The sequence below is a fragment of the Trichosurus vulpecula genome, chromosome 6 (genome assembly GCF_011100635.1).
Source record: "Trichosurus vulpecula isolate mTriVul1 chromosome 6, mTriVul1.pri, whole genome shotgun sequence".
NCBI classification, from domain to species: domain Eukaryota; kingdom Metazoa; phylum Chordata; class Mammalia; order Diprotodontia; family Phalangeridae; genus Trichosurus; species Trichosurus vulpecula.
Window position 1 is genome coordinate 96777216 of NC_050578.1, and position 116336 is coordinate 96893551.

The 116336-nt window shown below is 37.3% G+C and overlaps 1 protein-coding gene and 2 pseudogenes across 1 annotated transcript; all 3 read left to right on the forward strand.

Moving 5' to 3' along the window:
* The first annotated feature begins 18323 nt into the window (after positions 1–18323).
* On the forward strand, positions 18324–19634 carry LOC118854693 (annotated as a pseudogene).
* A 23289-nt stretch (positions 19635–42923) lies between these two features.
* On the forward strand, positions 42924–104621 carry CTSO (cathepsin O). Its single transcript, XM_036764698.1, has 8 exons — positions 42924–43141; positions 70078–70186; positions 74734–74873; positions 77093–77260; positions 83984–84105; positions 93936–94099; positions 95150–95242; positions 102253–104621. The coding sequence occupies exons 1-8, from the start codon at positions 42962–42964 to the stop codon at positions 102285–102287; spliced, it is 1011 nt and encodes a 336-aa protein (XP_036620593.1). The 5' UTR covers positions 42924–42961; the 3' UTR covers positions 102288–104621.
* Positions 104622–109253: 4632 nt separating this feature from the next.
* LOC118854694 lies at positions 109254–112937 on the forward strand (annotated as a pseudogene).
* Positions 112938–116336: the final 3399 nt, after the last annotated feature.

Here is a 116336-nt window from a genome sequence, read left to right on the forward strand (position 1 = left end):
ATACCTAGCATTCCTCAAATGAACCCCAAATAAACTTGTGCTAAGGTTTTATTATGAATCAAGGGGCTAATTTGAACTATAATATTAATGTCCAGTAGGGATCCTGGAGCATCTGCCTTATCTCCCAGCATTGGATATGTTCTGTGGCAGAAAAACTGTGCCAATATCCCAGGATAGGACAGTGTTAACAGCACAGCCAACTCATATTCCCTATCCTAGCCTGTAGTTGTAGTAGGAAAATTCAGCTTAATTCAATTCAACAAGTATTTATCAAATGCCTACTGCATACGGTTGTCTTGCCTGCCTGCACCTGTTTGGGAAGGAAGGAACATTCCTAGCTTCCCTGAGCAACCATTCTATCATACTCCAGGCATCTGCTCCCACCCCCCACAATTCTGCAGCAGTTGGCTTGCTTCCACTTTGGCAGCCTCCTCTCCCCAATCCCTATTTTCCAGATACATATAGTTGCCAGAAGCCCTGTGCCAACTCCATCTTGATCCCTTGGTAAATCAGTTCAGCTCTATATTGCTCTCTTCTTGTGAGTTCCTTGCCCTGCTATCTTATAGCCAATCTTACTCTGCCAAAATTCAGTCTTGAATTATATCTATAATCCTCTGCCTTTGCTCCTATTCATGTGCTGCTGAGCAAAGATGGAGAAAATCATGCTGACCGGATAGACAACAATTTTATGTTATGAATCTCAACTGGACCCTCGCAGTCCTTTTGCTCACATCTTCCTAATTATCCACACTCATAACCTAGATGCCATCCTTGTCCCCTTACTCTCCAATTGCAAAGCCCTGTCTTTTCTACCTTTGTAACATCCCTCATATGTGCCTTTCTCGCCTCTGACACTGCCTCATGCATTCAGTTATCACAGCATGCCTTGACTACTGCAAAAGCCTTCAAATTTCTCCTCCCTTCATTCCATCTTCCACATAATTACCAAACTGATATTTCTAAAACAAGGGTCTGACTATGTTGTTCCTCTATTCAATGCACTCCAGGGACTCCCTATAACCTCCACGATCAAACATAAAATCTTTTGGGCATTCAAAGACCTGTTTTCTTATACTTTCCTTCCCTCTAAGTACATTCCAGTGACACTAGCTGCATTGCTATTCCTCACTCACAAAATACTCCATCTCTCAGCTCCTGTATTTTCACTGGCTTTCTCTCCTGACTGGAACTGTTTCCCTCTTTGCTTCTGCCTCCTGACTTCCTGAGGTTTCTTCAAATCTAAGCTTAAATACCACCAACTGAAAGATACCTTTATGGTCTTCCTTAATTATAGTATCTGAAATTACTATAGATAGACAGATAGACAAACAGACATACAGACAGACCGACAGACAGACAGATAGATAGATAGATAGATAGATAGATAGATAGATAGATAGATAGATAGATAGATAGATAGATTTTGCAAAGGAATAAGCCTGTGCCTGGGTATTACGTAGCAGCAAAGCTGGAATTATCTGATGAAACATGGGGGGCAGAGGACCTTAGACTATAGGCTAACAATCTGCTATCAAGTTTTTATGATGTTCAATCAGCGTTATGCTTCAGGAGACTTAAAATGTAGATCTGCATTACAATGAGCATGTTGTAAGGGCTCAATGTGTGTATACATACAAATATGTGTGTGTATATACATATATATATACACATACACATTATAAATGTATATCTTGTGTGTATATATATACATATATATATGTGTGTGTGTGTATGTGTATATATGTACAGTTGATTGCATGCTGTTCCCCTCCTCAATAGAATACATGCCCCTTGAGGACAGGGACTGTTTTTGCCCTTCTTTGTATTTCTGGCACTTAAACACAGTGCCCAGCATATATTGCAAGTGCTTAAACCACTGTTCACTGACTCACTCACTATCACCAGCCTCCTTCTGCACCTAGACCGGACCCAAACCGCCACTCAATTAGAACAAAGCTTCCAAAGGTTCTTAACCAGATAATCTGAATTTGTTTTGCACATGTGTATGTTTAATATTTTGACAACTTGCAATGTGATTGGTTTTGTTTGTGAACATATGTGTTTTATTTTTAGCTTTTAAAATATTATCCTAAAAAAAAGGCTTATTCCAAGAAGGGGCCCATAGGTTTCCACCAGACTGGAGGAAGGTTCATGATACTATAAAAGATTAAGAACCCCTGTTCTGGATGATTAGCAGGATGTTTCATTCTCTTTGCTGGAACAAAAAACTTGCGTTGTTGTGTTCGTGATGATTCCATGTAACAGCCTGGGTTTAGCTGGACATCAGGTCTATCCAAGATACAACTAATTCCTCTAATACCACCTAGCATCCCTGGGTCCCTTTGGATGCTTTTATCAGGCTATGGATAAAGGATAAGATTTTGCAGAAGAATATACCAATCCTGGTACTTTCTTAGCAGTAAAGGTGGAATTCTTTGATGAAACATTTTGGGCACAAGACCTTGGACTACAGGCTAACAGTTTGCTATCAAGCTTTACAACATGCATTGAGTATTATGCTTCAGGACACTTAAAATGTAAGTCTGCATCATGATGAACATGTTGTAAGGGCTCAAACAACCTAGGTTTAATTTTATATAATGTGCTTTCCCTGTCTGTCCCCTGTGCTTGAAGCATATCTAAGTGAGTAAGGATAGGAATTGTGAGCATCCAGCTTTCCTAACGTAGAAGTTGGATAATATCAAGGTCAGGTAGGCACTTAAGGAAGGTCTTTTTTGGTTGACAATTAAGAATCTACATATTACAGTCATGCCTACAAAGGGTTAAAAATCGAAACAGAAACACATATACTCTGTCTCCCCGGGCAGACTCTGCAGTCTTTCTCAGACAAAAAGCAGCTGCAGGGGACTGGCAGTTGCTTTGTTCTCCTGCCTTCTGCGCTATTGTGACTTAGTACTGCTGCTTCCTCCAGAGCAGTCGTGTCCATCATCTCCTTACCATTCGTTGCCCGTGTAGATGTGACTTGTAAAGGTCAGAAGGTCATCGGGGCCTGCAACTACCTGCCGCCTGCAATGGCAGCCTTGTATGTCAGAAGTAGTACCCGACCTGCTGCTTTCTCTAATGTGGGCAGCCAGGACAGAGGAAAAATTGACTGAGTACTGAAGAGTTTCACAGCATAGTAGAAACAACATTGACTCTGGGGTCAGAGAAATTGAGTCCACCACCACCATGCTACTGTGGGAACTTGAATAAATCACTTATCCTCATTTTCCTCATCTATAGAATGAAGGGGGTGGTAGAACTTTGAAAGACTTGAGAACTCTGATCAAGAAAGTGACTAACCAGGATCCCAGAGAACTGATGATGAAACATTCTCTCCACCTCTTTACAGAAAGGTGATGGATTCAATGTGCAGAATAAGACCCACCATTTTTGAACACAGACAATGTGGGAATTTGTTTCGTTTGACCTTGCATATTTGTTACAATGATTTTTTTTTCTTCTTTTCTTTCCAGAGGTGGGGATGGGAATGGGATAGAGAAGGAGGGGAGGAGGGAAGGAAAGAAGGAAGGAAGAAAGGAAGGAAAGAAGGAAAGAGAAGGGAGGAGAAAAGAAAGAGAAAGAAAGAAAGGAAGGAAGAGAGAGAGAAAGGAAGGAAGGAAGGTAGGAAAGAAGGAAGGAAAGAGAGAAGGGAGGAGAAAAGAAAGTCAGGAAGGAAGGAAGGAAGCCATTGAGACATCTTTTTTTAAAATTTGGACAGAACAGAAAAGGCCAACAAGATTCACCAAAAAGCAGAGCATCTTTGAAAGTTGTATATTGAATTTATTATATGTTATATATATATATATATATATATAAAATATGTTTAATATAATGTGTTTATATATATTATATGTTTAAAAAGAAAGCAAGCTGTACATAATAAAGATCTGCAGTTTCACGTGCAATCCTCCTTTTCTGTTCTACTATGCATATAGAAATCCTCATTTTATTCAGTGTTTAAGCTCAGAATAAAAATAATTTAAAGAAAAATATAAAATGAAGGTGTTGGAAGACATAGCTACTGAGGTTCCTTTTGCCCCTGGATCTGTGATCCTAAGATTACATTTTTATACTCTTTTTCCCTGTTCTCTGAATTTTAATTTCTTATGTATGCTGCAAGGGGAAGAGGTCATAGAGGAGAAGAAAATCTAGAAGTGTTTCTGTTCTCCTTCCTCCTCAGTTTAGGCCAAGTTTGTGTCTGGAGTCAGGCTTGTGCCAGGCAAAGCAAGAAGTCAGACTGAAAAAGGTGACTACCAAATGAATCTCTCTTCAAACAAGGTTCTGAGATGCCTGGTCACAAACATTCAGCACCTGGGAAGTGGCTGCAGTATTTGAATTTTCACTGCATATGTCCACTGGGCTGAAACCAATATTTTACATAATTATAATTTTGAATAGTGTGAATTTGAATGCATTGGACCATGCAGGAGATTCATTATTCTCAATAATCAGACTATGTGTTTCTGTCTCTCTCTCTCTCTGTCTCCCTCTCTCTGTCTGTCTCTCTCTCTGGTTCTCTCTACATGTACGTATGTGTATATATATATACACACATATACATATATGCATTTTTACATATACACACACAAACCTATATAGATATGCATATACATGCATTTAAATTCTTGGGAATTTCCATCCTAACCAGCAAGAGTCCATCTGTAGCATCCATTTCTCCTTGTTAACCCCTAAGGAGGCTAAATGAGTATAAACAAAATAAATATATACAGATTAAATACAAAATTTATTAGGGAGAGGAAGTTAAGGAGAAAGAACACTGTGGGTGGTTGTGGGGGAATTAAAAAAGGCTTCATGCAGAAAGTGTTGTTGGAGTTGAATCTTGAAGGAGTGGAAGGATTCTGTCAAGAAGATAATACATTCCAGGCATGGAATATTACAACACTGTACTCTTGTAAATATGCAAGCAATATAAAGATGGGACTCCATGAGGAATATCTCTGTGTATTGATTGTAGTTAGAAGAAGAAAATCAAGCAGACTCAAAATTAAAAAGACAAAAACAATCAAGAAATATGAAGTGAATTCCATCTATGTGGCTGTTAGGTCCTAGGTATTTTTCCATAGTAATTGTATATAGATAACACCAGTCCCTAAACAAAATAAGTTTTGACAAAGACTTTTAAGGTAAGAACTAGTAAAGCATTAGTGAGCATCTGCCATCTAGACAACAAAATATATCTGAATCACTGGGTTCGGATTGTCAAACTGAATTAACATTGAAGAGTGAAAAAGTTAAATGGGCATTCCGATGTTCTCAATGAACTCAAAATGAAATGCATTTAAAATATAATGCTTAGAGATCTGCCAGTAACCATTTACTAGCATGTACATTCCATCTGGATGAAAAGGTTCATAGGACTATTGACTCATTCAATTCACTCATCATTCAATAGGTATATATTCAATGCCTTCTATGAGCCAGGCACTGTGCTAGGTGCTGAGGGTACAAAGACAAAAACAAAACCAAAAAATCCCTACCCTCAAGGATCCTACCTTATAAGTGTGCTAATAACTGAAGGGATCAGAGATGTCGAGGTTGGCCCTTGTGCTGAGCCTCAAAGGGCCATAAAGTTTCAAGAAGTAAAAGTGAGTCCTACATTCCGTATAGGACAACCCATGCAAAGACATGGAGGTCAGAGATGGAATGGTCCACACAAGTTGCTGAAAGATGGCCATTTTGGCCAAAATACAGAATGCATAAAGGAAATCCAACCTGGAAAGATCTATTGGAACCAGATTATGATGGACTTTAAATGCCACCCGTGTGAGTTTTTATTCTATCTTAGAAATAGTATGGGACCTACCGAAGATTCTTAAACAAGTGATGAAAACGATCAGAAGTAACTGAAGTTGATCACTGTCATCACCTTTGAAATGAACTCATCTTTACCAATGTTGCGGGGCTTTGACTGCAAGACCTTTAAGACCTCTTTTAGCTCTAAATCCTATGCTTCTTGAAAAGTAGAAACAATCAGTAGAAATCACAGTGAAGCAAAAACTTCTTCCTGAAGATTGGGTAGGTCCAGAAATGGAACAAGCATGAGAGTAATGATTTTGAAATCAGAGGACATGAGTACAAATCCTGTTTCTACCACATACTAGCTGTGTGACTTTGGAGAGGGCCTTTGGGCCTTGGTTTCTTCATCCATAAAGTAAAGGAATTGGATTCGATGGCTTCTAGGCTTCCCAACAATCTAGAATCTATGCTCCTAAAAAAAAAAAACCAAACAAAAAATAGAAAGGGGGCAGCTAGGTGGTGCAGTGAGTAGAGCACCTGGCCCTGGAGCCAAATCTGGCATCAGGCACTTGACACACTTACAAGCTGTGTTACCTTAGGCAAGTCACTTAACCCCAAATGCCCTGCCTTCTCCCCTCCAAAAAAAATCTGTGCTCTTCAGATCCTGTGGACTACTTTTAGAGGTTCTGGAGTTATACTTGTAAAGTTCTCTCGTTATCTATCACTAGAGCAAGTCATGATCTAGTGAACTCCCTGTCATTGTACATATTTAAGTGGAGATGAGATGACCACTTGTTGGGGATGTTGTTTGAGACGATTTATATTGCATGATTGAATTAAATGGCCCCTACAGTGTCTTCCAGCTTAGAAAATCTATGGCTCTATAGACCTTATACTTACAAACGCCTCATAAATCTTGGCTGAATTACATTATATAAAATCTGAGTCTGTTAGAAACTTTAAAAATTAAAAAAAATTACTTCTATACTGAATACACAAGATAAGCCCCCAAATTCTAATCACTACGATGTTTCCAGTAACATTTTCCACGCCCTACATCTGCTCATGGTAACCTTCATCTACTCCATTGATTAAAATTTTTGAGCACTCACTTTTTGAGACTGCACATTTATGAAATATCCTCTAATTGCCCAAACAACATCAAAGAACTAGAAGAGAGAAAGAAAAAAGAATGCAAGGCTGATGTGTCTGGCTCCTACCTTACTATGATTGTCTCCTAGGTATGTAAATTTATCTATACCCTCCCCCTTTACTAAAGAAAATAGTTTGAGTCCACAGAGTTTTCAAAATTTTTGGCAATGAAAACAGAGATTACTTAGGAGTCTATCTTCTTTCTCTGTTTCCTTGAAAAAAATATGAATGCTCAAAACTCTACATAACAGGGTGCATACCCTAGGCTATAGCATGTCTAGGAAATGTAAGAATGGCGTCAGTTCTACTTCCATATCCTTCTGTCCTCTAGTAGACCAAACCTGACAGTCACAGAATAGAAACTCCATGAATTCAGAGGTCCTTTAACCTTTGTATCTCCTTAGCCCTGGGTCAATATCTTCAGAGCCCAGGTAATAACAGGCTTTTGTTATGAAGAACCTATAGAGCCTGTCCATCAGTATGGCACAGACAGTGCAGACCCATTATGAATTGGGCCCAGAGGTGAATAACAGGAGAGCAGGCTGAATCGTCTTCAGGGAATTGCAAAGCTCCTTTAAGGGCCCCAAGCTGCATGTGAAAGTAAGGGCCCATCTTTTTAATAATAATGGACCACTAGCATTGCTGAATGGCAAGAGATCTTGGATTATAATAGTCTCTAAAGAATTAAAAATGAATATCACACAGAAGGTAATGTAGATGTATGTGGTACATGTGAGCAAATTATGACACACAACCAATGAGGAGTTTCAAAGGCAAACACTAGTAAAAGATGTCATCAAAGAATTGCATAATAGGAAGAAAAGATAAGTTGTTCATGTGACAAGGGCCAAGGATGGCACATGGACTGCCAGAATGTTCCTCTGCTATGCATGTGATATCAAGAGAGAGTGAAAGGACTTTAGAAAGTAGACTGGTCCTTAGGTGGCAAGCTTATGGACAGATAAAAACAAGAATAGCATAGGATGGACGAGCATGGACAGGTGGTGATTTGCATCATTAGAGGACTTACAATTCAGTGATATTAAAGATGCATTGCAGCATCTCCCCCTCATGTAGTACAGTATTCCGTACACCATATGCCAGCCTGGTGAGTGTTTGCTAAATAAGTAGGATTAAATGCTTGTCAGATTGAATGTGAATACCATTGTCTAAGTCAGTCAAATTTCCTGGATGCCAAGCTCATCTGCCTTGCCTGCTGAGACCTGGTCGCCCCTTGGCACTCTTATTTTGAGCTCTTCGTTATATGCCCTTGAACTTCTTGTGGAAATAGACTTGTCGAACTGTCTCTCTTCTCTCTTTATCTCCCAATTCCTTGACCTTGGATCTAGCATAGCCATAGATGCATTGGATGCCCTCCTCCTTACTTTGACTTTTCTACTTTCTGTTAATAGAATCATAGTCCTGACAACCAATCCCTCAGCCTTCTTATTGTCTTTTTTTGTTTGTTTGTTTGTTTTGTTTTTGTGGGGGGAAGGCAGGGCAATTGAGGTTAAGTGACTTGCCCAAGGTCACACAGCTAATAAGTGTGTCAAGTGTCTGCGGCCGCATTTGAACTCAGGTCCACTGAGCTCTACTCACTGTGCCACTTAGCTTCCCCCTTTCTTATTGTCTTGATCTTCTGCCTTTTGTACCCACCTGACAAACACGGGGGCTATTACTGAAATGTTTCCTGGACTGAGACCTTGGCTCACTACTGCAATGGTCCTAGCCTATGACTCCTTACTATTAAGGTAACTGTCTATATCAGTAAGAATATGCTTAGCCCTCAATATATCCCAGGCTCTGTTTGAGGCTGTATATGTTCATGGATAGACCAAATCACATAAGTTTAGGATGAAAACATGTGTTGTAGTGGAAAGGTTCCTGCATTAAGAGTCAGGAGATCTGAGTTCCACAAAAATAGCTGTGGGACCTTGGGCAAATCATTTTATTTCTCTGAAATTCAGCCTTCTCATAATGGAACTTTTGGACCACTAAGGTCCCTTTCAACTTCACATTTTTATGATTTCATAACTGTGCCTCTCTCACAACAGAGGAAAATGTCATCTTTGAATGAGGAAGCAATCCCAATGTCTACAATGCCCCCATAGGGTGTTCACAGTGGCCACTTCATACACATTTTTCTGTGAGCTGATGAAAGGTTATGTTTGGGCAGTGTGCAGCCAGGTGGATAGCATGACCTTCAACTCTGCAGATTTGTCTCTTCAGTTTGGAAGAAATCAACTCCAAGGTAATAAACCATTAAGGTTAAAAACATTGGTGGATTATAAAGATCAAGCAGGAACCCACTGAAGACATATGAGAAGATACTTCTAATCTGCCCCTTTGTGGAGGTGGGAGGACCACAGGCGTGACACATGGCACATGTTTTTGGACTTTCTCAATATATCAATCGGTTGGGCTGATTTTTTTCTCTTTAAAAAATTTAATTGTTAGATGACATGACTCCCTGGGAGGGAAAGAGAGTGGGATGCTAGGGGTAATTCTGATTATGTAAGAAACAGAACACATAAAATATATAATCTTTTTACAAAAATGCATAAGTGGTCTTAAGCTTCGAAAACTGCAGAATTCTGCTTTATGCAAAAATAAAATCACAGAGGAAGGGTTGAAATTGCACAATGACAAATGGGAATGGGCTTCGATTCATTTCTTGTCATAACAATAAAATTAATTACTTTGAGTAAACTTAAACTGCACGTGGAGGTACTCAGAGGAGTTAATCAAATGTGAAGCTTAAAGCCAAATTATGAATTATCATAATGGAATAGTATGATTGTTTTGGATAGCCATGAAGTAAGTGGGTGAATTTTAAAAGCAATCTATATTCTTCATCTTCTATTTCTCAAAATGAGCAGCCGTAATAAACCACACAGACAATACCCAGTTTCAGAGTTGTTCTTACAAAGTCACCTTGTATCTAACATGAGAGAAAGATGCAGTTCCTCTTCTGCATCGAGCATTTTATACTGTCCCCTTGTTAATTTATCTCACCTTGGGACATTGACATTGAAAAGTAACCAAAGAAATTTAACACCAGGAGTAAAAGCAAGAAGGAAGGAAGGTAGTCATTCAAATGGTAACTTGTCAACAAAACAGAGAAAGTTTGAGTTGAATCCAGATGACTACATACCATGAAAAATGATCTGAACGCTTCATTTTCAGCAGAGAAAAAGAATGTACAGTGCTTATACATCTGTCTGTTAACATCTGTCTGTGAAAATCATTCCAACATACCATTATAGTAGAGAATTCTCTTTTGATTAGATATAATCATTGTATTTTACACAGTTGACAGAACCAATTATTAAATCCCTAAAGATTTACTTTCCTACTAGATTAGATTTGAGGGGAAAAACACTTGAAATACTTAATATAGAATATATATCTATGATCAGCTGGCCATTGGAGAAGATTCTCCATCAGTTTGCTTCAAAATAATTCATAATTCTTCATTTGTAACATCAAAGGCATAGAGAAAATTATTTATTTTCCTATTGATCAACATTATGAAAAATATAAGCAACTATTGAAAATTGAATAAATGACTGGAAACAGGGCAGTTAGGTGGCACAGTGAATAGAGTGCCAGGCCTGGAGTCAGGAAGACTCATCTTCCTGAGTTCAAATCCAGTCTCAGACACTTCCTAGCTATGTGACCCTGGGCAAGTCACTTAACCCTGTTTGCTTCAGTTTCCTCATCTGTAAAGTGAGCTGCAGAAGGAAATGGCAAACTACTCTAATATCTCTGCCAAGAAAACCCCCAAATGGGGCCACAAAGAGCTAGGCATAACTGAAGCAACAACTGGGAATCTACATTCTGCTGCATATATAAATAAGTAGTCAACTCAGTTCTCCCCCTTAGTCTTGGGAAGACTCACTCATACATCTTCCTAAGTCATGAAGGAAAAAAGCACTTCCTTTCAGTGATGATACCAAATAAGGTAATATATGTAAAAGTGCTTTGCAAGATCTTAAAGCATTATATTATTTTATCTATTATTATCAGTTTTGTTTCTCACTTTGGAGGTAGGTGCTATTATCGTCCCCATTTTACAAATGGAGAAACTGAAACTGAGCAAGATCAAATTAATTGCCCAAGGTCACACAGCTAGAAAATAAGGCAGACAGAATTTGGACCTAGGCTTCTTTACTCCAAGTCCAGCAACCTCTTCGCTGTGCAATTGATTGCCTTTGACTCTCAGTCTACCCGTTTGATTCTCTGCTTTAGCTTACAGTCCTCTCTTAACTGGCTGCCCCTGTTTCCTTTCCACCTTTTCAGGTAACAGAAGCTTCTTTTTTTTCTGCTTCACACACACACACACACACACACACACACACACACACACACACACACACACATTTTGAAGCTTCTGACCAAAAGAGAAGATAGAAGAGTAGGAGGGAAGCCAGACAAACATTTATTTTCTAATTTCCTCCATGCCAAACTATTTCAGAAGTTTTTCTGTCCTTGAGTGGCTTTTGTAAAATTTATTTATTTTTAGTTTACAATATTCAGTTCCACAAGTTTTCGAGCTCCAAATTTTCTTCCTCTCCCTCTCCCATCCCCTGCCCAAGATGGCATGCAATCCAATATAGGTTCTATATATACATTCACACTAAACATATTTTCACATTAATCATGTGAATTATAACTGATGGAATGAACCACAAGAGAGAAGAAACAAAACAAAAAGAGAGAGAGAGAATAGTTTGCTTCAAACTGCATTCATACTCCATAATTCTTTCCCTGGATGTGGATAGTTTTTTCCATCATGAGTCTCTTGGAGCTGTCTTACAACCTTGAATTACTGAGAAGAGCCGAGTCTGTCAAAAGTCATCGCACAATGTGTATGTGTGGTTTGTTATAGGAGGTTTATCACAGGAGTCTCCTTGATCTCCATCTAATTCCCAGTGTCCCATTTTTCTTTTTCCCCCAAGCCCTAGAGAATGGCCCACCTCATCACTTGGTATTCCTGATTCCCTTCCTTTCTTGCCCTGGAGTTCCCCTTCACTTACAATCCCTTTGGAAAGGGACATTTTCCCCAACTTCTTCCCTAACCTGTTGTATCTAAAATAAGTGCACAGCCTCTCTTAGGTTTTCTCAGTGTTTGTAGTTAGTAATTACAAGGAAACAGACGACATTTAAAATCAAAACAAGAAGAGAATGTTTACAAGCTCATAATTTAACCCATGTGTTGAAAGTTCCCTCCTGATATAGGGGCTCTGTTGTATTTGAGGGAGTTTTCACTTCTCTGGCTCATTGCCCTCACCCAAATAATCTTTGAACTTCAGTATCTGACACCCTACTGCCCACCTCTTTTGTGTAGTAACCAACATTCCACATAAGCACACAAATCCACAAGGCTAAAAGATATATAAAAGTTTATTTATGGATTAAAATAAGTAAATAGAATCCAAATCAGAAATTATAGAAAATAACAAAACCCTCTTCCATGGTCCTATGGAGCTTCAGTCACATTGTGCCAAAGATGGGTAGAGTTCTAACTACAAATGCTTCCTATGAAACCTATCAATGTCTCCCTTATAATCATTATGTACCTACCATGTCAGTCAGCCTTCAGTTCTTCTCTTTCCAGAAGGTGATGCCTACTTTTCTCATCTGCTTGATCCCTGATGAGCACCCCCCTGAAGTTCTGATTGTGACCAGAGACACTTCATTAGTAGTGTAGTTGTGAACACATTTAAGAATGAGAGATACATACAGAGTTAAAATGGAGGGTTGGAATAGAGTTTACTATGCTTCACCTGATGCAAAGGGCATGAGTAGCAATTACGATCTCAGACAAAGTGATGGCTAAAATAGATTTAATTAAAAGACATAAGCAGGGTAGCTACATTTTGATAAAAGGTATCATAGACAATGAAGCAATATCAATACTGAACCTATATGCATTAAATACTATAGAATCTAAATTTTTAAAAGAAAAGTTAAAAGAATTATACCTGGAGATAGATAGTGGTACTGTGATAGTAAAGGACCTTAATCTTCCCCTCTCAGAACTAGATAAAACCAACCAAAACATAAATAAGAAAGAAGTTAAGGAAGTGAATAGAATTTTAGATAAACTTGATATGATAAATGACTTAGCCTGAATCCAATAACTGATCAAAGTCAGATACCATCTTGGCTCACTTACCCATGTTTAGTGGCTCATTCAAATAACTCTTTCTCTCAGAAGAATGACTTCACCAGAGTCCTACCACTACAGATTTACAATAGAAAAATGTTATATACATACATTAACAAGTAGTCATAGTTCTATCAGCACTACAAAAAGGTATGTTCCCACGTACTTTCTTTCTTCTGACCTATTATTGTGTTGCTAAACTGAGACACAAATTCCTGTGAACTTGTTAAGGTTTCCAGTGACCATTATAAAAATACTTGATTTTCTCTGCCATCTGTTTCATTCTCATTTTTCTCTTGTGTATGAATAGCTTAGAAAATTAAGTTCAATAATGGTGAATGAAAGAACAGAGAAAAATCAAGGAAGAAATAATGTTAAATATTCTAATAGTAGAAAATTGGAAAGATAGCAGGAAAAAGGGAAACAATATAGCCCTGCTCACTCTGACTATGCAAACAAAGATCAAGGAAGAGCACCAAACCAATTCATGTAAAAACAGTAATAAAAATTTAACTTTAAATGATCTGATTGGAACACTGTGGTTTGTGTAAGTTTATACACTATTTAATGGAAGAAGATAGTGACTATTTTATATACTTGAATGTCAAAATCCAGAAATTGAGACCTCTGTTCAAAGAAGATTGAATCGCTCATAATTGAACAGAAAATTTAAGTCAGAGAGCTCTTATTAGAGAAGCAATCAAATATAGAAACTCTTTCTTTGCTATTCTTAGGAGCTTCAGTTTAATATGAACAAAAGAATATTAAAATGCTTTAAAATGAAAGTCGTGTTCTCCTTGAAGAGTAGGATGATGAAAAATAGTCACAAATCACTGAAAAGTTGGCAAGGAGATTTTCACTATCTTAAGAAGCAGGGTTGTAGTATGTTTATTATGAGAACCTACCCAGAGACTGAATATAGCCTATAAAAAACATTACCAAAATATGGAAATGCAGAAAGTAAACATCCCTAGGTGATGTATAGAATTTTGCTTCTTTGTGGAAGGGATGCATGACATAATTTGGGCTTTTCAAATGGATGTAGCGTAAGTTGATATCCTGGGAAATAATAATTGCAACCAGCATCTAGGAAATGACACAATCAAACTGAAAGTGCTTTATGCAAAGAATTCTATTGCATAATAATTTTAAAAATACGTCTAGTCTCTCCCAACTTCTCCAATACTACAATACAAACTCAATTGTTTATAACCTTGAAAAGGGGCATGGACTCATTACTTCAAAGTCTCCCTTGAAGTGCTTTTTAAAAAATGTTTTATGTCCAAAAACACCTACCAAAATAGGCTTATGATGATTTAATTGGCTTATTTTTACTGTTGCTAAAAATTACCTAGCCTTGAATTACGTTTGCTACTTTGAAAATAAAAATTGTCAGATTCTGATGTGGGAAATGGCTATATTTGGTGTGGTAAAGGAAAAAATGCCTCTGAGCCTCTGGGTTTTTAGCCTTTTGGGACAATAAAATAATTTGGCCTTTAATCCTGGCTCTGGGTTAATTAGTGTAATAACATGAAGTTTCATTTAATATGTGGTGCACATTTATTAGTTGTTTTAAAGTTATAGTCATTTCTTCCAAGCTCAAAACAAAGATGGAATTCATTTGAAGAAAAAATCTCTGGCCAAGTCTATGGTAGCAAAATGGAGTGAAGAATTGAGGCAATTATCAACATTTACTGACTGCCCACTATAAGTAGAGGATGGCACTGGGCTCTGGGGAAGCTTCAATATAAATGATCAGTAACCTTTGACTTCGTGAAGTTTAAAGTTCATAAAGTTTAAATGGAGGTGACTAGCTATATATGTGTGTGTCTACAAAGGTATACACACATAATATATATAATATTAATACATATTTATATGTGTAGCATGAAACACCAAGTGCACACATGCATTCACACACAGACACACAGACACACAGACACACACAGACACACAGACACACACACATCCTAAGAAAGCTACATCAGGTTCAAGGCACAATGTGAGTCTCAAAACCATATTCATGACTCCTGACTAGTGTGTTTCTTTAACTAGACCAATCAGAAGAAACAATTCAAAGCAACAGACATTTAATTCAATAGAATAGCTAAAGAACTGACAATAAAGAGCCTTCATAATGTTTTTCATGACTGCACATGTATAATCTATATCAAATTTCTTGCCTTCTCAAGGAGGGTGGAGGGGAAGGAAAGCAGGTGACGATACAGAACATAAAATTTTAAAAATAAAACTGTTGCAAATTTTGTTTACATTTCATATATATATTTTATTTAAAAATAAAATAAAATTAAAAGGCCTTCATACACCCAGAGGTACACTGTACCACAGGGTATCACAGCACCAGTGGGTAAGGGCATACACAAGGAACTTATATATTCAGGGACAGGCACACATAGGACAGTTCATGCCACTGACATAGCAGAGCCACCAGTGTCATCTGGCGGTGTTGCTGTTGCTCTCTGCTTCCCTCTGTTTGTTATAAACTTCAGTATGGCACCTTCTGCACTGGGCTGGGGCAGGGGTGGAGGTAGGGGTAAGAATCCTACCAGTTCTTCAGCTCTTCCCTTGACAACTATAGCCAGCCAGCTTAGCTACAGTAGCCCTTAAGTATTTTAAAGCCTGGTTTCGTTTAGGCTTTTTTTTAATTCTTTTTCTCCTGCTACCTGTTAGGGCCTCTCATTCTTATTTGACTTGGATTAAAAAAAATCCCTTTAATTCTTTTCCTCTGCCATGCTGCTAATTGTGTTCTATGTAAATCAGAGACTGACTGGAAAAGACTGAAAAAGGCTGATTATCGGTCTTATTCCACACGTATCTTAGCAACTAAGTCATTGCACTCCCAATACCTACATAAAAATATAAATGATAGGAGCATATAAAAACAAATAATCTCGGTGATAATTACACCAGCCTACAGCAATGTATGGCTATGAGAGTTGGACTATAAGGAAATCTGAGCACCACAGGATCGACATTTCCAAATTATGGTGCCATAGTAGACTTTCCAGAGTCCCTTGCACAGCAAGGAGATCAAACCAGTCAATACTTAAAGAAATTAATGCAGGCTATTCACTGGAAGGTAAAATACTGAAGCTGAAGCTTAAATACTTTGGTTACATAATGAGAAGATGGGACTCATTAGAAAAGACCCTGATGTTGGGAAAGATTGAAGGCAAAAGGAAAAAAGGACAGCAGAGGATGAGATGGTTAGATAGTGTCATGAAAATAATGAATGTGAACTTGGACAGACTTTAAAAGATAACGGGGGATAGAAGGTCCTGGTGTGCTGTGGTCCATAGGGTCATGAAGGATCAGACAGGACTGAAGAGCTGAACATCAACACTGTGTTTAATAGAATCACCAAGTTTAGGGAGGTGAAGGATTTTGCTAATTGCTCACTTCACTTTGCTAGCAGCAAACTTAACTGAACATCAATATACTCAAAATACAATAGGATTCCAAAGGGGGAGAGGGATGGGGAGCAGCTAACAGCGTTTCCCATTATGCTGGGAAAAGGAAGCTAGGAGGTACAGTAGATACAGTGCTGGGCACAGACACAAATTATGTGATCCTGAACAAGTCACTTGGTCTCTGCCTCAGTTTCTTCAACCATAACACGGAGATAATAGCACCTACCTCCCATATTGCTTGTGAGGCTCAAATGAGATAATATTTGTAAAGCACATGGCACAGTGTCTGGCCCATATTAAGTACTTAATTAATACCTGTTCCCTTCCTTCCTTAAAAGAAGTAAACATACCTCAGACATATGGACTGACCAAATGAAACAATTTATAGCAAGTTTTCCTCTAGAATTTTTCTCAAGGCGCTTCATTAGAATCATCTAATTCTAAGATTCCAGTTCAAAGAGACTAATACCTGAAACGAACTTTACCAATCTTCCGACTTGAAACGGTGTAGCCCAAAGCTACACACAGGCATGAGCATTGATAATAATAGAAGCTTATGCTTTACTAACATTTTTCTATGCAGCCTTAGAATTATATTGCTAATTCCTCTTTACTAGGTGTGGCTGTAGGGATGGGGGTAGGGGTGGGTCAGAATTAAGGTACGGGTCAATAAAAAAGAAAATAAGAAACTAAACAAGTAAGAGAAGCCAGTCTTCTTAATCCTCCTCATGCATTGCTGACTATATGCAGCCTCTCTTTTAGAAACACAAGTATTTTTCAAAAATGCTAAAGTTAGAAGTCAATGGAAGCATGCTATAAAAATTGACATTTATCCAATAAGGTTAAAAGAAAAAGAACATTATTAATATTGGACTATATGCTGCATTTATATTTAACACAAATTGTAGACATTGTTGAGTCTTTTAAGTGGATCAAAAAAAAGCTATAGTAGAATAAAACCACTGACAATCGCCTCCTCTGTGTCTGTTTATGACAAAACTACAATTCACATAGCCTGCATCTTTGAGTTAGACCTCTGAGTCATCTCTGGGGATGTCAAATCCCGATTCTTAGTATAAATTTACTAGATAAGGGTTACTCAAAATTCAGCATGGCTCTGAAATCTAATTATTAACTCAGTAGGTATATAGATTTTACTCAAATATATGTCTGTCTCTCACATACACAAAGTCTGTAATTACATTGGTATGTCTATTGGGGAACTAATTTTAATAACTTTAAGTGCTATGTATTCTATGACTTTGAAGGAAATTAATCAAAAAACCCAAAAAATTTCACTTGCTTTCTTTTGTAACTTCTGAATTATATACTTTTTATTTTTCTTTGATATTATGAACTTAGCAAACATGATCATTTCAATATACAAAGAATGTAAAAAGAGGATTGCATAGGAAACCATCAATCCATCACATATAACTGGATAGTAAATGCAGCACAAGGGCATCAACACTGCCCTGTTTCTCCGTGTCCCCTTTGAACTTTCATTTGCTCTTCTGCATATTTGTTAATGTAATGTTTCATTGAAACTTTTGTATTTCCTTTCATCATTTTTTTTGGCATCAAGATCACTATAATCTGTTTTCTCTTCTAACAACTTCCCCCACCACCAAATAAAAGGCCTCGCTGGTGATAAATAGGTATAATCAAGCAAAACAAATTCGCATTACTAGCTATATCTGAAAAAAAAAGTCTTCTGCACTTCTAGCCCATCACCTCTCTAGCACTTAATACAGTGTTTAGCACATAGTAGGTGCTTAATAAACATCAGTTCTATGATTGAAAGAGGCATGCTGGTCTTCCCGCTGGCTACTGCCACAGCCAGAGAAACAGCGACTGCTAAAGTACTGAAGATTAATAAGAAGCTCTATGAGAGTAAAGCAAAAGAAGTCTATGAATTGTTCGATAGTCCTGGAAAAATCCTCTTGCAGTCTAAAGACCAGATTACAACAGGCAATGAAGCTAGAAAAAATCACCTGGATGGAAAAGCTGCAATCTCAAACAGAGTTACCAGTTGCACTTTTGAGTTGTTACAGGAAGCAGGTATCAAAACTGTTTTCACCAAAAAATGTGGTGAGACAGCTTTCATCGCACCTCCCTGTGAAGTGATTCCAATTGAATGGCTATGTAGAAGAATTGCAACTGGTTCTTTTCTCAAAAGAAATCCTGGTGTCAAAGAAGGTTACAAGTTCTACCCACCTGAAGTAGAGTTGTTTTTCAAGGATGATGCCAACGATGATCCACAACGGTCCGGAGAACAGGTTATTGCTGCAAAATAGTGTTTTGCTGGACTTGACTTAGGTCAGACTGAAGTGGATTATCATGAGTCATTCCACACAGGCTATTTTTGAAATACTGGAAAAATCCTGGTTACCTCAGAACTGTACACTGCTTGACATGAAGATCGAATTTGGTGTTGATGTAGCTACAAAAGAAATCGTTCTTGCTGATGTTATTGATAATGATTCCTGGAGTCTCTGGCCATCTGGTGATAGAACCCAACACAAAGACAGTCCTATTGGGACCTTAAGGAAATGACTCCTGGAGGCCTCCAGATGATAAAGAAAAACTTTGAATGGGTTACAGAAAGAGTGGAGTTTCTTCATTAAAGTGGCAAGTCCATGCAGAATTGTGGTATTGATGGGCTTAATTTCTGACCTTGGTCATTGTGAAAATATTAGAAGGCATGTGGAGACTATGGAATTCCCTGTGAACTCTTTGAGTAACATCTGCCCATAAAGGACTAGATGAAACTCCAAAGATTAAAGCAGAGTATGAAGGAGATGGTGTTCCTGCTGTATTTGTGGCAGTAGCTGGCAGAAGCAGTGGTTTGGGACCAGTAATGTCTGGTAGCACTGCATATCCAGTAGTCAACTGTTCTCCCCAACACCTGATTGGGGAGCTTAGGATGTATGGTCCTTGTTTCAAATGCCTAGTGGTCATGGCTATTCAATGACACTTTCATCTGAGGAGCAGCTCAATTTGTGGCCCAGATATTTGATGGAATAACCATTTGGTATGGGCTAAACTTTGAGGAAGCATTAAACACATGGGTTTCCTTGAAGCTGATGGATAAGAAAATCAGAGAATACAGTTTATAAGAAGAATGCAGTGCATTTTTTTAAAAGTGGAAAACAAAAAGATTCTAATTTAGCTTCAAAAAGCATTACCAATCAGGCTAGTGAAAAAATGATTCTAAACCAATCATAGAAAAATATTAATAAAATTTCTTACTTGGTTTTATGTTTTAAAAAAGGAAGAGGCATGCTTTAGCATCAGGTATCTGGAGTTGTGAGTGGTAACTCCATTGATCATTGATCTCATCTTCCAAAACTGTTTTCCTTTACATTATTATAATCATTGCATAAATTGCCCTGGTTCTGCTCACTTTGTATCATTTCATACAAGTCTTCCCATGTTTCTTGGAATCAAGTCCTTTGGTCACTTCTTATGGTTCAATAATATCCTATTACTTTGATATATTATAATTTGTTCAGCTGTTCTCCAATTGTGGGCACTCATGTGCTGCTACAAATGTTTTTTTGTACGTGCAGGTTATCATTACCTTCTGTCTTTGGTATATACCAAGTAATACTTTTAGGGTATATACCCAGTAGTACTTTTCCAAATAAAGGGTATACATAGTTAAATGACCTTTTAGGTATAGTTCCAAATTGCTTTTCCGCATTGCTGATTGGAAATGCTTCATCAATAGCCTATTAGTAGTATGCCTGACCTCCCACAACCCCTCCACCAATTGTCATATTCCATTTTTGTTATCTGTAAGAATCTGATGAATCTGAACTAGAAATTTAGAGTTCTTCAATTTTTTGTTATTTGGAGCACCTTTATATATTTGCTGATAGCTTGTCTATATTGTTTTGAGAGCTACGTATTCATATCATTTGACCATATTTCTACTGGGGAATGGCTCTTATTCTTATATAATAGCATTAATCCCTATTTACTTTGTATATGTAACCTTTGTGGAAATAATTTGCTGCAAAGATATTTTTCCCATTTGACTATTTACCTCCTAACTACTCTGAATTTATTTGTGCAAAAACTTTTGAGTTTTATGTAAACAAAATTGTCCACACTATCATTTATGATCATCTCTATCCTTTATTTAGTCAAAAATTCCTCCCCTATTCATAGTTCTGAAAGGTATGCTTCCATTTTTCTCTGTATAATTGTATTTCAAACTACTATTTCATAGCGTTTTGGAAAAATAGAACTCTGGTTCTATGGAAATTAGGGTCTGATCAACTCATTTCTCTAACATTAACTTTTCTTCTCACCTTAATTTCACTCAATTCAACAAAACATTTATTAACTACTTACTACATACAAACTGGAGCAGTTAGATAGCTCAGTGGATACAGCACTAGTCCCAGAGTCAGGAAGACCTGAGTTCAAATGTGACGTCAGACACTTACTAGCTCACTTAATCTCTATTTACCTTATTACATTAGAGAAGGAAATGGCAAACCACTCCAGTATCTTTGCCAAGAAAAATCCATGGATGGTATAGTCCATGGAGTCATGAAGAGTCAGACACAAGAACATATGCAAATCACTGTAGTAGGCACCAAGGATTTAGAAATAAAAATAGGATAATTCCTGTAATGAACTCTCCTGTAAAGGGATATATAACATTTATACAACAAAGTAAAGACAGTTCTGTTGTTGTGTTGAACTGTGATTTAATTGCTAAGCTTGTAGTGAAGAGTTCCTTCTACTCATACAGACTGGAATCCCATATATAACATAATCTTAAAGAATCACAACTATGTGGAGGATGGATTGCAAAGGGAGAGGTTGGAGGCAGGGAGGCCAATTAATTAGGAGGATTTTGCAATACTGAATAAAAAAATGAAGAGAGACTGGCTTAGAGTAGTGCCTGGGGCAGAGGAAAGCCAAAAAAAAAATTTAGAGGATATATGAGGCAAGGGAGGAGTTTGAAGTAAATGTGTTACACTCTGAAATCTGGCCTGAGAAGCAGATGTTGTTAATGAAAGACAAGGAGAAATACAAGAAATAAGGGAAAAGGCAGTTGTCCCAAGCAATAACTCCAGCTATTGAGTGATTGTAACATGACCATTTTATAATGACTGCAGAGAAGCAAAAAAAAAAAGCATTAAAATATCCAATTACATGATCATTTTGTCTCTCTTCTCTCTCTCTTTCTGTCTCTCTCTGCCTCTCCTCTCCTCTCTCTTTCTCTCTTTGTCTTTCTGTCTTCTCTCTCTCTCCTGTTTCTCTATCTCTCTCTGTCTGTCTCTGTCTCTCTGTCTCTCTCTGTCTCTGTCTGTCTCTCTGTCTGTCTCTCTCTCTCTCTCTCTTTCTGTCTCTCTCTCTTTCTCTCTCTCTCTCTCTCTCTCTCTCTCTCTCTCTCTCTCTCTCTCACACACACACACACACACACACACACACACACTCCATAGCATAGTAGATAAAAGGCCAACCTTAAAGCCAGGAATCCCCGGGTTCAAGTCCTACCACTGACACCTAATGGTTATGTGACCCTGATCAAATCCCTTAATCTCTAAATGCTGTAGACAATTTCCTAAGACTAGAAGTTGCAGAGAAGGTGTTAACCTGCATTGTGAGAGGGAATTTCCTTCTGTGAGCTTTACCTCTACTGGTTCAATCAAAGGCCCAGACTATCAATCCACCTTTTGCCTAGGATATAATCTTCCCAAGTGTGAGTTAATTGGCTATCACTTTTTCTTTCTCTGCATCAAATGGTTTCCTAGCAACCTGGAGGAATTAACTCTGCTAAGCAGTTTTGTGAGCACTGCATGAAAAACCCTGTGGTTAATCTAAGCTAATGATGGAGAGAATATTGAGCAAGTGGAAGTAATAGGTCTGAAACACTAAAGGATCTTCCTCTATTCTCTTCACAAGCACACACACACCTTCTCAGTATCAAGGGATTCAAAGACTCCATGTAGATCTCCACACATCAGACCTCTCAACTCACAGAGGTAGGATCAGTATAAACACATACAATTTAGAATATGTGTGTGTGTGTCTGTGTGTGTGTGTGTGTGTGTCTGTGTGTGTGTGTGTGGTGTGTGTGTGTGAAGGGAATGGAGGAAGACCCTTTGGTGTTTCTGGACTGAGGTTTTATTCAAAGAGAATTGGATTAGAGGTAGAAACCATCTATTAGCAGCAGTAGCAAAAGATATCACTTGGGTGCAAACTTCCTGGCAAACAACTAAACCCTGCCCTGAATTAGAAAAGCAAAATACAAGTGTTAGAGATGTTGAGGAGGAAAAATTGGCAAGACTTGGCAGTGAATGGATACATGAGGTAAGGGAGAATGTTTTGGCAGTTACTTAACCCTGTTTGCCTCAGTTCTTCATCTGTAAGATGAGCTGGAGAAGGAAATGGAGAACTAATCCAGTACCTTTGCCAAGAAAACCCCAAATAGGGTCACAAAGAATCAGATGCCACCGAAAATTGACTAAACAACAAAAATGATTCTTAAATTAGTGGGCAGCTAGATGGCACAGTTGGGAGTCAGGAAGATGGGAATTCAAATCCAGTCTCAGATACTTACTAGGCTGTGTGACCCTGAGCAAGTCACTTAACCCTGTCTGCCTCAGTTTCCTCATCTGTAAATTGAGCTGGAGAAGGAAATGGCAAACCACTCTAGTATCTTTGCTAAGAAAACCCCAAATGGGGTCACGAAGTGTTGGGCATGATGGAAACAATTGAACGCCACAGCATTGAGGCCTTTATATCCCCATGCCTTATTGGTTTACAAAATTGTTCTTAGTCTTCACAAGCTTTGCTAATGGAGGCCAGGCTTTCAGAGGTTTTACCAACCTTAAAAAAAGTGTCAGTCACAGGCCTGACAATAAACCCTTTCTGTTGTCCTTGTGTTGGACTGGCTAAGTGTAGAGAAGCTTCTTAGCAACGAATTGATCACCGGGTGATACATTTTTTGGCTGTGGTGAAAGTACTTTCTCATCTCAATAAATTCTTTATGAAAATGGTCTGTTTGCACAACAAGGTATCCTGGAAAAGGACTTCCCAAGGGAACAGGCAAGATCTACAAATATCATTAGTTGTGTGACCCTAGGCAAATCATTTAACCACTCTCAGCCTCAGTTTCCTCATCTTGATGTCAGTACACCTTGCAAACTTTAAAGCGCTATGTAAAGGCCAGCTGTTGTGGTTATTAATTGTTGTTGTTGAAAGAAATCACATCTTCAGCCACCCCATTGACTATGAAGTTTTGATACGATCTTGCTTTACTATTTGCTCATTTTTTAAAAGCAGTTGAATGGATGCAGACACAGCATGACAGAGTAGAAAGAAAGCCAGTCTTAGAACCACGAAGACCTACATTCAGGTCCCATCTGTGATACCCACTTGCTGTGTGTCAGTGGGCAAGTCACTTAACTTTTTGTCTCTCTAGATAACACCTAGCAGCCCACTAATTTAAGAATCATTTTTGTTGTTCAGTCAATTTTCAGTTGTATCTGATTCTTCGTGACCCTATTTGGGGTTTTCTTGGCAAAGCTACTGGAGTGGTTCTCCATTTCCTTTTCCAGCTCATTTTACAGGTGAGGAAACTGAGGTAAACAGGGCTAAGTGACTTGCAAAAACATTCTCCTTCACCTCGTGTATCCATTCGCTGTCAAGTCTTGGCAATTTCTCCTCCTCAACATCTCTAACATTTATATTTTGCTTTCCTAATTTGGGGCAATTATCTAGAGAATTATCAGAGTCAGCTGGTGACATAGTAGATGGAGCTCTAGGCCTGGGACCAGTAAGACCCAACTTCAAATCCATCCCCTGACATTTACTAGCTATGACCCTAGGCAAGTCACTTAAGCTCCTTTTGCCTCAGCTTTCTAATCTGTAAAATGGCCATACTCCTAATACCTACTTCCCAGGGTTGTAGTGAGGTTCAAACGAGATAATAGTTGTAAAGTACTTAACACGCTGTCCGGCACATAAGAAGTGCTATATAAATATTAGCTATTGTCATTATGATTATTCAAATCCAGCCTCGGATTTGATCCTGTGTGATCCTGGGTAGGTCTCTTAATTTTTCTTTGCCTCAGTTTCCTTAACTGTAAAATAGGTCTAATAATAATATCTACCTCCCAGGGTTGTAGTGAGGCTCAAATGAGATAATAACTGTAAAGTGTTTAACACATTGTCTGGCACATAGTAAGTACTATATAAATATTAGCTATTATGATTACTTAAATCAAGCCTCAGACTGTAGCTAGCTGTGTGACCATGGGTAAGTCTCTTAACTTTTATTTTTTGAAAAATGATTATTAATAACCAATAACTTAGAGATTCAGAGGCCCCCACCCCTTCTTCCAAAGTCCTGACTTGAAGTTCAGTTTTTCTTCAGATGGACATTACTGATAATGAGATTGCATTGACCCTCCTTATCCTGCTCAGCCCCCAACCAAGCTTGCAAGTAATTTAATCTAAAGTAAGGAAGCCCACTGTGTTCTACTGAAGTTTGGGTAGAAACAGATTCTCTTGTCTAGATGGCCCAAGGCTCAGGAGTGGTCTGGTATAGCCAGGGGTGATATTTGCTCTGTCAGGGTGAAATGATGACGGAGTGACATCAGCCCCTGTTGGAAGGGTATGTCAACTGTGCACTCTAACCCCAAAGTGAGCTCAGTGTTGACTTCAGTTCCCATGCATGGACACATGCATGCTGGCTTTGAGAGAAATAAACACGGATACAATTGAATTCTGTTCGTCCTTCTTAGACCAAACGCTCAAGGCTGGCAATTTGCCTCAGTTTCCTCAACTGTAAATAGGTATAATAATAATAATAATACCTCCCTCCCTGGGTTGTTGTGAGGATCAGAAGAGATAATAACTCTAAAGTGCTATGCACAGTGCTAAACCTTTGTAAATCGCTTCTAAACTTTGTAAATGGCCTTGAAGAAAAACAAGCAAAGACCTATTCTGTTTCTGCATTCAGTTCCTGATCTGTTTGCAATATGCTCCTAATTTCATTTCTTCTGAACTGGTAGTTTCTTCAAGCAGGAATGTATCTGTTATTGATAATTACTAGGGATAAGTGTTTGTGTGGAGGAGGTTGGGGGAAAGAAGCGGCAGTAATGTCCTACTCAGTTTTGAGGGAGAGAGAAGTGTAATTATCTGTGAAAAAAGAATGTTTTCCTAAAACTGAGGGCCCTGGGCTTAGGTAGCTACTAGTCACAGACAGATCTGTTGTATAGAAATGGGGATGAGATGTTTGGGGGCAGCTAGGTGGCTCAGTGAGTACAGCACCGGCCCTGGAATCAGCAGGACCTGAGTTCAAATACTGCCTTGGACACCTGACATTGTGTACTGTGACCTTGGGCAAGTCACTTAACCCCAATTGCCCTGCCAAAAAAAACAAAAAAGAAATGGGGATGAGGAGATGGAAATTAAGGTTTGAGGGGATGAGACCTTGTGTTTAACCTCTCCTGGACTGTTTTATCATCTTTAAAATGCAGGATTTGGTCTGGAAGATTTTTCTGATTCCTTCTAGCTCCAGAGCCTTTGATCTTGATAGAATGTAAGTCCTTAAGAGTGCAGACTCTTTCTCCCCTTTATATTCCTAGTACTTAGCATTTTAGACACTTGATAAATAATGCTTGTTGAGTATTCTTTTGGATGCAAGGGACTGCACTTCCACTTGAAAACCCATCTGCAGTTCACCTGATCAAAATAATGGGCTGCTAAATCTACTGTTCTCTCAAGAGGTAAAAAGAAGGGCAGTCAGGCCTCCATGGCAGTCTTGGGAAGTCATCTAGGCTCGCCCTTGAACTAGCCCAGATGCATGAGTTACTATCCTGTTTTAAAAAGGTGGGGGGGGGAGGGTGGTAAAGGAATTACTCCTTTGTTGAAATGCCTTCCAAGGTTATGTAATATTCAGAAATATACGTTTTCTTCCTAAAATTGTAACAAAAACATTCGGGTTTACTGAACCATACTGAATAGTATGACATTTACTATTTCCAAAATTAATTGTTAAATAGATTAGATACTGTCTTTTTACATGTGAAATACCTAGCACCTAGCACTAGGGTCTAGCACATAGTAGGTATTTACTTAATAGCTAAATAGCTAAAGTATCAAGTTGAATATTTCCATAAACTAAAATGGAAGATTGTTGCTTAAAAGGCCTCTGTACAATTTAAAAGGTCCTATGCTGCCCTCATGTGGCCAAAATTGATACCTTTTTTATTCACCCTTTTAAAATGGGGTTTGGGTAAATTAAACGCACTAAATCAAATTAAAATGAATAAATTTCAAATCACCAAAGTCAATTTACATAATTTTAACTGTTTCTGTATTGCGAGGTGGGTTGTTTTGTCAATTACTCCCTGAAACAAAGACCCCTCTTTTCAACAATATTCTTCCAGTGTGGTCATAATGGCTATGTTCCATGGGTTTTTTTTTTTCCTTAGGTTCAGTTTTTTCTTCAATTTATCTGAAGAACTGAAGTTGAAGATTGCCCAAAGGGATATTTAGAGGTTTGTGGTAAGTATAAGCAAACTACAATACTTTAGAAATAAGGAATAACTCAGGAAAAGTATTAAGAAGGCTGCCATGAGGAAGTTGGCCATATAGAAAAGGGCATCCGATGGACAGAATGCCAAAGAAAAACACATCTTGGTTCAAAAATCCAGGATTATACAAGAAGACTGTCAGGACACTGCAAGCAGAGGCAAAGTTAGATGGGAAGGTCCAAACAGCCCAGGGGCACTGCAGGAAGCAAGCCCAGACTAGCACTGAGGCAGCACAGAAAGCCCCTTAGAACCATAACAAGAAAGACAGGACCAGACCAATGCCTAGCCAAGTGGAGCTCATATCAGGACAAAGCAGGTAACAGAGTCAGGGCACTGTGTCCCAGACTGAGAGCCCAGGGAGCCCCAGAAAAACCAGAGCAAGAGATAAGACCAGACCAGCACCCAGGCAGCCCATACTGAAGCCACAGGATGGCAAAGAGGAAAGGAAGCAAAGTATCTGGAGTTTTACAAGAAACCTGCTACCCACACAATCAGCAGCAGTTGGTTGAGTCCTGTCAGCGTTACAGGAAAGCACAAAGCCAACTCCGAGTCTGAGACCATGAAAAGAGGAGACAGGGAATGGATCAAGGCCAAAACCTGAATCAAGCCCACTAGGAGAGGGAGACAAAACCCAGGAATTCCTGCAGAGGGCAGAGACTAATCTTAGCCATTACATCCAGAACCAAGCAGGGACTGCTTTCCATACAAAAGCATGAGAAGGAAAAGGCTGATATAAACACAAAATTCTAATCCAGAAAATGAAACTAGAGATATAAGTAAACAGAAGACATTGATGAACAAAAGGAAGAAACACTATGGATTGAGGGAAGCCCAAGAGGTAAACCCAGAAAAGAATAATGCCACAAGTCCAAAGTAGAACCTTAGAGAAAAGATTCATTTAGCCTCAGGGATTACAGTGGATTAGGCACTGGAAGAAATGAAATAAGAATTACAAACTGCAGTATTAAAGGAAATGAGAACTACTAAGACAAGAATGGGGAGGACGATTAGCAGCTGAAGAGAGGGGTTGGCAAACTATCATTTGTATGTAACTAATGTTATATTTAAATGTAAAAACCATTCTTGGGGCAGCTAGGTGGTGCAGTGAGTAGAGCACCCGGGCCTGGAGTCAGGAGGACCTGAATTCAAATCCAGCCTCAGACAATTGACACACTTACTAGCTGTGTGACCTTGGGCACATCACTTAACCCCAATTGCCCTACCTTCCCCTCTCCAAAAAAAAAAAAGAAAACAACTAAAACTAAAAACCATTCTTACTTAGCTTATGGGCCATGCAAAAACTGGAACAGGAAGGATTTGGCCCCACAGGCCTTAGTTTATTGACTTCTGGCTTAGAACAGAAGATTGCAAACAGAAGGTTGCAAACCTAACTTAAGAAATGGATTCCCTAGAAATTAAAATGGTCCTAACAGATAACAATAATGCCATAAGACAGCAAGAAATATTAAAACAAAATCAAAATATTGCAGAAAATCTTTAAAAATATATAGAAGAAAATAAAAGGATATATGCCATCAAAAACAGATAATCAGGAAAACAGTTAAAGGAAAGGCTATCTAAGAATCATCAGATTACATAAAAATTATTATCAAAAAAAGTAAAGAAAAAACCCACATTCAATAAATCATAAATGAAAACTGCTTAGATATATCAATTAATCAATAACATTTGTTAAACACCTACAATGTGCTGGGAACTGTGCTAAGTGCTAGGGATACAAAAAAGTGTGGGGGAAGACAGTCCCTGTACTCGTGGAGCTTACAATCTAGCGGAACAAATTAGAGCAAAAGTCCAAAATGAAAATAGAAGGGATTACCTCCTGAAAGAAACCCCAAAATGAAAGCCTCCAGGATTAACATAACCAAAATCCAGAGATCCCAAGTCAAAGAAAACATGCTGCAAGTAACTAGAAAGAAAAAGTTAAAATACCAAGGAACCAGTGCTAGGATCACGTAAGACATGACTGCTATCTTAAAGAGAATGATCTTGGAATACAATATTCCAAAAGGTAAAACACAAAATTTTCAGGCAAGAATAGCAATCTGCAAAATTGAGAATGATCCTACAGGGTAAAGCAGCCTTTAATAGAAGACTTTTATGAATTTCTGATGAACAGAGTTAAGTAGAAGTCTTAAAATCCAAATGCAGGAATCAAGAGAAAACTAGACAGATGAATACATGTGGATTTAGAAGGGGCTATACAACGAAGTCCTATTCTCGCATTGTTCTGGCTTCTTTCATTGTACTTTATATTTTAAAGTATCTTCACTATATTTAGTTTGAACAACATGAATATTTAGTATAGTGATATCAAATAAAATAATTCTTCTACTTATATTTATCAAGGTTATATCTGGGATTTTATGGGAAGCTGTTCTGTCTGTAATTATAATCTAGTTCCAATACAAGTTATGTGTTGATTCTTTTTGTAAGGGAGTTTTGTCTTCTCTTGATTAATAAGAGTGTAGGCTTTCTAGGTATCTGATAGATGCTTATAACCTCCAATGATGTGGTGTGCATTTTCCACTTTTCTGTACATCTATCTATTAGTACAACTTCCATTTTGGTAATATCTAGTGGCAACGTCCTGATCCTGAATTCCCATCATAAACCTCTCCATTTTTATAAACAAACTCACATGATAGCCATTTGTTAAGTACTTCCCAGTTCACATTTTGTGGTTGATTGCATGTGGATTTCATTTATGGAATGCCTTCTTATTCTACTCTCAGTTCTTCTTCTGGTCTAGGCTAGTCCAGTGATTAAAATTTAGAAGTAGAATGCAATGAGGCATTTGGGGAATACATACATCTCATACATCACTAATAACAAGTTAAAAAGGCTATAATTCCTAAGGTTAAAAATATACTATTCTGGATGAAACAGCTACTCTCATTTGTCTCTACATTTGCCACTGCAACTGTCCATAGCAAGTCAGAAGGCATTCTCATAGGGTAATGGAAATTATATTTTTTTTAAAAATCTAATGCCAACTTCCTATAAGTTGGGAGCTTTTATGCCATGGATGACAAGGAAGCCAACCCATTGACAATTCCAAGAATCACCTCCCATTCCCCTTAAAAGGTGGCCGTACCATAAAAACAGGTGCTGCTCCTACCACAAATCTTAGTTATTTCTTGGGCTAAAGCACATTTGACAAGTTCAGTAACAATCAGTTATCATCTTTGCTAATTATCTGGTGAAGTGGTCTGCTTGTTTTAAAAGTATTTCTGTAAGTTTTTAACTTAAATTAAATTTTTGTGTCTTCTGAGAATATCCATCCATCAACCTTATTCTTTCCTTTAGGTGAGAAAGTGTTCATCTTCACTTTGGGATGATGACCTTTGCCTTTCATTAACGATGCATGGGTTTTTATTTAGTTTCCTTCTAGATCCATCGTCAGCCATTTTGCCATGCCAAAAGCATATTTTAAGACTGATACTCCATAGGTATAAATTACTCTAAATGTATTCTTCTTGTTAAACTTTGATTTTAGCGCTCCTGTCAGTCTAATAACCTCAGCTTTCCTATTAATAGATATACTAGATGGGTCTTGCCTCGAGAAGACCAAATAGTTTGTAACTATTGGCTTCATCCATTGGTTCAATTTTACCTATGAATTTAAGCTCAAAGCCTTCAGTCTCTATTCTTCTCTGGTATACATTAAGAAGTAATATTAAAACAGTACAAATGTGTATCAAGTCCAAATGACATTTTGATACCATCTGTAAGATGAAATAGCTACTTAATGTGTTTTTCAGTGAAGCCACAGAGCTTGATGGCATACTTTTACATCAAGTGATTAATGAGATGGTTTGGCTCCGGTCCCTCTTTAATTTGGAAGTTGTACTTAATTTTATTTAGGAGAGCTGATTTAGGGATAGGCAGAACCATAATCCTTGAAAAATTCTATGTTTCATACCAATCATTCTTGACATGATTGTGTTGGTGGCATGTTTAAAATAGAGAGAGAACAGATTTTCACATAGGCACCAAATGCTCTACTTTTCTTTCTGCATTGAAGTCTATTTGACAAATTAATAAAACATGAATAATCCATTAATGAAGAACTGAGTCAGAGGCTTTGTGATAATGAATAAAAGCACTATAAACAGCTTTGAGATAGCATGTTTACTAATTACCCAGTTGATTACAAGTTTTTCTTTATATGCCAGGTATTTTTTGATATACTCTTTTTGCGCCTCAAATAACGTACGAGGTTTATTTGTTTGTATGTTTGTAAAATTACTTGGTTATACAAGCTGTAACTGCTTTGGATAAAATACATAGAAGCAATTAGCTTATTTTTGGAGAGGTTACTGGTATTCTTATCTATCGTTGTTAACTTTATCTCATTCTTCTCATCTTTTTCAATGGAATTCAGTTAAGAATAATTACAAAACGATTCACTACTATTATTTTATATTTCATCTCCTCCGTACTATTATACATATGGATTAAATAAATATTTTTGTAGTTGAAGAAAAATCTTAGGTCATAAGCTCATCCTCTGTAAGCTCATCAAAAGGATACTTAATTCAACTGCAATAACAGATAGTACAAGGGTTGTTACCACCATCATCATCATCTTTATCAGCCTAAACCTGTGATTTCTCTAGTATAAGGAACTCATAATATGGAAAACCCTTAATAGGTGCAGATTATCAACTGATCTGTAATTTAGTTTTAGAGAGTTGGCTGGGACAGCCATATTTTCAGCAACTTGTCCAGGATAATAAAGTTAGAACATGTCAGAGCCAGGACATGAACTCAGGTCTTCTTGACTTAAGACCAATTCTCGGTTTACTGCTCCGTGCCACTTCTGTGTCACCATCATTGCCATTATGAAAATTATTAATGCTACACTCAAGAAAAAATGCATTCAACCTTTGTTTTCATAGCTCACAAATCATGATAATGGCAAACCGGTGTTCTCTGGAAAAATTGGATCACAGCAAAATTAGTGACTTGGCTACTGCTAAATTAATGCAGAAATGATAGTGTTAAACTAATCCGTCTAGGGTTTTCTCAGACCCTTCAGACTGTGTATTGTATAAGGCTACGAAGAGAGCGCTAACATAATTTTGTCCAAGTAGTTAATAATGATTCTAAAACACACACATTAGTTGTGCCTTCATGGTAGATGAAACACTGCAGGGCTTAAATGTTAGCTCGTTCACATTTATTCAAATGTCACCAGAAAAGAAATGGATTGAGATTACCATAGAAACCACTCAACATTTCAGGTGTTTCTCCATGCATTTTGTTCTATAAACTGTGCAGATAATGAATCCATATTTTATGGCCTTTCATTAATTCCATTGTCTTGCTCCCTATTAGGAGTTTGTCCGTGAAGTTGCCACATTCTCCTTTGTTTTGCCTTCATTTTCTGGCAGCTATGAGCCCAGCATTTACCTCCAGCTGGGAAACTGGAACAAGCAACTTCTTAAACAAATTTTGAGCACTACGAATGGCTATGTGGGCAACATGTCACCTCCTTCGGCCAAGAAAGTAAATTTACAAGCCTCTTACACGGCAATTTAAATAGCACAATTACTCTTTCTTGGTTTATATCATCAATCATGGAATTCCACTGCCACACAAGGTTAAAGACAAATCCCATGCTGGTTATTTTTTTAAATTCTATTTTATTTGCTATTTCAATCAGCAAAAATTCACTTTATCTTCCTCATCCCCCCCAACTCAGAACAACAACGAAAAACCCCAAACCCCTGTTACCAACCTGTATAGCTAAGCAAAACAAAATTCCCTACTGAGCATGTCAAATATATATAATACATATATAGTGTGTATGTATGTGTGTGCATGTATATTGTATAAATATGTTTATATGTATGTATGTGTTTATATATGTGTATATAAAATTCTACATTGAGTCCTTTATTTCACCAAGAGGTGGGAAGCATGACTAATCAAGTTCTCTGGAAAGGTGACCAGTTACCAGGCTGATCAGAGCTTCTAATTCTTCTAAAGTTATTTGTCTTTACCAGGGAATTTGTTTGCCCAAAGAAAGAGGGAAAGGCCCTCCATATACAAACATATATAAAACTACTCTTTGTAGTAGCAAAGACCTACTCATTGAATGGGTAAATGAATCGTGATACACAAATGTAATGGAAAATCATTGTGCCCACAAGAAACAATAAATATAAAGAATTCAGAGAAATTTGTTAAAAATATTTTTAACTAATGGAATGTGATAAAAAGTAGAAACAGTGACCAAAATAACGTAAAAGAAAACAATGTTGAAAAACTTCAGAGCTCTGCTCAATATAGAGACCAGTCAAGACATCAGAGAATAGTGTAGTGTGTCTCCTTCCTTTGGCAGAAAGGTGGTCACATAAAGGTGTGGACTAAGGCTTACCTTGTCTACTACAAATTCTATCTAATACCAAAAATTTATCTAACCTGCCTTAGAAATTAGAGGAAACAAAAAAAAAAAAAAACAAAAAACATTATTTTTATCCAAAGAGAGATTACAATGAACAAAAGAGCTGTCTTCAAATATTTAAAAAGATATCATATGGAAGATATAGTACACTAAACACTATAACCAATAAAGTGGGGGATTTTTTGTTACAGTTATAAAACTAGTTGAATCTTATATTTTTCATGCTGATACAAACTATTATCCGCTGTTTCAACAGGAATCAATTATATGTATACTTATATGCCTATATATATATATATATATACATATATATACAGTGTACATAGTATATGCATGTGTATATATGTACATGTATATATGGATACATAAAATCATTTCATACTAAAGAAAATTATGTTCTAAAATGTAGCTACAAATGACTTTCTGTTGTATTTCACCTGTGGAGCATCTTTTCTCAATAACCTATAGAACTGAGCCAGTATACTTGGACTCCATTTGCCCTAATACTGTTTTTCCATTGTACAGATTTATTGATGGAAATATTCATCATGTCTATCACTCATGGCACTAGGTTTTCTGGGAAGAAGTCCAAATGTAAATCTAAGAAATGCATCTTGAATGACATGTATGATGTCATTACTTAATCGTCTGTGAGAAAAATCACCACTATTTTCTTGGTAACCGTTTGCTTCTCTCAAAAAGGTTTTGGTCACTTTTTTAAAAAAAAAATTATTTCCATGGAGGTCCTTCAACTATTTCTTCAAAATGTTTATCTCTCATCACTCCCCTTTTTTTGAGAACCCACCCACAAATATCCCCACTTTAATTTTAGCCTCACTGATTTTTGGAAATTTATTTTTCAGATAAAGAGAATCTATATGATTTCAACAACTAATCTTGACAAAATTTTTCATTAAACCAAGTTTAACATTCAATAGTGAAAAGAACTCTTGTGGGGCTACCAAATTGTTGTCTTGCCACATTTTTCTGTTCCAGATTCATTCTTGCCTTTGACACCAATGTTTTTTAATAAGCACTTTTTTTCTTCCTCTGCTGTCTCATTTTCAAATACAGGCATATTTATTTTTTATCCCTAGTAAGAGAACAAACACTTTTACATGCCATTAATACACAGAGGCTGGGTTTTTTGGTATTTACTATTTCTCAAGAGGAGCTGAATGTTTTAGATGTGTTTTGCTTCCTTATGATAAGAATTTCTCTATTTTTAGTCTAGACTAGAAGCCAAAATTTAAGCTTGATTATTGGATAAGTTAAGATCACAAACATGGTCATTGAGTTCTTCTGTGGTTTTTATGGAGGTAGCATGGTGCACTGACATTGCATTTAGAGTCAGAAAACCTAAATTCAAGTCTTCCCTCTCATAGTTATTGTTGTCTAAGTTACTTAGCCTCACTGAGACTCACTTTCCCCATTTGCCAAATGGGGGAGTTGCATTAACTGTCCTCTAAAATCCTTTCAAACAGTGCTGGTGTTATAAGCACTCACACTGAAAACTTAACAACTTGAGGTTCCCTAAACTAGAAACTGACCTAGGAAATAGGAAGTCTGATTCATCTTCCCTCAAACCTTACCCTCTTTCTCATGTGGCCATAATGAACTAAGTAAAGTTGGAGTTTTTTGTTTTGTTTTGTCTTGAAAGTAGAATTTAATTTCTGAGATTTTTAAACTTACGGCTGCCTACAAAAATTCTTTTGATGATTAACACACACGGCATATTAAGAATTTAAATAATGCCAACTAACATCTACACAATACAAAACACTTGAGAAAACAGGATTAGAAATAATAATCATGTTTACAAATGATCCTGATACTCACAATCTGTTGCATATTGAGAGTTTAACTGCATGACTGAACAAAGGTGAATACTTCCAGGGAGAATGATGGTAAATTATAAACAACTGGCTCTCTGGAGGGAAAAAATATGCAGAATAGACTTTTAAATTTAATTTGCATTATTACATTTTCTCTATCATCTTCCTAAGGGCAGAAAATCAACAAAATAGTAAATCAAGCCCTCATTTGTAACATTTGCGGATTTCTAAGGTATAAATGCTCACCCTGAAAATTGAACAATCAACTTTGCTAAGCCGATACAAGCTGGTTCCAGCACACCATTGAATAAGGGGAAGCCAACTAGTGATGTCTCTCTTACCCAGGGGTGGGGAATCTGTCAAGGCCACATGTGGCCCTCTAGGTCCTCAAGTGCAGCCCTTTGATTGAATCCAAACTTCATAGAAGAAACCCCCTTAATAAAAAGACATTCTGTAAAACTTGGGCTAAATCAAAAAGCTACACCCAAGGACCTAGAGGGCCACATGTAGCCTTAAGGCCATAGGTTCCCCACCCTTCCACTTACTCCTTCATCCTCCCCCAAAACTAAATCATACTTTATTGTCTCACACTGCACAATTCATGCCAAAATTCATGGAGGGTTCAATAATTAGGGTAATTGTAGCATACTGACTCCTATATCATTCCTCCTTTTTCAAGGATGTCAACACCTAGCTCTTCACCATCTCCATCTCCTACCCAATACCTGTCTTTGAATGAGGAGATTTTAATATCCACGTAAATATTCTCTCAAACTCCCTAACCTCTCATTTCTTCAACCTTCATAAATCTCATGACTTATTCCTTTACTACACTTCAGCCAGACTTACGGTGGTCACTCACTTGATCATGCCATGAACCACAAGTGTTCCATCTGTCCCTATTATCTGATCATTCCCTATTATTCCCCCTCTTTATGCTTCACCCATCCTATACTTCTCATTAGGCCTCTGATTCCTCTATTCCTCAGTATTTTCTCTATTATCTCTGCTCTACCTTCACTTTCCTTCCTTTCCAAACTCAACCCAATAGTTCGCAATTTCAACTCTATATTTTTGAATCCTTTGTGAAGACTCCACCCTTGTCCTGCACCTTTCTCTTGAAAAACTTCAGTTCTCAGCTGCTCCCACTACCCCCTCTTCTTCTCTTACTCACAAGCTAATGGAAGAAATTTCACATCTGTGCTAAGTGGGTATATTACAAATTTATGTTACCCAATTTAACTGGATCTTCACTGCAGCAAGGCAGAATTTTTTATTCTTTCCTAGCTCACTCACCAAAGACTGTTCCCTATGCAAGGCCCCCATATCTCCTCCTCACATTATCTCTAAAATTATGACCCTGCTTCTCACTTAACTAAAAAAAAATATAAAATAATTAAACCATATGACATGAACTTTCTCTTCTCCCATTTTTTCATCTCAAAACTCCTTAACATCATCTCTTATTCTTTCCTACTTGTCTCTCCCCTCCTCAGTTTATGACAAAGTGGTGGTCCTTCTTCTTGCCAAGGTCAATTCCTCTACACATATGCTAAATCTTAACCCCTCCCATCTTCAGTCATGTCTGAATCAAATATTCAAGTATTCTCCCTCTGTCTCTCTCTCTCTCACTCCCTCTCTCTCTCTCTCTCTCTCCCTCTCTCTCTCTCTCTCATCTTCAACCTCTCCTAATCAACTTGTTCCTTCTCCAGTTTCAAACATGCCCAAGTCTCCCACTTCCTTAAAAAACCAACCCTAGACTCTACCATTTCCTCAAGCTATTATCCTTTATCTCTCCTCCCTTTTTCAACCAAACTCCTTTAAAAAGTTGTCTACATCCATTTCCTCCACTTCTCCTCTTATTCACTCTCTCAACTTTTTGCAATTCATCACTCAATTACAACTTCTCTCTTCAAAATTATCAATTATCTTTTAATTGCCATATCTGTACAACAACAATGTGCCTTGCTTCTACTGTGGCTGTGTAAGACCAACAACACCAACTCACAGAAGAGCTGCCAGAATAAGTTCTTTGATCTGCTTTTCTAAGGAAAGCAACATTAAGGGCTTAACAATCTCACTTTAAAATACATAAACCATTCACTTAGTTTGGGAGGAAAAGTCAGCACCCTGAACTTCAGAGCAAATACAAACAGAAATTACAAACAGAAAATATCAACAGATCAAATCAAATAACTCATCTCCTCCTATTCTAGTTGATCCTACATACTGCTGACAAAGTAATTTTACTTAAGTTATGGATCCAACCAGGTAATTACTTTACCAATTCCACTTTACCATTCCCTTTTGTTATTGTTGTTAAGTCATTTCAATTATATCAGATGGACTATTTGTGACCCTATTTGGGGTCATCTTGGCAAAGATATTGGAGTGATTTGTCATTTCCTTCTCCAGCTCATTTTACAGATAAGGAAACTGAGGCAAATAGAGTTAAGTGACTTGCCCAGGATCATATATCTAGTACATGTCTAAGGCCAGATTTAAACTCATGAAGATGAGTCTTCCTGGTTCCAAGCTCAGTGCTCTCTCCAATGTGCCACTAGCTGCCCTCATTTCCTTTTACCTTGAGGGTAAAATATAAACATTTTAGTTTAGCTTTTAAAGTCCCTGTACAATCTGGTACAAGCCCCTCATTCCTGGCCTTACTATCCCTTCTATACTCTGCAATGTAGCCAAAATGACATTCTCTTAGACATAACACTCCAGCTCCTGTCCCCAGGCCTTTGCACTGGCCATCCCCTATTCCAAAAATGCTCTCCTTTACCTCTGCCTCATAAATTCCCCTTTTCTTTACCATGAAGCTTAAGCACCATCTTTCTGCAAGACGCCTTTCCTGATCCCTGCAACTGTTCATGTCCTCCATCCCCAATTGCCTTATATTTAACTACTTTGTATATATTTGTATTTTTAGTTTTATATTTATGCTTGTAACAACAATGTTACTTGCCACTACTGTGGCTCTGTAAGACCAATAACACCAGCACACAGGAGGGCTGCTAGCATAGGTTATTTGATCTTCTTTTCTAAGGAAAGCAACTTAAAATGGTTTACAATATCACTTTAATTAAACACACATATATCATTCACTTAGTTCAGGGGAAAAAGTTAGCACCCTGAACTTCAGAGAGAATACAAACAGAAACTACAAGAAGAAATTGAGCAAAATAGCATAAATTAGCAGACAGGCTTCTAGCTGTCTGTCCAAAACATTACATATATAGCTACCAGAGAGAGAAGCACCAATATCTGGGTTTTTCAAAGCCTGGAGCTGCTCCGTGGCAGCTACCCAGAGTCTCATCTTGTCAAATCACACAACACTCTTCCAGTGAGTGAGCCCTAAGCAAAATGCTAACCTCAGGGTATATATACACTTCTTCAGGGTCAGAGGACATCACAACCATGTGACTCAAACTCATGTGACTTAGGCTTTCTTGTGACTCAAGCAAAGACTCTTGATTCAATCAAAGACTCTTGATTGAAACAAAGGCCCTTAATTGCCTTAGTGCTGAAAAGCACTCCAAAATAAAAGACAACAAGAAGTCCCACTTTACTTGCCATTACAATGCTCTATATCTATTTTTCTCTTCCATTAGAATGTAAGCACTTGGTGAGTAGGGATTGTTACATTCTTTACTGTATTCATATGGATAGCACTTTAATAGGAATTTAATGGGGGAAATGAATATTTCTCTCCTGTATTTAACAACTAATCATTGTATTAGGAACAAGTTTTTCCCCTTTTCTATTTCCTCATCCAGAAATCAACCAGTACAGGAAATTTCCCTCTGAGATTTGACCAGGCCAAAAGCTAATCAGACAGTAAAAGAAATTCTAATTTTAGGCTGATGAGTGTCTTCCTACCCATTGTGTTTGCTCTGACAGGTCCTGGGAAATGTTGATTCTCCCTATTATCAAGAGAGATGATACGGAAGTTGACATCTTTTTGACCAAGACTTGAGTGACCTAAGTCATGTACCCCAAGATAACCCACTCCCCATTTGATTAACCAATCAGAGGTGATTAGGCATCCCTCAGGAATACCTCCTCTTCAAAGGGCACATAGACTGTGACCCCACCATCACTAGAGGTCTAAGACAGCCAAATGACCATACTTTTATTAATAACCTGCTGGCCTTATTAACAAAATGAACCCAGAAACTATATCTCTCAAAACTTTTTAATTGCCACATTAATAAATAGTTAAACGATGATTGATCAGTAAGTTCTGAAATCTCAGCTTTGAGAAATGTCTCTGTAAACACCAAGAAATACCCATGTGACAAAAATGAAGGTTGAACAGTTATAGACTTCTATGTAGAACTAGGAGAAAAAGATAGATGTTTCAGTGAGACATATTTCAGTTCAATATTTCTAGCAAGTAGACTTGACCAGAAATAGAATAGGCTGTTTTGTGGGGAAGTAAGTTCCTCATCACAGGAAGTATTCAAGGAGAGAGTAGAGTACTTTTGAATTGAAAAGGCTCATCCTGCATCAGTCGGTAGATGAGTTTTAATATTCTATGAAAACAAAACAAAAACAATTTCAGAAAAATGAGAATTAAGAGGGATGCCTAATGCCAAGGAAATATGGATGATGAATATCTTTAAAGCACCCATAAGGCACTCACTGTGGACTCTCTCTTCCCAACTCCCATTCCCACTGGCTTACAGAAATTGAGTATGTGGAGTGTTTTGTATTATTATTTTTAACTCAGTTTTATTTTTTTTTTTAGTCCTGAAGTTTCTTCCCTTTACCTCCCACCTCCCCATCCCCCGTCCATTGAGAAAGCAAGAAAAACAAAACCTGTTACAAAAGTCAAGCAAAACAAAGGCTCCAATTAGCCATGTCCCCAAAACTGCAAAACCAAACCAAAAATAAACCATGTTTGCATCTGTACTCTAAATCAATCACCTCTCTGTCTGGAAGTGGATGACACCTTTCAGCATGAGTCCTCTGACTCCATGATTGGTTCCATTATGTTGATCAGACTTCCTATGTCTTTCAGAGTTGTTTGTCCTTACAGTAATTGTTGTTATTCTACAAATTGTTCTCCTACCTCGGCTCACTTCACTTTGCATCAGTTCACAGGAATCTTCCCAGGTTTTTCTCAAAATCATGCCCCTTCATCATTACTTACAGTATAATAATATTCCATCATATGAAGGGTGAGCATTTTTTTAAACACCCACAATGAGACTCTATCCTAGACTCACTCTTCCCAGTTCCCATTCTTATTGGTTTACAGAGATCATGCATATGAAGTGTTTTGTAAACCTGGACTTGGTATATAAATATCCTGTACTATTATTTTTCATTTTTTATTTCCATTTTTAAATTTTTATTTTCAGTTCCAGATTCTCTCCCTTCCTCCAGCCCCTCCCCCACCCATTAAGAAGATAAACAATACAATACCTATTTTATTTATATATATGTGTGTGTGTGTGTGTGTATGCGTATATATACACATATAATTCTTTTTTAAGAAATAAAAGGAAGAAGGGAAAGGAAACATGGAAGGGATCATTCCCGAAAAAAAACTACAACTGGAAAGAAATGACAAACAAGGAAAAGACGATAGTCATTTATTAGCTTAACATTCCACTATAAGAAATTACCGAAGAGAAGTAAAGAATCAACTCATATGCACCTGTAAAATTTCCCTTTTATTTTATTGAATTAGGGCTTCATGACCAGAGCTTTCTCACAAAGAGGTCGTAGATGATTAAGCGTGCTACTAACCTCCTGACAGAGAGGTGATGGTGTCAGGGTGTAAAATGGGACATATGTTTTTTTGGATGAGGCCAATGTGGGAATTTATTTTGCTTGACAATGCATATTTTTCAAAAGGGTGCTCTTTCTCTTTTTTTACTCATGGAAAAGAAATTTTGTTGATTGAAAAATACAAATTTTACGTGTAATTAATAACAATTTTATAATATATGCATATTTTATATAAATACATTTAAATAAATATACTATGCAACCATAATTTCTAAATTATAAATAATACATAAATACGTTGATTTGTATGTTATTTGTGTTATATAATATAGTCATATTATGTAAATGTTATATAATATAAATATTATGTGTAGATATGTAATAAAAGGCCACATAATATATAACATTATAATACATAACCTAGTTGTACATCTATAATTTTATTTTAATATTTCATATTTTATTTAAATATATTTATTATTTGTATGTTTGTAATCACATATCATATAAATCCTAGATAATAAAATATGAATATACAATGATTATATAAATATTATATATAAAATATACATTATAAGTAAGTCAATATTTACATAACAGATTTGCATATTATGTTATATAAAATGGCATATGTTGCATTTATAAATTTATATTGTAATACTTATATAATATTTATATATAATGTGTAACTATATTGTATATGAACATTATATATTGTATATAAATATTTTATTGTATATATATTTATTTACATGTTAGTTATATTCTATATATAATGTCTGTGTTATTAATATTATAAATATTTATAAAAACAAATTAATGTGTTATGGAATAAATAAAATCTATGGATACATAAAATATTTGTTTTACATAATCACATAATCTATATTATATAATAGCCAATATTTATAATAAATAAATATTATACAAACATAAAATAGTATATAAATAATATTTTTGGTTATTCAATAGTTTCCAATCATTGTGACCACCACCCCCTCTTCCATGGCAGGCCCTTCCAAACTGAGGGACTCATCTCCCAATGTCATGTCTTTTAGTATTTTTAATACTATCCATGTGGTTTTCTTGGCAAAAATAAGGAGGAGTTTGCTATTTTCTTCTCCAGTTTAACTCAGGCAGGGGTGTAGTGATTTGCCCAGGGTCACACAGTTAGTGGAGGTCAAATTTGAACTCTGTTCTTTTAGACTCGTGGGCACAGCCCCACCTAGCTGTCTCCATAAATAAAATATTTAAATATTATTTGCACATTATGCTTACTTTATTCAAGTAAATATATTTATATAATATACACTTATACTGTGTACGTATATTAATAATTATTGATAATCAATAATTAAATAAAATAATTAAATTCCTCTTTGCATATATAAAATTATATTTACTAGCAAAATCTATTTTAAATACACTGTTATCAAATTATTCACTATTAAATATTTATTTAATATTATTTGTTCTGTATAAATATTAAATAATTAAATAAAGTGTTTTCCATTTGAATATATAACTGCATCTTATATAAACATATTAGTTTAACTTGTATAAATTAAATTAGATTTCATCTATGTGAAAGAGGTCGGGATGCGGAAGGCCAAACCCCGAGAATCTACAGCTGGGTGTCTAGCCAGTGGTCTGAAGCCACAGGAAGCGCTCGGAGGGGAGCCCCAAGAGCACAGGGCGTCCAGGCCAGGAGTCGAGGGCCAGGCTAGGGAGCGCCATCCAGGGCCGCCCCGGAGCGCCGCCCCAGCAGCCCATCCCCGGGCCACAGCTGGAGCGGGGAGGAGCCTACAAATCGAAAGAGAAAGCAGGCCCAGCGGAGCCAGGAGAGAGCCCTCTTCTGAAGCCCCATGAAGCCGCCGGGGCTGCAGTGGCTCTGGCTTCTCTGGGGCTGCAGCTGCTCCCTGGGCTCGGCTCCCCTCGGGCTCTCCAGGGGAGCCCTCCGGGGCGCAGCAGCTTCAGCGAACAGCAGCCGCTCCAGCCACGTCTCCTTCCCGGAGCACAGCGAGAAAGATTCTGCAGCCTTCCGGGTACCGATCATTCCCCAGCCATCTCCCTCCTCCTCCTACTTTTCTTTCTCCTCCTTTTCCAACCTCTGCTGCCCACGCAGGTTAGGGCAGGAAAGAGAGACGCTGTGGGTAGGTTTAGGGCAGAAGGATGTAGGGAGGGATGAGGACAGGCATGGAGAGGGGAGGGTGGCAGAAAGAGGACTGAGTTCCAAGGAAGCGCTGAGATTTCTTCCTTTGAAGAATCTCTCTCTCTCTCTCTCCTCTCTCTCTCTCTCTCACTCTCTCTCTCTCTCTGTCTCTCTGTGTATGTCTCTCTTTCTCTCTCTCTCTCTTTCTCTCTCTCTCTCTGTCTCTCTCTCTCTCTCTCTGTCTCTCTCTTTCTCTGTCTCTCTCTGTCTCTCTCTCTCTCTCTGTCTCTCTCTCTGTCCCTCTCTCTCTCTCTCTCTCTCTCTCTCTCTCTCTCTCTCTCTCTCTCTGTCTGTCTCTCTCTCTCTGTCCCCCTATTTCTCCCTTCCTACCTCCCTCCTATCTCCCACCCCCCATTCTTATCTCCATCACTCCATGCCAGTCCTCACTCTCTTCTCTGCTTCCTTTCTTTGTCCCTGCTTTCTGCTTGCCCCTCACTTGGTCTCTTGCTGACTGTCTCTCACTGTCTCTTTGACTCTTTTATCTGTTTCCCTTGAGCACACACCTAGCCAGACCCTGCTGCCCCTTTCTGTTCTCCCTGTGTACATTTCTCTCCCCTTTTCCTTCCTCCCTTCTCTCGGCAGGGAAGTATGTGATTTTCTTTTTTAAAATAGTTTCAAGGGCTGGCAAGGGCTTTAAGCAGTCAGCCACTTCAACACCTTGATTTTGCCAAAGAGGAAAGCGAGACCCGGCAAGGTGATGTCATTTGTCAAGTGTCACATGGACACAGCTGGGATTCAATCCCAGGGCTACTGGCATCAGATTTCAAGTCTCTGAAATTGTAAAATGTTAATCAAGGGGATTATAAATATAAAACAGGTGCCAAAATTGGGCTTTGTAGAAAGAGATACTGAGAGTAGTCTCTAGACTCTTACATTTTTAAAGTGAGAGATAGCATGGTAGCATGGAACAGAACTAAAATTAAAAGTCTTGCCACCGGCTGTCTTATCTTAGACAGGTGTTTAAACTCTCTGTAATGTAAAAGGTCTTAGATTTTAAAGGTGTTCAACAGCAACTGTTGTTCAGTCGTTTGTCAATTGGGTCCAACTCTTCCTCACCCCGATTGGGGCTTCTCGGCAGAGATATTGGAGTAGTTTGCCAGTTTCCCTCTCCATCTTGTTTTACAGGTGAGGAAACTGAGGCAAAAAGGGTTAAGGGTCTTGCCTAGAGTCACACAGCTAAGTGTCTGAGACCAGATTTGAACTCAGGAATTCTTCCTGACTCCAAGCCTGGCGTTTTATGCACAATGGGGCCACCTAGCCGTGGTTCAACTGAAGTGGCTCCCCACTAAAAGCAAAAATTGCAGACAGTAAGCAACAGCCAGAATTTGAACTCAGGGCTTCTGACTCCCAAATCACTGTTCTTTCTATGACACCACTCTAGAGTACGTGAGTGCTAAGATGATATTCTTCCCTAAAATTACGTGAGGGAGTCTAGACTCATTCTAGAACCTGGCTTCTTCAAGCTACTGAAGGGAGAGCCCGTGTGATAGTGAGAGATCTCGATATTGGACCCCATAAGAAAGGAGGGGTGGATTGAGAGGGTTGCTTCTTCAGGGAGTACTTGGATCAGTAAAATAATGGTATTGAAATCTAAAGCAAATTTACTTCCATTCTTCTACGAAGAGGTGTTTATACAAATATAGGAAGAACATGCATGCACATGATGAATGGAAAATCTCTTCTGTGAATCATATCCACTTGTCTAATTTCCCAAGATGGTGCCTCTTAGTACTAGTCTTCCATCTCAAATATCTTCTTTTATTGATTGGGGGTTTGAAGTCAAAATGAATAATCACACCACCCTTGATTCAGGCTTTTAGGAGAAAGTTAGATTTTTATAAGAGGCTTGAAGAATAGAAAGGAGGTGACTTGCTGCACATAGACACAGAGGAAAGGATCATTTCAAGAATAAAGAAAGACTAGCAGAAGGAGCCAGAGTGTACTTAAGGGTGCTTGACATCCCCTGTAGTAGCAGATTACAATATGCAATCATTTCAAGATTCCTTATTATCATTTAAATTACCATCTGAGAACATGAGCTTGTGATACTGCCAAGCACAGTGTGAATTAGGTAATAATACTCATTGGAATTGTGCTTCTTGCCATTTTGATATCTTACCAGGGTGTTCTCATTGATAATTGAGGCCTTATCACCAGTTTATTACTCTTGTAGGCCAATGCTAACTCAAGTCCCAAGAGGGCACTTTTAGTGAATGTTGTTGGTTGTAGGGAGGGAAAAGCTTTCTTCTCTGTCCTCTCCTCCCTCCCACTACCTCCTGGATACCTCACTCCCCACCCCCCATCTCTCCACAACCCTCTCCACCTTTAATCCATAGAAAAGGCAGGAAGCATTCCAGGGAGATAAAATCTTGGTTTAGCTTCCAGGAGAGGAACTCAGTAGAACTTTACTTCACTATCATCACCCCATTGGAGAAGAGTTTTTCATTTAGCTCTGATGACAACAGACTTTAAAAAATATACAAATATACTTCCAGTGGAGATTTGGGTTCAGAAGCATCAGAAAGCACTAAATATTTATAATTTTTAAAAATTTTCCAAACATCATCTATACATTTAATAGTAATCCTAGTCAAATTATAGAAAGATTCACACATACATCTGTATGATATGTAATTGAGGCAACTTAGCGGCCTTAGAGTTACAAAGACCTGAGTTCAAATTCTGCCTCTGAAACACATACTAGCCGTGTGATCTTGGTGAAGTCACTGAACCTTTTAATACCTTTGGTACAGAAAAGTCTGTAGTATTATAGATTGCAAAGGAGTTGGAATCTGTGTTTGGGGCATTGAGGGAGTGGCCACACTGGGAGTTCCACATACTGATAGAATCTGAGGTGTAGATACTTAGCAGAATATGCTTATAAAATGCATGGAGAGGAAAGGGAAAGAACCATGAATCTGCTATTTCATTGGTATAGAACTCTCAGATGAAGAAATTTTGTTTACTTAATCACCAATCAAATGAGTACTTTCTCTGACTCTAATTTCATACATATACACATACATACATATCATACATACACATGTGTGATACAGATATAAAATGTATGCATTATTTTATACATTAGGTTATATTAACATATTTTATATACAAATAATATTTATGTCTTGTATACACTATGCATTATATATTATTCTATGTTGTATTATATCTTATACATATACTTAACACACATATGTTTGCACTGCACTTGTGATTTCATTGATAAGAGAGAGCTCTCTGGTGAGGCGACTCATTACCTCTACTAATCCAAGTTGGCAAATGCTTTGAGCCTTAATAGCCTTAGGCAGTTTCATGGAGGACTGTTCAGGGTCATTCATCCAGTTTCTGTCAGGCAAGATGTGAATCTTGGTCTCCCTGATGCTGATGTTAGATCTCTGTCCACTGAGCCACACGTAGATAGACAGAAAAACACTTACCTAATATAAACTTTATATGATAAAGATACAGTTGAACTTCAAATTTGCTCTTGTTTGGGTTGATGTTGTCAACTGGGAAGTGATTACCATGAGGAATTGAATGCTTTAAAATGACCACATTCTAGGAAAGAAATTTTTAACCTTATTTGTGTCTTGAACCCCCTTGGCAGTCTGGTGAAACCTATGGACCCATTCTCAGAATAATCTTTTGAAATATTTGAAAGAAATATTAAATTTCCTTTAGAAATAAAAATGTAATTTCTCTCCCCACCCTGCCCCCTGATCACTGAGAAAAAGCATCTTAGTTTTTCAGTGACCAAGGAAACCTAGATCATGATTTTAGGACTGAAAAGTAAAGACAGCAGCTCAGAAATGGACATTGGCAACTCTTTTTATATTGATCTTTTTCAAAAAAATTATTTTTAAGATTTTTTCTTTTTATATTTTGAATTCCAAATTTACTCCCTCCCTCCCCTCCCCACTGAGAAGGCAAACAATATGATATCAATTATGCACGTGAAGTCATGCAAAACATATTTCCAGATTAGCTGTATTTCTCTCCCCTACCCCCCCCCCGCCAAAAAAAAAAAGCAAGAAAAATAAAATGAGAAGATTATACTTCCATCTGTACTCATTCATCAGTTTTTTCTCTGGAAGTGGATAGCATGTTTTCATCAGGAGTCCTTTGGACTTGTCTTGTATCCTTATGTTGTTCATAGTAGCCAAATCTTTCACAGTGGATCATCATTACAGCTTTGCTGTTACTGTGCATAATGATCTCCCAGTTCTTCTCACTTTACTTTGTATCAGTTCATATAGGTCTTGTCGTTTCTTTGTTGTTGTCGTGTTTTTTTTTTTTCTGAAACCACCCCCCTCAGCATTTCCCACAACACAATAGTACTGCATCACAATCATATGCCACAACTTGTTCAACTATTCCCCAGTTGATGGGCATCCCCTCGATTTCCAGTTCCTCATCACCACAGAAAGAACTGCTATAAATATTTTTGTACTTATAGGTCCTTTTCCTTTTTATTTGATCTCTTTGGGATACAGATGTAGTAGTGGTATTGCTGGGTCAAAGGGTATGCAGTTTTATAGCCCTTTGGGCCCAGTTCCAACTTGTTCTCCAGAATGGTTGGATCAGTTCACTACTCCACTAGTTAGTTCTTAAGTGTAATTATCTTTCCCTCCTCCCTTCCAGCATTTGTCCTTTCTGTTAGGTGTGAGGTAGTATCTAAGAGATGTTTTAATTTGCATTTCTTTAATCTGTAGTGATTTAGAACATGTTTTCAAATAGCTAGCTTTGATTTCTTCTTCTGAAATATGCCTGTTCATATCCTTTGACCATTTATCGATTGGGGAATGGCACTTATTTTTATAAATTTGATTCAGTTCTATATTTAGTCTTTATTTGAGAAATGAAGCCATAAAAATTCCTTTTTTCTTATTTCAATTCTCTATGGTACCTTTTATTTAGTGCAATGTAATTTCCCTTACTATCACTTTTTATTAGGTTTATTTTTTTTGTTTTGCTTTGCCTAAGATCATGATAGCTAACTGTATCACTAATTAAGGTGGGACTTTCTTTTACTGTTTACTCTTTTAGCACTTATTTAATCAAGTGCCCTTGAAGAGTTTGGCCATTGTTTCTTTAATTAAATCAGGAGTCTTTGATGACCTCTTTGCCTCAAGGGAAAGCCTAGTTTACATGGGTTTGTCACATGCTTGTGACTCCAGAAGCTTTTAGGTAGCATGTTGTGACACCCTTTGACCCTGAACAGGTTGCTGGCTTTTCCTCCTGGACTAAGTTAATGATATTTGTATGTGTGATTAAAGTGAGATTGTTAACTCCTTAAAGTTACTTTCCTTAGAAAAGCAGATCAAAGACCCTGTGCTGGCAGCTCTTGTTGCTGGTCTGGGGTCTTACACCCCACAACAGCTGCTAGCCAGATTGTTATTACACTAACCCTGCCCTTTTTTTATTTCACTTAAACCACATTAGACTCTGCTCCTGGCCTTTATTTTTGTCTCTTGGTTTGCCTTTCTGTTTCAAGTGTGTCTCTTATAAACAACACACTTCTAATGTGTTCTTCGGGTTTCTAATCCATTCTGCTGTCCAATTCCATTTTATGGGTGAGCTCTTCCCATTCCTTGCACACCTCTTTTATGTGAGAAATATTTTCCCATTCTATCTTCCCCTTGGCTCTTCTCTTAGAGCATACCCTTTTCTCATGCTTTTATTTTTTCTTTCGAGATCATTCCAACATAATTGACTCACATCCATGCCCTCTATGTAAACTCCTTTCAATTGCTCTAATCATAGTAAAGTTCTTAGGAGTTTTATATGTCATCTCCCTATATAGGAATATCAACAGTTTATCTTTATTAAGATTACTCTTTCATATTTACCTTTTTATGCTTCTCTTAAGCCTTGTATTTGAATGTCAAATTTTCTATTCATCTCTGGTCTTTTCATTAGGAATGCTTGGAAATCCTCTATTTCATCAAGTATCCATTTTTCCCCTGTAAGATTATACTCAGTTTTTCTGGGTAGGTTATTATTGGTTGTAATCCCAGATCCTATGCCCTTAGGAATATTGGATTCCAAGCCCTCCTCTCTTTTAACAATAAATAAATAATAATAAATTTTATGTTATCCTGACTGTGACTCCACAGTATTTTAATTAATTTTTATATATTTCATATAAATGTTTTATATTTTATATTTTTTATAAAATATTTTTGTAAAATTTTTATATCATATATATTTTTTATATATTTTAATTGATTCTTTTTGGGTGCTTGAAATATTTTCTCTTTGACCTGGAAACTCTGAAATTTGGCTGTACTATTCATGTGAGTTTTCATTTTGGCATCTCTTTCAAGAGTTGATTGATAAGTTCTTTCCATTTCTATTTTACCCTCTAGTTCTAAGATATTGGGACAGTTTCACTTGATAATTTCTTAAAATTCAATGTCTAGGCTCTTTCTTTGATCATGGTTTTCAGGTAGTCCAAAAATTCTTAACTCAATCTATTTTCCAGGTCAGTTTTTTTTAATGAGATATTTCACACTTTATTCTATTTTTTCATTCTTTTGACCGTTTTTTTTTTATTTTTGATGTTTCATGGAGTTGTTAACTTCCATTCGCCTAGTTCTAATTTTTAAGAAGTTGTTTTCTTCAGTGAGATTTTCTACCAATTTTTCCTTTTGGCCAGTTCTTTTTAAGGAATTCCTTTCTTCAGTGAATTTTTGTGCCTCTTTTACCATTAGGTCAATTCTGTTATTTAAGATGTTATTTTGTTCAGTATTTTTGGTGCTTCTTTTACCAAGCTGTTAATTCTCTTTTCATAATTTTCTGTATCTCTTTAATTTCTTTTCCCAGTTTTCTTCTACCTATCCTACTGTAACTCTTTCAGGAATCCTCACTGGGCTTGGGTCCAATTAGCATTTTTTGTGTGTGTGGCTTTGCTTGTGGCTGTTTTCACATTGTTTTCTTTTCAGTTTGTGGCTTGGTCTTCTCTGACACTGTAGTAGTTTTTTTATGGTCAGATTCTTTTTTTGTTATTTGCTTCTTTTTCTAGCCTATTTCTTGACTTTGAACTTTATGTTAAAGTTGGACTCTGCACCTGGGGGTGGGGAGGCACTTTCCCAATCTTCAGGCTTTTTCAAGCCATTATTATCAGAGCTAGTTCTGGAGATGTGCTTCCAAGGTGGTGTGCTCTGGGGAGAGTTGTGGTCACTGCTTTCCTATTCTTTGCTCTGATCTTTACATGAGGAGGGCCCCTGTTCCTTCGGAGCAGCAAACACTAGCCCTCCTCTCTGCTTTGTTACTGTGACCAGGGCTCCCTTTGTGACAGACCCCCAACATTCTTCTACTTATTCAGCTACTTATGGGCAACAGAGTTGCCAATGATTGCCAGCTGTACTCCGTGCTAGCAAAGAGCCGTAATCTGTGTCCGACCAGTTGTCCAATCCCCTATCCACTGCCCCTACTATTGCTGCCTCCATATCTGGCCAGGCTTCCATCCAGTGTCTCAGACCTTTCCTATAGATCACCTAAATTTTCTTAGGCTAGAAAAATGTTTCACCTTGACCTTCTGTTGGTTCTGCCACTCCATAATTTGATTTGAGGCATTATTTTAAAGTTGTTGGTAGGTAATATTAGAAGAGTTTGGCTGGGTTGCCTTTCCTCTGACACCTTGGGTCTTCCCCTTCTTGAAAATGGCAACTCTCGTACAAGCGTGATTTGTGTGTGATCCTGTGTCAACATCAGTAAAATAAAATGAGCCTGTCATTCAGGTCATTTGAATATAGCTTGCCATTTTGGATTCCCAGGCATATCCAGTACAGAAGGAACTGCATAATAACAGCTAAGTGGGTTGATCTGGCAAAACCATAGAAAATCCACCAGATGATGAAAGGCAGAAGGGCTGTGGACCGTAGGAGGCACCTTCTGGGTGTTTTTGAGGGGGATTAGTGGGTGGGAGAGTTATTAGGCCCCTCAAAATGGGGAATGTTGCTGGGCCCAGTATATCAGGGCCCCTCCAGATGTCAAAGCCAGAAATTCATAGTTGTAGATATTAAGCAGCAGACTGATCTGCCCAAGGCATAAACATGTCAGGTTTTTGTTGTTGTTGATGTTGTGTTTAAATCTCAGCCTGTTTCCTTGTCCAGCCAAGGGCAGAGCGGCTGTGGACTCAAGCACTTAATATGTTGCTGCTTTGGAGGCCTCAGGTGCTCAGGAAGGCCTGGCCCTTAATGGGTTTTCTACACTGACCTTTTTACCAGATAAATGCTTTCCTCCTCCCCATCTGTTAGTGCCCTCCCTCCAAAATTACCTTGTATTTATTTTGCGTATTCTCATATGGGTACATGTTGTCTCCAATCATAAATAATAATGCTGATTATAATAACAATAGTATTTATATACTCTTTTAAACTTTGCAAAATGGTTTACAATATTCTCTCATTTGATCCTCACAGCAAAACCCTGGAGGTGTGCGTCGGGGGGCAGAGTGCTATTAACATTCTGATTTTACAGATGAGGAGTGACCTGCCCAGGGTCACAAAATCTGAGGCTGGATTCTAACTCAGATCTATCTTACTCCATGCCCAACATTTTATGCGCTACTCTCATGATGACATTTCTAGTGCCTCTATACCATACCATCTCTATGAGGGTAACCATTAAAAGCATTTTAAATTCATGACTTAATATGTAATTTAATATGTAATTAATATGTATTCATAATATTTATTTAATATATTTAGTATTATAAATTTAAAATTTTAATAAATTTAAATAATTTAAATTTATTATTATTGAATTATGTTTAGTTATAAATTTAAGTATATGTTAAATATATAAATATAAATTACTTAATTACAAATTCAAATAATTTAAATTTATTATTATTGAATTATACATTTAGTTATAAATTTAAGTATATGTCAACTGTATAAACATAAATTATTTAATTACAAATTTAAATAATTTAAATTTATTATTATTAAACTTAAATTTAGTAAAAATTATAAATTTGTTATAAATTATAAATATAATATTTAACCTGGTTTATAACACTTTAGTAACATTGTGATAAAACCCAATCACTATATGCAACAATGATTTTATCTACCTGCCCCCCTCAACAGTCAGCCTCCTCAGACAAAGACAGTTCCTATAGGCATGGAACCCTTTGAGCAATTTGGTCTCTCAGACAGAGATTAAAAAAAAGGAAAGAAATGGATTTGTTGTTTAATTTCAGCCTAATTTATTTGACTGAACTCTCCTGTTATTTGGGACCAGTGGACTTTCCTATGCCGCTATTTCATCTCTCTCCTTGGGTTGTTTGAGTTACTTTCCACTTCATCAGTCTCTACTTAGACCTCTCAATTCTTATCCTTAAAGTTTTCAAGGAATACTTGAAAATTTGAAGAAACCGGGATAGTTTTGGAGTGCGTTTTTCCTTCACTAAAACAGATTGTCACCTCACTTGGATGAAGTACGGCTGGTCTGTCTCTGAGAGTTTCTATGGCTGAAAAAATCTCATCGCTTTTCAGCTAAGCTGATGATAATTCTTTGAAAGGAATGTTGTCCCTCTTCTTTTATCTTGGGTTGGGGAGAGAGAGGAGTATAACCATTTTCGTCACCTCTGACATACTTAATCTTCCCTTGTAACCAAATGAAACCATTAAGCAAAATGAACCAATAAATTTCATGTGATATTCTTCTCCCGTATTTCTCTGCCTTCTACAAAAAGAAAGAACCATATTTCATCACCTGTCCTTCAGGAGCGTTGGAAGTCATTCTAATGAATCTGGCCAGGGGAGTTTATCTGAATTTAGCTGTCTTTTAGCATCGTGTTTGTTTACATAATTATATCCCAGGTATATTACTCTCTTCTTTCTGCCTTTACCCCTCATTTTCAGTTGATAAAAGTCTTTCCAAGTGTTTTCTGTATTCATCATTTGTCTCTGCTTGGTGCAACCTTTCAACAGTGGATGGACACCTAACTGTTTCCAGCTTTTGACTAATACAAAAAGATTGCTTCTCAAATATTGCAAAGACATACTCTTGAATGAGACTAATTCACAGCTAAACCCTAGATCACTTTTCTTTTTAAAATAATAGAATTATCACTCCTACCTGTAACTTGGGTGGCAGACCCTATATTGCTAGGCAATATTTACTTCTCCCTGGGTCCCAGGAGTACTCACATCTTCCCCAGCTCCCTTGTTCTACATGGGAAATAAAAGCAACTGTTCCTTTAATCTAACAGAAGTGAGGATGAGTTATAATAGCGGTTAAATAGGGAAGAAGAAGTACTGAATTTTTAAAAGAGAAAGGTCCGCGCTGAGGGAGGCAGCTAGGTGGTGAATAGAGCTCTGGGCTTGGAATGAGGAGACTCATCTTCATTAATTCAAATACGGCCTCAGATTCTTACTAGCTGTGTGACCTTGGGCAAGTCATTTAAGCCTGTTTAACTCACTTTCCTCATCTGTAAAATGACCTGGAAAAGGAAATGGCAAACCACTCTAGTATCTTTGCCAAAAAAAATCCAAAGGGGGTCAGGAAGAGTCAAACACAACTGAACAGCAACAACAATCTTAGGGGCATTGGAGAGGCAAAAAAAACCATTTATTTAAAGACCTATCTCTCCATTGTCAAGGAACACATTTCCTCCCTTAATCTATATGAGCCTCAAAGGAAAATGCCCTTTCTCCCACACAGGTCTGCAAAGTATAGAGAATGTCAGAAATCTCTCGATCAGAAAAGGCTAGTAGCACCTTTGTGGGTCTTCATTACTCACCAAAACAGTGATCTGATAGCCAGACCTTTGGGAGGGATCAGGGCACCTGGGGAAGGAGAGGATATACTTTTTAAAAAAGTTCTCTACTGTAGAAAGCAAAGCCAAAATATATGATTTTATATAGGATACTTTTATTTCATGGAACATTTCTAGTATAATATTATAATGTTTCAAAGCACAATAAATAGAAATGTTGGCTCAGTATCCAGCCTGTGACGTGGTGGAAAAAGTACCAACTCTGGAGGCAAAATAGGTGGGGATGGAGGATGAGATTGGGCTTAATAACCTTTGAGGAGTCTTCCATTTCTTCATGGTAGCATCCTCTAGGTAACCGACAGGCTGTGAGCCTTATTTTTCCTCACTATCAAGACAGACTGTTCAGCAAATACTGTTCAGAAAGTGAGATTTTAGGTTTGGGTCCACACTACCGGATATGTAACTTTCGTAACTTATAAAGCAAAAATAAATGGCTAGAAAAAAAATGCTATTGAAAATCACTTAAAGGAGGGAAGAAGAAAATTATAAAAAGAAGCAGCCTGGCATTATTTCAGATTCTCATTCTTTGTCAACAAAAGTCTGAGCCTGAACACGCTTGTCAGTTTGGCCCTTTCAATCCCTCTCCTCATACCTTATAGATTTTTATCTGACTATCCACGGGTGTCATCCAGTGCCACCTGCATATGATAAATAGGTGAGGATTCAGAATAACAGAAGACAGAAGGTGAGGATGGAATGATAAAAAACGGTTTACTCTAAAACCATGCCAAGAACAGATTAAGTGCTGGTGGATAGTAAATAGAGTACTAGGGAGGGAAATAGGGAATAAAAAATAGGAGGCATTTTTATCTTAATTTAGGTTTGTTTGGTATTGAATAAGTTCAGTAAACCCTAAGGTCCTCCATAAAGGACTCATTTTATAAGCCAAAACATAGTAATTTCTTAACCCTGTAAAGCATTATCTTTACATCCTTTTTTTAAACAGCCGTTAAAAGGGAATTGAAAGAATACAAAGCTGTCTTGGGAGCAGTTTCTCCTTTATTCGAATTAAGAATTCAGCTTCCTAAAAATTCTCAAAGGATATGAGCATCAGAGAACCAACTACCCATTTCTAGGTTATGAGCATTTTACCTTTCTAGAAATAACTTCCCTGAAAACCCTTCTAATAATAACTGATATTTACATAATGCTTTAAAGTTTGCAAAATGCTTCATATCTCTTATCTCTTTAGAGCCTTACAACCGTCCTATGAGTTAGGTACAGGTATTATTGTCCCTTCTTTACAGGTGAAGATACTGAGGCTTAAAGTAATTAAATTATTTGACTGTCGTCATATTGCAAGTAAGATAGGAGAGGTGGAATTTGAAGCTAGATCTTCCTGGTTCCAAATCTAGTACTCTAGCCACCAATCCTATTATTATTTTTATCTATTCCTTTCTAACAAAGAACTCTGGACCAGAAAGAATTTCAAAAGTCATTAAGGCTAGTCTGTACATGTTCAGGAATCCCTTTTACAGCTTTCTATATAAGCAGACTCTGATCAAAGACTTTAAGTGATGGAGAACAGAAGCCATCCATGCCCCTTTGGGTCATTTGTAATTGTTAGGAAGCTTTCCTTATATACAAGTAGAATCTGATGCTCTTCCGTTTTCATGCCTTGGTCTTACCAAGATCTATACTCTAGAGCCCTGCAGGGAAAGTCCAATCCTTCTTCCTTGTGGCAACCCTTAAGGAATATAGAATTTGAATCTGGAAGGAAATACAGATTATCTAGTCCAACCTTCTGATTTTACAAAATGAGTATGTTGAGGCACAGAAAGGTTAAATGATTTGCCCCAGTTCACTTAGGGCAAATTGCAGGGGCAGGATTCAAAACCAGGTTCTCAAAATGCAGATCTAGTGCTTATGTTCCTATGCAGGAATTCTCTTTCCAGTTATAATCCTGCAGAATTTCAGAATTGGAAGGAACCTTGGTGGCGATTCAGACCAAATCATGCCTGAAAGAGAAATATTTATACAGTATATCTAGAAAGTAGTCAAGTAGCCTTTTCCTGAAGGCTTTTAATGAAGTCAAACCCATTATATCTGAGGCAGACCATTCCACTTTTGGATAGCCCTAATTGTTAGAATTTTTCCCTATGTCATATCAAAATTTATCTCTTTCTAATTTCTACCTTTCATTCCTAGTTCTACCCACTGGGACCAAGCCAAACAAGTTTAATCCTAGTTCTGGGAGGCAGCCCTTCAAAGACTTGAGGGCAACTAGTATGTCTTTCATAAGTCCTCCCTTCTCTAGGCTAAACCTTGTTTTCTTACAGTATAATCATATTCCATTGCGTTCATATACAGCTAGCTTAGCTGTTGCCCAACCAGTGGCCACACTTTGTTTCTTGTGTTTTTCTGTTAGAATCAGTGCTACTGGGAATGTCTTTATACATAGAGGTCTTTCATTGCTGACATTAACCTTATTGGGATATAAAATCAGAAGTTAAAGGGTATAAAAGAGACTTTCCTTGAAGAATTTCATTCTTGCTTTCCACAGAAATTTGGGCCAAGTCACAGGTGCATTACCTTAACATATCCTTACCAGCACAAAAATTGAAAATCTTTTAGCATCTTTTCAAATTGGTGGATATATAATGATACTTCACAATTCTTTTAGTTTTTATTTCTTTCATTATGGGTGATTTTGAATACTTATGAGAAGGCTATTGATAGTTTCTGTTCTTCCAAAAGGTTTCATATCCTTTAACCATTTGTCTACTGGGAAAAGTATTTTCATCAGATGGATTTTAGTGTCAATTCTCTTTAGACTTGGGAATATTATATGCTTAGCAGCTATATGACCTACTAAGATATCTTCCTACTCCAAATCTTTTCTTCTGAATCTAGCTGAATGTATTTGTGCAATGGTTTTTCACTTGTGTTTAATTAAAATTATGTCCTTTTTTGTATCTTTGTGTTCTTATATCTTTGTCTTTTATGTACTTTGTCTTTTCCTATCCCTTGGTTATGGATCCTCCAGCTATGAATATTCTCTAACTTTAAATTTAAAAATATATATAGTATGACTTTTTTATATTTAACTTTTTTATCCGTTTGAAATTCATGATCGTATATGATTGCCCAGCAAAGGTGATGGATGCACTGAATAAAGCACTGAGCTTGGAATCAGGAAGACAGACTCCCCTTCATGAGTTGAAATTCTGCCTCAGACTTTACTAGTTGTGTGACCCTGGGCAAGTCACTTTAATCCTGTTTGCCTCAGTTTCTTCATCTGGAAAATGAACTGGAGAGGGAAATGGCAAACCACTCCAGTATCTTTGCTAAGAAAAACCCAAATTGGTTCATGAAGAGTTGGGTGTGACTGAAGTGACTAAGCAACAACCATCATATATGGTTAAAAATGCCTATCCAAACTTCTTTTCCACAAACTCCATTCTAGTTTTCCTAATAGTTCCTGATGAATAGATGATCTCTTTGCCAGCAGTTTATTTACTTGGACTTATCAACTATTTTCCTGAGTTCATTTGCTCCACCATCTTGTTTATCTCATCTTTTCCACTCAACCTAATTCTTTTTCAATGAAATACAAAATAGTTTTAGGATCATGGACTCATAGAATTTGGAGAGGGCTTTGGAGGTTTTTATAGAGGATAATGAAAGTGGGCTGCAAAAATAGAAAGGAACTTGCCTACAGTCACACTGGAAGAAAGTAGCAAAGCTACCATTAGAACTTGGGTTCTCTGAATACCGCTACAGTACTTTTCCCCACTATATTATTATTTTGTAATACAGTTGAGATCTAATAATGTTAGTAATTTAACTCCTAGATATTTAACATATTTTATTATTACCTTAAATAGCATTTCCTTTCCTACGTCTTCCTCTTACATTTTGTGAATAATATACAAAAATACTGATATTTTGTTTGTAACAACAAAAATGCTTTGGGGGGGGCATATTTTTCATATTGAAAGGATTTTAGTAGAATGCTTTCCTTCTCCATTATAGAGGATAATTTGTTTAGCAAAGGTACTAATTGCACTTTAAACATTTGATAGAACTCAACTATCTATCTATCTATCTATCTGCAATTCCTCTTTCCCCTCCCCCCACCACCTTGTTTGTTCTAGTGTATAGCCTCTTCATTTTCATTTTCTAAAACTAGGTTGGATTGGTTATTTCTTGTCCTGTTAATCTGGACATTTTATATATTTGTACTTAATAATCCATTTTCTTTAAATTCTCTATTTCTCTAAGATGTAATTGTGTATAGTAGGTTCTGAAAATTCCTTTGAAATTTCTTCTCTATTGTGTATTCCAATTGTTCATTTTTTAATTTGATTTTTCATAATTTTTGTTGATTGTTAGTCTTTTTTAAAAAATCATGTTACTTTTCTCTATCATTTCCACACTCTTTCTCTTTTCCGTTTAATCTCTCTCCTAATTTTCAAGATTTCTTTTTATTTGCCTACTTAGAGTTGATCCTCTATGTTTTTATTTTTTAAATTGCATTCTCAGGTCTTTAATCCTTTCTTTTTCTATTTTGTTAATTTTAGCTATAACAACTAAATAATATACCAATTGGGGGGGGGGAGATTTACCTAAGGCAGATTTTGTGTGTGTGTGTGTGTGTGTGTGTGTTCTTCTGAGGTCTACTTTATGCACACTGCTCCAAAATTTTGGTATATTGTTTGTTTTAGTTCTCTCTCACATAGTTGTTAATTATTTTACAATTTGATTTTTGAACTATTCATTATTCATGATATCTTTGTTAAGTCTCCATTTAGGTCTGTATCTTAATGCTTACATTTAATGTAGATGTTGTATTGTCTATGGTACTTTAATTATAATATAGTTTCCCTTATCTTTTTTGACATTGTGATTTTTTTTCATCTGGTAATATGATTGCAACTTTTCCTTTTTTTAAAGAATCACATGACACATTGTAAATTTTGTTTTAGTCTCTAACTTTCATTATGTGCCTTTGCTTTTTATTTTTTATAAATTTTATTTTTTCAGTCAACAAAAATCTGCCTTGCCTCCTTCCCATCTCCATCCTCCCCCAGTTGAAAAAGAAAGAAAAACAAAACCCCTCTTAGTGAAGTGAAACAAATTCCCAAATTGACCTTATCCAAATATATTTGCATGTTGTATATATACATATATATACACACACGCACATGTCTCTCTCTTTTACTGATCAGAGTTCCTTAATCTTTCAGAAGTTTTCTTTTTTTAATTTAAAATATTGTCAAGGAAGATAGGGAGAAATACTTGGGATAACTGTGGTCATGTGAGAAACAAAAAACATCGATAAAAACCTATAAAAGTATTATTGTCATTATGTGGATTATTCTCTGAAATCATCCCTTTTATCGTTTCTTACAGCACATTACTAAGCTATCCCATTTATATACTATTAACTGATTCAACCACTCCCCAGTTGACAAACAGTACCCTCAGTTTGCATTTCTATGCCACCATTAAAAAAAAAGAATATAAAATGTTGTGTTATTCCAAGATCTCAGAGAAATCCCAGACTGGGGATCTGCTGCTCTGTGCCCCAGTCATTCCCTGCCCCTCCTGTCTAAGCTTTGTCTGTGAGTTTGTCACCTGGGTTTGGGCTGAGCCTGTGGGCTTGCTCTATCTGGCCTTCCATTTGACTGCTAGGGGACTTGGGTGGAAAGTTCTTCTGGTTCATAGTGACATAGTCATAGACTCTTCTTTGTTCCAAGGCTCCTGCTTTTTTTATTCCTCTGCAGATTTCGGATTAAGATGTACTGAGACCCTGCTCTCCCTCTGGGGTCTGAACCACACAGCTGCTACTTTCTTTTGAACTTAGCATTTCCTTAGTACGAAGCCTAAGGCCTGCCTCCTTCTTCTGGAATACTACTCCTAGGCACAGACACCCTCCTCAGACAGCCCTGAAATCTGAAAATCAGATCTGAAACTGGGTAATGAGCAACAAAGCTGACAGTTTGAACCTGTTCCTGCACCTTGTACAATCTAGAACCTCCTTTTGCATTGATTCACTGTTATGCATGCTTCTTAGGGCTGATGGCAAATTAATAATATTTGTACTCATTAATGCATGAAACGTAACTTTATTAGCTATTCAACAGTATAGACATCAACCCAACTAGGAACAAACCACCAACTTGACAGAAGTGTTTCTTCTGCCAGGGTTCACAGGGTTCCCTCTGCCCAGATGGAGGTGGTGTGTCTCCCTCTGAGGTGTCATTCTGTCACATCTCCATCAGCCAGCACTGCTCTTGAGCAAACCTGGGATGCTCAAATTTCCAAATGTTAGGAATCTGGCAATCTCTCAGTTATGATCTGGGAGCAGGCTAATGACCAAGGCCTCCAGCAGGTCTTTAAGATTCTGGCTAATGGCATTTTCAAATTGCAGCTAATTTCTGATTGGGGATCAATTACCTAAGCTTTTGATGAAAAGAAATTATCAGTCAAAAGCTAATGTCATTAGCAAGGCTTTATCAGTCGTTGACCTCATTTGCTGACTCTATCACACACGTGTCACTAGTAGTTGTTTAGTAAATTTAGGGGATACACACACTTGAAATTATTATTTTTATTGATCAGATTTGAGGGATAGACATGTCCGTAATAGTCATTTACCAGATTTGGGACATACATACCATATTGCCAAACTATTCCACTCAGGTGCTTATATTATTGTAGAAAAATGACTTACATAACAAGTATTTAATCACAAATTGGAGGCTTAAAATGAAAGAGTCGCTCATCCTAAATTAATGTGCTTATTTCCACCACCTTGATTTATAACCTCTCCTTGCATTGAAAGGTTCTGTTCAACTGTTCCTGTCCAGACCTTCCCCTAGTATCCACAGATCTCTCTGTCTCCCTGCGCTGATCAAGATTAGAGGAACAACTCACTGTAATTTTTACTTCCATTTCCTAGTCAGCATTCAGTCTGGTGTCTTTTCTGTGTTTGTTTGAAGGAATTGGGAGAGGGGATGTGGAGCTCTCTGTACTTCTGTCCCCTATCTTGGCTGTGCTGGACGTCTTCACTTTTTACATATGTTTCCCATGTGAAACAGATTGTTGAGTTAGGTTAATTTTTACCCATTCTGCCATTTTTTTTCACTTTATTAGATTGTTTAATCTATTGACAGGTTATAAGATTGTTAGGTTTATGTTTTCCTCCATTAGTTTCTCTCTTTTTTTTTTTAAATCCTATTCCTCTTTTGAGAAAGTAGCTGTTCCTTTAATTAAATTTATTTGCATTACTTTGTGGTACTTTATTAACACCTCCTCTCCCCTTTGCTTTTTTTCCATTGCCTTATCCTAAGTTCCTTAAATTAACAATTAATTCACACCGTTCATTTTTTTTTCTTACTTATCTCCCTCCTTCCAACCCTTTCCCTTGCCTAGCAAATAAGCAAATGGCTCAAAATTATTCACCATTCCCTTAAGTCCTTTAAATATCTTTCTTTTGTGACAACTTTTTTTCCCGAGGATAATTTTACATTTCCTTGTATCTATACTTTTCTAGTCTATTCTGAATCCTTCCCTTTGTCCCCTCACTCATCCATTCATAGGATATAGCGAGAGTACTCTTTTATACTTTCTTAATGCCTGTGGTCCTGGTAAGAAGTAGAGCTTCTGGACTATCAGACTTAAGTTCCTTCTGTATCATTTATCATATTTGTTTTTATAAATTTTACCCTTACCCTCTTATTTTTTTTAATTTTTCACTTATTCACATTGTATGTGTGTTTCAGTGTCTTAATCTTCATAACATTAGTTCATAAAGCAATGTCATGTGATGGGAATCACTGTTTTACAAGTCTTGAGACCTGGTTCTACCCCTTGCCTTTATCATGATCATTCATCATTCCTAAGGTCTGATTATCATATCTCTACTTATATTACCATTCTTATCACTGTCTTCCTAAGAAACATATTCATCATCTCCCTAGAATGGAATGGAATCCTTGGAAGCTCAGAAAAGTAGTCTCTAATTTTGCCCAGATGAAATCAATTTCTTATATATCATATTGTATCTAAATATAGCAATGATGATGTCATATTATATATATATATATACTAATAATAATATATTGCATTAAATATGTTATTATATTATAGATATACATGTTTCCTGCCACCATGGGAAACTTCTTTAAAATGACATCCATTAATTTCTTCTTCCAAGATGAGATCTGCCTTCCATTACCCTTATCCCATGTCTTTCCCTCCATTTCCTTTATCTTTTTCACAATCCTCCAGCCTCGTTAAGGATCTACAAAAAATGGTATCCTTTCTCTGCTTACCGCTACATAAAGTGGGAGTACATCTCTAGGTCCCCCCTCTTTCTTGCCTCACCTCTTCTCACTTTAGCACCTTTCAGTATGACATTCTTCACACAAAACATACTGATTCATTTATAGAGGACCATGGGATATTAGTTCAGCTTTATCTCTGCCCCTTCTTATTTATTAGTATCCCTTTATTCTTAGCTGATTAGATCTTTTCCTCTCATAATCATCCTTTTTTTTATCCCATTATTACATAGTCCCATTTCCTTTTGTCTAAAATCAAGAGCCTATGAACACAAGAGAACTGACTTTCTTGCTTGGTTTTTTCTTTTTAATTATACATTTTTTTCTTCTTATTTTGGCCTTTCCTTGTATCCCTGGCCCGGAACCCAGTTCTTGGTTACTAAGTGCTTAAGTGCCTGCTGACTGACATTTTTATTCTATTCCATTCTTTTCTCTGATTTCTCATGAATATGGAGTGATCCTGTGTCATACCAAATGATGTTCCTTCATAACTCAAGTTGTTTCCCCAGGCTGCTTGCAAAATTTGTTATTTCGTGTTGAAATTATAAAAGTAAACATTATATGCCTTCGAGTTTCAACTCTAGGTTTTCTCCCTGGCAGTATTTTTTTTAATTTGATCAATTAGTACTTTGTTGTCTGAATTAGAAAATTTGAGGCAGTTTTTTTCCAAAATACTTGTCATATGTTTCTTAAGTTTTAAAAGTTATCTTATTTTGCATTGGGACATATTTTCAAGCTATCTCTATACTTCCTATCTTCAAGATACTTCCTATCTTTGGCTTGTACAAAAATTTCATTTTCTTTTGTGTCTTTTCTACCAGATTTTCTTTTCTTGTATTTTTAGGTTCCAGTTTTATCATTCTCTTTCTCAGAGCCTCTCCATCCTTTATTACTGTTAGATAATCTTCCTAGAGAACTGACTCCAGATGGTTTTCCAGTCCCCTTTACTTTGACCATAGAAACCTTTCCCCTCTAACCAGCTCTACAACATAGCATTGCCATATTTATTTTCCCTTTCTTTTCAGTAACTTTGCAGAATCTATATCTTTTGACCCTTGGAAATGGGAGTAGGAGTAAGAGTGGGGAGGGAGCCAGATTGAATCATTGCCATAGAGGAATAATTGGGTAGGGACACCCTCAACCTGATCCTTAGGCATGAGCATATGAGAGTGATTGGCTAGCTGCACTTGGTATGGAGTGGGCTGGGGAAAGAAAATGATGAGTAGGTTATTTAAGTATTTAAGTTCTTTAATGATGATTTCATCAACTTTTTAGTTTATGTGAACTTTCTATTTCCTTTTTTGTGGTTTTCACTTTACTTATTCAATTTTTTAAAAGTTTTTAGGTTTGAGATATATTTGGGAAACAACTATACAACTTTGCTGATCGTCCTCATTTTATTTTAGCTTCAGGGTATTTCCTCGCTCCATTGGAAACTTTTTTCTTTGTTTATTTACTCATTTCTTTGGTATTTCTTCTCATTTTTCTGAAGGCTGTTTCCTTGTGTGGATTTCCTCCTCCCATACTTCTTGCTTGTTTTGAGGTAATAAAGTGAGGCTGACTTTAGACATGATAATTCATTCAACCACTTGCCTAACATCTATAGAGATATTCTGTGAAGCGTTTCACATGATTCTCCAAATCAAGTCCAACATATACCTTGATATCTGTTAACTGTAATGAAAACTTGGACAGAAAGGAGAATGGTGAAAAATGCCATGAAAAGTATGATTCAGGACTTAGAAAGGAAATGGTCTAAAACCTCATGCCAGTATGATATAAATATGTTATTTACCAAAAGGTTTGGATGGTACTATGTGTGGTCATTTCAGATATCACATGCCAAAAAAAATGATTGTATCTTTAAGGACAGAAAATTATAGCTATTGTTATGGTTATAAATAATTTAAGAATGAGCTATTTTTGCACCAGCAGATTATTGGTTAGAAAGAAAAAGTAATAATAAACACCAGATTAGCAAAAAAAAAAAAGATTAAAATGAGAATCAGACACTATGTACAGTTACAACAGGGTAATTCAGACCTCACCTATTTAAACAAGATAATTAATTTGAATCAGTTAACTAGTATTTATTAAACACCTCCTGTGTGCCAGGCACTGTGTTACCCAGAGGTGCTACAAAGAAAGGCAAAAAAATAATCAACAAAAATGCCTCAGGGAGCTCACAGTCTAATGTGCAAACAATATATACAAGTTAGATTGGAGTTCATCTCAAAGGAAAGAGAGCATAGCTGAGATTTGAAGGAAGCTAGAGAAGTTAGGAGAAAGAGATGAGGAAGGAAAGCATTCCATTCATGTAGGACAGCCAATGAAAATGCTTGGAATCTGGAGATGGAGTGTTGGATGAGAGGAAGTTCAGGAAAGAAGAGCAAGGAGTTTGAAAAAAAATGGGGAATGGATAAAAAGAAGGATTTTCCTCTGATTTACATAATTCTTTGGATAAACTTGACCGATTTAAAATAACTTCTACTAAAATAAGGAGGTCTATAAAACCCAGAAAGCACATTAGCTAACAAACTATTGATCCCCTTCCCAAACAGGGGATGTCTGAGCCAAGGATAATAGCAGTTTTGAATATATTCCCATTTGCAAAACAAACACAAAGAGAAATTGAATTAAATGAGTAGTATCGTTTTTTTAAAGATCAGTGAAGGAAGAAAACAAGCCTATAAGCTTGAAAATCATGCTAAGAGCAGTTATAAATGAAACTAAAAGGACAATAAATATATTTTAAATGGAGCAAAGTTTCCAATATTTTTATTCTCACTTACGAAACATTTAAATTTCATTATCTCCATACCTAATATGTTATTCAATGAAAGCAAAATGACATGAAAGGAAATTAAGTTCAGAAGTATGACTGGACTTTTTTTAAATAACTCAAGAGTTAATCTGTGGTGAAGGCAAAAAGATTGCAAAGACCTTCATGTGTCTACTTGGATATCTCCTTCATCTGTCCTTTTTTTTCCCACCCTCTTCCATGTAGACCCTCATCAACTCTCATTTGGACTCATGCAACAACCTCTTCTTGTTGGGAATCTAGGATTCCAGTTACTTCTCTCTCCAGTTCATTCTCTATCCAGCATCAAAATGATCTTCCTAAAAGCAAGAGTCTGACTCAATCGCTTTCTTGCTCAAAAACCTTCATGGCTTCTGTGTTACCTCTAAGACAAAATTTAAACTCCTTTACTTGACAGTTCATTCACAATCTCATTCCACCCTCCTCTTGCTATATAGATTTAGTTCCTAGTGGTCACCAGATTGACCTACCAGCTATTTATCACACTCAGCATCCCATCTTCCACCTCCTTTCTTTCCTTCATGCTTAGAATGCACTCCCTTCCCACCTCTGTCTCTTAGAATTTCTGGCTTCCTTCAGGGCTCAGCCCAGGTGCTATCTTTTCCAGGAAGCCTCTCCAAATCTCCACAGTTGTTCCTGGATTCTACATCCCTGAACTTTGGGGAGTTTACTTATTTTGGGACATGTTCTATCTTCATTCTACTTCCTTCTTTCAGGAGAATGTAAGCTCCTTGAGGACAATGACTATTTTTTGCCTTTGTATTTCCAGTGCATAACAGTACTTTGCACATAGTAGACACTGAATAAACCTTTGTTGAAAGTACAAGTCTGTGTCTTAAATTCTGATTTATTCTGCTCAACTGAGGCTAGTGTTTGCTCTTGCCAACCTTTTGAAAATAGGTGGTAAAAAAAATTAAAACTGAATATTGTGAGATTATGACTATATTTGACCTCAACAAAAAGATGTAAGACTATGTCTTCCTATATTCTTTGCAGAGGCAGAGGACTAGAGGTGTGGAACATAATGTGTAATTTTAAGTTTGACTGATTTGTTGGATAATTTATCGGAACTTTTTAAAAATTCTTTTTTCCTAAGAGATTGCTTCTTGACAGTGTTAGGAGAAAAAGAGATATTTGGAAATGAAGGTGATGGAAAAACAAAAAGGGATAATAAAAATGCAAGTGGTTGTCAAAGACGACAAAAAGGGAACGTGACAGATGGTGGAGACACTATTTGAAAACAAGAACTTTAATGTATCATTGATGGAGCTGTGAATCCGTCTAGCCATTCCAGCACAAAGTCACTAAACTATATATATTCTTTGACTGATGATAATACTACCATGCCTATAACCAAAAGAGATTTTTTAAAAAAATAAAAGGACCTGCTTGTAATATTATATATACATATGTACATATATATCTATATATATATATGTAGATATATATAGCTATATACACACACACATATATTTGTAGTGGCAAAGAACAAGAAACAAAAAGGATGCCCATCAGTTAGAGAATGGATGAACACAGTATTGTACATGAGTCTAATGGAGTGTTTCTTAAGAAATGAAGAAAAGAATGGTTTCAGAGAAAGCTAGGAAGACTTGTATGAACTGATGCAAATCCATGAAAACAATTTTTACAATGAAGACAACTTGAAAGTTTAAGAATTTTGATCAATTCAGTGACCACCCACAATTCCAGAGGACTAATCATAAAGCATGCTACCCCATCCCACCTCTTGGCAGAGAGGTGATGATTAAAGATATAGAATGAGACCTACTTTTTTTTAATGGCTAATGTAGGAATTAGTTCTGCTTGACTGTGAATGTTTATTGCAAGGGATATATTTTTCTTTTTTAATGCAAAGGAAGGGAGAGAAAATAATTGCATGATAATGGAAAGAATAAGTTTTAAAAATAAATGAGGGGGGCAGCTAGGTGGTGCAGTGAGTAGAGCACTGGCCCTGGAGTCAGGAAGACCTGAGTTCAAATCCGGCCTTAGACACTTGACACACTTACTGGCTGTGTGACGTTGGGCAAGTCACTTAACCCCAATTGCCCTGCCTTCCCTCTTGCAAAAAAAAAAAAAGAAAGAAAAGAAGAATAAATGAGGGATGAAACTTTAACAAGTTTAGACAGGTGGTATTGAAGACACTTGCAGACTTGAAGAGGCAATCAAATTAACACAAATAAGTCAGTCTTAAAACCACTTCCTTATGATAATCCCTGCTACTCATACAGCTTTCCACCCTTCCCCCAAACCTTCCAGTGATCTGATAGGAAAAGAAGTGGAAACGGTGAAGTTGATATTACTATACTGAAAATGTCTAGGAAACCACCCCAACCCTATAGTTCATGAGGCAGTTTCAGAAAGTCGCCAAGTCAGTTAATAAGGCTTATTATCACAAACTTGACTAACACTGGAAGGCTGATTTCCAGCCAAAGTATGCAAAACACCCTAGGGTGGGGAGGAAAGGAAATAGACATAGAAATGACTCCCTTGCCTACGTCCTCAAAAGTCCCTATACCTTCAAAGGCTTAGGGAACAGACTGTGAATTTTAATGTTCTGTTAATGCAGCCAGCATTCATTACAAAGTATGGTTGGGCATGAGAGGGAAGGGAGTATGAGTTGGGATTGCTTCCAAAAGCAACAAATACTATTCCAAAATAATGGCCAATCTTTTACTCTCAGCAGTAAGGCACATTCTCCTTCTTTATGGCTTCTGCTATATGCCTCAATCCACACACGCATAAAAGACTCTGTACCTTAGCTCAGATGTGAGGAACTAGCCTGCCATCCTCACTTTCTCTGATGCCCTTGACCATGGTGCTTAAAAACATAGAACCTACTAATTTCTCTTTTGTTTTTGTCCATTACAACTTGAAACTCTGTATAGGTGAACTCATTTGCACATGTGGGAGTCTTGCACCTGGCTGCATAGTTGCACCAGCGCCCAGAGTAGCTTGGTCTTCAGATTTGGATAGAGGACAATTCTTTTTAAAGCACAAATGACTGAAATCTAAGAAGGAGCAAGACGAACCGTAATGACTACCAATAATAACTGCCTCCAAGAGCTGTGATGGCTCTATCTCATAGAGATAGGATTGGTCTGTTGCCTTTTTTAGTCATACCTCTCTGGGATGAGAGGAATCATGGCATAATACAGAGGAAGACCTGGGTTTAGGCCCTACTTCTCACATTTGCTAATAGACTAGATGGCAGACATTGGGTGAGATGTTTAACCTTTCAGTGCCCCCAAGCAATTCTCAAAGATAGCATTTTACAGACTAGTTGCAAACTGCATTTGGCAGAAGTAGACCCCAAACCAGGAATTCCCTATCCCATAGAAAGCACATATTAAAATAAACTATATCCTTAAAGATCAGAGACCGTCATATAAGGAGCAGCTAACTGGTTCAGATAGAGTGTAGGACTTGACTGGAAAGACCTGCATTCAAATCCTGCCTCAGACACTTAGTAGTGGTGTGATCCTGGACAATTCACTTAACCTTGCTCTGACTCAGTTCCTCATCTGTAAAATTAAGATAATAGTAATACCTACCTTATAGGGTAAAGTATTTTGCAAACCTTAAAGCCTATCTAAATGTTAGCTGTTATTACTACCACCATTGGCCTCCCAAAACAAAAGCTCTGGAACTTTTAATTACATAATACGTCCTCCCTCACTTCCCTCATCTTTTATCCAGGGCTTAATTAAACCTAGAAAGACACAAAAATGGCAGTCATACAATCTCTTCAGTGGCACCCAATGAAATTCCTACCCTCTATGTCACAAATAAACAGTGTTTTCCACTTCAGCAACTGCTTGCTGGACATAGGTGCACCCATTCTATGGAGGCTCCTGAAGGGTTCACAGATTCACACACTTGGGAGTTCTGGGCAGAACACTCTATCAGATATTTGTGGGCAAAATTCAAAAGGCAATTTTGATATTCAGTTTAAAAGCAAATTAAACCCACAGTGAAGACCATAGATGGGGTAAGGACACATGTGAAAAAGTAACCATCAGCAAATGAGTCTTGCTTTTGGTATTTAATAGGGTTTGTTGCTACATAGATGGTGGCCACTGTCTCTGGTCTGATTAGCTGGTCTGTGTTCTCTCTGGCCATGCCTGCTGTGATTTCTTTTAAAGCCATTGCGCTAGCTATCAGTACTACAGACTCTAAGCAGTCTTCATTCTCATACCATTGGCTAGCTGTCCAATATAACAAAGTTATTTGCATATTTAAAAGTCCCTCCCAAGTCTAAATCTATTTTCTTTTGTCGTAAAAGGAAAGCTTCTGCTCAGCTCAAGTGGGATTATCTTGAATTCAAATTTAATGAAGTCCATAGTTAATGATCATTCCCCCTTTTCCAAAGAGGGATATCCCAACACACCTTTCCCTGAAATGGTCCCTTATTTTTCTTGCTCTTCTCTGTATAAATTAACACATGCATCTTTCACAGAGTTTTTGAGGTTAAAAGGCTCAGATTTACCAACAAAGATCAATTGACTCTGAATTAATGAATATCTGATAAAGTATACTTATTGCCACAGAGTATATCCCACTTATTTGTAAAGCTTCAGTGTTTTCACTAAGACCAAAGTAAATGATAATCTATTTCTGAAATCACAGGAAGCTTTTATACACAAAAATGATCTGGAGAAAGTTATGAAAAGTCTTTGAAAGTTCTATAAGACACAACCAAAGCTTTTAGTGTACAAATCAGTTTTTTGAACTGAGTTATTTGAAGATAGAATCAGAAAAGGAAGGACTGAATTTATTTTTAATATCCTAATTTGGTCTTTGGTTTTGTTAATTCCTCTTTTTTTCCCATCTCTGTTGTCTAGGAAAGTCTTAGAAGACATCGCTATTTGAATTCATTTTCATCCAGTGACAATACTTCTGCTATCTATGGAATAAATCAGTTTTCTCATTTGTTTCCAGAAGAGTTTAGAGGTATAATCTAATGGTACTCTTAACTTCCTGATTATGGTGAATTTTCTATGTCTTTCTGAATTACTTCAGTCTCAAGATTTATAAAGTGACATTAGGTAGAACACTTCCATTATCTTTTAATTCACTTCAACAGTCATTTCATAAGGACTTTCTGTGTGCCAGACACAAAGCAAAAATTAAATGCTTGACCTCAAGGAGTTTACATTCCACCAGAGTGGAGAGTGGTAGAATTATCATTGTCATTTACACATTGGCATCTTGGATAAGGATAGTTCAGAGCTCTAAAGTAGAGGTTCTTAACTTTTATGTGTCAGAAATTCCTTTGGCAGTCTGGAGAAGTCTGTTGACCTCTTCTCAGAATAACATTTGTAACCTAGATTCACAATTAAAGAAAATTCCAAATTTCATTTAAAGGTTACTGAAAATAAAGATGCAATTTTTTTCCATCCAAATTCACAGACCCTTTGAAATCTAGAACCCTACTCTAGGTTTCCTGAGCTACTTCTAAAATATTTCTGAAACAAAATCATCTCCTCTGCATTTTAGTTTGTGTTTAGGAATGTTTGTTTGACTTTGTTTCTCCAAATTACAAACACTCATAGACTCCTTAGGATCCTAGCGCCAGAAGGGATCTTAGAAATCACCTGCTTCGATCCCTTCATTTTATAGAGGAAGAAATTGAGCTCCCTTAGAAAAATAAAATGACTTACCCATGGCTACTCGTAGTTTGTGACTCTATAAAACACAAATTAAGTCCTAGGAAAGAAAATAAACCCATTCTAGATATAATAAATCAGTGATCAATCAATAAACACTTATCAAACAGCTCGTATTTATAAGGGACTTTGCAAAGTGATGGGGATACAGAGAAAAAAAATAACACAGTCTCTGCCCTCAAAGTACCTACATTTTTTAGTGTCTAGGAGCTTCCCCATCTTCTTTTCCCCTTCAAAAAACTAACAATTCTTCTTAAGCTCCACCCACTCCACAAAGTCTTTCCCAGTAGAATAAGGGGCATAGAATGGGCCTCATTCATGCCCAATTACTTTCTTATACTTTCTAAAATGCTGCATATTTTTTTGCTTAAAGAACTTGAAAGCCATGATGAAAAATGTTGTCCATACCCAGAGAAAGAACTGATGGAGTCTGAATACAGATCGAAGCACACTTTTTGTACTTTATTTTTCTTGGGGTTTTTTTTTTGGTCTATGTTTTCTTTTGCAATGTGATTAATAGGAAATATATTTTGCCTGACTACATACGTATGACCTGTGTAAAATTGCTTGCCTTCTCAATGAGGGTAGTGGGGAGGGAGGGAGAGAATTTCGTACTCAAAATTTTAAAAACAAGTATTAAAAATTTTTTTATGTAATTGGGGGAAAATGAAATACTAAAGAACTTGGGGGGAAATGAACTTGAAAGTCTGAGGAGCATGGTGGAAAGAATATTGGATAGCAAGTGAGGTGACCCAAGTTCTCATTCTGACTCTGCCATTCATGACCTAGGACTTCTGCCTTTCCTTTCTCCTTCATCTCCTTCCTCTTACTTACACTTTTGTTCTGTGTGACACTTCATGTCTCTGGGCTTCAGATTCTCGTCTGTAAAATAAAAGAGTTTGGCTAGGTTATCTCTATGATAGCAAGCTTACATTACACATACATAACTGTGTATGTGAATTTTTTGCCCTCTTAGCAATGATGAAAATAACAAAACGTTGGATCCGTTTAAAAGAAAGTACCAGGGCTTGAAGAGTCATTGGTTTATGTTGAGTGTGGAGTCCACTGAAATTATTCAGCTTTTTCACATAAGCTGCTATCAAGCTATGTCTAGTGAAGAATTTTATGTAATTAAATAGCCATCTTTAAAGCATCCAGGAGATGCTTTACAAACAAAATTTGCAATTTGTTAAATTTTTACTTTTAATATTAGTAGATATGTTTGTTTTGACACAACATGTTCCATCAAACAGCTAAACGAGGGTCTCTAACAAAGCACAGTCCCCCTTCCCCCAAAGATTTAGTTTACTGATTCATGAAAGAATACATCCTTTGATTTTAATAGCATGCACTGACATTGATCATGGTATGTGATAAAGTGCCATGACTTCTCAAAATTGATTTCATTTACGTTGTTGTAGTAACCACATATGTTCTTTTAATTTTATTTTCCTCATCATGCATCACTTCATAGAAGACTTCTGTTTCTCAGAATTCTTCTGATACATCATTCCTTATAATGAAAGAATATTCCATTATATATATGCATATATATATATATATTCATGTACCACATTTTATTCATACCCCAGTTGGTAGTCATGTATTTTGTTTCCAGCTTTTTGTAATCACAGATAGTGTTGCTGATAACATACATATATATGTGTGTGTATATGTATATATACACACACATATATGCCACATACATGCATATATACATATGCATATATGTGTGTATGTGTGTATAGATAGAGAGAGATATATATACAGTTGCTCTCAAAACATGTACTACAGAGTTTAATAGGGTTCAGAAAGGAAGAACTTTAGGACTCTCAGTGAGAAAGCTAATGCCTCAGTATGTGAACAGATTCTTTTAAAAACCCCAAGTACATCAAACAGGAAAAGTAATATTTATTTTAACTCCATTTGATTTTTGGGATTCATCTATCTGTTTGATTTTTTAAATTCAGTTCTATTTTATTTTCAGTTCTGAAATGTCTTCCCTCCTTTATCGTATCCTCTTCCACTTATTTGAGAAAGAAAAGAAAATTAAACTCTCATAAATATATTTTGCATAGTCATACAAAACAAATTCTTGCATTAGCCACATCCAAAGAAAAGAAGGAGAAAGAAAGAGAAGAAAATGTTTCAATCTATATAGTCTGAATCTGTCAGCTCTTTACATGGAGGTGGATGGTATGTTTCTTCATGGGTCCTTTGAAACCTTGGTTGCTCATCAGAGTACTAAGTCTTTTGGAGTTGATTATCTTTATATATTGTCGTTACTGTGTAAGTTGTTCTCCTGGTTCTGCTCACTTCACTTTGCATCAGTTCCCAGGTTTTTCTGAAACTATCCCCTTTATCATTTTTTTTTGCAGCACAATCATACGCCATAACTTGTTTAGTCATTCCTAAACTGATGGGCATCCCCTCAATTTCCAATTCTTTGGTTTCCAAAACCAAAAAGTTTCTATAAATATTTTAGTACACATGAGTCCTTTCTTTGTTTCTTAGATCTTTTGGCCTCACTGCTCAGGTTAAAACAAATGTCTGGGTTTGAGAATTTCTAGAAAATTGATACTCGGGAAAGTAATACAGTCATGAGCTTTATTGTTATGTGGCATAGCCAGCAGGCAAACAAAGCATATATGCATACATTATATAGAAACAGGGGCAGCTAGGTGATGCAGTAGATAGAGTGCCAGGACTGGAGTCAGGAATACCCGAGTCTAAATCCAGCCTCACATATTTATTTAGCTGCGTGACCCTGGGCAAGTCACTTAACCTTGTCAGTTTCCACATTTGCAAAATAAGCTAGAGAAGGAAATAGTAAACCACACCAAGTAGCTTTGTCAAGAAAACCCCAAATGACTCAACAACAACAAAATATGAAAATATAAACAGACAGAGATTTCTTCCACTTAGAAGGAATTCAACCCAGCCTGAGGGTAAGGAAGAGGTGGTAGAGAGGGAGCACACTCAAAATTAGGCTCCAGGTGGCAAGATTATATGTCCTAAGAGTGGGAGCAGTTGAGAACAGGTAATCAGTGTCAGATGTTGGAGAGGGCATTCCTAATCAGCCCCAGATGTGGTGGAAAAGTAATTGGAATCACGTGACAGTACCAGGCTTGAGTGAAGTTTAGGTAGGGGGAGTTTCTTTATTGGAGCCACTATCAAAAGCAGAAAAAGGGGAATGACTCAGGGCTCCTGGAGCAAGCCAAGAGTTCATCTAATCAAAAAGCTGCAATCCTTATCTATCTACTACAGAGTTAACAGTAGAAAGGTGCAAACTGAATTGCTTCTGTGGATATTAGAACTCCTTAGCCTAAAGGGTGCCCTATTGGAGTCCTATTATTGTAAAAATATCATTAATCAGTAAAAAGTTGACAGTTCTCACAACAGACCTAGTAGCGCTGTTGCTGAGCCAAAAGGCGTGCAGGGCACAGATGCAAATTGCTTTCTATAATGGTTGGACTAGTTCACAACTTCACAAGCATTGGATTAGTGTCCATGCTTTCCCACAGCTCCTCCAGCATTTGTTATTTTCCTTGTTTATCCTCTTAGCCAATCTGATGGGTAGCACCTCAGAGTCATCTTCTTTTACATTCATTGAATTATTCATGATTTAGAGAATTTTTATTTCATATAGCTATTAATAGCTTGGATTTCTTCCTCTGAAAACTGCCTATTCATATCCTTTGACCAGTTATAAATTGGGGAATAGCTTTTTTTTCTTGTAGATTTGACTCCATTTCCTATTAAAAATGAGACTTTTATCAGAGAAACTTACAAGATTTTCTTCCAACTCCATATCCTGCTTTTCTTTCACAGCTATTTATTTGAAAAGCAAACCCTCTGAACTTCCATTATATAATAAAGAACTAAAGGTGCCAACCACACACATGCCTTTGCCAATAAGATTTGACTGGAGGGATAAACATGTGGTAACAAAAGTAAGAAACCAACAGATGGTGAGTACTAGCTTCCTCTTTCCTTGACATATTTATTGTTAAGAATAATTTTAAGTACTGAACCAATAAGTGGCCATTTTGATTGGGTTTACAGGATTATCATCAGATCATAAATTTGGACTGGGAGGGATCTTAGAGGCCATTTGTCCAATCCTCTCATTTTACAAGTGAGGGAACTGAGGCTCACAAAGTTCGATGACTTGTCTATAGTCACACCAGTTATAAGTGACAAAAGTAAGATTTGAACTAAAATCTTCAGATTCCAGATTCAGCGCTTTTTCTACTGTTCTACTCTTCCTTTTTGGATATGCTTTCTCCTCTTTCCTACCTCTTACTTCTGCCAATTGGCAGCTCTTGGTATTATTGATTTTGGTCTCAACACATGAATGTTGTATCTGTGGTTCTCAAACAGTAGTTTAGGTAAAAGTTCTAACAATTCTCACTCCCCTTTCCCTCCAGATCAAGTATAAAATCCTCTGGTTTGGCTTTGAAACCCTCTCAAAATAACCTGGCTCCTTCCTGGCTCTCCAGTCTTCTTATACCTTACTCCTCCACATACTCAGCAAGACCTTGTTGTTCATCTAACTAGACATTCTGTGTCCCAACTTGGAGCATTTTTACTAGCTGTCCCTCATACCTAGAGAATCTCTCCCTCCTCTTCGCCTCCTTCTAGCTTCACTGACTTCCTTCAGATTGATGCTAAAATCCTACCTTCTGCAAGAAGCTTTTCCCAGAACTCTTTAATTCTGGTGCTTTCCTTCTGTGGATTATTTCCAATTTTCCGTGTGTGTGTGTATGTGTGTGTGTGTGTATGTGTGCGTGTGCGTGCGTGTGTGTGTGTGCGCGTGTGTGTGTGTGTGTATACATACAGAGAGAGAGAGAGTTTGTACATAGTTCTTTGCTTGTTATCTCCCCATTAGACTGTAAGTTTCTTGAGGGCAGTGATTGTTTTATTCTTGCCTATGTTGTTGTTCAGTCATGTCCAACTCTTCATGACCCCTTTTTGGGGAGTTTTTTTGGCAAAGATACTGGAGTGATTTACCATTTCCTTCTTTCGTGGATTAAGGCAAACAGAAGTTATGTAACTTACTCAGAGTCACACAGCTAACATCTGAGGCCGAGTTTGAACTCAGGTGTTTCTGATTCCAAGCTTGGTGCTCTATCCACTGAGCCTCCTAGCTGCCTCATGCCTAACATAGTAAGCACTTAATAAATGCTTATTGACATTTCTTTTCTATATAACTAACTTAAGCAGTACCTAGGCCCTTAAATGGGTTGTCAGATTCCTATGTAAGTCTTAGAAATCATAAATACCTTTGAGATAAGGCTTACATTTTCTATTTATATCTTCCTAGTGCATAATACATGCTTATTAATTCTGTAGCTAGAAGGGAATCTTATAAGTCATTTAGCCCAACCTCGTTTTACAAGGGCAGCGATATGATACAGTGGATAGAGTGCCGGGGCTGGAATCAAGAAGACCTGAGTTCAAATCTGTCCTCAGACATTCACTAGCTATATGACCCTGAGCAAGTCACTTAAACCTCTTTGCCTCAGTTTCTTCATCTGTAAAATGTGCTAGAGCAGGAAGTGGCAAACCACTCCAGTATCTGCCAGGAAAACCCCAATTGGGGTCATAGAGAGTTGGACACAACTGAAAACAACAACAGATTTTACAAGTGAGGGAACTAAGACCACTGGAGATAAAATGAGTTAATTACCTAAGCTCACACTGGTATTAAGTTGCAGAACTGGGATATGGTACCAGGACTTCTGCCTCCAAATTGTGTTCTTTTCACCAAACTATTTGTTTGGAACTCAGAATATATTTTTTCTCCAAAAAAAGGTGGGGGGAAGGGAAATTATTAATAATACATTTCATTAGGGCTTAAAGTTTAAAAGGTATTTTCCTCACCACAATCCTATGAGTTACTGTAAATATATTATCCCTTTTGTGCAGATGAGAGAAGTACGACTCAGAGGGGTAAAGTGGTCTCACAGCTAGTCAGCACCAGAGTAGAATTTGCACACATTGTCAGCCTGTGTATAATCCAAGGTCTGCTTCCAATGTGTGCCTAGTGATGGGAAATAATTTAACTACCACGGTTAGGAATGAGGCAAATTTCTGTAGGCCAATTTAAAATTTACTTTTTCTCAGGATGTGCATGGAGCAAACTGTCTGATAATAAATAGTTCTCTTTTTTTCTTTTTTTAAATAGTGTGGAGGATGTTGGGCCTTCAGCGTCGTGGGTGGAATCGAATCTGCCTATGCAATCAAAGGGGCGCCTTTGGAAGACTTAAGTGTCCAGCAACTCATTGATTGTTCATACAACAATTTTGGCTGCAGTGGTGGGTCTACTGTGAATGCCTTGGACTGGCTAAATAAGGTATTCTATTTTTTACTTTTTCCTGATTTTCCTACTGCTATACTTTATTTGTTGTACTTACCAAAAATGCAAACAACTTACACAGTCTCTTCATTAACCTAATGTACAGAGTTTGCATATTGCCTGTGTTAAACTGAGTCATCTGTTCTAGAGTGCAGGAAGGGTAGTCCTCCTGACCTGTTCCCTGCTCACACTATATCTAGACAGGGACCTCAGTTGAGTCCTGCCCACTTCAGTTCCTACCACATTTTAGGAAGAATGGATATAGTTGGATATTGTCCAGAAGACTGTGGCTCGGTTGGTGAAGGGCCTCTATGTAACATCAGAAAGGCAACATAACATGAGAGATAGAATGCTGGACTTTGAGTCAGTAAGGCTTGGTTTGAGTCCCAAACCCTTACTTGTTGTACCTGGGAAGTCACTTAATCTCTCTCAACCTTAGCTTTCTCATCTGTAAAATGAAGGTGTTGGGCAGAGACAAGATGGTGGAGAAAAAACAGGAACTTGCCTGAGCTCTTCCAAAATCCCCTCCAAACAACTTTTCAAAATACGTTAAAATGAGTTCTGGAGTGGCAGAACCCACAAAAGGTTGGGGTGAAACAGTTTTCTAGCCCAAACAACTTAGAAGGACTTCAGGAAAAGTCTATCTCACTTGGGTGAAAGGGGAGCACAGCCATACAGACAGTGTCCAGGCAAGCCAGGAGGAGGCATCTAGCCCCGGCACACGTCAGTAACAGAGGCCCCATGGCTCTGGCACAGCAGGCCAGTGGCAAAGTGTACCACCTGTGAGGCCTCCTATCCCTGGTATAGCAGACAAGTGGCCAGTCCCAAAGACCCTGGCCCCCAGCACAAGAAGTGTGAGACAGTGCCTCGGGTACCCAAAGAGTAGAACTCAATTTTAAAAGTCATTAAATAGGCTGAAAAATGAAGAAAGAATAAAAACAAACTAACAAAAAGCCCTGACCATAGAAAGCTACCATGGTGACCGGGAAGATCAAAATTCAAACTAAAAAGAGAACAACAATGTCAAAATGTCTATGTGCAAAGCCTCAAAGAGAGATATGAATTGGTCTCAGGCACAAAAAGAACCCTAGAAGGGCTCAAAAAGGATTTTAAAAGTCAAATAAGAGAGGTAGAAGAAAATTTGGAAAAAGAAATGAGAGTTATGCAAGAAAATCATGAAAAAAGAATCAACAACTTGGTAAAGAAAGTACAAAAATTGAGGGAAGATGTACAAAAACCCACTAAAGAAAACTCCTTAAAAAAGTAGAATTGGCTAAATGGAAAAGGAAATACAAAAGCTAACTGAAGAAAATGATTCCTTAACAATTGGAGTTGAGCAAGTGGAATCAACCAAACAAATTCAAAAGAATGAAAAAATAGAAGAAAATGTGAAATATCTCATTGGAAGAACAACCTGCAAAATAGATCTGGAAAATAGATCCAAGAGAGATGATTTAAGAATTATTGGACTACCTGAAAGTCATGATTAAAAAAAAAAAAGGTCTAGACAGCATCTTTCAAAAAATTATCAAGGAAAACTACCCTGATAAACTAGAAACAGAGGGTAAAATAGTAATTAAAAAAATCCACAGATCACCTTCTAAAGAGATCCCAAAATAAAAACTCCCAGAAATATAATAGCCAAATTCCAGAACTCTCAGGTTGAAGAGAAAATACTGCAAAAAGTCAGAAGGAAAAAATTGTAATACCAAGGAGCCACAGTTAGGATTATAAAGGATCTAGCAGCTTTTACTTTAAAAGATAAGAGAGTCGGGAAATTAAGTTCTAGAAGACAAAGAAGCTTGGATTACAACCAAGGATTGCCTACCAGCAAAACTGAGCATAATCCTTCAGTGGGAAAAATGAATAGTCAATGAAGTAGGACATAAAATAAACCCACATATTTCATCAGCATTTCTATATATTACCAACAAAGTTTGGCAGCAAGTGACAGGAAGAGAAATTCCTCTTTTTTCACATTTTTATTTAATATTTATAGTTTTCAGCATTGATTTTCACAAGAGTTTGAATTTCAAATTTTCTCACCATTTCTACCCTGCTCCCCACTCCAAGATGGCATATATTCTGATTGCCCTGTTCCCCAGTCATCCCTCCCTTCTGTCACCCCACTCCCCCCCCATGCCCCTTTCCCTTATTTTCTTGTAGGGCAACATAGATTTCTATGCCCCATTGCCTATATATCTTATTTCCTAGTTGTATGCAAAAACTTTTTGTGAACATCTGCTTTTAAAACTTTGAGTTCCAGATTCTCTCCCCTCTTCCCTCCCCACCCACCCTCCCTAAGAAGGCAAGCAATTCAACATAGGCCACGTGTGTATCATTATGTAAAACCCTTCCACAATACTCATGTTGTGAAACACTAACAATATTTTGCTCCTTCCTATCCTATCCCTCTTTGTTCAGTTTTCTCCCTTGACCCTGTCCCTTTTTGCAAGTGTTTGCTTTTAATTACCTCCTCCCCCATCTGCCCTCCCTCCTATCATCCCCCCTTTTTTATCTCCTTCCTTCTTATTTCCTGTGGGGTAAGATACCCAGTTGAGTGTGTATGTTATTCCCTCCTCAGGTCAAATCCGATGAGAGCAAGATTCACTCATTCCCCCTTACCTGCCCCCTCTTCCCTTCCAACAGAACTGCTTTTTCTTGCCATTTTTATGCAAGATAGTTTATCCCATACTATCTCTCCCTTTCTCCCTCTCTCAATATATTCCTCTCTCATCCCTTAATTTGATTTTTTTAGATATCATCCCTTCATATTCAACTCACCCTGTGCCCTCTGTCTATATACATATATGTGTGTGTGTATACATATATATATATGTATGTATGTATGTATGTATGTATGTATGAATATTCCCTTCAGCTACCCTAATACTGAGGTCTCATGAATTATACACATCATCTTTCCACGTAGGAATGTAAACAAAAGAGTTCAACTTTGGTAAGTGCCTTACGATTTCTCTTTCTTATTTACCTTCTCTTGATTCTTGTGTTTGAAAGTCAAATTTTCTATTCAGCTCTGGTCTTTTCACTGAGAAACCTTGAAAGTTCTCTATTTTATTGAAAGTCCATATTTTGCCTTGGAGCATGATACTCAATTTTGCTGGGTAAGTGATTCTTGGTTTTAATCCTAGCTCCATTGACCTCTGGAATATCATATTCCAAGCCTTTCAATCCCTTAATGCAGAAGCTGCTAGATCTTGTGTTATCCTGATTGTGTTTCCACAGTACTCAAATTGTTTCTTTCTGGCTGCTTGCAGTATTTTCTCCTAGATCTGGGAGCTCTGGAATTTGGCGACAATATTCCTAGGAGGTTTTTTGGGGGATCTTTTTCAAGAGGCGATCTGTGGATTCTTTCAATTTCTATTTTACCCTCTGGCTCTAGAATATCAGGACATTGAAATGATCAATCTTGATCATTTCTTGAAAGATGATATCTAGGCTCTTTTTTGATCATGGCTTTCAGATAGTCCAATAATTTTTAAATTATCCATCTTGGATCTATTTTTCAGGTCAGTGGTTTTTCCAATGAGATATTTCACATTGTCTTCCACTTTTTCATTCCTTTGGTTCTGTTTTATAATATCTTGATTTCTCAGAAAGTCACTAGCTTCCACTTGCTCCAATCTAATTTGTAAGGTAATGTTTTCTTCAGTGGTCTTTTGGACCTCCTTTTCCATTTGGCTAATTCTGCCTTTGAAGGCATTCTTCTCCTCATTGGCCTTTTTGGAGCTCTTTTGCCATTTGAGTTAGTTTATTTTTTGAATTGTTATTTTCTTCTGTATTTTTGGGATCTCCTTTAGCAGTCGTTGACTTGTTTTTCATGGTTTTCTCACATCACTCTCATTTCTCTTCCCAGTTTTTCCTCTCCTTCTCTAACTTGCTTTTCCAAATCCTTTTTGAGCTCTTCCATGGCCTGAGACCAGTTCATGTTTTTCTTGGAGGCTTTTGTTGTAGGATCTTTGACTTTGTTGACTTCTTCTGGCTGTGTGTTTTTGTCTTCTTTGTCACCAAAGAAAGATTCCAGAGTCTGAGTCTGGATCTGAGTCTGTTTTCTCTCCCTGGCCATGTTCCCAGCCAACTACTTGACCCTTGAGTTTTTCGTCAGGGTATGACTGCTTGCAGAGTAGAGAGTACTTTGTCCCAAGCTTGAGGGGCTGCACTGTTGTTTTCAGGGCTTTTTCTACACAGCAAGCTCTGCCACACCAGCTCTCTTCCTCCCCCAAGAACCGCCAGCCCAGACCATGACCTGGGCCTGGGCGAACTCCTTTCACTCTGCCCCCGCTGTTTTTCCTCACTAACCTTCTCTGTTGTCTTTGGTGTTTGTGGGTTGAGAAGTCTGGTAACTGCCACAGCTCACTGATTCAGGATACTACGACCTGTTCCTCCCAGCTCCCAGTCTGGTTGGTCTGGGCACAGCCCACACTGGGCTCTGCTCCTCTTTGCTCCCAGCTCCGTGCGATAGACCTTACCCAGCAACCATCCAGGCTGTCCTGGGCTGGAGCCTTGCTTTCCTCTGCTATTTCGTGGGTTCTGCAGTTCTAGAATTTGTTCAGAGCCATTTTTTAATCGGTGTTTGGAGGGTCCTGGGGGAGAGCTTTAGGCCAGTCCCTGCTTTCCAGCTGCCATCTTGGCTGAGAAATTCCTCTTAACTATAGATGATATAAAATACTTGGTAGTCTACCTGCCAAGATAAACCCAAGAACTATATGAAGACAATTACAGAACACTTTTCACACAAATAAAGTCAGATCTAAATAATTGGACAAATATTAATTATCCACCGGTAGAAAAGACAATATAATAAAGATGACAGTTCTGCATAAATTGATTTACTTATTCAGGGCCATGGCAATTAATCTACAAAGAAATTATAGAGCTAGAAAAAATCATAACACAATTCATCTGGAAGAACAAAAGGTCAAAAATATCAAGGGAATTAATGAAAACAAGTGTGAAGAAAGATGACTTAGCCATACTAGATCTCAAACTGTATTATAAAGTGGTAACTATCAAAGCTATCTTACACTGGCTAAGAAATAGATTCCGTGGAATAGGTTAGATACACAAGGCTCAGTACTAAATCACCATAGTAATCTAGTGTTTGAAATACCCCAGTTTCTGGAACAACAACTCATTATTTGACAAAAACTGCTGGGAAAAATGGAAAACAGTATGGCAGAAACTAGGTATAAACCAGCATATTACATAATGGTTCCTGTGAAGAGTAAACACCTCCAGGCTAGTCCTTGTTTGAGCAATAAGCAGCAAACCCTGGGGTTAGTTGGGTTGGGTACCCCTGGGACAGTGAGAGGAGTTGGGCATCTGAGCCGGGGAAGATCGAGGTAACCTCTGCTAACAAGGAATGCAAGAACCATCTGTGCTGCAGTGACGCAGCTGTGGATAAGAAGGAACTACCACATACCCATGGAGTGCAGAAGCAGTGGGGTAGGCACTTGCAGAAGACTGGAGGTCTGGGTTTCAGTTCCGGGCCAGAGGGGAGAACTGAAGGAGGATCAGGGGCTAAAGATACCATTCCCCATACCCCAGGACTAGAGGTGATTATAAAAATTAAACTGTTACAAATAAAAATTTTTCTAAAAAAAATGAACAGGCAAGGGAAAAGAATCCCACCATAGAAAGTTACTGTGAGAATAGAGAAGACCAGGGTTCATCTTCAGAGGAGGATACTGAAGCAAAGAAACCCTATTTTACTGCAAAGAGTAATGCCAAATGTACACCTGCCCAAAAACAATTAATAGAAGAACTTTAAAAAGACTTTAAAAGTCAAATGAGAGACAGTGAGGAAGATTTTTTTTAAAAAATAAGAATAAGAACAATCCAAGAAAAACAAGGTTATGAAAAAAGTCAACCAATTAGAAAAAGAGATCCATCCAGAATTTTAAGGAAGAAAATGACTCCTTGAAAATCAGAATTGGGCAAGGGGAAGCCAGCAAAGTTATAAGAGATCAAGAAATAACAAAACATAATGTAAAGAGTGAAAAAGTAGAAGAGAATGTGAAACTTCTCATAAGAAAAACAACTGATCTGGAGAACAGTTCAAGAAGAGAAAACATAAAAATAAGTGGACCACCTGAAAGCTATAATCAAAAAAAGACACTTCATACAATAATACAAGAAATATTTTTTTTAAATTGTCCTGGAGCATTAGAAGAAGAGAGGAAAGTAGAAATAGAAAAAAAATCCACTAATAACCACCTGAAGGAGATCCTACAAGATATAAGAAATACCCACAGGAATATCATAGTCAAATTTTGAAATGCCCAGCTCAGGAATAAAATATTATGGGCAACAAGAAAAAAAATTGAACATGGGAGTACCACAATTAGAATCACGCAAGACCTAGTAGTGGCAACACTAGAAGACCACAGGTCTTGGAACACTGTATATCAAAGAGCAAGAGAACTGGGGTGCTGGCCAAAATATACCCAGCAAAGCTAAGCATAATTTTGAATGAAAAAAAATTTACTGAATTGCCAGACTTTAAGGATTTTGTTTAAAAAAGAAAAAGCCTGAACTTACATACAAGAGCCAAGAGAAATATAAGGTACATGCAAAAGACTAAGTACAAAGGACTCAATAAGAACAGGCTGTTATGATGTTCATAATAATAGTTATTTTCAAAATTCAGATCGTTTTAGGTTTCAAGTCAATCATTTATTGTGATTTTTTTTCTTTTAGACTCAGGTGAGACTGGTGAGAGATTCAGAATACTCTTTTAAAGCTCAAACTGGATTATGTCATTATTTTTCTGTATCACATGCTGGTGTTTCCATCAAAGGTTACTCCTCCTATGACTTCAGGTAAATATCCCTGGTTGCATTTTGCTTTTTGTTCTTTGTACTCAGCTCCTTGTACTCAGTACTTATCTCTGACATACTGATTCTATAAAATTAATCACTGTATTTGACGCATCCTAGTAACTTGGTCGTCTATGCTAAGATATCTTGCTTAAGATCTTTTTCTCCAAAATAATTTTCTCTCTATTATATAATTATTTCTGGCACTGGGACCACCATTCTCTTAGCTGCCAATGTCCAAAATCTTGGCATTATCTTTGACATTTCTCTTTCTTTCACTTCTCACATACAATTAGTTACCACGTTCTATTCATACCATCATTGTCATACTCTTACATCTGTCCTCTCCTCAACTATCCTATTACAACCATCCAGGTTCTCGTTATCACCTACCTATATTGCAGTAGCCTCCAAAAGATCTTCCAGCCTCCTGTATCCAGTCCTCTCTACTCCATCTCATTGGTTTAGTCTGTCTTTTAAATGTGTTGCAACAACCTGATTCTGGCCCCTGCTTTTGTCGTTCACTTGTTTCAGTCATGTCCCACTCTTCATGACCCCATTTGGCGTTTTCTTGGCAGACATACTAGAGTAGTTTGTCATTTCCTTCTCCAGCTCTCTTTGCTGATGAGAAAACAGAGGCAAACAGGGTTAAGTGACTTACCCAGGGTCACATAGCTAGTAAGTGTCTAAGGCTAGATTTCAACTCAGGTGTTCCTGACTCCAGGCTTGGGCCTGTGCCACCTAGGTGACCATCATTAACAACAACAACAGATCTTTATTTCTTCCATTCCATACTTAAAACATAAAAGATTCAAAAGCATATATTGCAAAAGACTTGAAATTTAATATGTTAACGTATATTAACACTTTCTCAGAAGTACACTAGAACTTAAAACACCAAAGTGTGAAACATTTTATTGAACTGCTGAATAGCCACTGGCTCTGCACTGTCTAAATAACTCTCTAAAGATGTACATCATCTGCTAAGTCAAGCCCAGGCTTGGGCTGACCCTTCTGTGAGTGTCTTCTCCAAGAATGATGTTGTTGGGGAAAACTACTTCTTCCGGTCAGCTCTTACTGAAGAAACTTCTAACCTCTCAAGCCCACAAGGTTGCTTCCAAGGCTGGAGACATTGACCTCAGGATTGTTCTTCAGTCACTTATGCTGAGAGAAAGAAACAGAGTGGAAGAGGTAGACAGGACCTTGAGATCCTGACAGCTTTACCTAAATGAGCATGTATCATTGTTACCATATGTGAGCAGCTGTCATAGCTGCTACTGGGGAGAGATGTCCCTTGCCCCTGCAGGAACTCCAAGAAAAAGCACCACAGAATCACCATATTTTCAGCAGATGGCAAGAGAGTAAGAGTGGAAATTGTCTCTTCCTTTTTCACCTTTCGGAGACCAATTCAAATTGCATCTTAATGAAATGAAATCATAGCAATGCAATATTTTTAAGTGATTCTTTAAGTAAGTGACTTAAGAAAACTGGATTAGCTTATACATTTTTTCCAATATAAGGATACCATATGATAGTAATATAGAGTTATCATATGAAACAAAGCAAACAAGAATTGGCAATTGAGGGAAATTGGGGAATAGCTAAATAAGTTGTGGTATATGAATGTAATGGAACACTACTGTGCTATAAGAAATGATGAGCAGGTAGATTTCAGAAAAACCTGGGAAGTTTACATGAACGGATGCAAAATGAAGTGAACAGAACCAGGAGAACATTGAACTTGCCATTCTATTGTAGGGGAAAAGGCCCAATGTTAAATATGGGATTTGCTCTGTACTTGCTTGGTTTATTTGGAATAACTGCATCGTGTGATGATCACCTATGAACAACTTAGCTTTCTTCAGTGATACAATGATCTAAGACAAGTCCCAAGGACTCAAGATAGAAATTTCTTTCCATGTCCAGAAAAAGAAAACTGATGGCATCTGAATGCAGATCAAAGCATACTCTTTTCACTTTCTTCATTTTTTGTGTGTGTGCGTTTTCTTCTTTTGGCCTGTTTCTTCTTTCACATTATGACTACTATGGAAATATGTTTCATGCAATTGCACTTAATATAACCTATATCAAATTGCTTACCATCTTAGGGAAGGAGTAGTAAGACAAAGAGGGAAAAATTTGGAACTCAGGTTTTTTTAAATTAATGTTTAAAAAATATCTTTACTTGTAATTAGAAAAAAAATATTTTTAAAAAAAAATAAATAGAGCAAACTAATAATATGTCTAATTTGAGGTTTCTGTTCAACAGTTAGATTATTTAGGGAGCCAAGATGGCAGAATAGCAGGAAGAACAGTCAAGCTTTTCCCCATGCCATCTACACAAAGCTCTAGAAAATGAGTCCTGATTGGGAAAGCCAAGAAAAAAACAACAGTGTCGTTTTCCCAGACAAGGTCAACATAGGGTTAACAGAAAGAGAGGTCTGTGGGTACTGGGGGCAAAGCATGGCCATCAGTGATTCATGGAGCATCCCAGCATGCAATGACTGAAAAAGGACTGGGCCTAAAGACAAGAAGAGGTCCCAAACCTATAGTGGGACACAGCAACCCTGTGCAGGTCATCAGAATGGCTGTTAACTGATACTTCTGTTGCCAACTACCTAGCTCCAGGACAGACCAAGTTGGTAACCTGTGCTTAGGGTGGTGTTCTAAAATAAAGAGTGGTCACAGACTGCGCACTGATCTAGGAACAAGTTCAGAGGCAAGCAGCTCTGACCCCAGGAGCAGAATGGGGTCCCAACTTTTGCCTCCAGCTCATTCTTAATCCTGCAGTGGAATAACCAAGGCAGGAATATTAGACCAATGGGCAGCCTTTGGTTTTGTCACTCTAAACCATCAGAATAGTGGCTGAATCTAGCAGTAGTCTACTGGAACTTCCAACAGGACAAACAACAGGAGTAGCATACAGACCCTAACCTGGGTCAGGAACTTGCAAAACTCATACTAGGAAGGCAGTGATTAAACTTTGTGCTGGGTCACACCATTTTGGGGAGCACCAAAAGCTTACAAGTCTCTAACATGAACTGTCTTTAAGAATATAGAGTAACTAGCACTCAGTATACCAAGAAAACAGTAGAAGGATCCAAAAGGACAAAACCTCAACCAAGACATTTCTACCAGAAATGCACAGACCTCAGTCCTAATATAAAGTCTAAAGTCAGGAAGAAAACTGGAATAATAAGTAAACCACAACAACAAAATCCTAAACTAAAAAGAACAATTATGATGACAGGAATGTTCAAGACACAAACCCAGAGGAAAATGCTCTACAATATCTGCGTGCAAAGAATCAAAGGAAAACATAACTTGACCACAAGTCCAACCAGAATTCCCAGAAGAAATGAAGCAAGAGTTGTTTTTTTTTAGAAAAAAAAATTACTTTAAAAAGCAAATGAGAACACTAGAGGGAAAATGGAAAATAAAATGTAAGTTATGGGAAAAGATTTGGAAAGAGTAAAACTTGGAACAAAAAAGTTTGCTTGAGAAAAAAAACTCCCTTGAAATTAGAATTAATCAAATAGAAGTAAATAACTCTATAATTATAGACAAGAAATATTAAGACAAAGTCAAAAGACTGAAAAAATAGAAAATGTGAGTTATCTCATAGCAAAAACTGACTTGGAAAACAGATTGAGTAGAGAAAATTTAAGTATCATTGAACTTCATGCTATCTTCAACTTTTGTGGGTATATGTTCCTAGAAAACAACACAAAAGTTAAAATAAAAAAGCAAATGGGGATACATTGAATTGATGGAAAATAGGGAGTTAGGTTCCCACAACCATAAAACCCTAATCTTTAGCTAGAAATTACTGAAAATGTACATATTCATAGCAGCATTTTTATTATAGTATTAAGAAACAAAAACAAAGATGTTCATTGATTGGGGGAATGGATAAAGAAATTGTGGTACATGCATGTAATAGAATACTGTTGTCCATAAGAAATAATGAATATGAATACCACAGAGGAGTATGGGCAGACATATCCTCTGATGCAAAGTAAAATATACAGAACTGGAAAAAAATTTGCATAACTACAAGGTAAATTGTTTTAAAAGCCTCACACCTGACCGCTGTGTAATTGTAGTGACCAAGATTGCTCCCAAAGAAGAGATGAGAAAATGTGCTTTCCTCCTTTTCTTTGTAGAAGTCAGGAACTATGAGTATAGGATATCATGTATACCATTGATTTGGTTAATATGTTGTATGGTTTAATGAACTTTATTTGTTTTTCCTCTCTTTTTATTCTCTGATGCAAGGTATGGCTCTCTGAGTAAGGAAGTGAGGAGTTTGGAAATGAATATTATATAAAAACAAAAGATAGGAATGATTTTAGGCTCTCTTCCAAAAGTATATTGGGAATTGATAGAGATTTGTAAGACCAACAGCCTTTTTTCTCATTAGACAAGCGGTCAAGGCATATAAGCAAACAATTTTGAAAGGAAGAAATACGAATTATCAATAGCCATATTTTTTAAAAAGGTACAAATCAATAAAAATAAAACAAACAAAAATTAAAATGACTGAGTCATAATCACCTAATCCATTAAATTGGCAAAGAGGGTAAAAGCTGGAAATAGTTCATGTTGGAGAGGCTATTGGAAGACGAACACAATTTGGAATTATATGAGAAATGTTACTATTCATGTCCTTTAACCCATCAGTCTCACTACTGGCCACGTAAGGATACAAATGTGCATGGGAAAAGGCACATCGGCTTAATAGAATGCCAGCAAACAACAATTCTCATGTAGATATTTAGTAATCAAATAACTGCTAAGATTGCATTTTTATTTCAGTCAGTAAGACAGTGTGACTTCCCTTCATTCTGCTAGGTGAATAAACCTACTTGCTAGTAATTGGCCATAAAGGAGTTAACTCCCTTAGTTTTTAAGAACATTGAAGGAATAAATTACTCATAGCTGCTTTCTTTGTCATCTTAAGGATGTGTACAGAATTTCTTCCAATATCTATCTTTCTTCAGGACTTGAAATTAAGAAAAAAATGTAAACACTCAAGAAACCAATGATTCGTTAAGATTTTATCACCCAGGATAAGTGACAAAGGTTATCTTTCTTGTCAAGGTGTAAGGGCTGTGAAATCAGGAAGTATATATTTCTTATCCTTTATTTTGTAGCACATTTTTAGCATATTTCTCATAAGCAATGGCATTTTATTTTACCCTTTAAATTTTTAGATTTTAAAATTTTTTCTTTTAAATTTGGTCTTAAATTTTTATTGATATGCTTTGTTTTTACATCACCTTCTTTTCCAAACATATCTCTTCCAATTACCTTAGCCAGAGAGCTATCTCTTGTAACAAAATATAAAAAAGCAAAGAAAAAAATTGTTTAACAAAAGTAAAAGTAAAGAACACATCAGCTAAGTCTGATGGCCATGTTCCACACCTCTAAAAAGGAAGGGAAAGAGATGTATTTTCTGTTTTATTTAGTACCAAGCTTGGTCATTATAATTATCAAAAGGTGAGCAATTTATAACTGGAAGATACATCAGAGACCATTAAGTTCAGTTCCCTCATTTTACAGATAAGGAAACTGAGGCCTCAGTTGGATAAGTACCTGCCCAGGTCACACAAGGTACATGGCATTTGGCTTTATTTCTTATTGTGCTTTCCATTTACCTTGTGGTAATCATATTTTTTTCTTGCTCTGTTTGCTTTTTGTGGCATGAGTTCATATAATTTTTCTATGTTTGTCTGAATTTTTCACATTCACCATTTCTTAGGGCACAGCAATATTCCATTACATTCATGTGTCACATTTTGTCTAGCCATTTTCCAGCCAGTGGAGATTTACTTTTATTTCCAGATCTTTTCTAGTACAGAAACACCAAAAGTGGTCTTTTAGTTTTATACATGAAACTTCCATTTCTAAGTCTTTGTTCTTCCTGAAGCATAGGCCTAAAAATAAAGGTGATCGATAAGGATGAAATAAATAATTTGGATTACATGAAATTGAAAGGCTTTTACAAGAATAAACTTAACATAGCTACTGGAGGAAGGGAAGAGATCAATTGGGGAAAAATATTCATACCAAATATCTATGTTAAAAGTCTGATATCCAAGATATCAAGGGAGTAAAAGTTTGTTACATACTAACAAAAAGCATTCACCAGTTGACAAGTGACCAAAGTAAATAAATTAACATTTATGTAGTGCTTGGGCAGATGGATGGCTCAGTGGATAGAGCACTAGGCCTGGAGTCAGGAAGAAAGGCCTGAGTTCAAATGTGGCCTCAGATACTCACTAGCTGCATGACCCTGGGCAAGTCACCCAACCCTGTGTGCCTCATTTCCTTGTCTGTAAAATGAGGTGGGAAAGGAAATGGCCAACCACTCCAGTATCTTTGTCAAGAAAATGCCAGTTGTGGTCACGAAGAGTCAGACATGACTGAACCAACTGAGCAACATAATATAGAGCCTACTATGTGCCAACCACATGCTAAAACCGCTTTGCAATTATTATTCATTTGATCCTCATAACAAACCAAGGAGGTGGGTGCTCTTATTATCCCCATTTTACAGGTGACAATACTAAAGCAAACAAAAGCTAAGTGACTAGTGACATATGGTGTCTGAGGCTAGACTTGAACTCATGTCTTCCTGATGCCAGGCCTACCACTCCATCCACTGTGCCACTTAGCTGTCACAAAGGGTAGGAACAAACAATTCTTAAAAGAATTGTAAGCTGCTAAGAACTGTATGAAAAATTGCCCATTTCATATCACTAATAATAAGAGAAATTAAAATCAAAACAGCTTTGAGGTTTCACCTGACATGCAGCAGATTGACAAAGATGGCAGAAGATAGGCATTGACAATGTTGGAGCCAACTGTGGAAAGGCATTGTTAGATGTTGTTGGCAAAGGGATGAATTGGACAGTGATTTTGGAGCAACTAGGTGGTACAGTGGATGGAGCACTGGACTTAGAATCGGGGTTCAGTTTTGGCCTCAGACACTTACTTGTTATGTGACCTTGGGCAAGTCACTTAACTCTACCTTAGTTTCCTTATCTGTAAAAATGAGCTGTAAAAGAAAATGGCAAACCATCCCAGTATCTTTGACAAGAAAACCTCCAAAAATGGGGGTCAGAAGAAGAGTCGGACACAACTGAGCAACAAATGGCCAAAAAAGTGGACAATAATTTGGAATTATGCTATTAAAAAGTGACTAAAATTTCCCTAATCTTTGACCCAGACATCGCACTGCTATTCCGAAGGAGAATAAAAAACAAAAGGAGTAGGGGGAAAAGTCAAACAGTCACCAAAATATTTATAGCAATAGAGGTCTTTTTGTTTACTTGTTTTGGCCTCAAGGACCAAAAAAACAATCAAAAAAGTGTCTGTTACTTGGGGAATAACTAAACAGATTTTGGTTAAAAAAAGATGATGAAATATTACTGTGATGTAAAAAAAGAGATTAATAAGAAGACTACAAGGAGATATGGGAAGACTTAAATGAAGTGATGCAAGATAAGTAAGCAGAACCAAGAAAACAATATACACAACAACCACCACAACAACATAAGTGGAGAGAACAACCTCAAACTGAATGAAGATTTGAACAATGTACTGCTTTCTTTTCTTCAGAGACGTAGGTGACTATACTGGCTGACATACACACACACACACACACACACACACACACACACACACACACACACATATATATATAAAACGATACTTGATTGATGTGTAGATTGGTTTTGCTTTTTTTTCTTCTTAAGAGGAATTGCTCTATGAGTTGGTGAAGGGCTGGGGGTATTTTAAGTAATGAAGATGGTATAAAAGCAAAAGATATTAGATAAAATTTTTAAAACAAATTCTTTCCCTAGCCATAGCTGTGAAAGGTTCCTCATTTGATTCTTTTCATTTTCTTTTTATGTTTAATGAGACTTTTTATATATGATATAACTTTTTAAATTCATATTGATTATCCATTTTTGAGTCTATTGTGGTTTAATCTAAACCTAATTTCTTCCAAACTTCTTTGTAATTTTCCTAGAAGTTCTTGTCACGTAAAGAGTTCTTTCCTACAAGTCATTCATGTTCTTGGCTTTGTTGAACACTAGGATACAGAGATTGTTTCTGATATTTCTTAATCTATTCTGTTTGCTGAATTACTTTTCTACTTTTAACCAGTACCAAATAGTTTTGATGTTACTACTTTACAGTATAATTTGAGGACCATAATTTGTTTTCCCCCCTTCATTCATTCTTCCCCCCAATATTCTCTTTGAAATTCTGTTTCCCCCAACAAATAAGTTCTGTTATTATTGTCTGTTTTGTCTAGTGTCCCCTTGTTAGATGGACTGGTTTAGGATAAAATATGTTAGTTTATGTGTTATCATTTTTATTATATTAGTAGGGCCCACTCATGAGTAATGAATCTCCCCTATTATTTGTCATTCTTTATTTTCTTAAAGGGTAATTGTATTTATATATCTTGAGCATACCTCTGTAGATTACCACTTGGCTTATGTACTTTGTAGTGATTTCTGAATGAGAATTTCTTTTTTGTTATGTCCTCCTAGATTTTATTATTGCTATACAGAAATGCTACTGTTTTTTGTCAATTTATTTTACATCCTGTTAAGTTGTTGAATTTGTTAATTGTCCCAGTTTCTTTGCTGATTCATTGAGATTTTTCTAAGTAAACTGTAATGTTGATAGCAAATAAGCATCTTTGTTTCCTCTTGCTTACATTTAATTTCTTTCTCTTATATTCTTCATATTACTAGCATTTCTAAAACTATGTTGAATAAAAGTAAAGAAAGGGCATGATAGCCTTACTCTTGTATTTAGTGGGAAAGCTTTCAGCGCTTCCCCATTGCAAACAATGCTTGCTTTTGACCTTATGATTTTTTTTATCATATCAAAACATGACCTGTTATGAGTGTGGTTTGTAGGTTTGTTTGCTTTTTGCTAAAATGAGCGTTTCACCTTTTGATCTCTTCACATAAACATTTATGTGGAGTATTTTGTATTCAATATGATTACTAATTTTTTCTTAAAATTGAACTATCCTTGCATCTGTAATATAAATCCAACTTGGTTATAGAGAATATTTTGTTTAGTATATTGCTGAAGTCATATTGGCACTCTGGTCTTTCTTAATCATATAATTGTCATTCCATGACATCTAAGCTGCATTATATCCATGTGATCTTAGGCAAGACATTTAACATTTTAGGGACTCAGTTTCCTCATCTGTACAATGAGATGGTTAGACTTAATGAAAGCTCCCTTTCACTTCTAAATATATGATTTTATGATTGTAAATTTTAACTTAGTATAGATTGAGAGCTGTGATTATAAGATTTAGAGCTAAGAGGTCTTAGAGATTATATAATTGAATCCCCTCATTTTACAAGTGGGGAAGTAAAGCTTCAGAGAGGCTATGTGACCTTTTTTTTTAAGTTATCTAATGATAGAGCACAGGCTTGGAGTCAACAAAATGTGAGTTTGAATCTTGCCACAAAATGTACTAGCTAGGTATATCTGGACAAGTTGCTTGATCTCTCAGCCTCAGTTTCCCTGTTTGTAAACTGGGAATAATAATAACTTCTACCTCACTGGATTCTTATGAGGCTCACGTAAAATGGTTTGCAAATTTGTGAATATTAGATGTCTTTGTTATTACTGCTGTTATTTCTTATGGTGATAGAGCCAGTGTTGGAATTCAGGTCTTTGGACTTTGAATCCAGTGTTCTTTTTTCATGGTTACATTGCATTAGAGATGTTCAATCTTGAGACAAATTAACCTCACCATTACAGGGATTCCTCTTCCTTCCTAGTGATAAAGAGGATGAAATGGCCAAAGTACTCCTTGCCTATGGCCCCCTAGCTGTGATAGTGGATGCAGTGAGCTGGCAAGATTATCTGGGAGGAATAATCCAGCATCATTGTTCCAGTGGAGAAGCCAATCATGCTGTTCTCATAACTGGTTTTGACAAAACAGGTATGTGCTGTTTAGGCTTTCTTTCTACCTGGCATGAATTTTCTCAGGAGGCAGAAATTTCCCAGTTTTGTTCAAACTATTTCTTATTGAGGGTATTCTCTTTACAATGATGGTACCCTTAAAATAATCCATTATAAAAATGTATGTTTTCAATGGATAATTCTTCATAGAAATTCATAGAAATATTGAGAATATTTTCTAATCAAGTCCCTCAGTGTTGTATTATATACCTTCGAGTACCTGATTTTTTTTCCCTTTCCTGGTTCTCTATAGTTTTCTTTTCTTTTTTGTCTTTGCCCCTTTATTCCATCTTCAGTAGGTGAAGTATAATGAATAGAGTAATAGACCTGGAGTCAATAAGACCAGAATTTGAATGTTGCTAGCCATGGGACCCTGAACAAATCATTTGAACTCTCTCAACCTTGGTCTCCTCATCTGTAACATGGGGCTAAAAAAAGAAAGCTACCTCAGTGTCATTTTGAAGATCAAATGAAATTTTTTAGGTAAAATGACTTGTAAACCTTAAAGTACCATTAGCCATTATTAACAGTTCAAGACATTCTGCATTTTCTTTTGCATCATGGCTAATAAGGAAATGTTTTTCATGATTTCACATACATAATCTATATTAAATTGCTTACCTTCTCAAGGAAAGGGGAGGAGATAGAGGCAGAGAATTCAGAACTCAAAATTTTATTTTAAATGAATATTAAAAATGTTTGTTTACATGTAATTGAGAAAAATAAAAGATAAATGTAAAAAAAAGTAAGGTATTTGTTGTGTCTACTATTAAACCACCTGCCACTATAAAGTACTTAGAAATATGGATTTCTTTGTCTTCAGTGTCATATTCGGTGTAGTGGAGGCCTGTTGTCTGATTTAAATTAGCATTCAGTTGTATCTCCAAGTCCTACTCTTATATGTATATATTTATTTAGTATATTTGCCTTTAGTAATTTACTAAGTACACATTTTTCCATTCTTATTACACATTTAGTTTACTAAAAGTGTTTTCATCATCTTCTCAAGTTGACTTTCCTCTTTTCATAGGAAATACTCCTTATTGGATAGTACGGAACTCATGGGGTACTTCCTGGGGAGTAGATGGTTATGCCTTTGTTAAAATGGGAGCTAATATTTGTGGTAAGTCTCATGTTTATGCCCCCAAATCCAGACTGAATGGCAAGATAGACTCTCTGCATCTATTAAAGGGATAGAAACAATGCATTGAAAGAGATCTCAGAGATCATCTAATATAACCAAGATCTGGACTCTTCCCTCTCCCTCAAATGAATTTGCCCTGGGCTATGTTTGCTATGGCTCTGTTCTGTCCCACAACTGGAAAATTGTTCCTTCTGTAGCATATCCATCAAGTAATCATGCAACCCATGCATGAAACATGCATTCCAAAGCATCGTATTCCATTTTTGGATACTTCTAATTATCAAGTTTTTCCTTGCATCATGTCTAATTAGGCGTCTGCCATAATCCTGGAATCTGCTATTTTATCAAACTCTGGTTTATAAAGTAGGCTCTATTTATTAGACTTTAAGGAATGGCAATTTGTGTACATTAACTAGATGATTTAAGGGATAAGAAGAGACCTTTTTTTAAAAAAAAAAAAAGAGAGCCTGGGGAAAGGTACCTAGCTAGGTAGGTCTGCCATACAAATATGAAAGCTAATCATGGAAAGTGTCACTGTAATCGTATTGGCATAGGGAAATCCTACTTGTTAAATTCCCACTTCCAGTGCAGATGTGCACCTACTCTGAAACTTATGTCGTCTTAGGGACATTGAGAGCTTGATGACTTCAACTGCTTCTATTTGAATTGACCTCAGAAGTATAAAATCTAGTATCTGCACCAACCCACCAAATTCTGTCAAAATAGCCACGGGGAGGCTGGGGGGCTGGGGAGCGGGGGAGGGGGGAGGAGCGGGTGGTGGCAGCCAGGAGAGAGAGATTTGAGCTTCAAGAACCAAAAGTAAATGTATGCATATGTTTGTGCTCATTTGTGGTTTTCAAAATCAGCTTGCGGCCAAAAGGGATTCCTTTCTGTTTGTGTTCGACACCATTAGTCTTGTGCACTGATCATAGAAATGTTTTAGTTTGAGATGAATGAAAAGCCTGAGAGACAAAGTTTCTAGGTAATTGATAATCAATTTATTAATTAGGCTAGCAAATAACCAATACATTGATGCTCAGTAGTCTCCCATGGTAACCAAAATAAAACCATCGAGATCATCAAATGCCTAAATACCTTTAGAAAAGTGGGTGCCGCTGGCAGGTGGAGACCAGTCCTGATTGGTGAATAATTAATGAAGGAGTAGAAGAGGAGGTGGGCTAAAAGCCTTCAGCTCCTCCTCCTGAGAGGGTAGCTTGATCAGGTGACTCAGCTGCCTCCAACTATCAGGACAAAAGAATCCATCTCCACCCTTTTAGGGCTGGAATTCACCTAGATTAGACTCGATTTATACTTTAATCAGAAAGAAACTCTCCTAATTGGATGGGGTCTCACCCAAGATTGAGGAGAATATCCCTTCAAGGATTAGGCCAGTCTCATCATTAGCCCTGTCCTTCGGAGATTGACTAGCCCCTGAATGAGGAAATAGAAAGGAAAAAAAAAATCAATCCTAATTTAATAATTAGTTATTAATAGAAAAGTAATTTTTCTCACATTTTTAATCCATTTAATTCAGTAATTCAATCCAGAAGTCATCTGCTAAACACCTACTGTGTGCAGTGTCCTGTGTACCAACACTGGGGATGCAAAAAACTAAATGGAACTGGCATCAAGGAGTTTATTTTCTATTGATTCCAGGGAGCTTGCATTCACTAAAGATCCTGTAAATTGGAACCTGGTATATAACATATTGCTCTGCTCTCTATAGTAGATATGAAACTTTATAGTTTGTTTCTTGAAAAAAACTTTAAATAAAAAAAATTATTCCACCTAAAAATATTCCTCTAGATCAGGCATTCATAATGAGAATGGGACTGCCCCCCATGCCTAGAATGTTTTCCATCGTTATCTCCACCTCCTGCCTTCCCTAACTTCCTTCAAGACTCAGATAAAATCCCATATTCTACCTTTCCCAACCTTTGTTAATTTTAGGGCCCTCCTCTCTTAGTTATTGCCTATGTATCCTGTATATAGCTTGATTGTACATATTTATTTGCTCATGTCTCTCTCGCCCTTTAAATGATAAGAGATTGTCTTTTGCCTCTTATTATATCCCCAGTGCTCAGCACAGAGTAAGTGCTTAATAAATGCTTATTGAATAACTTAAGAGGTTGAGGGAGAAATATGATACCATCTTTCCCTTGATACCAACCTGCTAAGTCATTGTGGTTAACTTTAAACAGGACTTTAAATCATGTCATGTTTATTCTCACAGCGGTGGGGAAGCCATCACTCATATGCAAGACACGTTGACACATACTCAGTTCAATTCAATTCAGCAACTGTTATAAAAATACCTACCGTGTTCATTGTGCTTGCTTAGATGGAGCTTTTGAGTGGTGTTGTGGAGCTTCCCTGAAACTCTGCTGTTTTCCCTAGAACGTTCTCCCTCTCCCTCCCTCCATCTCTGTCTCTATCTCTATATTTCTATCTCTGTCTCTCTATCTCTCTTTCTCTCCCTCGCTTTCTCCCCCTCTCCCCCTCTCTCCCTCCCTCCCTCTGTCTCTCTCTCTCTCAATATGGCTGTCTCTCTGTCTCTGTCTCTTCCTTCCCTCTTTCCACCTCCTTCACTCGTACCCCCGCTTCTCTGTACATGTAGATATTTATATGTAGGTGTATGCATGTATATGAATTATTACTAATTTATTCCTAACCTAAAATATATCCTTATATTATGTAATATATAAATATATCATGTGTATATATACATATATGTGTATAAATTATTAGCTTATCCCTTTCCTAAATTTGAAGATATATAAAATACATAAGTATATTATATATGCATATATAAATCATTACTAGATTATTCCTTGCCTAAATATTTATATATTATGTAATATATAAAAAATGTGTCTATATAAAATTTTACTAGCTTATCCTTGCCTATATATATTTGTATATTGTATAATGTATAAATACATGTGTATATATGCATATAGAAACTATTACTAGCTTATTTCTTGCCTAAATATATATTTATATATTATATAATATATAAAAATATGTGTGTATGTATATACACACAAATGTGCATGCATATAAAATTTTACTAGCTTATCCTTGCTTATATATTTGTATATTATGTAATATATAAATATATGTGTATATGTGCATATAGAAACTATTACTAGCTTATTCCTTACCTAAATATATATTTATATATTGTGTATTACATATAAATATATGTGTTTATACATACATACGTGCATGTGCATATATACATATATCTGTGTAATATATAATATACTACGTATATTATTACTAGCTTATTCCTTGCCTTTTGATTTAAGACAAGACTTCATAACCTTTTTTATGTGTGTCATAGAGCCCTTGGTCAGTCTGGTGGAAGGCCATGAAGAAGGCCTTGTCAGAATAAAATTTTTACCTGAATGAAATAAAATAGAATTACAAAGGAAACTGATTATAATGAAATCAGTTTTCAAATCTTAAAAAAAATGTTCACTGTCTTCACCTTAAGAGCCTCTCATTTAAAGCATGTCTGCAGAATTAATAGTACATAGATAACATTTATCATATGCCCATTTGGGAAGGGACGGCAAGGTATTGTGGATTGACAACTGTCCTGGGAGTCATGAAATCCAATATCTGACATATACTGTGCTGTGTGGCCTAGGACACATTATTTAAACTCCCAATGCCCCAGGCCACATTCTAAGATTTTCCTTTAAAAACTTCAGTTTGGGGAGTTTCCCATCCTTCCTAGACTGACTTCTCCAGTTAATTTTTATTTATTCTTCCTGTGAAGCCTTTGAAATGTCTTCCCCAAATCAGGGTTGCATGAAATATCGTGCCTGGCCTTCCTCTCCTTTTTCGCAAACTCTGTGAGGAAATGGTCACATTCTCTATCATTTCCACTCCAGTATGGAGAATTTTGCTTTCAGTCTTAACTCACACCAGTTCATCCTGCTGAGCTGAATTTTCCACAGCAGTGGTTTTGTCGTGTCATCCATTCCCCACTTTAAATGGTCAACATTAATTAAATGTCTGCTGTGTTCAAGGCACCACATATTATCTAACTTGACAAGACTTTGGCCCAAATACCGATTGGTTCAGGGATCACTCTAGAGCACTCCTTCTAAGAAGAGCCCTTCTTACTGGCTTTTTGTGAGTTTTCAGAGACTGCATCATAATTTGTGAGGTGGCCTTTTGCAATTGGCCACTTATCCTTGGTACATGAGAAGACTGATACCTTCAGTGACTTCCATAGAATCAGAGCCAGAAGAAACCTCATTCTCAAGAAAAACTCTGTTGGGTTTTGAAAACTGAGCCCAGGATCTTTTTTATCTTTCATTTTGAGTTCCTGACTCCTCCATGCTCACTCCAGAGTCTGGAGGGTTAGCAGCCAAATGCTGACTATGAACAGCTAGCTCCAGTAGGCTTTTCCCCTTTATGGATAATAGATATGGCATGCACAATTCTGATGGTTTTCTCCTATGCATGGCATGCCAAGCCACCTCAGCTCTCGGTCTTGGAATCCCTATCTTCCCTCAAAGCTTGGCTGCAGTGCCGCTTTCATCACAAAGCTCTTTCTATTCCTCCCGGTTGTGACTACCCACCCTCCCTCCCCAAATTACCTCACTCATCTTCCTTGAGACAGGTGCTGTTTGTTCTGTCTTTGTATCCCCATTGGGCTTATGTTCTGATATTAGGTATGTGATATTTGCTCATTGAATTTAATTTGTATGTTTTAAAATTTTATTGTTACTTAAATATTATTAATATTTTTATTCTTACTTCATACACAAACAAGTTTTTGTGGGTACTCACAGAGGCAATAGCACTTAGGTGGTCCAACTGAAAGAGCAACAGCTTATTTTTGTAGAGGGGGGGAGAGGGATCTTAAATTAAGACAAGAGAAATAGCTTGCAGTAAAACAAATAAATAGATTTTATACACACACTCATACATGCATATGTATATATATGTATGCATGTATATATACGTTTTAAATACATATATTTGTTGCATGCCATTCTTATATAGTTATATATTATTTTATTATATATATTTAATTGAAAACATATTTCTTTTCTTTACAAGCAATACATATGTATACATGCTATATATCTTGAAATTGGTTGTGAATTCTTCAGATCATGTTGAGTTCAATGCTTTTGGTAGTTGGGGGTGTGCAGCAGTCTTGTTACTATTAAAATTTTGCTTCAATTCACATTTAAAAGTATAAATGTCAACATTTCACGAAAAAAGACAACCCACTAATAATAATAGCTCATACTTGTATAATACTTTATGATTTGCAAAGCACTTTACAAATAACATCTCATTTTATCATCATAATATGGTCCTATTATATTATCTTTGTTTTACGGATGAGGAATCTGATGCTGGAAGTGGTTGATCTGCTCAGGGTCATGTAGCTACTAAGCTGATTGAGACCACATTTGAACTGAGGTCTTCCCTAGCTACCTCTAAATTGTTTTCATGGTCCTATTGTCTCTAAACAATAACTAGAGACAATAGGACAATGTGGGGGCAAGAAGGAACCAGCACACCCCCAGTGCCCGGTGAGAGCAGAAGCAATGGGGCAGAAAGCCCCTGGCTGTGGGCACTTACAGGGGGTTGGAGGCTTGGAGAGAACTGAAGATTTGGGGCAAGAGGCACCATTTCCTATATCCCAGGTCTACAGGTGATTACAAAAATCAAAAAAATTTTTAAAAAATTTTTAAAAAATGCACAGGCAAAGGAGAAAGAATCCAACCATAGAGACCTATTATGGGAATAGAGATGACCTGGGTTCATCTTCAGAGGAGGATATTGAAGTAAAGAAACCCCCAAAGAGCAATGTCAAGTAGTCACTTGCCCAAAAAGAATTTATAGAAGATCTTTAAAAAGACTTTAAAAATCAAATGACAGACATGGAGAAAAAACAAAAAAATAATAATAATAAAAACAAGCCAAGAAAAACAAGAAGGTTATGAAAGGAAAATCAACCAATTAGAAAAGGAGATTCCTCAAGAAGGAAAGTGACACCTTGAAAATTAGAATTGGGCAAAGTGGAAGCCAGTGAAATTATAAGAGATCAAGAAATGATTAAAACATGAGTAATGAAAAAAATAGAAGAGAAAGTGAAACATCTTATAAGAAAAACAACAGATTTGGAGAACAGATCAGGAAGAGAAAATATAAAAAGAAAGAAATATCTGAATTATATTGTAGCTTTCTGGGGGGTGGGGGGGAGGGCGAAAAAGAACAAAGTTAAAAAAGTGCGTAGCAGAGAACAAAAGAAAACACAAGGAAGCAAAGAAAAGATGGACAATTCTCAACACAAGCTGTATTATTTATCATACAGGCTTTCTTGAAATGAAAATTTATTGTTACATATCTTGAATCTCCACCTATGTTCTGCTATGCACATGACATGCTTTTTTTTCTTTCTTACTTATATTTAAGTTTCAATATTTAAGTTTATGATATGTTTCTCTTTCTTTTCTCTATTTTGTGTTTGTGTTCTGGTAAAATAAAAAACTTTAAAAAAATACAATAAATGTGAACAATATACATCTCAAATAGCCAAACCTATTCATTTAAGTAATTTGTTGATATATATGTATGTGTGTATGTATGTATGTATGTGTATATATACATATATATATATATATGTATACATATATATATAATCCCACAGAATAACAGCTACAACAAAAACATCCTCTTTTAATATTCCTGGTTTTGTCCTTGCTGTTTCTCAGTTCTGCCTCTCCACTTCAGTACCATATATAGTGCAATAAGCTGTGACATTTTTCTTAAAGTAACATAGTTAATCATCTGCCAGTGCTTCAGTTAGAGGCCTCTGTGGGTTGACGTAAAAAAGGTCAAATCCTGGTTTTAAAAGATTGCTAAGTAAACATTGAATTCCAGAGGTTGGTTTAGAGGCAGAATTGTTTTCATCAATCAATTCATCTAATAGGACTTTTTCTCCCCCTTAGGTATTGCAGATTCGGTGTCTGCTGTGTTTGTGTGATACCTGGGAGTCACACAAAAACAAAATCGTCACTACCGAACATTTTTGTCTTCAGAAATCCTCATCAAGCCCTGTTAATCAGCTACACATCTTTCTAAAGATCAGGACCGCTGAAGTCAAGGGGAAAACACCAGGTTGACGTTCTACCTACTGCGGTCAGTGGGAGGTTGAATGAGGTAGACTTTACGATCTCTTATAAGACAGAGATTCTATGAATATTTTCATTCAATTCAACAAATCATTATTTTGTGGCTTCTGCGTGGAAGTCCAAGTGTTAAGCACTAGTCCAAGTATGACCACTAGAGATAAAGAGCAAGGAGTTTCCAGTCTAATAAGACATATATGTGCATGTAGAGAAGTAGGATGAGAAGTAGGCTGTGATAAGGGTGTAGGAGCAGTCTAGGGGAAAATGTTTTAAGAATCAGGAAGGAGAGATGAAATGAGGGAGTTGACTCTTTCAATCCCTTCTTGCCCTGACATTCTATGACCCTGTGAAGTCCTGGGCTTTCCCTTTGTGATGTCCACCTTACCTAGGGTCATTTGTAGCTCAAACGCATCTGCTACTTGTTCATTGCCCTTCTCTTCCAATAATTGGTTTTTTCCTGGGTCTGTTACCAGACTGAGCTGTACTGACTTGATTACCAGTAGTATTCCATGACAGTGCAGTAATAGGAGGGATGGCTAGAGGGGGGTGGGGGTGGGGGCGGAATTCACCTTGTCTCACTGACACCTGAGCTAGTCTATGCTTAACTACTTATCTTCCTTTGAAAAGAGAAAAGGAAAAAAGTCATGTCTCATTAAAAGTGCCCCAAGTATTTTTCTACAAATCCATATCAGTCTTTAATATTGAAGAACTTTCTGAAATGAGATTTACTAAACAGCAATATCTCTCTTTTTGCTTCCTTACAATTTTTTTTTCTTCCCTTAATCTTGAATTGTCAGGGTTAGGCAACCCTCCTTTTCTTTCATTAGCCAAGTGACCTCAGAAGAATGTGTTTGTTTATGGGTATACCCTCAAGACTCATCCAGGAGAATTATTAGACTTGGAAAATAGTGTATTATGCAAAAAAAAAAAAATGAGACTTGGACTATTAGCCAGGAGATGGATTCTGGGCCATGCCAGTAAAGAACTATGATTTGTGAGCAAGTCACCCCAGTTTTCTCTTCTGTAAGGGTTTGGATAAACTCAGGGATCTCCAAAGTAGGCTAAAGGAGCTGTTGCATGACCCTGTATGTGATTAAGTAGTCAGAGGGTGGGAATATAGCTGTCAATCAAGATTCTCCACTTCTCCCCAGCTCCCTCCAGCTTCATACCCTGCCCTCCCAATCAACTTGTGCCAGGGGCAGGCATCGCCTCAGCCTATGAGCTCTTTGCTTCAAGCATCAGCCAGTGAGTGAGAGCCCCGCACCCGTACCTCATTTTCAGTGAGATACTGAGTCATACAGGATGAGCAGGCATTGATGGTGTGCTGCAGATCATATTTCATTCCCCCCCACCACACGCACACAGCCAAATCCACCTCCTTTTCTGAAGTTCTTGCTATCAAAGGCACCTTCATCATCCCAGTCATCTGGGTATGCTACCTTGGAGTCTCATTACTCTCATGTGTTCCATATATCCAAGTAGTTGCCAAATCTTGTCTTTTCTACCTCCATCATATCTCTTGCGTTTCTTCCCTTCTCTCTACTTACATAGCTAAGTTCAGGCCATCATTACCTCTTGCCTGGACTATTACAATAGATTCCCAATAAGTCTCCTTGCCTCAGTCTCTCTCCACCATAGAACTGCAAAAGTGATTTGCCTAAAGCACAGATCTCACCATATCATTATAAATTCCAATGGCTCCTTATTGACTCCAGAATCAAATTTTTAAAGAAATCTTTATGTCATACTTTTAAATTTTCTACTTTTGCTTAAGTTTTATAGTGTACATAATTTGTATATCAATACACATATTTAGGGTTGTGCTCAATTTTTTAATACTAAAAGGGGTATACTATCCAAAAAGTTTGGGGACCACTAGACTAGATCATCTCCAATGACTCTTCCCCCTCTAAAATTCTGGGGCTCTTTAATAGAAATCCTTTATAATTCAGGTAAGCCAGGCAAACATTTCCTACTTTCTGATTCACTTCAACAAATTATGTATTTATTAGAATGGATGACTGACTTGTTAACGTTTTGTTATTGTCCCTTCTTTTTTGTCTTTATGTACATTTATAAAGTTCTGGATTTTTAAAATTTTGGAGATAATTATTTTTGAGTAAGGAAATACTTGGGAATTTTCTTGTATTCACAGTTTTTATTATCTTTGTAATAAAGTTTAAAATATAATATTATTTTAGTGACTGGTTTCTATTCTAAGGTAAAGGTATATAAAGGCTTACATTTATAAAGATATTTATTTCTGTGCTTATCTGCCTTCCTGGAAAGCAATGTACTGTGCCAAAAAATGATCACAATGGGCATTTTATATTGATGATGACGCCTAACATTTGCAGTCTGTTTCCTATTTTTGCATATTATGAATTACATTCATATAGAGCAATTCAAAAGCAAATTTTCCCCTGCTAGTGCTCTGAGCAGAGCAGTTCTTAAAGCAAGCCTGAAAGGAAAACACCAGCATGGATTTGATTGACACGGTAATCGAAGTTATTTTGCCCATTGAGAGACATCTTTCGGTAGATCAGGGAAGGCATTCCAGGGGAGGAGATTTTAGTAGATGTTTTGTGTCATGGCAGCAATGAACTCTGACAGATTAATGAGGCTGAGGGGTCTAAGCTCAAAGACACAACTGACTTAGTCAAAGGGAGATTGAAGAAAGGAAGCATAAGTCCAAATGGACCCTGAATAAAGTGTGAGGGTCTTAATTTTCTGACCAACAGCCCAACAGTCTCTTCCTAGGAAATGAACCTCAAAACCGGGAATACTCAATAATGAGCCTTATGGCTCTTTGTTGTTAGAAAAGGTTTCTTCGTCACCAGGAGGTTGGACTAGTCCAGGGGTGGGGAACCTGCAGCCTTGAGGCCACAGGTCTTCATGTACAGCGCTTTGACTGAATCCAAACTTCACAGAAAGGACTGCACTTGAGGACCTAGAGGGTCACATGTGGCCTCGAGGCCACAGGAAGTTCTGTGAAGTTTGGATTCAGTCAGAGGGCCACACTTGAGGACCTAGAGGGTCATATGTGGCTCGAGGCCAACAGGGAGTTCTGTGAAGTTTGGATTCGGTCAGAGGGCCACACTTGAGGACCTAGAGGATCATATGTGGCCTTGAGGCCATGTGGGGTTCTCTGAAGTTTGGATTCAGTCAGAGGGCTATGCTTGAGAACCTAGAGGGCCACGTGTGGCCTCAAGGCCACAGGTTCCCCACTCCTGGTCACTAGTCCTTTGAAGTCTCAGCTTTAAAATGTGATGATTTCTATATGGAAAATTATACTTTTGGATAAGAGAGCTATAACTAATGTAAGTTCTTATAGTTCTATTTTCCATGACAAATGAATTAGCTTGTACAATTTTAGAAGGGCAAAGAGCTGGCATTGGAGTCAGAAGGAGTTGGGCTCATGTGCTACTTTTGATACATACCAGCTAAATAAACTCTTAACTGCCCTTATCAAACTCTCCATGATGATAAGTTATGTTAAGTTGCCAGTCTACATCAATGGAATGGGCTTCCACACTGGGGGTTCTCACATTGATGAAAATCCAAGTTTGGATTAAAAAAAAATCAACAAATATAATGAAATAAAGTTATGAAAAAATGTCTTGTCCCTTTATTATTTATACTCATAAATTTAATCATATGAACTGTACTTTTAGGTCAGGACTGCATACACAAACCAGGTTGAAAAAAAACAGTGATATTTAAACTACTGCTTATTTGGAAAATTCAGCAGTTGAATTTTGTCACAAATTTGGTTGGTTTTTTGTTTCTTTGTTCTTTCTTTCTAATGGGTTTATGCATCTAGATAGTCATAGTTCCTTGCTCAAAGTCACTCTGAGGATAAGTGGAAACCAGCTCATAAAAATTCAGGTCATTCGAATACCAAGACAGAGAGATCATATGAAAAAATGTGTTAAATCACTATTGATTAGAGAAATGCAAGTTAAAACAACTCTGAGCTACCACCTGACACCTGTAAGATTGTCTAAAATGACAAAAAATGCTGTATATTGGAGGGCATGTGGGAAAACTGGGACACTAATATAGTATTGGTGGAGTTGTGAACTGATCCAACCATTCTGGAGAGCTATTTGGAACTATTTCCAAAGGACAATCAAACTATGTATACTGTTTGATCCAGCAATACCACTTATAGGTCTATATCCCAAAGACATAAAAAAAAGGAAAAGGACCTATTTGTACAAAAATATTTATAGTGGCTCTTTTTGTAGTGGCCAAGGATTGGAAATCGAAGGGATGCCCATCAGTTGGGGAATGTCTATATACTATATACTTGCAAATTCTCAGCAAGCTAAGTTCATTGTTTAGGAATTCCATAACCCAAACAAGCTTTTTGACAAGTTTACAAAATAAAAAGCTCCCTGTTCACCTCATCTACCCTTAGAGCTGCTGTGGACTATGCCTTTTGATTAGCCCTAAGGGCTGCTTGGAATGGACAGAACCAATCTAAATGAGGCTTGAACCTCCTTCCCTCCTTTCAACACATACACCATAATTAATTACCAGCTTTAGTTTTTAGCATTAATACAACAACCAACAATCTTACAATTTTCCCAAGTGATAGACCAATTGTTTTAGTAACACAAACAATAAATTTCAGATGACATCAATTGCATTTCCAGATCTATTATTCATATACAGATGGGCTTACCAATTGCACAGGCTGGCTGGCTTCTTACCTTGCACTGCCTTGACCTGTCTCACTTTCCCCTCTCCCCACAGCAGCCAGGGGTGCTGGTGCAGCTGGGGGGGGGTGGCGCTGGTAAGCAGGGCGCACTGAACCTGGATGACACTTTCAGGCTTTCTGGGTGAGCTTCAGGGTGCCCAGGGGCCAGAGATGTTGCCACTGGAGCCCTGCTGTAGCTGCTGCCCTTTTCCCCTCCTTCCTTTTTCCATGTAGGAGAAGGTGAATTGGGGTAGGACGGGGAGAAGAGTGATGCAAATCCCCTGTGCTTATCTGCCTTCCTGGGAAGCATTCTTCAGCACTCTCTTGTCTTAATCTGATCAAGGCTTAGAAGGGTTAACAGGAAAACATGAGGCTGTTTGCCATCCCCTGCACTGAGATACCCCTTTGACTCAAGAGAAGGAAGTAGGGGAAAGGGAGTATAAGGAGGTATTACAAAACTGAATGATCAATCTCAAAACCTCCAGAATCTGCTAAAATGTTTTTAGCTGTTCTGACTTTTCACCATAGTCTTAGCCTAGTGAGAGCTGGGATTACAGGAAGAAGAATCTTAAGAATTTTTTTTTTAATTTTTATTCAAAATTCCTTCCCTTCTACATCTGAAGTTGGGGCATTGAACTGGCCAGACAGATGAGGTAGAACTTGGTGCCTCATCCGATTGGTAAGAAATGGTGGAAGCAATTTTGTTTCCACAGAGTTGAAAATATCCCTCTTCCTCCCCCCTCCCCCCATCTTTAGCAGAATGTAGGTCAGGTGACTGATTAGAACTAGTTCTAATCAGAGCTGTGATCTAGCAGAGACCAGGCTTCTGGTCTGGTGGAAGGTTAGAGGCTTGGACACATGCTTAAACGAGCCATTTGAGGAGGGCAGGGGCAGTCGGGGTTGCTTCTGGCCAATGAAGAGCCTGGTGGGAGATTCTAATTGGGGATCAATAAAAGGACTGGCATCTGTCTGAGTTAGGGGACGTACCCATTTATTCAGACCGAATAAATGTAAAATATAATTAAAATGTTCCTGGCTTCCCAACGAGTATTGTTTATTCCTAGACAATGTAAGGATTTTTATAACACCTTCTCCCAAGTACTAGAGAACTTCAAGGCTTCACATTTAAGGTGTCTCTTTTTGAGATCTTGTAAGCCAAATTTGTTCCCATTTTGCAGGAGACTGCCTAGTGGGAGTCATGTACACAGAAGCTTTCCTCCTTATGTGAAACAGGAAATAGTTAAATACTAGTCAAGCTGCCTCTTTTTGATGTGGGGGAAAAAGGTTCCCCCTTTTTTCCTTTGCCTGTCTCTCCACATTCAGAACTTGACCAGAGTTCCAATGTAGAGAGAGTTTTCAGTCAACAACATTCTTTCCAAAAGTTTCCAAACCGTTTACTCTCAAACCCTCTGTTCACACTCTTCATGCAAATAGATTGTGCCTTTCTTTCTGTTGAAGTTCTTCTCATCCCTACCTGCTAAAAATTTCTTGCCTTTCCTCCTGTCTACTTATCTCTCTGACAGACTTTGAAAACTGCACATATCTTATTTCTTTCTAATTCTGATCTGACACTTCTCTCACCCTCCTCTATTTGTTTTTATCAATCATACTACTTAAATAATAAAATATTTTTCTTTCTCTTTCTCATCCTCCCACTCCTACCACAGTCAGGGTGGGAGGGACAGGGGGAGAGAAAGAGAAAGAAGCATTCCAAGAAAGCCCAGCTACAGCCCTTAGAAGCTTCCCTTGCTGGCTGGCTGCATTTTAAACCTTATAGGATGTCAGATTACACACAGACCCTCACTTTCACCACACAGAGACAAACATAGAACAAATTAACATGATGGACAGACAGGATGATACAGATAATTATGGGGAAAATCCAAATGCTCAGAGAGGCTTGTCAGAAACCACCTGCACAAATGTGACAATTTTTCTTGGTCCCCTAAATCATATGGAGGCCAGACACAACAATTTTCTTTGTACCTTAGATTGTATGGAGGCCAGGCACAAGCCTTCCTTTTCAAGGTCTTGGAGACCAGGCTTTTTCCATTTCTAATCTAGGGGCAAATCTTGGGGAAGTCCCACTGAGTCTGGCTGTGAGGATCTGGTAGCCATGAGGCCAGAAGAGAAGGAGGATCCCGCAGTCACAGGAATGGAAATGGGGAATTCCTCCATGAAGGAGGATCCCAGGGTGTGGTAAGCCTTAGGAAACCAAAAAGGCACCTGCAATTTTCCCAATTACCTAGCATCCTAGAGAATTGAGATAATTAGGCATATACATCCAAATAGGGCATTCCCCATGCAGCAGAAAGTCTCTCCAGGTCTGAGACAGCCCCATAACTGCCTGACCCAAATGGAACCTGAGAACATCAGGCCCAAAAAACACCTCCAATCCTTCCTACATGATTGGAGAGCAACTCCAACTACAGAGTGAGAAAGGGGGAGAGAAAGATATTGAAGGCTTACATACCTACGGGTCTTGGCTGGAAAAGGGCTTGAAGGGATCAGTCAACTTCTCAGTCAGGGAACCAAATATGACGCAGTCTAGGGGTGTTGGGAACCCTGAAATGCAAGGGTATAGGGCAGGTCTGCTTCAAAAGAATTCAACCACTCAAGCCTTCTTTCAGTATTAGTAGCGAGTTTATCATGATATAGGTTGGGTGGGCACTATTCCTAGTAATTCTGTGGTATTTGTGATGCCAATACAAGTGGGCCAGATTCTAAGAATCTGCACAATTTAGTGAGAATAAGATTGGCACTTTTATACAGAAAAAGACTGTAAAAAAATCTGGATGGGATCAAGGAGGGTCAAGTAACCTGGGGTGGGCCAGGTACAGACAATGACAGGTTGGTCTGAGTCATAGCCCGGAGGGCCACACTGAAAGGACAGTTGAAAGGATTATACTTGGATGGGCTGGATACCTCAGGCAAACTCAGGGACTGGGCTGTGTGGGAAAGTCCATGGCCTTTTAGGATTAGGCCCCATGGGGGTGGGGGGGGAGTGGGGCAAGAGGAAAAAAAGTTTACACAACAACTTTATTATATATTTTAAAGGAATAGAAAGTTACATAAAATAGATTTGCAGTTTTATGTGTAATCATCTTTACTATACTACATTATGGAAATACTTGTTTTATCCCACAAATTAAAAGTAAAATAAGTTTTTAAAGTTATATACAAAATAAATAAAGAATATCTTAATTAGAGGAAGAAACTAGCAACTGAATAGGGTGTCTAAGAAAAACTTCGTGTAGATGATGGGCTTTGAGCTGAACTTTGAGAAACACTAGACACTCTCAGAGTAAGGGGAAGAATGTATTCTAGCAATGGGGATGGACTTGTCCAAAGGCTAGAAAATAGGGTGTTGTTTGTGAAGAATAATAGCAAGAGGGTCTGTTTCATAGGCTGCATGAAAAAAGAAACGTATATTAAGTCTTGAAAGATAAGGGGGAGATGATCATAAAGTATTTTAAATGCCAAGCATAGGAAATTGTATTTGATCCTAGAGGTAATAGGAAGCCACTAATTGTATAGAATAGAAGAGTGAAATGGTCATATCTGGGCTTTAGTAATTTTGCGGAGGAAAGATTGGAGAGAGAGAATGCAGACCAATTAGAAGGCCATTTTAATAGTCCAAGTGAGAGGGCCTAAACTGGGGTAGCTGGGTTTTGGAGGTTGTGGAGTTAAAATCAACACAATTTGGCAACCAATTGAATATATGGTGTGAGGGAGAGTGTGGATGACTCCATGTTTGAGCTCATGAGTAACTAGAAAGATTGTATGATTTTTTTGAAAAAATAGAAAAAAATAGATTTGCTAGTAGTCAGGAGTCACAAATAAATAATGGAATTTTATTATGTGCCCTAATGTAGTGGTCTCCAGTCTTTTCAAGTAAGAGGAGCTCTCATTAATATCATAGGCCCCCATGTGATAATAGCACTGTTTTTGTCTTTTGATCTAGAAAATGTATGACAAAAAATTTCTCTGAATTTGGTGATATTTTAAAATAAATTTATATTTTATTATTCAATATACATTTGAAAAATAGTGAAGTAATACACATATCTGTGAGGCTTGCTATTTAATCATTCCACAGAAGATATGCTTGCTTATCTATGAATCCGTGTCTGAATACGAGGAGCACTTATGATAACACTATCCCTCCAAGTTTCCATGAGGACCCAGAGGCTGGAAACTGCTGCCCTAATGGATTTGTGTCTATAGGAGAAAAATAAATAAGCTACAGAATGAACTGTACATTTTGGGAGAGATAGCATATTGACTAAATATTAGTTGTTTATCTGAATTTCCCTTCCCTTCCCTTCTTCCTCTCCCTCTATCCAGGTGGAGTGCCATGCCCTTACCTGGGGGGTGCTCTACCTAAGGGAATTTAAATTTTGGTAGCTGAAACCTGGGAAAGATATCTTGGGGTTTACTGGCTAGATTTCTTTCTTAAAGACCCTAGTTTAAAACCAATTCATTCTGGCTCTCATTGATTGGTCAACAATAGGTCCCAGACCAAGCACCTTTTAGTGGTCATGGTTTGGGCCCTGATGACTCAGGGTTAATGCAAATAGTAATTGTTTCTGCTTTGCACAGAAACCTTAGGGGTCTTACCCTCCCAGGTTGATTCTTTTTTATTAGGTAAAGGGGGTCATTCCTTGGCTCATTTCTTAACTAACCTTAATTACTGAATGGGAGTTGCCTCAGTCAACGTGAGAACTCAGAAAGACTTTAGCTTAAAAAGGCCAAGGCCTCCCACTGCATCCAGGGCCATTGCCAGTCCTCTTGATCTGTCTTGCCACTGGAGGTGGCTCTGGAGGAGAAAGTGAGTCTTCTGACTTTGCACAGACTTCCCTCACTTAAGTCCAGTTCACTTGCAAGTCACGGCATCATCTTCCTGATGTCCTGGTCTTCTTGGAGAATGAAGGACAAACACCACCACCTTCTAAACCTAAAGGTTGTCATCATATGTCAGAGTTGCTGTACATTGTCATAGTCCCTTGATGATATTACATAACATTCCAAGGGGCATAAATTTACTGATCTAGGCTAATTACCTAGCAGTGCTTGAGATAATGAAAGCATTTCTGGGTCAGTGAGAGCTTTGAGAAGAGGCCCAAGTCCTCCTTCCTCACCATCCACTATGATTTTAAACCAGCATCCATAGATACTTTATGTGAAGGAAAACTCCAGGTTGGCAAAAGAGATGAAGTCACAATTACACATTCCTGGATCAGCATCTCCAATGACTGTGTTCTAAGGAAACCAAAAAACCATATCAGAAAGACTGTGTTCTCATCATTAATCATGACACTGGTGAATATGTGTTGGAAAAATTCAGTAGCAGCATTCAGGTCAGGAAGACAAGAGCTGAGGGAAGCAGCAAAATCCAGGCAGGAAGGGAACAGCCCCCTGCTGGGGCACCAACACCTTCCATACCATTTAGAGCCCCAGTGAAACCACCAGTTGGACCAAAAGCCTCTCCTACGAAAGATAACCCTTCACCTGAACCCCAATTGGATGACATTAAGAGAGAGCTGAGAGCAGAGGTTGAAATCATGGAACAGATGAGCAGCAACAGCAGGAGCAGCTCCTTGGATTCTGAGAGTTTCTTGGACAGCAAAGTGGACTAGCAGTCTCCCGGGCCTCCCCATTCTGGCCTCCTCACAGCAGTTCAGTCACAGAAACCCTGTTGCCAATGGCACCGGCCCACCCCCCAGGAAACAACCAGCTGACGAACACCCTGACAAATGACTTACAATTGAGTGAGTCTGGCATTGACAGTGATTGCTAGCAGCAGAGCTTCCTGCATCTGTCTCTAGTAGAAGAACTCATGGAGGCACCAGGACTTGAGCAGAAAGCCCAACACCAAGGACAGTGCTTGGGGATTAGTGAGCCCTGAGATGTTGTCACCAAGCCCTAGCAGGAGCGCTCTTTATACATTATGTAAATAGTTTCACAAGTTTTATCTGGATCTGTCAAGTAAATAACCAGGAGGGCTGGTTTTGGTTAACATTGTGGATGGAAATCCTGAACAGTTGGGGGAGGAGGGATCTTGGTTGTTCAAAGGTTGAGTGATAGATGTCCTTGACGGTCATGAGTTTGGATGTGTCATTTTCATTGCCAAAGCCAAATTTGGCCTTTGGGGGGAAAGCAGCACCCCCCCCCCCCAAAGTGCGTTAAAGTCTTCTCATTATTGACCATGTGGAGATGAAGGTTGTAGCCTTCCTCGTCTAATTAGACTTGACCTGATGGTCCAGTGGAGACAAACTTAGGCATAGACTTTCTTTTATATATGTATATGTATGCGTGTGTTTATTGATTTTTAGTTTTCATCATTCACTTACCTAAGTAATTCATGCAATCTGATATAGGCTTTACATATACATTCCTATTAAACATATTTTCACATTAATCACGTTGTGTAGAAGAATTAGCATGAATGAGAGTAACCATGAGAAAGAAAAACATAAAACAAAACAAAACAAGAAAATAGTCTGCACTCAGACTCCATATTTTTTTCTTCTGGATGTGCATGGCACTTTCCATCATGAGTCTTTTGGAACTGTTTTAGATCCTTGCATTGCTGAGAAGAACTAAGTCTATCAAAGTCAGTCATCACATGCTGTGGCTGTTACTGTGTACAGTGTTCTCCTGGTCACTCAGCATCAGTTCATATCAGTCTTTCCAGGTTTTTCTGAAGTCCATAAGCATAGACTTTCAAAAGTAGAGAGAACATTATATATGATCCAGTCCAAGCAGGGAGGCTTAGAGAGGCAGATGCACACAGCTAGTTAATAACAGAGATGGGAGTAAAATCTAAGGCTCCAGCATTTTCCCTATTGTACCATAATGCCTCCCATTACATTTAGTCAAATATTTATTGAGTACCTACTGTGTGCAGAGCTTAGGTATGTAGCAAAACCAATGATCTGTGTACATAGAGCAATCAGATACGTATCGGAACTTTGTACCTAGACTATGAAAGTCACAATAAATGTTTTACTTCTAGTTTGAATGTGGGCCAGTAAAAGTTGGCTGTGTGCAGGACAGAAGAACCCCATGTGTAGGGGCAGTGACTGGATGAAATTGGAGTTTTGAGCACTGAGTGGATAAGGGAAAATCATGAGCCCATGCTCATCTTTCCTTGGATATAATTGATTCAGTGGATTTTAAAAGGAATGGGTTTTTAATAAAGAATCAATAGGAATGTCTTTGAGTAGTAAGGACTAGAGGAGAAAACTACTGAATATATGAACTAGAAGTGAGTTTTTTTTAAATATCCCAGGAGTTTGAAAGTATCATATGAAAGGATCATGACTCACCTTGATTTCAGGATTTCCACCATCCCCCACCACTTTTATACAACTATGTTTAAATTACAGGTTATATTTTTATATAGCTGGAAGCCAGACAAAATATGCCCTGTTGTGTACAGATCTGCAAAATGCTTAAAATATTTACAAAATGAAAATGTTACTCTAGGACAGTAATCTTCCGTGAAAATTAAGTTTTCCCTTATTAAGTGTACATGCAGTAGGTCTCCATACAGTCCAAATGAACATCCCATTGCCTATAATTAGAATACATATTTCTTAAAACAAGAAAATTCTTTTGCTTATGCTTGCTGGACATGTAGATTTTAAATTAATTTTTGGCCTATTGCCTCCTTCACTCGTGCCTTCTTTTCACTTCCACCATTCCCCTACCTATCAGCTCTTCAACACCAGTTAGGAAGCAGGAGAATTTGAATCTAGACATGGGATATAAGATACATGGGGGAAGCTCAAAGGACTATAATTAAGTGGAGCCATACTTACAGGGCAGGAGGAGGGGGAAAAATGCTTTCCCTTAGGAATTGTCCAAATAAATCCAGGAGTTCAAGTAAGGGGGAATAAATCTCATTGCCTTCTGACCTTCAGGTACTTTTTGGTTCTTAACCCAAATCTCAGGCTTTTAGATTGAAGTTAATGAAGTATAAGAATTTATACAGAATTGACATTTTATTTATAATCTGTTGGTAGTGTTGACATTCAAGATGAACAATACCATTATCAGTTTATATTGTTGCTGGACATAAGGAATATTTAATATATATCTTTTTAATTTAATATTTAATTTAATAATTGATATATCACTGCTATTATTAACTTGCCCAATTCTTTGAGCCAGATGTCAGTCATTTGAACTAAGGTTTCCTGTGTAAGCTTTTAAATTTTAAATAAAAGCAAATGCTACTACTGTGCTATAAGAAATGATGAGCAGGCAGACCAGAAAAATCTGGAAAGAGTTAAATGAACTGATGCTGAGTGAAGGGAGAAGAACCAGTTACAGCCACATTGCACGATGACTAACTTTGATAGACTTGTCTCTTCTCAGCAATGCAAGGTTCTAAGACAATTCCAAAAGGCTCATGATGGAAAATGCTATCTACATCCAGAGAAAGAATTATGGAGTCTGAAAGCAGATCAAAACATACGATTTGTCCCCTTTCTCTCTTTTTTGTTTTGTTTATTCTTTCTTGTGGTTCATTTCATTGGTTATAATTTTTCTTTGCAACATGACTAATGTTAAAATATGTTTAATGTTAATGTATCTGTAGAGCCTATATCAGATTGCATGTCATCTTGGGGAGCGGGGAGAGGAGGGAAGGAAAGAAAATTTGAAACTCAAAAGCTTGTGGAACAGAATGTTGTAAACAGGATGTTCATTTGCTAATTATCAAAAAAGATTGTGTAAATGAATTATTTGTACATAGCCACATGGTTAGTTATTCAAATATAGTAGACTGGTAGGGTAAATATGGAGGGTAGGACATTCCAAGAATATGCATACTTTGGGTGACAACTTAGATATGGGAGCCATGGAGGTTTTCAATATTTTGAAACATCTTACAGAACTTTTCAAATTTTCTTTTATTTGTTATTTGTCTTTCATCCTTTGGGGTTTGTTTAGAGATTGGAGATCATAGTGGATAATCAGAAATCTCAGAACCCTGCCTTTTAGAAATATTTATTATACACTGCTTAAATTTTACATCTAAAATCACAGTAGGGTTTGGATACTAGCAAACTTGAGATTTTTAGCTAAAACCAAGACTACTTATTCTTTATTTGCCTTTTTTCTGTAACAATCTCATGTTTTTCTGTGTGTGGCATTTATATTTGCTTGTCTTTGGTGGTAGGAAAACTTA

Bases quoted from the DNA above. Each gene is read 5' to 3' on its own strand.
- CTSO (XM_036764698.1), top strand. From the start codon at position 42,962: ATGAAGCCGCCGGGGCTGCAGTGGCTCTGGCTTCTCTGGGGCTGCAGC. The intron at 77,261-83,983 runs GTATTCTATTTT...TTTTTCTTTTAG, and splicing joins CCTTGGACTGGCTAAATAAG to ACTCAGGTGAGACTGGTGAG. The intron at 94,100-95,149 runs GTATGTGCTGTT...CTCTTTTCATAG, and splicing joins AACTGGTTTTGACAAAACAG to GAAATACTCCTTATTGGATA.